The 138,646-nt window shown below is 33.1% G+C and overlaps 17 protein-coding genes, 2 long non-coding RNA genes and 2 pseudogenes across 34 annotated transcripts; 10 read left to right on the forward strand and 11 right to left on the reverse strand.

The window, feature by feature from the left end:
• Positions 1-1,185: 1,185 nt before the first annotated feature.
• LOC105130566 (Major facilitator superfamily protein) lies at positions 1,186-4,203 on the reverse strand. 2 transcript variants are annotated; one of them, XM_011033129.1, is made up of 4 exons: positions 3,372-4,203; positions 3,191-3,292; positions 1,982-2,152; positions 1,186-1,862 (listed from the first exon to the last, which is right to left on the reverse strand). In XM_011033129.1, exons 1-4 carry the CDS (start codon positions 4,026-4,028, stop codon positions 1,245-1,247), a joined length of 1,548 nt encoding a protein of 515 aa, XP_011031431.1. In that variant the 5' UTR covers positions 4,029-4,203; the 3' UTR covers positions 1,186-1,244. The 2 variants fall into 2 exon arrangements, with proteins under 2 accessions (XP_011031431.1, XP_011031432.1); XM_011033130.1 differs by having other exon boundaries at positions 3,191-3,288; positions 3,368-4,203.
• Positions 4,204-5,017: 814 nt separating this feature from the next.
• LOC105130567 (phospholipid hydroperoxide glutathione peroxidase 1, chloroplastic-like) lies at positions 5,018-7,223 on the reverse strand. The gene is made up of 6 exons (NM_001319793.1): positions 6,981-7,223; positions 6,507-6,583; positions 6,258-6,319; positions 5,479-5,597; positions 5,228-5,395; positions 5,018-5,047 (listed from the first exon to the last, which is right to left on the reverse strand). Exons 1-6 carry the CDS (start codon positions 7,221-7,223, stop codon positions 5,018-5,020), a joined length of 699 nt encoding a protein of 232 aa, NP_001306722.1.
• A 1,692-nt stretch (positions 7,224-8,915) lies between these two features.
• On the forward strand, positions 8,916-13,883 carry LOC105130570 (eukaryotic translation initiation factor isoform 4G-1-like). The gene is made up of 9 exons (XM_011033134.1): positions 8,916-9,217; positions 9,673-9,744; positions 9,969-10,064; positions 10,318-10,491; positions 10,776-10,873; positions 11,034-11,121; positions 11,212-11,562; positions 11,653-11,895; positions 12,445-13,883. Exons 1-9 carry the CDS (start codon positions 9,074-9,076, stop codon positions 13,477-13,479), a joined length of 2,301 nt encoding a protein of 766 aa, XP_011031436.1. The 5' UTR covers positions 8,916-9,073; the 3' UTR covers positions 13,480-13,883.
• Positions 13,884-13,964: 81 nt separating this feature from the next.
• Positions 13,965-17,242, forward strand: LOC105130569 (pentatricopeptide repeat-containing protein At3g29230-like). 2 transcript variants are annotated; one of them, XM_011033133.1, is made up of 2 exons: positions 13,965-14,765; positions 14,877-15,923. In XM_011033133.1, the coding sequence occupies exons 1-2, from the start codon at positions 14,090-14,092 to the stop codon at positions 15,590-15,592; spliced, it is 1,392 nt and encodes a 463-aa protein (XP_011031435.1). In that variant the 5' UTR covers positions 13,965-14,089; the 3' UTR covers positions 15,593-15,923. The 2 variants fall into 2 exon arrangements, with proteins under 2 accessions (XP_011031435.1, XP_011031434.1); XM_011033132.1 differs by adding an exon at positions 17,158-17,242 and having other exon boundaries at positions 13,967-15,618.
• LOC105130568 (uncharacterized) lies at positions 16,334-17,689 on the reverse strand. Its single transcript, XR_843256.1, has 2 exons — positions 17,522-17,689; positions 16,334-17,198 (listed from the first exon to the last, which is right to left on the reverse strand). It is a non-coding gene; the product is annotated as an uncharacterized LOC105130568 (long non-coding RNA).
• A 3,146-nt stretch (positions 17,690-20,835) lies between these two features.
• On the forward strand, positions 20,836-27,972 carry LOC105130571 (probable protein phosphatase 2C 60). Of its 2 annotated transcripts, none has more exons than XM_011033137.1 (11): positions 20,836-21,257; positions 22,121-22,239; positions 22,999-23,062; positions 23,635-23,743; positions 24,139-24,292; positions 25,332-25,457; positions 25,714-25,837; positions 26,218-26,294; positions 26,430-26,482; positions 27,148-27,202; positions 27,505-27,972. In XM_011033137.1, the coding sequence occupies exons 2-11, from the start codon at positions 22,123-22,125 to the stop codon at positions 27,700-27,702; spliced, it is 1,077 nt and encodes a 358-aa protein (XP_011031439.1). In that variant the 5' UTR covers positions 20,836-21,257; positions 22,121-22,122; the 3' UTR covers positions 27,703-27,972. The 2 variants fall into 2 exon arrangements, with proteins under 2 accessions (XP_011031439.1, XP_011031437.1); XM_011033135.1 differs by lacking the exon at positions 20,836-21,257 and adding an exon at positions 21,274-21,494.
• Positions 27,973-28,505: 533 nt separating this feature from the next.
• Positions 28,506-30,123, forward strand: LOC105130572 (uncharacterized). The gene is made up of 3 exons (XM_011033138.1): positions 28,506-28,623; positions 29,265-29,321; positions 29,405-30,123. Exons 1-3 carry the CDS (start codon positions 28,551-28,553, stop codon positions 29,725-29,727), a joined length of 453 nt encoding a protein of 150 aa, XP_011031440.1. The 5' UTR covers positions 28,506-28,550; the 3' UTR covers positions 29,728-30,123.
• A 1,030-nt stretch (positions 30,124-31,153) lies between these two features.
• LOC105130573 (uncharacterized) lies at positions 31,154-33,688 on the reverse strand. Of its 2 annotated transcripts, XR_843257.1 has the most exons (4): positions 32,612-33,688; positions 32,151-32,221; positions 31,785-32,045; positions 31,154-31,596 (listed from the first exon to the last, which is right to left on the reverse strand). XR_843257.1 is itself a non-coding variant. In XM_011033139.1 (3 exons), the coding sequence occupies exons 1-3, from the start codon at positions 32,732-32,734 to the stop codon at positions 31,850-31,852; spliced, it is 390 nt and encodes a 129-aa protein (XP_011031441.1). In that variant the 5' UTR covers positions 32,735-33,688; the 3' UTR covers positions 31,598-31,849. The 2 variants fall into 2 exon arrangements, 1 of the variants encoding a protein (XP_011031441.1); XM_011033139.1 differs by lacking the exon at positions 31,154-31,596 and having other exon boundaries at positions 31,598-32,045.
• Positions 33,689-34,687: 999 nt separating this feature from the next.
• PGR3 (proton gradient regulation 3) lies at positions 34,688-39,215 on the reverse strand. 3 transcript variants are annotated; one of them, XR_843259.1, is made up of 3 exons: positions 37,063-39,193; positions 35,354-37,002; positions 34,688-35,196 (listed from the first exon to the last, which is right to left on the reverse strand). XR_843259.1 is itself a non-coding variant. In XM_011033144.1 (2 exons), the coding sequence occupies exons 1-2, from the start codon at positions 38,827-38,829 to the stop codon at positions 35,422-35,424; spliced, it is 3,348 nt and encodes a 1,115-aa protein (XP_011031446.1). In that variant the 5' UTR covers positions 38,830-39,193; the 3' UTR covers positions 35,288-35,421. The 3 variants fall into 3 exon arrangements, 1 of the variants encoding a protein (XP_011031446.1); XR_843260.1 differs by lacking the exon at positions 35,354-37,002 and having other exon boundaries at positions 38,996-39,215; XM_011033144.1 differs by lacking the exon at positions 34,688-35,196 and having other exon boundaries at positions 35,288-36,999; positions 37,060-39,193.
• Positions 39,216-39,327: 112 nt separating this feature from the next.
• Positions 39,328-42,073, forward strand: LOC105130575 (nuclear nucleic acid-binding protein C1D-like). Of its 2 annotated transcripts, none has more exons than XM_011033142.1 (6): positions 39,328-39,758; positions 39,871-39,926; positions 40,226-40,280; positions 40,577-40,657; positions 40,746-41,018; positions 41,799-42,073. In XM_011033142.1, the coding sequence occupies exons 1-5, from the start codon at positions 39,551-39,553 to the stop codon at positions 40,982-40,984; spliced, it is 639 nt and encodes a 212-aa protein (XP_011031444.1). In that variant the 5' UTR covers positions 39,328-39,550; the 3' UTR covers positions 40,985-41,018; positions 41,799-42,073. The 2 variants fall into 2 exon arrangements, with proteins under 2 accessions (XP_011031444.1, XP_011031443.1); XM_011033141.1 differs by having other exon boundaries at positions 40,746-41,001.
• On the reverse strand, positions 42,009-43,708 carry LOC105130574 (early nodulin-like protein 1). 2 transcript variants are annotated; one of them, XR_843258.1, is made up of 3 exons: positions 43,455-43,708; positions 42,954-43,367; positions 42,009-42,094 (listed from the first exon to the last, which is right to left on the reverse strand). XR_843258.1 is itself a non-coding variant. In XM_011033140.1 (2 exons), the coding sequence occupies exons 1-2, from the start codon at positions 43,636-43,638 to the stop codon at positions 43,018-43,020; spliced, it is 534 nt and encodes a 177-aa protein (XP_011031442.1). In that variant the 5' UTR covers positions 43,639-43,708; the 3' UTR covers positions 42,735-43,017. The 2 variants fall into 2 exon arrangements, 1 of the variants encoding a protein (XP_011031442.1); XM_011033140.1 differs by lacking the exon at positions 42,009-42,094 and having other exon boundaries at positions 42,735-43,367.
• Positions 43,709-45,582: 1,874 nt separating this feature from the next.
• On the reverse strand, positions 45,583-49,655 carry LOC105130577 (transmembrane 9 superfamily member 8-like). Its single transcript, XM_011033145.1, has 7 exons — positions 49,409-49,655; positions 48,145-48,309; positions 47,945-48,054; positions 47,737-47,845; positions 47,539-47,651; positions 47,296-47,449; positions 45,583-46,963 (listed from the first exon to the last, which is right to left on the reverse strand). The coding sequence occupies exons 1-7, from the start codon at positions 49,526-49,528 to the stop codon at positions 45,806-45,808; spliced, it is 1,929 nt and encodes a 642-aa protein (XP_011031447.1). The 5' UTR covers positions 49,529-49,655; the 3' UTR covers positions 45,583-45,805.
• A 1,931-nt stretch (positions 49,656-51,586) lies between these two features.
• LOC105130578 (uncharacterized) lies at positions 51,587-52,911 on the forward strand. The gene is made up of 3 exons (XR_843261.1): positions 51,587-51,771; positions 51,920-52,117; positions 52,217-52,911. It is a non-coding gene; the product is annotated as an uncharacterized LOC105130578 (long non-coding RNA).
• A 5,555-nt stretch (positions 52,912-58,466) lies between these two features.
• On the forward strand, positions 58,467-64,799 carry LOC105130579 (BTB/POZ domain-containing protein NPY1-like). Of its 4 annotated transcripts, none has more exons than XM_011033147.1 (5): positions 58,467-58,798; positions 59,051-59,519; positions 61,115-61,184; positions 62,326-63,489; positions 63,993-64,799. In XM_011033147.1, the coding sequence occupies exons 2-5, from the start codon at positions 59,458-59,460 to the stop codon at positions 64,530-64,532; spliced, it is 1,836 nt and encodes a 611-aa protein (XP_011031449.1). In that variant the 5' UTR covers positions 58,467-58,798; positions 59,051-59,457; the 3' UTR covers positions 64,533-64,799. The 4 variants fall into 4 exon arrangements, with proteins under 4 accessions (XP_011031449.1, XP_011031450.1, XP_011031448.1 ...); XM_011033148.1 differs by having other exon boundaries at positions 59,368-59,519; XM_011033146.1 differs by having other exon boundaries at positions 58,467-59,519.
• Positions 64,800-66,013: 1,214 nt separating this feature from the next.
• Positions 66,014-71,035, forward strand: LOC105130583 (3-hydroxyisobutyryl-CoA hydrolase-like protein 2, mitochondrial). Of its 2 annotated transcripts, XM_011033152.1 has the most exons (11): positions 66,014-66,329; positions 66,975-67,043; positions 67,792-67,880; positions 68,101-68,184; positions 68,321-68,338; positions 68,487-68,753; positions 68,856-68,977; positions 69,291-69,351; positions 69,426-69,512; positions 69,932-70,103; positions 70,948-71,035. In XM_011033152.1, exons 6-11 carry the CDS (start codon positions 68,646-68,648, stop codon positions 70,974-70,976), a joined length of 579 nt encoding a protein of 192 aa, XP_011031454.1. In that variant the 5' UTR covers positions 66,014-66,329; positions 66,975-67,043; positions 67,792-67,880; positions 68,101-68,184; positions 68,321-68,338; positions 68,487-68,645; the 3' UTR covers positions 70,977-71,035. The 2 variants fall into 2 exon arrangements, with proteins under 2 accessions (XP_011031454.1, XP_011031453.1); XM_011033151.1 differs by lacking the exon at positions 70,948-71,035 and having other exon boundaries at positions 66,016-66,329; positions 68,101-68,204; positions 68,321-68,753; positions 69,932-70,451.
• On the forward strand, positions 71,026-71,653 carry LOC105130582 (probable dimethyladenosine transferase; annotated as a pseudogene).
• A 645-nt stretch (positions 71,654-72,298) lies between these two features.
• On the reverse strand, positions 72,299-75,107 carry LOC105130580 (probable WRKY transcription factor 32). The gene is made up of 5 exons (XM_011033150.1): positions 74,735-75,107; positions 73,516-74,186; positions 73,325-73,426; positions 73,089-73,241; positions 72,299-72,801 (listed from the first exon to the last, which is right to left on the reverse strand). Exons 1-5 carry the CDS (start codon positions 74,855-74,857, stop codon positions 72,417-72,419), a joined length of 1,434 nt encoding a protein of 477 aa, XP_011031452.1. The 5' UTR covers positions 74,858-75,107; the 3' UTR covers positions 72,299-72,416.
• A 553-nt stretch (positions 75,108-75,660) lies between these two features.
• Positions 75,661-77,436, reverse strand: LOC105130612 (DNA-directed RNA polymerase D subunit 2b-like; annotated as a pseudogene).
• Positions 77,437-81,196: 3,760 nt separating this feature from the next.
• LOC105130584 (protein POLAR LOCALIZATION DURING ASYMMETRIC DIVISION AND REDISTRIBUTION-like) lies at positions 81,197-83,639 on the reverse strand. The gene is made up of 4 exons (XM_011033153.1): positions 83,117-83,639; positions 82,528-82,737; positions 82,279-82,457; positions 81,197-81,892 (listed from the first exon to the last, which is right to left on the reverse strand). The coding sequence occupies exons 1-4, from the start codon at positions 83,331-83,333 to the stop codon at positions 81,497-81,499; spliced, it is 1,002 nt and encodes a 333-aa protein (XP_011031455.1). The 5' UTR covers positions 83,334-83,639; the 3' UTR covers positions 81,197-81,496.
• A 10,356-nt stretch (positions 83,640-93,995) lies between these two features.
• Positions 93,996-108,828, forward strand: LOC105130585 (formin-like protein 6). Of its 4 annotated transcripts, XM_011033157.1 has the most exons (19): positions 93,996-94,640; positions 95,267-95,967; positions 96,731-96,952; positions 97,025-97,653; positions 97,714-98,997; positions 99,096-99,225; positions 99,850-99,921; positions 100,432-100,530; positions 100,722-100,763; positions 101,095-101,175; positions 101,646-101,696; positions 101,795-101,876; positions 102,644-102,738; positions 103,631-103,702; positions 103,795-103,911; positions 104,105-104,173; positions 104,284-104,350; positions 107,949-108,329; positions 108,443-108,828. In XM_011033157.1, the coding sequence occupies exons 1-18, from the start codon at positions 94,568-94,570 to the stop codon at positions 108,134-108,136; spliced, it is 4,074 nt and encodes a 1,357-aa protein (XP_011031459.1). In that variant the 5' UTR covers positions 93,996-94,567; the 3' UTR covers positions 108,137-108,329; positions 108,443-108,828. The 4 variants fall into 4 exon arrangements, with proteins under 4 accessions (XP_011031459.1, XP_011031457.1, XP_011031458.1 ...); XM_011033155.1 differs by having other exon boundaries at positions 97,025-98,997; XM_011033156.1 differs by having other exon boundaries at positions 97,025-98,997; positions 108,448-108,828.
• A 9,320-nt stretch (positions 108,829-118,148) lies between these two features.
• On the reverse strand, positions 118,149-119,907 carry LOC105130586 (probable WRKY transcription factor 40). The gene is made up of 5 exons (XM_011033159.1): positions 119,620-119,907; positions 119,420-119,482; positions 118,975-119,316; positions 118,732-118,848; positions 118,149-118,638 (listed from the first exon to the last, which is right to left on the reverse strand). The coding sequence occupies exons 1-5, from the start codon at positions 119,695-119,697 to the stop codon at positions 118,276-118,278; spliced, it is 963 nt and encodes a 320-aa protein (XP_011031461.1). The 5' UTR covers positions 119,698-119,907; the 3' UTR covers positions 118,149-118,275.
• Between the last annotated feature and the right edge of the window lie 18,739 nt (positions 119,908-138,646).

Raw genomic sequence — 138,646 nt, forward strand, 5'->3', positions numbered from 1 at the left:
GAATAAATAGATCTATCCATGTACAAATTTTTTCTTTATAAAACATTGTTTTCATCTTCTTAATTTTTTATCTACTTTGTCACTTGAGCAATTAAACTCAAAAACTGAATTTTACATTTATTAATAAAGTTTAGTAGAATCTCAAAATATTCATGGCATAATATTGCTAAAAAGAGCAAGATAGTGTTTGATGTGGGAAAATTTGTTTAATAACATAGTTAATAAGCACATTTAAAACTAAATTAAAGGTGTGATTAGCTTATTTTTTTGGTTGAAGTTTTGTTGGAATTTAATCTTCAACATATACTTTTTAACATGAAATATTAATATGATTTAAATAAATTATAGATGAATAAAAAATTAATTTTAAATAATTCTTAGTTGGTTCTCTAAAATAACTCTATCCCATGTAAAAAAGATACAAATTTTTTTTAGTGTTTATAAAATAAAAAGTAAAGAAGTTAAAATTGAATTCAAGGATACCTAAATTTTCTTGGTGTTTATAAAATAAAAAATAAAGAAGTTAAAATTGAATTCAAGGGGTATCCAAACTATTAGAAGAAAAAAGTTCTAAATAAAACAAATTTTATGTTTAAATTTATAAAGCCCGTGCTCAAGTTGAGCTTTGATCTAGGTATGAGTTTATAAAATTATAAAACTTTTATAAAAAATATTGTAACATGAAGATTAATTTTTAAAAATAAATTTATATTTTTTTTTGTTGAGAAACAAATTTGTTTAAAGTATAAAATTATTCATTTTATAGATTATATTATTATATTGTTTTTTTTTATATATATCATCAATTATCATGTTGTGTTGTGTTAAATGATATGTTATTTATTTTATATAAACTCTCTAATGAGATATTGTTTTAGGTTTTTTTTTGAAAAAAAAATTAGATTTTTTTTCATTAATTCAATCTTACAACACTGCTTCAAGTTCTAGTATTAAATATGTAACCATCGCATAAACACAATCCAAGATATATAATAATATTTTATATGTTTTATAAAATAATTTTTTATTTAAAAATTTATTTAAAAATTTATTATTTTCAAATCTTTTTATTTTTTTATTATCAGAACATTAAAATCATCATAAAACACTAAAAAAAATCTATTTAATGTATTTTTGAGCTCCATTGTACGATACCTTGATGCTAGAATTAATCAAATGCTCAAATGGTCCTTCAAAGAATCAAAAGTATTTATATCAGACCCTCAATTCGAAAATTTTGCACATCATTTTTCGTCAATAAGCAACTGGACTTCTTCGCTTGTCTCCTTAACAGGAACAAGTTCCAAGCCATCATCATCTAGACTTGCAGCAGAATTTGCTGTCAAGATATCCGACGGGATCAAGCTATCTGCTTGATCACCCCTGGGAACAAGAAAAATCAAACCTAGTGTTGCAAACCTCAGAAAATTTCTTATGAGAATGACCAGCCACAAGTTTGTGAAATCAGTCCTTGTGACATGAAATAGATGAAGAACAACTCCTCCTCCCCATTTGGAAGAGAGGGAGCCAAGGCTATCAATGCACATTAATAGTGCAAAAAATGTCCCTTCGATGCCTAGAGGGCATAACCGGGTGCTTAACACAATCATTGGCATCCACCTGATTCTGGATATGATTCGAGAGACACATTCTTCTGCTATAACAAAGAAGTAATCAGGAATTCCAAGGGCTAGGTTCCATCGAAGGACGAAGGTGAGATCAAGCATTCCGGACATGCCATATAGGAGTTGTGCATAAAGGATTAGGCTTCTAAATGGACAGTTCTTCAGAGCCTTCTGATATATCAGAACCCCAGCAATAGAAGCCAATGCACCAACTGCGTAAATTATCCCGACAAACTCCTGTTGACAGGAAAAACAAAACCTTGGATTGAGAATTGCTAACTATGATTAAGGTGATGTACAATGCCAAGACATGTCAAAGGATTCGAGATGAGTAGTTTATAGAAAGTAGCATGAACCTGTGAGAATGCAGGACCAGCTTTAGGATCTGTATACCAATAAAAGTGCCCTTCATGAGTACTTATACTGAGAGCCAAAGATAGATACATGTACAGTGATGGCTTCCACACTTGTGGCAGCTTAATAGTTTTCGACATGCCCCTTAATGCTATTTGTAAGCCTTCCACTGCCTGCAAACATATTATTTCTGAAGTCATGGGCTCTTACTTTGCAATTATCATCAGAATAAAAGAAAAGAGACAACGAGTGACTGTTTTTCGAGTGAGGAACTGTCAGTGCCTTAATAACAAAAGTCAATTATAAGAACACAGAGTCGACGATGAACTGGCCTAAAGTGTTTCAAATTGAGAACAGCTAACTGTCTGTAAATAATATAATTAAACCATTTCTATTTGCTTAAATTAGGAAGAAATTTCAGCCCTTCTGTCAACTAGGACCCAGGAAAAAAAAATTGAATGCAAGTGAATAATGTAAGGAGGTTTCTAGGAAGCAGGTTTGACGCTCGAGAGAGATCAAATCACTTTTAATTTTCTTAATCACTAGTTGATATCTGGGGACGGAAAAGGAATCAGTTAGAACTCCAAGTGAAACTCATTGTAGGCAGCAACTGATACAATTTACTAACATGCATGCAAGACCATTTTTCTTTCTAGACTTGAAAGAACAATAACAGGGCAGCATAGTTCCGTAGTATCTCAAAGCAAGGCTCTGTCATTGCATTACAATGGCATACACATGGTTACTCTGATGTTATGGCTTGGAATCTAGTGCTTAGTTTAATATATCTGATGACAATAGGATAGCTTTTCTAATGTGAGCTTTCAACCAGCTCGACCTTTGCCGAAATTACTCCCAAGGTAAATCAACAAATTAGATATCTAATGACCCGTTTTCCATGAAGATCTTTTTAGGAAAAGGTAAAGCAAGAAATCAAGAATTACCCGAGTGCTAATCTGCAAACAGTTTATAAAGGCTTAAATTGGCAAAGAAAATTCAACTTAAACAAAGGCCATAAGCATATCTTGAATGCAAGAACAGTTGAAATGGAAAATGCTATATGAACAGTGCACTCCATGATACACAAACAGTCAAGTTGTCCTTGACATAGGTAAGTCAGGCACTTGTGCAGTTTTTGATAGGAGAGAAGGTTGTTCCAGTTCATTAATTTGCAGAATCAAAAGAACAATGAAAACAAGGTGGATTGTTACCTTCTTCTTCTCAGATTGGAGACTTGTAGACCTCACTTCATAGATCACAAACCCTAACACTATCAATAAAGCTGGTGGGACTGCCAAAAGAACCAATGCTACCTGCAAAAGCATGAACTTCGCTATCAAGCAAAGAACAAGAAGAAAGGAAAGATCAATTTAATGAAATATATAAACCTGCCTGAGGTCCAAGATGGTGAACAAAAAAACCACTGGAAGAGTAACCAATCAAAGCCCCAAGTGAAGAACAAAACCCACATAGAGACTGCATGTCTGGTGCCAAAGCCCTGATCTCAATACTGTTTTTAGCAATACAGGCATCAATGGTCACATCCGCTATTGCAACCCCAGCAGTTATACCTATCAAGCAACTCAAAGCCACAGCAATAGGCACCTTACCAAGAAGAGCTATCATCAACGCTGAGGCACAACCAAGAACACCAGCCACTATAAAGTATGGCCTTCTTTTATATCCTCTGACAGGAAATACATCAGTAAAGAGACCCCAAATTGGTTTCATGACCCATGGGATATAATATAAGCCCATGTACAACTGCACTGCTGATGGTTGAACCTTTTGAACATCTTTCCAGTAGTAGTCTGTAACAACTTTAAAGAAAGATCCAGATAAGCCCTGGCTAAAACCATACACCACAACTACACCAAAAATGAATGTGGGGTTTAGCTGAGAAGACAGCATTTGCAGCCATTGAAATGGCTCCATCAGGATGTAGAGAGGACTTGTTCTTGAACATGTTTTTGATGACTGACAATCATCTTTTCTTGAGGAATCTGTAGGAGATTTCTCCACTAGCTCTCGAGTTTCAAGAGGATCCATGTTGAAGACTTGGAGGAATGTATGGGATTGAAAATGCTATGGTTGTTGAGAATTAAAACGTTAATGAGAACCTGAGAAGCAATGTGTGTTGACTTCAACAACTTGAGAACGAGGTTTGGGACTCCAGGATCCCCCATGTGTGCTTATTGCTTAATTAATTAAAAAAGAGAAACCGGAGGGGGGGAGATCCATGCGTGGATATAAAATTACAACTCGCCATGAGTATTTGACCAATTAAATCTGCCTCTCTGGAAAGTTACCAAAGATGTCAACACAAAGTAAACCCACAAAACAGGAAGACAGGAGAGGCTTTCAGCTTGCCCAAATTGTCCAAGGAAGTCTTATTTCAATGGATCTTCGGGAATATCCGTGCATAACCCTGTCAATTAAATGATATTTTTTCGCCATTCGACAGTTGGAATTGGATTCCTCGGTTGATATTCTCTGTTTTTTCAAAGCATGTGAGGGTATGCCGATCCCTTTGAATACGATTAAAAAAATTATATTATTTTAAGAATATTTTTAGAATACAAAAACCTCAATTTAAAACTTATTTATTTTTATGTATGAAAAATGCTTTTAAAAAAAATTAAATTTTATTTTATTTTTTTCTTTACTTCAAATTAATATTTTTTAATTTTTTAATATACTAATATCAAAAATAATTTTTAAAAAATAAAAAATATATTATTTTAATATTTATCAAGCAAAAACACACTCTTAGAATCTCAGATTATCGGTTAATGAAAATCAATCAACACTTCACAGCCGGCCTCAAAAAAGAAGTGGAACACGACGACAAAACGAACAAAAGAAACTTCACAAATTTCTGGCAATTGAAACACTATTATATTAGATTCCTATTACAGAAAACATTTGGATATAAACGAACTGTTATGACTGGAGCACAAATTTACATGTATTGATTTGTGTTTCTTCTATGAGTACTGATGATACATCTCATACATGTCACTGCTGCCAGCAATCATTCATGCCGCGAGGAGCTTCTGAATGTCCTTCTGTAACAGGAAAAGAGAAGAAAAAATTTAAGAAAGCTGGTTGATACCTGAAATGGGAAGGCAGGATTGGTATGCAGATGGCATGGTTTATAAGAGGAGATGTTGCCACTTCATATCAGTCATGACACATAGAAGAATTCAAAGAAAATCCAAATGCTTGGAAAGAGAAGAAAAGTGTACCTCGATTTGGAAAGGTGATGTTGTTGGTTGATATCTCTCCACAACCTTGCCATTCTTGTCCACCAAGAACTTCTCAAAGTTCCACTTGATCAAATCACCTAAAAATCCTCCAGCACTTGATTTCAGAAACTGATAGACTGGAGCTGTACTTGGTCCATTCACATCAACCTGTCATGCAACACCTTGAGTAATTAAATTGTTCTTTTTCCAAGAGACATTTTACAAAAATAGGAGAGAATAATTTCGCTAACCTTATCAAATATTGGAAATTCTGCTTTGTACCTGGTACAAGCAAATTGTTTAATCTCAGGGTTTGATCCAGGTTCTTGCCCACCAAACTGATTGCAAGGAAAAGCCAGAATTTCGAAGCCTGCAATGAAAGTTACATAATAGAGATTAGCTTCATCAATTTAATGAAGGAGAGATCTTTTCACTATTGCTTTAAATTTCTCAAATCAAGTAAAGAGAAGATGCAAATAGGCTACTTAATGGTGTGGATATCGAAATGTCCCCAGGGATGTTCTCTTCATTATATTAATATGGTGTCCATAAATTTATTGATCTGAAAATATTGTTACTCTTACAATCTTAACAAAGATAGAAGCCTGCTATGATCCAGGAGATTTTCAATGTCCACTAGTTGCAGGACACCACATGAATACAATGTCAGAAGAGCTTCAGGTGCATGACAAAACATTAGATTGCTCATTAACTCGGGCTAGCAGAAATTAAAATCTATATAACATGCATGAGACGAGCACAAACTCCCTATTCAAATAGTAGTTCAAATACCACTCCCCTATCACTCCCACATACAAATTGAGCCACCTATTGTAGATGTGTGAAGGCTTTGGGTGCCAAAAGAAAGCAAGAAGATATCAAATAGAGCGAAAGATCACACCAATTCCATCGACAGCCTCATCGTAAAGGTATTAAGCTTATAAAAGCAGAACTTCTTTCCACAACAATCAGGTTGCAGGCACTAAAAAGCCAAAAATCAAAATGCTTTCCTCACAAAAATTTAGCTTACCTTGAGTTTTGTACTTCTCGTATATGTGTGTGAGTTCCGAATAATTTGATGATGTCAAACCACTGGAGTCAGAACAAAAACTTCCAATAAGATCTCAAGTGTCGTGAAAAAAGTAGATAAATAAAAATTTGGTACAACTTCGAAATATATATTCTTCATATACAAGACACGTAACAAACTAAGCTAATCAACCAACTATGAGAGAACAAAACAGATCACAGAATAAAGCATTCTCGAAGGAGAGAGTACCATTTCGAAGCGACATTAACAATCAAGAGAACTTTCCCCTTAAATTTGCTAAGAGCAACATCCTTCCCATCAATATCCTGCATCAAGTAAACGGAAAAAAAAGGTTATTCCTCACTTTACATATTCATATTTTCAGGGCTCATTATGAATCAATATCTAGGATCTTCAAATCTTACAGCCATAAAAACAATATTCCAGAGTGCAAAGCTCTTGATTCTTATGCACTCTACCAGTCCAAGAAGTGCAAAAACATTTCAAGTTCAAAACTTTTACCAATTCAAACAGCAAAGATTTATCTTTACATCTACTAAGTTCAGACCTAACAACCTCATGAACAATCAAGTCCAAACTCCTAAATCAAGCAAGAGAAATCAAAACAAATCCCAGCTTCCATTACTCAAAAAGGTGATAAACTGAACAGTTGAACCAGCACTGTAAAAAAAAAAAAAAAAACTTCATCAAAAGAGCTACTACCTTAACAGTGAAGTCATGAACAGATTTCTCTGTAGCAGCTCTAGCAAAAACACCAAAGGACCTGGCCTTAGAGGCAAACCCAGGAAGATTTGGAGACTGTAAAGAAAACCCACGTTGCAAAAAAGCAGATTTGGAAGGCCCAAGTGAGGGCTTGATGGAAGTGACAAAGGAAGCCGTTTTTGTAGGGTTTGGATCGATTTTCAAACCCAGTACGGATGAACAGGAGAAAGGTAAGGAAGCCATGTGGTACTACTGTTTGATCAGCGGATTCTGGGAGTTGGTGAGAGTTTCTAGGGAGATGGAAGCTGATGTTTGTGTCCTTATAGCATGTGAACTGGAGCTGGAAGTTGGAACTCGATGTTGGGTTTTCTGAGGTGAAGTCTGTGGTGGAGGTGAATGTTCCACGAGTCTGCCTTTTGTCTACTTGCTTGATTTTCTTACATAGTTACATGGATGAGTCTATTGTCTGAGTGTTGACCCCCTGGATTTGAAAGATTAATCCCCATATCCAATAAAAATATTGCTGCATTGAAAAACCTTGATATGTATCACATCAGATTGCAAGCTTTCATGTTTTTTTTTTTTTCCCCTTTTGGTGAAGGTTGAAAAAACCATTTACGTATCCATTTCGCAGTAGTTTTAATTAGGTTTATGTATTTTTTTTTAAAAATATTTTTTTAAGATTTAATTGTAAAAATTATTACAATATTAAATATTCACTAAAAAAACATGACATGCTCGATTTTGTGGAGTTAAATTAATGATTTGGAGAAATATTATTAATTTTCTCTTTGATATGATAGATGCACTCTTAATAAACTAATTCAAAAACATTATTTTTCATTAAATAAAAATATATTAAAATCATTCTATACATTGAGTTTTAGATTTTTTTTTAATTCCATGAAAATAAATACTTTTAAGTCCGCTTCAATTAAGAGTAGACTCTAGTCCCAAATGATTTTAAGAATGTATTTTTTATATAATATGATGATTTTAGCGATTTTTATTTTTAAGTGTTGTTTCTAGTATTTGAACCCATGAAAAAAAACAAATATCCTTATAAAAAATAAATTAAATTCTATGGAAAACTATAATAAAATAATTTTATATAAATATTATTCCAAAAAATAATGTCATAGCAAAAAATAAAAATAAAATCGTCATCCACGCCATAATTAATATACTAATCATAAATTCTATCCTGGATAGTAAAGCGACCCAGGTCAAGCAACACTGGTCCACGTGTCCACTGATATATCCATGTATCTTGACTCCATTCAATAATACCAAACGCTGCCTAGTATCTATCCACTAATATATCCATTATCCATGTATTGTGCCATTATTCACCTACATCCATTATCCATGATTTTATTTTTTTTATTTTAAATTAATTTTTTCCATTTTTTTTCTAATTATTTTTATATGTTAATATAAAATAATTTTTTAAAAATAAAAAATAAAAAATAACAATAATTATTATACTCTCAAACTCCATCTTAACCCTGACAACTTTCTGCCTTGCCACAAGCCCACATGGATGCGATGGGCCAGGCACTCTCTTGAAGGAACTGGGCTGAATAAAGCCCAAAACACGTCAACTTCATTCACCTTAATTTGAAAACAATTTCTAATATATATTTAGAAATATAATATATGTTATTTTTAAAATATTTTTTATTTAGAAATATATTAAAATAATATATTTTTTATATTAATTTACTAAAATGATTAAAAAATTAATTTTAAATAAAAATTAATTTTAAATCTTGATAAAAAAATAAATTTAACCACAATTCCAAGTGATCACTAAATATATAAAAGACAACCGATAATATATATAGATTTTATTTTTTTAGATAGTTTTCCAATACTGCAAAATAAATAAATAAATAAATAAAAAGAAAAAGAAGAAGAAGAAGAAACAGCTAGTACAGGAACACCATAAAAAGGGTTTTTTCTCATAGCCTCAGCTTCCTCTTTCTCTCTTGCAGACAGAGAGGGAAAAACCAAAACCCTCTCCTTCTTTTTATCCCAAATTATTTAAAAATAATCTTAAATTTTAAAACCCTGCAATTGAAGTTTGAGTTATGCAGGCAGATCAGACGGTGATAAGCTTGAGACCAGGAGGAGGAGGAGGTGGCAGTAGTGCTACTCGTGGCACCAGATTCTTCACCCCTCGCCCTGACTCTGCTTCTCTTTCTGATGCTTCTCAACCCTTTTCCTCTTTCCAGGTACCGAAAGGATTCAATCTTTAATTCAATTTTCATCTTCCTAGATCTGGGTTTTTTAGAAGATTCAATCTTTCCATTGTTTTTGTCAGTTATTTGTGGTTTAGATTGTGTAATTACGTTAAAAGCTTTTTTTTGTTTACAAGTTTTTACTGCCAATATTGTGATTTTGTTTAAAAGAAGCCATCTTCGGCATGGTGTGAAAATTGTAAGTGAGAATATGATTAGAATTGTCCTAATTCTTGGCGGGGCACTTAAGTTTTTGTGCTACCTTCTGTAAATATGGACAAAAAGTAATTGTTGTATGTGGGATTTAGGTTGGTTTTCATGGAGTTTAGTGATGCCCATAAAGAACCTACATTACATGAAAACACCCCTTTAGAGAAAATTAGGGGATGCAGCAGCATGTTGTATGATATGTTTTTTGATTCATCTGATTGATCGCTATTGTGGAATAGACTGGTGACTTGCGGTTTGAAGACCATGAGCGCATTCGCTACACGCGAAACCAGCTGCTGCAGTTTAAAGAGGTAAGTGTTACAATCAGCTTTCCTAAATTTTTTTTTGTCATGTTAATTATTGAGTGCTAGTTAGAAGACTTATTTTGTAGTTTAAGGCTAAACTGTGGGTAGTTTTTTTCCCCTTTATTTTAATTTGCTGAGGTATGTAACATGGAGTAACTGCTTTAATGCTTCCTATTTAATTAAAGCAAATCGGTTACATCTATCATCACGTAGCTGCTCTTTTTTTCTAGATTGAAAATGTTCCAGAGGATATTCTGAAGATCAGACAAGAAATTGAGTCTGAGTTTGTTGGTGATGATCAAATTTGGAGCCGTGCAGATGGCAGTGTAAGTTTTCAGATTATATCTTTTCTTCATGCTCTCTTTATACTGTTATTTTACATGTCAAAATTAGGTGTTGCTGTCAAGATGTGATTTTTGTAATTTTATATCTTTTTCCCTTTTCTTTTTTGCTTTCATATCGGTGCTTGTGCCTGTGTGTAGACTGGACAAACTTTCTCATGACAAGTCCTTTCTTATGTTTATGTATATAGCTATTAATCAATTATAACTTTAATATATTTTTTTCTGCTCTGTGTAGCCTCAATCTCAAAGTCGTTATTCTGAGCCAGACAAGCGTGATTGGCGTGATAGGTCTGGAGCTTTTGGAGAGGAAAAATCTTTGGAAGCAATTCGAGGAAATAAGGAGTTCTCCAATCGGCAAGACCAGCTCAACTCCCAGTTTGCAAGGGCTCAAATCACTGCTAATAAAGGGGTAAAATTTCTAGTTAGTTCAGTTAGAAATTCATAGTTATTAATAATGCAAAATGTATTAATACTGTCTTTATGTTTTAGTATAAATTTTTTGTTGATATTGATACAACATGGAGGTTCTCTCTCTCATAGATAGCCGTGACAGGAGAATGAGATTTTGGTTGTAACGAAAGAAAGAATAATTGATGCCCTTTGGAAATGATTTTGGTTGCCATTTTTAATGCACGTTTAGCCTGATTTCAATATCTTTTTGAAATAAGGGTATTAACATCTTGTTCAAACCAGGTAGGGCCTGCTCCTGCTCTGATCAAGGCTGAAGTGCCATGGTCAGCTCGAAGAGGGACTCTCTCTGAGGAGGAACGTGTCTTGAAGACAGTGAAAGGGTAATTAGTCATTTAGTTGATCTGCTGACTCCAACATTCCTAAAAGAAAAGGACCCAGATTTTTAGAGGCTTTGCCCTTGGAAACGATTTTTGAATGTGTTCAGTGGAGAAGTTTCTTTTAGTGCTTTATGTTGTGACCAGTGCTTTATTTTCTGTGCAGTATATTAAACAAATTGACACCAGAGAAGTTTGATGTTCTCAAGGGGAAACTGATTGATTCTGGAATCACAACACCTGATATTTTAAAGGTTCCCCTTGTACATATCTTCAGTCATTCAGATTTTCAGTGATTTTTAATTTTATAGTCAATAATATAACTGGAGCTGTTTGTATTTTAGGGTGTTATCTCTCTAATATTTGACAAGGCAGTCCTGGAGCCAACATTCTGTCCCATGTATGCTCTTTTATGCTCTGACCTTAATGAGAAGCTCCTTCCATTCCCATCTGATGAGCCTGGTGGGAAAGAAATCACTTTTAAGCGGATTCTTTTGAACAATTGCCAGGAGGCATTTGAAGGTGATGACAATCTGAGGGCAGATATTAGCAAGCTGACTGCTCCTGAACAAGAAATGGAACGCAGGGATAAGGAACGATTGGTTAGGCTGCGAACTCTTGGGAACATGCGCCTTATTGGGGAACTTTTGAAGCAGAAGATGGTGCCTGAAAAGATTGTCCATCATATTGTTCAGGTCATTCTTGGAATCAAAATTTCTCCTCACTCTTTTTTTGCCATGATTAGACTGCCAAGTGATTAAATGTGTGTATCTTGTGCAATGCAGGAACTATTGGGGGATGACAATAAGACATGCCCAGCTGAAGAGAATGTCGAGGCAATATGCCAATTTTTTAACACCATAGGCAAGCAACTAGATAAAAATCCAAAAGCTCGGCAAGTTAATGATGTATATTTCAGCAGGCTGAAGGAGCTGACAACAAATCCACAACTTGCACCACGGTTTAGGTTCATGGTTCGCGATGTTCTTGATCTCCGGGCCAACAGCTGGGTTCCTAGGCGTGAAGAGGTTAATTTTCCATGCACTCCCTACTTTTCTTCTTTGCCCTGTTGTTTTGGGGTGGGGGCACAGGGGGTTGTGATTTTTCAGCATATCTACTCATGTAGAGGATGGTAATATTTTGAGAAGGGTAAACTACGAAAACTTAATTTTAGGTTTGTTCTATCTCTGTTAAGATACTTCACCATTTAGTGGGTGATTGAAAATATTTTAAAACTCAGGGGATATTGCAAAAGTTAAAATATCATTTTAAGACCCTCAACTATTTATATTGTAAAACTAAGCTCAGAATATGAAGGTAATGCTGATAGTTTAATGGAGAAAGGCAATGGTATAAAATCAAAGGGAGGGTATTTTATAAAGTTGTAGTTGAGGTTGAAAATTAACAGAACCCCTGGATGTTTTGTAGTCTCCCATTTTGAAATTGTTCTCATTCTTCCATGAATACGAGATCTGCTGAAATTCTGTAAATTGTTAAAACTGAAACATTAAATTACGTGTTAAATTCTAACATACTTGAAACACTGAAAGTTTTTGTGCTGATCCTTGTTGTTATAGGTTAAAGCAAAGACCATCTCTGAAATCCATTCAGAAGCAGAGAAGAATCTTGGATTGCGTCCAGGTGCAACTGCAGTCATGAGAAATGGTCGTAATGCTACAGCATTTGGGGGTGTGGGTCCTGGTGGTTTCCCCATTGGCAGGCCTGGTGCAGGGGGTATGATGCCTGGAATGCCTGGGATGATGAAAATGCCTGGAATGCCCGGGCTTGATTCTGACAACTGGGAAGTTCCTCGAACTCGAACAATGCCAAGGGGAAATAATTTTGGCTCAACCCAGTCCACTGGGCGTATCCCCACTTCCTTGATCAACAAATCACCATCGATTAATGCAAGACTTTTACCTCAGGGAAGTGGTGGTGTCATAGATGGGAAAACAAACTCCTTATTGCAGGGTGGTGGCACTCCTTCCCGACCTGGTTTTGATACGAGAACTGAACTTGCAGGTCAAACTCCTCAGCCTGTTGCTCCAACTGTGCCAGCAATTCCTTCTCAGAAGCCACTAGCTCCTACTACAAGGTCAAATCCTGATGATCTTCGCAGAAAAACCATTTCTCTGCTGGAAGAATATTTCAGTGTTCAAATTCTAGATGAAGCACTGCAATGTGTGGAGGAGTTGAAAGATCCAGCTTTTCACCCTGAGGTTGCTAAAGAAGCTATTGCCCTTGCACTGGAGAAGAGCCCGCCATGTGTGGGACCTGTCATAAAGCTTCTTGAATTCTTGCTCACTAAAAATGTCCTAACAGCAAGAGATATTGGAACTGGTTGCCTTCTTTATGGCTCCTTGTTGGATGATATTGGCATTGATTTACCCAAAGCACCAAATAACTTCGGTGAGATTCTCGGGAACTTGGTTGTGGTCCAGGGTCTGGACTTCAAGGTCGTGAAGGAGCTTCTGGAGAAGGTGGAAGATAACAGGTTCAGGAAAGCCATCTTTGACTGTGCCATGAAAAGCATCAATTCAAACCCTTCAGGGCAGGAAGTGTTGGCAACACAGGGTTCTAATATTCAGGCATGTGAGAGTTTGGTCTCTTAATTAGGGCAGGGTGCACCTTAGCTTTAAATGGCAAGCTGTGCAGCTTTGTGGAGCATACGAAACCAAACCATTCTGCCCGTTTGCTTTCCAAAATTCACTTAAACTTTCCCGATTTTAAAGATTATCGCATATCAGAAGCAGACCAGGAAGAACAACAGATAATTTAATTGAGCTGTACATTTTCCATGGTTTTCCCATGATATTTGCTTGTTATGTTAAAAGCATAAAGCTTTTGTATTTCTCGAGTGCCTATTAAGTCTCCCCCGGGACATTCGAGATAAAAGAAAGACTTTTCACATTTTCCAGTTTCTTACATTAGATTTCAAGTCATGTAACACAGTTGAAAATTTTGATACTCGCCCATTTAAGGGGCCCAATTTTCTTCATAAATGATGTATTTTTTCTTGTCTTGTAGCTTAAATGAACACCTTATCCTTTGAGAATCTTTTGGTCCACAATTTTTTGCCTCACAAGTTGCCTGTCTGGCTTTTCTCCTTGCAAAATCCGTCAGTTAGATTGAAAGAAGTGAGTGAAAGGAGCAGTGAACAGGTTACAGGGGACCGGAGAAGCAAAACCTAGGAACCGCGGTAGATTGTTTTGTCAATTAAAAATGGCAGGCCTGGCCTACAACTGCGTCTTGCCCTCCCCTGAAATGCGAAAATGGAATGAGATTATCAAGAAACACGTGCTCAGTGGTGATGCAGTTCAAGCTATGGTAACGTATGTCAATGTGCAAGAAATTGGCTTTCATGCTGATAACTTCACTTTCCCTATTTTACTCAAAGCAGCAGGGAGGTGGTCTAGTCCTTGTATTGGGCTAGCCCTCCATGGCCAGACAATAAAAGCAGGTTTCTCCGGCCATGTTTTTGTCCAAACTGCTCTGCTGAACATGTACAGGTCTCATCGTTGCGTTGCTGATGCTTGTAAAGTGTTTGAGAAGATGCCTGTCAAAGATGTGGTTGCTTGGAATTCCATTTTAGATGCCTATGCTTCTACTGATCAGATGGATGATGCACTCAAAGTATTCAATTCCATGCCTTTAAAGGACCTCTTATCTTTCAATATCATGATTTCTGGGTACTCAAGCATTGGAAAGACACTGTCTGCGAGAAGTATCTTTGATAACATGGCAGATAAAGATATAGTCTCTTGGAACTCAATGATATCGGCATATATCCAAGGTGAAGATATGGAAAGAGCTTGTGATTTGTTTAGGGAAATGCCAGCGAAGAACATCATCACATGGAATACAATGGTAAAAGGGTTTTTACAAAATAAACTATATGGTGAGGTTCTTGATTTGTTTGACGAAATGAAGACTACAAATTGCTTGCCTGATCATCTTACAGTGACCGGTGTTTTATCTGCATGTGCCCATTCGGGATCGCTGAAAAAAGGAACCGAGGTACACATATATGCCATTGATAACGGACTTGCATCAAGTCCCCATGTAACAACAGCTTTGATTGATATGTATGCCAAATGTGGAAGCATACAGCAAGGTTTACGGGTTTTCTATAAGTCGCAAGTTAAGGATATTTACTGTTGGAATGCATTGATTTCCGGGCTTGCACTTCACGGCCATGGCTATGCTGCTCTCAATATATTCAACAAGATGAGAGAGAACCATACAAGGCCTGACGATATTACCTTCATAGGCTTGCTTAGTGCTTGTAGCCATTCAGGTTTAGTGCAAGAAGGTAGCCAATTGTTTTATAGTATGCAAAAGGAATTTGGAATATCTCCCAAAATAGAGCATTACGGATGCATGGTTGATCTTCTTAGTAGAGCAAGGCATCTTGATTGCGCGTTACAACTAATCAAAACTATGCCATTCAAGCCAGGAGAAGCCATCTTGGGTGCTTTGCTTAGTGCCTGTATACTTCATCAGGATCTTGAGGTTGGTGAGAGAGTTGTAAAGCTTGTTTCTTCCAGGGGTAACTACCTTAGCGATGGAGAGCTCATGATGTTCTCTAACTTGTATGCATCATGTGGTCAATGGGAAGAAGCGAACAAATGGAGAGAGATGATGAATGACACAGGCATTGTTAAAACAGCTGGATTCAGTGTGGTTGAAGTTAATGGGAAGTTTCATAAGTTCCTGGCTGGGTAAAAATCGGCTAAAATGTGAGTGGTGGTGCCAATTCTGAGAGACAGTTTCTTTACTACTTGCCCATTTAGCAACACAGTACACAGCGGTGCAAACTGCATTTCATCTAAAAAAACATAAAAAATAATGTTTTTGTTGCGGTGCACTGCATTGATAAACTATGCCTAATTGATCTTGGCCTTGTGTCAAGGAAAAACTTTGCCTTCTGCTAGTTGGAGGTGTGCCTACCACTAGCCCAAATAGTTAGGTGCAGTCCTATCATTGATACTCAGCGATCTCATGACTATGTTATTTTGTCCCAATTTTTCTAATAACACTGACAATTTTCTTATTATGATCTGGTCTTAGCTTATTCTTTCCCCATCAGCTACAAGAAATCTAAGCCTAACCCATAACCTGGTCCAAGACTCAGAGCCATGAATAGCACGAATTCTTTAAAAACGTTTTGAAATGATGTGATTCTGTAATTCCTTGAAAAAATCAAACCAGATCTCACCTAAGTTTTGATTAGATCATGAATTAACCTGTCAGGTTAACTCTACCCAACTTGAAAAAAAAAACTAAGCTCGATGAAGTTCTAAATCAAGAATCATCATGTTAACCTACTAGGCAAGACCAGGTTTTTCTTCGGCAAGGAACAGGAAATGCAAAAGCGGAACTCCTGTGACCTATCACTATGCAGAAGATGATGTCATCCTCCACATCTTTGTCATATACAAAATGAGACTAATAAAACCATGGAGCAATCACCTAAATCAAAGTTCCATTATCAAAAGGCACAAAGTAGGTGCTCACCCTACTACACAAGCAATACAATGAGGAGAGAGTACTCAAAACTATAGTACAGAAACAAACAGGTAGCTAACAAGCGATCTAATTTCCCACTTCAAAGTTTCCATTGGTTTATACAAGTCCGCATCTGGGATTACTTTTAACTTTCTGCAACAATTTAGCATTTGCAAGATCAAAATTTGGACTTTTCTAGAGCTGAGTTCGATTTTTCCCAACGTATGTGCAAAATTTTCAGCTCAAAATACCAAAGAGTCTGCCCCTGCCAAGATTTTACATATTGCTCTTTAGGGGGAGCTTCTCCTGCCATTGGGCTCGTAGGCCTGGCACCCATGGAAAACTCAACAACTGAACGGTTGGAGAATCTAAATGTTGCGTTTGGCCTGAAAACAGTGTGCTAACAAACTATGCTCTCCATATAAATAGCTTACGGACATTCGTTGAGATCAAAATTAATTTTCGTAATGCCCCTTTCGAATTCTCTTCTTAAAGGCCCTCTTGAGTAGAATCATGAACAATCCGAATTTGAACTTCTTCATAGTTCCTGCATCCTTGTTCTTAAAGATGACGTGCCTCAAGATGTGATCAAATCTGACAGCTTTTACTTCTTAACTTTGCCCCCTTTTTTTCCCATTTTTACTATACTTTCTACTCTTTGAACCTCTGTTCTTCTTATAAGAAATTTTGTCTGCCTTCTTCTGCCTCTTGTTCCGAACTTGTTCAAGATCCTTAATTTCTGAACGCCCATTAGCATTAGGCAGAGAGCCCTGGCTTTTGCTCCCTCTGGAGTTTCTATTATTCCCGCGTAATCGGCAGTCTCCTGCAACAAAATAAAGAAATAAGCATCTATTGCTATGTTTTTCTTCTCGATGTTTATACAGCAAATCACAAGAAGCTTTTCTTCTTATGCAATGAACTAATATCTACCGTCGAGAAACTGGAAAAGGCCATATTCCAAAAAGCAAATGCATTGATATTCTCCAGGGAACCATGTAAAGAAACCCTTCAACGTGTTTTAAACTTGTACATGAATATTAATTTCCATAAAACAAAACAGGACAATCCAAAATATTACGTGTAGTATCAGAAAAGAAAGTGATTTTGATCACCAAAATATATATTTTATATTGGAGAAGTACAGACCTTTTTTCTCAGGTAAGTTTTTTCGATAGCTAGGATATCTCAAATAAGTTTTACACAAGTACTTCCCAAGCCAAGTCCTGCTAACTAGTTTTGGAGAATCTTCTTACAAGTGACCACAAATTTCAAAGAGAAAACATCAAGGTTTGGATATTGATGGAAGCAAAAAAGCCAAACAAACAAACGTCGACAATCAATATTGAAAGCAAACCTTAAGTAAGAACAAAAATATATATATATATGAAACTTGAAATTAACAACTAAAAAAAATATATTTTTGATGCCAAGTATTATTACATTTAATAAATCAAGAACCTTAAATCGCATCAATCTTAGGGACATTATTTTTCACACGCATGAGTTGATTGAGTTAAACAACTCAAGTCTATATCAAACAATTTATTTTATAAGATTGAAAAACCTTAAAAAAATTACATAGACAGTTCAGTAATTAATTTATATTTTGTTACTGTAACCTTAATTAAAATGACATGTAATAAAATTATATTAAAATATTTTTTATATAAAATAATTTAAAAATTTTAAATTTAATAATAACTTACATAATTATTGTTACACAACTATTGTGTAAATCTTTCTATAAATATAAATAATTTTTTTATATAAAATTTTCATCTAGATGTTTAGTGTGTATATTTTATTATAATTATTTTCATATTAATTATAAGTATTATTTATATATCAGCTTATAAAAATAGTTGTTTTTTTTATTAAAAACAGAAACATAATATATACTAATATATATGACTCTAATAATTATTTAGTATTTAAAAGAATATTTTAAAGATAACATTTTGATGTAATATAAATATTAAAAATATATCAAATATTTATTAATAATAAATATATATTTATATAAATATAACAATACAACATATAATCAACCAATTTTCCACAATTATACTAAAATAACATTCACCTCGGCATCTTGAATCACAGCCTTAATCCTGGTGATGGTGTTGTCGAGCTTCTGTAATTAATTGATCCTTGAGCCCCCCACCATGGTGCAACCTCCTGAGCAGTTAGGGAACATAGCCTGTTTATTATTTCCTCCGTAATATCGAAGAGCACAACTTCAGCCATTATTTTTTCGTAAAGGGTATACTGTTGAAGCTACAGCAGAAATCCTTCAAGGGGGCTATTATTAATCGCAGGCAGCAGGAGCTAGGTAAGGGGCAAGTGGGAGAGGTGTAGGACACAATCTAGCCAGCCATTTATGACTTGATCAGCACAGATTGCGATAAAAGAGACAGGAATCATTAACATGGGAAGAGTTCAAGGTCACAGACCTCGAATGCCTGGGTTCGAAGTAACATGGTGTTTCTGGGCATTTTGAAAAGTCTGGCATGGAAACAAACAGTAGCTAGCCTATTTATTTTCTTAAAGCATTTTGTTTTTTAAAGTATTTTTTATTTAAAAATATATATAAATAATTTTTTTTATTTTTTGAAATTTATTTCTAATATCTATACATCAAATAATTCAAAAACATTAAAAAATATTAATATAAAATTTTTAAAAACACTATTAAATCATTAACAAAATTATTAAAAAAAACTAAAACAATACTATTATTTTAAATAAAAAAATAAATATTTTCAGGTTTAATAAGTCAACGAGTCAAGCTATAAACCAAATTAAAATGAAACTTGACATAAATTAGGTTTAGTAATTGAAATCTTTAACAATCTCCTCTTTGAGAAAAGCATGGACAAAATAAATGCACAACACAACCTTGGAGTTAATAAGCTTAACAAGCTGCTTGTTTTTACATTGAGACTATGTTTTTATGTATTTTAAAAGTATATTTGATTTAAAAAATATCTAATTAATATTTTTTAGTATTTTTTTTGAAGGTTTTAATATATTAATATAAAAATTTAAAAAACATTCTAATATATTTTTAAATAAAAAAATATTTTAAAAAGTATTTGACGATACAGTACGAAGATTAACAAGAATAAAATAAAATAAAATTGCAGAGAAAGTGACACTAGTGCCTTCTAAGGGCAGCAATCTAGCCAGTAGACTTCTCTTTTTTATTTGTTAATTACTTTATCACTACCTTTGTGCTTCAGCTTCCCCCCATAGCTTACTTACTACTTTATCCTTTCTTTACTCTCTTAAATTTGATGAAGATATCTTCCTAAACAGTTTAATGCTAAATCTTGCTTGGACTCGCTCCCAGATGAACTACTTACCAAGAAATCAAATCAACCTGTCAAAATGGTGCATAAATTTGATAAAAATGTTGAAAATAATTTGAGGGGTGCAAAAATCACCATGAACTCGCTCAATCACGAGAGAAGAAAGTTGACCCATTAACAGGTGAGAATATTCTTCGATGGGCCCATAGAGAAAAATGCGAAATCAGCTGATCAGAGATAAAAGTAATAAAATTTGCTGAACTTTTACAGAAAAAGAAAAAAGAAAAGAAAAGTCACAAAAATTCACACCACCATGATTGGCTGGCCCAAATCATGGACTTCTTCTTCGTCATAAGAGCCGAATTATTGACAATTTTCGTACCGTGATTCAAACCACCATGAAACGGCGGCCTGGTGCTGTCTCTTTTGACATGGACATGATTGTCTCTCACGAGATGCATAAAATGGACAGTCCAAGCTGGAATTGCTTTTCCACCTTGACAAGAGGCACCTTCCTTCTATTTTCCTATGTCCAATTCAACCCATGAAGGCAACTTTGCTTGGGTTTACGTTGAAAATTTAATTTGATTGATTGTCGGTATTTGATTTTCTTTTTAAATATGCTATGTAGATGTAAAAGTTTGGTTCTTAAACTCACGATAAAACGATGTATGGAGGGTTGCTAAATAGAAAATAATATTACAGGATTCTATTGAACATGCAACTTGGTAAATTCATGCTTCATGTCGTGAGATAAATTAATTTAGAATTGTCACGGATGGAGGGAGAGCATGCATCCCTTGCAAGATCTTCCCCACATGATTATGCAGATTGAGTTTGAATAATAAATGATAAATAATAACGCTAGATCTCTCGTAATCTTTATTGTTGAAATGGTTAAGGTATGATGCTGGCTCAATGATTCAAGAATCTTTGAAATAAATTACAAAATAAAATCCCTTCAATTGTTAGATTAATTAAAGTATAGATAATTAGATACCGTATCTCATCACTGCGCCTCTCTCTCCCTCCCTTGCTGACACAACATGAAGCCAAGACTTATAAAAAGAAGCAGTGCAAACTGTAAACAGTTAAACAATCTGAAATATTTGAGATATTTTTTTTAATAATATCTTTAATATTAACACATTAAAATCATCCCTCTCTCACAATCCCAAAAATTTGATCTTTGCATTGAAGTATACAGAGAGAGAAGTCAAGAGGGGGAGGAGAAAGGGTGACTAGATAGAAAAACAAAAGCATACCCCATCAGCGGTTATCTTCTTTCTCCATTCTCGCTCAAGAACTCAGAAAAAAACATCTTCCTCGACAAAGGCTTCACCTTTTTCTCTCCTTCTTATCAATTCCTTGTCTGTCTCTTTCATTCTGGAATTCCTATTGGTGTCACTTAAATTCTTGTGTTTTTTCCTCTGAGATTCTTCGAAACTTCCGATGGTTCTTTCTTAGTTTTGAAAAAGGGAGTTCATTTATAGATATTTTGGATTCCATTTCTGTTTCCCTTTTTCTCTTGGTCTGTTTCTTTGCTTTTGATCTCTTTCTCTCACAATCAGGTACATAGCAGTTTAAAGTTTTGAACTTTCTTGATTTCCCATGTAAATTTTTTTGCTGCCGTGTTGTGATATCTGAAAATGGTATCCGGGCCTTTCTGCCATGTTGTGTTGTTGATATCTTTTAATGTGATTGACCCCAAGAAAAGAGGAGTCTGGTTGTTTGCTATTTTTTAAATTAGGCTTCTTTTTATGAAAAGTTCATGTTTTTTAACTGCTGTGGTCCAAATTACTATCCGGGTATGCTGTATCTTTCTTTATTTTAGCATATCTCTAATGTTGCTATTTTCAATGTATATTTTGTTTTGTTCTGTTCTGTTCTGTTATATTCATTGATCTGAATCTTTTTTTATTCAGCTACTGCATTTCAAATTTGCTTTTGGATTTTTGTACTTGGCTTACTTGAGCTGATCTAGGATCTTTACTAGTAGTTGTTTTTACATGGACAATAATTATGGATTTAATTCTTTTTAAAGATTGGACATTTTTTGAGTGAAACCTAATTGCTTTTCATGCTGCTTGTTTGTTAATGGTTTGAATTTATTTTGATCAGTTAATGACTTAATCTTTGATCTGGTGCACTGTGATGAATTAGGAATAGAAACAAGTTTGACAATTATCTTAATCTGAAAGATTTTTTTGAAAAATGGCTTGATTTTTTCGGAGGGTTTTACTAGTTTTAAGCGTCACGAGCTAAATTTTCAGATTCTTGGTAACTGAAGAAAGCATTAAGGCTAGAATGAAGTGCATATAGGACCTTGTGGTTTACGTCGTAGTTTGCTTTTTTTGTTGGCTGGGGTTGTTGTGTCCAATTTTTTCTTGTGTTTTTACTTACTCGTCAATACTTGCTCTTTGATTTTGGATAGTGATGGGGATATACCTCAGTTCTCCAAAGACGGAGAAATTCTCAGAGGATGGCCAGAATGGTAGGCTTAGATATGGTTTATCATCTATGCAAGGTTGGCGTGCAACCATGGAAGATGCGGTGAGTCCAGCATTTGATCTATGTGAATATGCTAGGTTTTTAATTCTTGTTACCAACAACCATGATCCTTTAATTGCCCATTGATTAATACAACATATGAATATACTGGTGACATTATGTGGGGATGTCTTAAAGATTTTGTTATAGGATAGTACTAATGATAAATTTGGTTAGGCAGGAATTCACCCTACTGGAATGCAAATACAATATGTGACGTATTTTTTCAAAGTTTGAGGAAGTAACTAATTACAATTCTTAAAAAAAGTGTTGTGTTATCGGTTCTGTGGTGCCAAATTATATAGAATCCATTTAAATTTTCCTACCTTTTTTCCTGTAGAAGTGGGGAAAAAATATGATAATAAAAAAATGGAATTTCTTTAATGTTCTTGGAAATGTATCTAGAGAAAGTTTTGTGAAACAGTACTTGCTCCTCAATTCCAAAGGCATCTTCTGCAAAACAAACTCCTCTCTTCTCTAGTCATAGACTATATTCTCCTCCTCTACCTTTTCTATTTTTCTTGGCACCAATTCCACAGACATTTGATCATAGCCACAAAAACTCGTTTAGTATCGGCATATCATCTCATTTTTAAGGTGTCATTATTGCCCGTTTGTATTCCAAAATATTGTCATAGTGCTCTTCTCTTGCACTCTAGCCAACTTCATAGCATATATTATTACATGTGCTTTATAGTTGAATTTATATTTTTCATCATGGATATGATGTCAGTTACATGGTTATTATTATTTGTGCTGTAGCATGCTGCAATAACCGATTTGGATGCTACCACTTCATTCTTTGGTGTTTATGATGGCCATGGAGGTAAGAACTGCAAGTTTCAGGTACATGTGAATATGGTACATGATCATTGCTTAACTAAAATGTGCTTTTCCTGAATCTTCACCAAGTCCTATTTCATTGTTTTTTGGGTTGATTTCTGGTTATGCCCTTAAATGAACAAAATCAAAGTTGTATTAGCATTGTTCAATTCCAGTGAACAGAATATTAGTCTCTGTCCATTTTAAAATCTTAATATTATTTTGCTTATTCCTTTTTCAGAATTAAGTTTTTGTTTATTACTCATTTTAAGTTTGCAATCTGCTAATGATGATTGTGGGAAAAGAATCCATGTATCCAAGCTCAACTTGTTCAGACATGAGTGGAGTCTGGTTATTTGTGATGGAAATGTGCATCCAGTAAACAATGGCTTTGGGGGTTATGCAATAAAATTAGCTGCCAAAAAATTCCCGTTTTATTGTCAATGATGCTTATCTCATATGGGTGGTTTTTCAATTCTAAATGCGTCCTTGTATGCTCAGCTTGTACCTAGGTCAGTGTGTTAGTATAATTGACGTTTAGGTCATTGTCACTCATGTTAATCCAGTAACTTACAGGTAAAGTAGTTGCGAAATTCTGTGCCAAGTTTCTCCATCAGCAGGTTCTCAAGAATGAAGCATACGTTGCAGGAGATATAGGAACTTCTGTCCAGAAATCATTTTTCAGGTTACTTGATTTTGATTACTAGGGGTTTTTTCTTTCTCCCTCTTGAAGACTAATTTGAAGTGCACAGTAATGTGCGGATGTAACAAAGTTGCCACAGTGGTTTATTATGATCTGATGTTATTCTCCACCATCTATGCATGAGTTTTGAGCCTTAGTAATTGTAAACTAGTCATGTCAATAATATATCTTATTAGTATTATGATACAATTTTCTTAATGTTAGTTTCTTCTCTCTATTGCTTTATATTTTTTTGTGCTTGGAAAATTTGCCCCTTTGCATGGATGTTTGGTTATTTTAGGATTTATAGATCTGTAAATACCCTCTTTTTATTTAAAAGGATATTGCAAATAATCATAGACGCTTGCTCATGATTTCATTTTATGCATCTCATGCAGAATGGACGAGATGATGTGTGGCCAGAGAGGTTGGAGGGAATTGGCATCTTTGGGTGATAAAATAAACAAGTTTACTGGCATGATAGAAGGGTTGATATGGTCTCCAAGGTGTGGTGATAGCAATGAACAACTTGATGATTGGGCCTTTGAAGAGGTATTTTATACAAAAATGGAATACACTGCAGCTATTGCCTTGGTATAATAGTCTCCAACTATGTTAATTTAAGTTACGCTTCGAGGTTTGGTTCTTTGGATTATAGAGGTCAACACCCAAGTAGTGGTTGTTCCTGTGAAATCTGGAAGTTCAAACTCAAGTGCTACTCATGTGTTGTAGTTTATCCTTCTATTTGTGCTTAAGAGTTCATACTCAGAGTGGAATCAGTTGACAGAATTGGTAAATTTTTTTGAACATTCTTAGTTCTTTTTAAACCATAGGTTAATGATAATTCATTAAGAAACCAATTACCATTAGTCATTCCTTGGAAAATGATGGTTAAAGACCTGATATGTGAGTGGTTACAGCCGTCAGCATCAAAGTTCTTGAACACAGGGATCAGGATTCCCCGACTTGGCTGTATTTTCATTTTTAAATGCAGCAGTGTTGCACTCATTTTTCCCAGTTATTATCACAACACATACTGTGTGTGCATGCGTACACACTTTTGAATTCATTTGCTACAACTTGCTTCGAGACTGTATAATACACACTGTCGTTTATTTCCCTTTGATGCCCATATGCATTTGGTTTGTCAGCCAAGATGAATTTGAGAAAATGGTTGGATCATTATTACTTATGAATGAGTAGATAATTACCTCATGAGGTCTTCGTCCAAATATTTTGTTGATGATATGCAATTTATTAGACCATTAAATTATTCTTATGTTATTTAGCTATCTGGGGTTTTCTATTTTCAGGAAAAATAAAATAAAATGTGAATTTGTCTTTACTATCATGTTCTTCTACAACGTTAAAATTTTAACATTTATTCTGATCGGGATCTTAGGTTGCTTGCTCAGACTTGGTTGGAGTCCGAAGGTCATAATATTGATTAAAAATTTGCCTAGCCAATATCGTGTTTTAAACACATTGGCCACTAACCATGCATACTGTGACAATGTATCTTTTTGTATTGCTCTGTATCATTCAATAATAATGGTTAAGAACTCATTTTACTCTTTAACATGGTGATTAGGGTCCTCACTCTAACTTCTCTGGACCAACTTCTGGTTGCACAGCCTGTGTTGGGATTATTAGACACAATCAACTCATTGTTGCGAATGCTGGTGATTCTCGATGTGTGATATCTAGAAAGGGCCAGGTATTTTTCAGTTAACTAGAAATGATGGTTTGATTTTTTCCCTGAAGACTAAAGGTTGTTTGTAGGGGAGGGTTTATTGGAATTGTTAAAAAATCTTGTGACTTTACTTCTGCCTCAGCTAATCATCAATTCACCTTTTCTCTCAAGTATTAATGTGATGGGGACAGTATCCTGATAAATGGACATAAAGGTATATTGTTGATACGGACAAAACCTTGTATAAATTTTTCGATAAACATTGCTCTTTTTGATGCAGGCATACAATTTGTCTAGAGATCACAAACCTGATCTTGAGGCTGAGAAAGAAAGGATATTAAAAGCTGGTGGTTTCATACATGCAGGACGGGTCAATGGCAGTTTAAATCTTGCAAGGGCTATAGGTACCTAACATTCCTGATCTCAGTCCCTTATTCTGTGAGTGTGGCTTTTATACTCAATCTCTGGGCTTACTGCGGCTGGATTTCCTCATGAGAAGTGATTAGGTGATGAGCACAAGGCTAAAACTTTTTTGTTTTCCTTATTGAAAAGCAATGAGTATGCATTGCACTTACAAAAGCATGTTTGCACCCACCCATCCATGTGCACTCCCACTCCCACTCCCACTGACACCTATATCTTTGTATTCATGTCCATGCTAGTATTTGTTGATGCACACATATAAAATGGTATGCATCTTAATGAGTGTGCCCGCCCTCTTGCTTGCATTTATATGCGAGAGAGGTATCTTCTTTCAATTTTCATTTTTTCTTTTGTAATGCAGGTGATGTGGAATTCAAGCAGAATAAGTTTTTGCCTGTTGAAAAGCAAATCGTGACAGCCAATCCAGATATAAACATTGTATGCTATTCTTCTTTCTGCAATGTTTTCATTGAAACAATTTGCTGTTCTAGATAAACCCTGCTTATCATTCTTTTTGAAGTATGGTTTTATTTTTTTCCTCCCTCTTTGGATCTTATTCTATTCCTGCATCAGGTCGAGCTATGTGATGATGATGATTTTCTTGTGCTGGCATGTGACGGAATATGGTATGCGTCTAATGTTACCTTTTGTAGTCAGTACCTTAGAAGGTTGTTTTATGATGTGCTAATTCTCTTTCCAAAAGAAATAAAACATGCATGGATCTTGGTAATAAAATGCAATACCTAAAAAAACCATGAGGGCAGGCTTTGGTAGTTTAATTGAAGGAAACTCAATGGAACATATAGTTTAATTGAATTTCATGGCTGTTTGGAGTGTAGTTGTAGTTGCTTTTTAAAGTGTTTTTCACTCGGAAATATATTAAAATAATATTTTTTTTATTTTTTAAAAATTATTTTTGACAATAATGCATCAAAATGATCTAAAAATACCAAAAAATATTATTTTGAAGCAAAGAAAAAAATTTTTAATTTTTTTAAAAGCACTTTTGAAAAGTAACAACAAACATGGATTCAGGTTTGTAGATGATTGGCGCTTGTTCATTGTACTTCCATGACTTGGAAGATAACACTTCTTTAACAACCCTAAAGTTTCAAAAATTGTCATAGACTGCATTTGAATCTTTTGTTCACTTTGCATGAATCCGTAGATCACATGGATAGGCCTGGGAACTCTGCTGATAATCAAATTTTATTCATTTTGTAGAACTATTGGTAGCAACTTCATGAATAAGTAATTCCAAGCGGATAATTGGTCACTTTTCTTGTTTCAGGGATTGCATGTCAAGCCAGCAACTAGTAGATTTTATTCATGAACAACTTCAAGTGGTATGTGGTTTTGGACCCTTCTTACATTTGACGAGCATGGTTTTGAAGTATTTGGTTTTAACTGTTTTATTCATCTCCCCATTTGTGTCATTCTGAAGTTAGACCTTGCTGAACTATTTGGGTACAGAGCTTATGTGATATATAGGCATCGGTATCAATCTAACATTCACTCGGAGGAAAAAATGAAAAAAAAAAAAGATCTTGTTGATTCTAGTCAATTTTACTCTCTGAATTATGATCTTCGATCTACATTTGCTAAGTTATATGTGTCAAAAAGTCTAATGGAAACTTCAATAATGCAGGAAAACAAGCTCTCTGCAGTGTGTGAGAGAGTCCTTGATAGGTGTTTGGCGCCATCAACAATAGGTGGTGAGGGATGTGACAATATGACCATAATTGTGGTACAGTTTAAGAAACCTATCGGGTCCAATGCCTCCGCAGACGAGCAATCGTCACAATCCGAACCTGCTGTTGCTGAATCTAAACCAGTGGAAAGTTAACTGAAGTACGATCCATAGCCTCCTTGCGATGTCCCAAATGCTATTTTCCAGCCTCTGGATGGAAAAACAGTACAAGGGTCCTGCTTTTTCTCGAGAAGCCAGGTCCTTGGATACATATTTGTAGATGGTTTAACATGGATGGATGAAACATTAAGAACAATCGTTTGATGTTCTGATGCGTGCTTATAAAACCGACGTGTTCTTAAGTTTTAAGTTTAGATGTAACATCTAATGCTGGGGTTGTGATAAGATCTAGGTGGGATTGACCTTTATAATTTTTTTAAAGGATATATATATATATATATATATATAAATATATGTAGATGAGAGCGAGTTTTGACAATATCAACTAGGTTTTTTCCTTCTATTTTATTTTTTAACAGGCCACAAGTCATTCAGGTTTTCAGTATAGGTTTTATTGTCATCTCGAGAAAAGATATATATACCTTTTATTGTCGAAAAAAGAAAGAAAGAAATTTCTATTTACAGATAGCAACAAGTCTGCTATTTTACGTTTATTCTGGTGACTGCTAATGCCCTGAACCATCTCCTTGCAGTACTCTGATTCTGCACCAAAAACCACGCCTCTAAAGTTATAGCTACAATTACAAACTTAATTTAGAATTTATTACGGCAAGAAATTCCTACACACTTGGTGTTTATTGCAAGAAACTATCTAAAAAGGTACATTAAAGATAATCTTAGCTATATTTATGTTAATATAATCTGCAAGATGTAATAAAATATGGTTATGATTTTAGAATCTATATTTTCCATATTCTAGAAACATCTAAATATAAATTCAAAGTCTAGTCTTAGTTATTGCCTAAGTAGTCTGTGCTGAGGACATGAAGATGCCAACTTCTGTTTTGTCTGTGGTCTCATTGGGAATTTTCTTGGTGTCGGTTTCTTCTCATGAAGGTATGTTCAAATCTAAAATCTATGTAGGTTGACAAGTAATCCACTTTGTTCTTTATGATTTTAAAGGTTTAATCAGGTGGTTAAGTGGATTTGCTCTTTGTTATCATCTAGGGTTTAAATCATGAGAGAGATTATAACACACAGATTTCTCTTGAATCTCTAATTATGTATTTTATTTAATTTTTCATTTAGTATATAATAAGGCTCTTCGAGTAATTTATATATTCATCATTACTTGTCAATATCCAACTATGGAAAGGTTCCTTAAAATTATGTTTAATTAGTGTTTCATGATAAAAGAAATAAATATGGATGTAAACATGTTTGGCTAGAGTAATACAAATAGAAGCATAAAATAAATTTTTATTTATAATAATTTTAAAGTGAATTTACTTCTTTTCAAAATAAAAAGGATATGTGGATATTTACCATCCTTACTTTTTATTTATGTTATCTTCATTTCAATATTCTTGAAATAATAACTAAACGCTACTTAAATACCTTACCTATTAAAAAAAAAATTGTATTTATTGATGCCATTAACATTTTTTTTTATCACATCGAGTTCCAACTTTAAAAAAAAATAATAAAAAAAACACCTTTTTTTTAATCACTCATTTTATTAAGTGATTTTGGTGCAGGCACACAAGATGAACACAATTTAGTTCAGGAAACACCCTCAGGACTTCTCAACAATGGTAATGAAGCAAAAAATTTGCATTTTTTATATTTTCTCTTAGGTAGAAGCAAGCCCTGATCTCAAAATTGTCTATATTTGCAGGGACAGGAAGGGCTAGGCAGTCCAAATGCTCACATAGAGATATTGTGATTGCACAAGCCCAGGTTCAATCCCAACCAAGTGGTTTACCTACTTTCTTGGTGGAAATTACCAATACAAATACAAAGGTGCAAGTTTCTAACATCCATTTCTATTGTGAGCAATTCAGCTCTGCAATCGTCATCAGACCTGATGTATTCAAGCGCATTGCTGTCAATGACTCGCTCGTCAATGGGGGCAAAACACTCGCTCCCGGCTTAACCCTATCCTTCACATATGCTTACAGTTTCAAATACCCTCTTTCAGTTAACACCATTAAATGCTGAAGCATATGTAGACATCCTAGTTTCAAGATGTGTCAGAAACTGATGATAATGGATTGCCATTGTTATCGGTTTTTGACAGAGAAGATGGCAGCATTGCTTCATTACTAGCCTCGGTTGTACTGTCATTAGTCCCCAGGTCGTTGTCGTCATCTTCGTCGTCATCTACATGTTGAGATTGTGTCATTTGGTAGTTTTCTCTTAAAATCAATCAGGTCTTCGTTCCAAGAGGAAGTCCTGGTGGTTAAAATTGAAACATGGGGGAGGGATATGTCCATTATGTAATCTAAGTCCCCTGTTGAACACTTGAACCTTCGGATTAAAAAGAAAAGGAGGGTCAATTAGAAGTCCCATGGGAAAGATTTTCCGGTCGATGCACAGAAACACAAGCAGTTGCTCCTTATTTAGAATTTAGAATGTTCCTTATTTAGAATTTAGAATGTGTTTGGTAATATAGCAGCTGCTTATTTTTATTTAGAATGTATTTGGTATTGTGATAATTGTTATAATTGTAATTTTAAAAAAATTATTTTATAAAAAATATTTTTAGTTGAGGTTGATTTAAAAAAATATATGTTTGGTTAAAACTGTAGTTAAAATTAAGATTGAACAAAAATTAATTTAATATGTTTAGTTAAAAAAATGTTTTTCAAATTGAGGTTATAAAATAATTAATATATATTAATGGTTTTTAATTTAAATATTATAGATTTAATTACTGTTATTATATCATGAAATAAATAATATTGATATCAAATATTTTTTTATTATTCCATTAAACTATGTGCAATTTCATCACGTATAAAATTTATCCAATAAGGACTATATTTTCTATGATTTCTTAAATGCGCAACAACAAAAACTAAATTTTTTGTTACGTTATCAAACGATCTCCTTCTAATTTTTTGAATAAAACATAATCATAAATAAAAATAAAATTTGAATTTTTTTTAATTGAATCGGACCCGGAAAAAACATAATTGAGCTTGTGATCAAATTTTCTAAATACTACATTATCAAGTGATCTTCTTTTAATTTATATAATGTTATTAAATAATATTAAACACTAGTTTTTAGAATAAAATATAATTTTAAAAAAATAATTTTTTTTAATACAAGTAGTTCTTCAACTGGCACTGTTCACATAAACAATGCCTCACGTCCAAGTAAATTATATTTATCTAGACATTTTATGTAGAGAGTAAAAATATATAAAGATCTCACATGAAAAGCAATTAAAATTTTATATTACCAAACTTCATGTTTACACAATCAACCACCACGTAAACAAACACCCACTTAGCAGCATCCTTACTACCGCGCTTTTCTTGCTGCGATGCTGAAATAACGTAGGTACTGGTTATATCCTTCAAATAATGAAACTCCAGACTTGCAGCAATAATACAAACACCAGACACTACTATGGATATAGCAAAGAAACAAGTTGGCGGATACATACATTTTTTGAGTTTCATAATTGTTGATGGTGTCAAGGAATGTGTGTGTATGTGAATAATTGTTGGTGGTGTCTAGGAATGAGTCTATAATGAAATTCTAAATCTAGAAGTGCTATTAGGTTAATGCAACCAAGACATGGCAACACAGGCAGTGGTCAGAGAAGACAGTGGAGGCAGAGGAAGAGAAACACAAGGTGAGAATGTGAAGGAGGCAGTGAAACTACTCAACCGATTATCTGCCAATAAAATGTGCAACAAAGGGAGTAACTACGGGAAAAAACATTATTCTGGGATGTTATTGAAACACAACCTTATGGGACTCATAATTTAGAGAGGGAAGAAATTATCATCTACTGAGTCCATATTCAAGGCTTGTAGGAAGGAAAGAACCACCACAGGCACAAATATTGTGAAACTTGAAAACAAAGAAGTATAACAGCCACAGTAAACTTTACTATAACGATGTAAAAAGTGCATCAAAACTGCTCTTCACAATTTACAATATCAAAAATTGAAAAGATAAATCGAAAGACTATCCTGATGAATATACTAATAATTCTCTAGCCAGTCAATAACTACAAGACGTTAGACGTTCAAAGTCACCTGATCTTGCAATAAAATTCTCTTCTTCCCTACGCTTTTGCCTTTGATTAAGCCGTTCTTAGGTGTTATTCACTCAATGGCTTCCCAACAAACTTCCCTTGATATGGCATAGATGAATATTTCCCAGGAACTAGATCTTCTACAGGTGAAGATATCTTAGGAACAAGATCTTCCATGCATGGATCTTTCTCTGGAACAAGACTTTGCACCAGGTTACCTGATTGCATCTTCATAAAAAATTTGTGCCGCTGTCTTAAAAATCTAAAAATCAAGAACAAAAAAGATCAATCCAGGAATGAATTATACCATTCTAGCATTTTATGAAGCTCTGGTGATCCATACAATTCAAGTATACAAAGAACATACCTAACTTCAGCCGAAAGAATCTCTCTTTTCTGCTCTACTGTTCGCAATTTTCTCTTCTTTGAAACAAAATCCTAAACAAAAATCAGCACAAAACTATCATCAGAATGACCTATTATGCATCATCTTAAGCAATTTCAATTTTTCAATTCTTTTTATTACAAGACCCCAGAACTAAGCAGCCAACTGTCAGTTGAAGGGTTACACAACTATGTAACTTAATTGGGGTGGACCTTTTGCCTCAAACTTGAGAACCAAAACATAGAACAAATTATTCAAAATCCATTGTTTTTCCTCGTCAAAAATTGAAATCAAAGCATGATTTTCTAAATAAAAATCCTCAACAAAACCATCAAGAACATTAACAAAGGCACGTATCCATAAATACATGAAAATTGAAAAACAAGATTCTCAAATTAAAATATAACACAAAAATAATTCAATTAAAAGAGAAAAAATCTGACCTTTTGCAATTCCAAGAAATCCTCCAGTAGGTTTTGATATTTCACTCTATTTATTGCTCCCTCGTCAACAAATTGAGATTGATGAGATTTCACAGCAACCCTTTTCTTATTATTCTTCGACATTGTGTATCTCCACTATAATTCTTGCAGTTAAGCCAAAAAAAATTGACAAGAAGGTATAGAAAAGCAAAATTTGGTGAGAATTAATGAAACCCTTTAGATTTCTTAACCCAAAATTCAATAAAAACTCTTTAATAAAGCATAACAAGAAATAAATCCGGTTGAAATAAGGATATTATTTTTTAAAATTCTCTTTTTATAAAGAAAAAAAAATATAAAGACACAAACTTGATGAAAACCGCTAAAAAAAATCACTAAAACTTGGTGATTAAGCAAAGAAAACAAAACCCCAATTCAACTTAAACAAGAAAACAGCCGTTTTCGCATCCTACATAGAGAAACATATAAAGGGCAAAGATTTAGAGAGAGAGAAGCAAAAACAATATAAAAAGAACAAAGAAAATCACTCCAACAAGGACAAAGCCAGCCAGTCATGTAAATTGTGTTCTGCTTCTGGGAAACTCCTATACTTGAGAAACCAAAAAAGCCCATGTAGGAAAGAAGAAACTCTTAAACATGAGCTATGAAAATGGGGTTCAAGAAAGGGCATTTATGGAAAAAGATACAATCTTTTTTTCATTTTGGATGTTTTGGAGACAGAATTCGAGAGGTGTGATTGGATGACAATTCTTTGCTTCCATTTTTTACCTTAAAAATATATTTTGTTTTTGTGTAGGAATTTTGGTCCAGCTGGGCCATTTTAGAGGTGATAGAGAGGTGGAGGATGTGGTCATTGTAGTCTTGGAGGATTCTTCTGGGCATGGTAGAGAGTGTGTGTGCAGACAGGTGATCAATGGCTACTGTTTTGCTACACGGAGGATCTTGGAATGGTTCTGCTTGACATGGCCAGGACAATGACTTAAATTACCAAATCGCCCTTATCCAATTTTTAGAGTGAGTGTGTGTGTGTAATAAATTATTTTGACAAACCTAAAAAATGTTTCCTTTTCCCCAATATTTTTTATATCAATCTTCTCCTTCAAGTTTCAAAGATTTTCAATTAAGTATTTTTTTATATTTGATTGTAGTTTGCATCTTAATTATTATTATTTTTTAAATGATGTAATGTTTTTAGAAATAACATTTTTTATTAAGGAATTCTCATAAGAGGTTCTAATTAAGGAATTAAAATCTTTTAAGGATAAAATTGATATAAAAATTTATTTGGAGTAAAATTAATATTAACATAAAAAGGTGGTACTTTTAAAGTTTGCCCATAAAAGTTTTGGGTGAAGTTCATTTTGGGACATGAAGAATGTATTTAGATGCAACTCAAAGGTAAAGGATAGAATTTCAATAATGATTCTCTTTGTGGGTTTTGGTTTAAATGAATCAGTTGCTTTATATAGCAAGGTTATTATACGCGGTATGACTCATTATCTGATTTAAGAATTGAGTTTAGTAAATTAATCTAATTAAAAATATATTATTTTATTAAAAAAAAAGTAAAATAATTTTAATTAAAACAATTAAGTTTGATGAAGTTAATTCTTATCTAGTTTAATTTAAAACTTGGCAAAAAAAAAAAAAAATCTCCAGCTGACCAGTCTATTAAACAACATTTTTGGTGGAAATCACAAGCACAGATGTACAAGTGTCCATCTCAGCCGTGGTGAATTCTCTGAGATCCTTGTTAACCCATAACCCTGAGATATTCAAGAGCATTTCGTCGGTGAGTGTCGCTGGTGCAGCACACTGCTTCAAATATGTCAACACCAAGCAGTACTCTCTTTCGATTTTCTCCTTTACATGTTAAATCATCAGTAGACTAAATAATTTTATTTATTTTCAGCATTGTTGTTAAGTAGTCTCTTCTCTTCAACTCCTATAATTGTTCTATTTGACTTGTACAAGCACAAAAAGACATCCTGCAATAGCTAAACACTAGGGATAGATAATAATCTTCACCAACCATGATCGATACTGGAGCGAGTAATCTCTTCCTTCGTATTCAAGAAAGAGTCTTTCTAGTTTGTATTGTCGAGTAGTTGATCCAGAAAAAAAATATCATTAAGTACATTGCCTATTTATGCATATTTTTCATTCGAAATGAGGCATGTCAAGATACAGAAAAGCTTACAAAAATTTCTTGTATGCTGAATGGCGGGTACAACTACAAACAGCTCGTTGATACAAGCATACCATGCCATTTACCAAATAAAATCAGTGTACTATGTATTTCAAGATTTTACATAATGCATCGTTGTAGGGGTTAAATATTCACAGTTTTCATGGACAACAGATTAGATGGCCTTGAACGCACCTGGGTTGCAACCTGAATATATAATCGTGTACTCTTGATCTCTCTGCAAAAAGAAAACTTCACTGAATCTGCAATGAAGGATGGCTAAGGTAAATTTGGAATGCCCAGCCTTGCACATATGCTACTCAGCATGCACAAAATCTTGAGATAAATTTAAGCGCTTATCACCATCAGCAAAACCATCAAGTCAGGCTAAAGTTCCCTGCAGAAAACAAAGTTGGAACTTGTTTAGTATAAAGGAAGCATTCGTTAACACTTCAACTATGAGTTTTGGAGTCAAAATTGTAGAGATCCTTCAGAAAAGAACCAAAATTTTTAGATTTGGGATATTCATGAATTAGTTTAGATGGAAGTAATACCCAGTAAAACTTGAGTGGAAAGATAAACAGCCAAGAGAATACATGACCAGTTGAGCATCTTTGAAGGGTCAGGATTGATTAGGAAGCTGAGCAAAAGTTCCAGTATTGGGGTCGCAACCACCAACCATCATCTTCTTGTAGATGCCATAGGCAAGTTCAGAATTTCCAGAGAGGGTGTATCCACGAATAAGAGCATTATAGGTGAACACATTAGGTTTAAGACCTATAAATTGCAGTTCTTCATATATCTTCCCTGCTTCCTCTATCATTCCAACAATCCCAAGATTGAGTATCAAGGAATTGTAAGTGTAAAGATCAGGAACGATCCCTCTATTCTGCATTTCATGAAAAAGAGATAGAGCTTCTTCTGTCCTTTGTGATCGTCCAAGCCCATTAATCATGAGGTTATAAGCTACCAAGTCTGGATCTAGGCCTGCCTGCTTTAATTTCTCAAAGTAGTGCAAAGCATCGTCCACTCTCCCTGCTATGCATAGGATATCAACAAGAATGGTGTAAGACTTCAAGTCTGGTCTTATTCCTTCTTTGACCATCCTTTTAAAGAACTCGCAAGCAGTATCCACGTAACCCAATTTCCCAAAACCATTTACAAGAATATTGTAAATAGCACTGTTAGGCCTGCATCCATAGTGTACCATCCCGTCAAACATTTCATGTGCATCATCAAGTCTCCCTGCCTTCAGAAGTCCATCTATAAGGGGGCCAAAGGTACAGGGAGTGGGAGAGAAATCACCACTGACAAGATTGTAATACAAATCCATAGCCTTGTCCAATCTATTAGATTTCACTAGATTGGAGATGACCATGTTGTAAGTTATGGTGTTGGGCTTGCATCCCCTAGCTAGCATTTCATCATACAGATCAAAAAGTTCATTGATCTTCCCAGACTTCCCATGAGCATCAATTAAAGAATTGTAGGTGAATGTATCTGGAGCACAGCCAGCACTCTTCATCTCCTCAAAAAGATTCCAGGCCGCTTCAACATTATGAACTTCTAGAAACCCATCAATCAACAGGTTGTATACTTTGAGTGTTGGTTTCACTCCCAGTTCCTTTGTGAACTTCACAAATACATTTTGAGCAACAGAGGTTTTCTTATGCTTACACAAAACCTTAATTATAGGTAATAATACAGAGTCATCCTTGCAAATTGCACGGCATACCAATCTTTCACCAAATAAAATGGCCTTTTCTGTTCCAGCCTCAGTCAAAATGCCTCCCATAACATCTTCCCAAAATGGCCTGTCTATGTTAGATCCAACCTGATAAAAAAAGTCCTCAGTGATCCTGAAAGCATCCTCTATCTGCCCGCTCTTTATAACACCAGGAAGGAGCGTGCACAAAGTCACATGATCAGGTCTGAGCAATTTCTTCATCTGATGGAAGAGCCAGATTGCATTTTTAATTTGGTTTTGTTTAATAAAACCATGAATGATTGTGTTGAAAGTTAGAACATCAGGTCTGCAATTCATTGTTGTCATTTTGTAGAACATTTTCAGGGCCAAATCAACCTCATCATTCTTGCAAAGGCAATCCAAGAGTGTATTGAAAGTAATTGTGTTTGGTGAACACCCATGCCCCTTCATACTCTCAAATAGCTGAACAGCTTTTTGGATTTGACCCTCTTTCCCAAACCCAGCCAGTAATATGTTGTAGGTCACAACTGTAGGAGCAAGGTTCATCTCCTCCCCTAATCCAGCTAGTAATATGTTGTAGGTCACAACTGTAGGAGCAAGGTTCATCTCCTCCATTCGGCAAAACATTTGCCATGCCTCTTCCACTCGGCCAGCCTTGTAAAGTGTGTCAATCAAAGAATTAATGACGATTACATCGGGTTCACACTGAACTTTTGACATCTCAGATAGTAACTTGATGGCTTCATCCACTTGCCCTACCTTACTATAGCATTTCATCATCATGTTATAGGTCACTGAATCTGGAGCAAGCCCACTACTTTTAAGCTCGTTAAACATAGCTTTTGCTTCACCAAGCCTTCCCATTTCAGCAAGACTATACAAAGATGCATTGCAAGCAACAATGTTAGGAGCAATTCCTCTAGCTTTCATCTTCTCAAAGGTCTCGAGAGCTTTTCCAGGGTGACCAGACTTTCCATGGTAGTCAATTAAAAGGATATATGTATAAGCAGTGGGTTCAACACCCAGAGATTCCATATTACTGAAAAGATCCAACGCATCATCTAACCTGTTTGCCCTCAAAAGTCCACAAATCAATGTGTTGTAAGTATGGAGATTTGGTAAGACCCCTTGCTTTCTCATGGTATCCAACAGATCAAAGGCTTCATTAATTCTACCAGCTTTGCATAAGGCATTAACAAGTATGGTAAATGTAACCACATCAGGAGCATAACCATCAGCTTCCATTTCAGTCCAAATTTTTTCCACTTTGTCCAAGTGTCCACAATCACTGAACTTGTCCAACAAGGTTACATAGGTTACCTTATCAGGTTTGTGACTGCTAGATTTCATTTTCGTGAACAAGCACATAGCGTCGTCAAGCTTTCTGGCAGTACAAAGAGCATCAATGAGAACTGTGTAAGTGACAACATCAGGACCGCATCCATCATCATCCATTCTCTTCATAATCCTATATGCTTCGTCAATTTTCCCATCTCTCCCCAGTATTCTAATGCAAATGGTGTATGTGTAAATATTAGGCCTCAACCCCATACTCTCCATCTCTTCCAGCAAACCCATAACAGTTTTAATATTCCTTCTCTTCCCTGATGCTACCATAAGTGCAGAGAACGTCTTAAGACTAGGCTTAAGACCTTCCGAGACCATTCTTCTATACACTTCCAACGCCTCCTTACAAAATCCAGACTGAAGTAGAAAGTGGATCAACCCATTATATGAATAAGCATTCAAAACAAACCCTGCCTCCCTCATCTTTTCAAGGGCAGACGGTGCTTGCCTCAGGCCACCCCTGATAAAAAGACTCTTAAATATAATCAAATAAGTATCCACATTCCTCCTAATTATTTGCCTTTGCATCAAGTCAAACACAAAAGCCATATCCTCCACCCTCCTATGAACCCTCAATATTTCAAGCATATGATTACAGGTTTCAGTGGTGTGAACAACATTTGGCAACTCACCAACTGATTTAAAGTAAAAAAGAGCATGAATAGGGTCTGAAATTGAGTGAAGAACTCCCAAAACTTCATCAGAAGATGACCCCTTTCTTGGCTTCCCATTCACCACCAGGTCCTCATTCTGGCTTTTCAATGCAATTCCACAAAAAGCCACTTGTTTTTTGTTATTTTTCTTCCAATTTACGTTAGACCCGAACGGGAAAACCCTCAAAGTTCCAAACTTTTCACCTCCTAATGACCCATTTTTATGTCTGAAATCAGACAACCTATTCTGCTCACTAAAAACAATACTATAATGGATACAACTACAACACATACTTGAAGAGCTAAGTATTAACACAGCCATGGAAGAAAGCTATAAGAGACAAAAGACTAAGCATAAGAGTGACAATCTCAAGAGATTAAAAAAAAAATGGGTTCAGTTTTGCATGATAGTTTCTTGTTGAATTGATAGTGAGAGAGTTAAAACGAAACAAGTTTAGAGAGATACAAAAATGAAGCTTAAGACTCACCAGGCAGGTCTGGTCCTAGATGATGATATTGGCTATGGTGGAGATTGGCTTGGCTTGTTTGGATATTTGAATTTGAGGGGTTATGTGGTGAACAGAGACTACATGATTGCAGAGTAAGATATCTGTGGTCATTGATTCTGTTCTTTGAGATATTCTTTTGGAATTTGTGGTGCATTCATTTGCTTCTTTTTCAACTAAAGGTATTAAAGCTTTGTGCATTAAATATATAATTGCTAGAACTATAAGGGTTAATGAGTTAATTGTATTACAATATAGGGACTAAATGGATAGTTTACTCCCAAAACCTAGACAGAAGTAAAACTATCCTGTAAAAAGGCAGTGACGTGTGAATTACCAAACACGAACAAAATCATCACTTTAACCTTAACTGCCGCCATAAACCGCTCCCTGTGCACCTCAGAAGCCCTAGACACCAACTCGCCAAAAACACCAACACAGCATTAGCCTCAAAAATCCTCTCAAAATCCTTACCAAAAGAGACACAGAGGAATCTTTGTAAGAAAAGTTGCTGTCCTTCTTGTCTAAGAAGCTAAAATGGAAAGCAGCAGCAGCAATAGCGATGTAGTGCCAGAATCAGCCATGGAAGCAGTGGAAAGAACCTTAGCAAATGTAAAACAAGTAGAGACCCATTTGCTTGAATTCTTGTCTCTTGCTAACCCTGATGTCCTTGATGAAATGCCACCTCTTCAAAGGGCTCAATCTCTCTTTATGCTTGCTAAGGCCACTTCTACTCTCTTTGCATGTATGTATAAGCAGTATATCAAGACCATTTTTTTACCAATAATTTAGTCTTATTGATGTTGTTTTTGGTGATTTTTATTTGTTTTTTTTTTTAATTTTGTGATTTTTTTCAGTGAGATTGAGAACTACTGGAATTCACCCAGATGAACATCCTATCAAGACAGAGCTTGTATGTGTTCTTGCACCATATTATTTTTCCTTAGATTTTTTTAATTTCGGCATCTGGGTGGTTTGGTTTTGATGTTTAGTTTGATGTGTCCTGTGTATTTTACTTGGTTTTTGGATTAGGGTGGGGTACTGTATGATGCGTCTGAATTATGAGGTTAAAATCAACGGTTTTTATGGTTAATGTTTTATGCAGTTTTTTGTTTTTTCTCCTTCAATGTGTTGGTTTATTAATGTATGTCTTGAAGATAATGTTCATGAGCTTTACCTTACATGTGCAATTTGGTGGTTTGTAATTTGCAGGAGAGATTGAACTTGTATCAAGACAAACTAGAGCAGTTTGTAGATATAAGTAAAGGTACTTCTTTTGCCTTCTGTTGTTGATGCATGCAAATCTCAAACTGTCATTGCTAGGGAAGGACGAGGAAAATAAACTTGACATATATGGAAAGTTGTTGCCGTGTTCAAGTTTTTAAACTGCGACAAGCTTGGTTATATGGAAAGTCGTTGCCATGTCTAAATTCCTAAACTACACCAAGCTTGGTTAGATGGAAAGCCGTTGCCTTGTTTAAAATTGTATTCTGCAATGAGCTTGCTTATGCTAGTCATTTCACATCTCTTATTAATTAATCAAATTTGAATTTGTTCTTGAAGAACCATTGCACCGTTCTACTACTTTAAATTACCAGGCTGCAACCCGTTTCATTGAGCATTCACTGCCTGACCTTACCCCCGGTAAGTCATCCATCACTTTTTTTGTCATTGGCATTTTTCTTTCCTTTGTGATCTCATATTTTCTTAAAATAAATATTGCTGTTTGCAGAACAGCGGAAAAGCATGAGGAATATCAGTAAAGGAGAAGGGCCCAAGATTAAGTATACAGAGAGGAGCACCCACAAGAAGAGAAAATGCGATACATCTGAAAAACAATCAGTACAAGCTGCTGCCCAAGAGTTTCTTGAAAAAGCTGCACGCGAGCTTTTTGGGGGCAACACAGATGGTTTCAAGGGACCTCTTATAAAAACTGATTCATCATCTGAAGATAAACTGGCTGTGGATTGATTTTCTAATATATCCTGGTACATCATAAGATCATGTATATCCATAAAATAGTTCCTTTTTATCTAAAAAGTTTCGTTTGTTTTTTGCTTATTCTATTATTTGACCATACTGTTGTGGAAAAAGTATGGAATTTTTTCACTTTCTAGTTGTTGATGCTGGTATATGTGGGGTATCTTATTTGAACTCAATTCTATGGTCGTCTTAATTTTCCTTTGAATCTTTTTAGGCCACCTTTTTGCTTGATATAACTAGATAACCTTGTTTGGTTTAATTAACAAAATAGTACCCGAGGACATTTGAGTATGTTGAAATACAAATACTTTTATCTCCAACAATGTTGAATATTTATTATCTTAAATTTGGAAACATGCTGCATAATCTGTAACAGTAGAAAAGGAAACAGAGAGTGAATTTTGAGTATAGAGATAAAATCTTAACATGCTAATATGTTATTTTGAAGTCTTTCAAAACTTATAAATTTATAGGGTTTATATGAAAAGCAATGGACAAGTTGGATGTGGGATGTACAGTTGTTTGGCATGTGCAGCCAATGAAGGAAAAGCTTTGTAACTCTGGTTTAAGTATCTAAAATCTAATTAAGATAATTGCAAAGAGCTATAGATGTGAATGCTGAATGAAGTTGCACAAAGATGCATGCATCCCAATATTTCTGTTAGTCTTTCTTCTTTTTAACTCCTTTAAATCTGCAGTTTAATATACCGAAATCAACTTTCCTTTAGTAAGCTTTTGAACTTCATGAGTTCCCAGTTCTTGTACTGTTTGAATCTCATATCCCCCCTTTCTTACCTCACAGGATTTCATAGACGAGGTCTGCCAGTGTTTGCATCAACTGGCCTATTTTTGTGAATGAATTCGTATTGTCAACAGTGTATCATGTCAATGGGTATCCTAGAGCATCACTAGACCCTCCCAGAGCATTAACAATTTTGTTCCCTTATCCACCGTGGTGAAGAAAAAGCACAATACTGTAAGTAATAAACAGCTGCGCTTAGCCAACTTTTCTCGCGCGTTGTAATTTGGATTGGGAAGGACAGCTTTTAAATTTAGGGAGAGAGGTGATGTGGTTGTGAAGACTTTTAAACATGGTATCTAGGTCTTCCAAGTTAACTTGAATAATCAACAATTTTAGACTCCTAACATATGGATGGAGGGCATGAAGCATGTGATTTTTTATTACCACCTTGCGTTTAGTTAGTTCTTCTTTTATATATATATATATATGTATATATAAAAGACAAAAAGTGTTGTTGAAAGGATAAAAATAGAGACAATGTCCTCTCATCTGATTTTGTCTTTTGTATCTCAAGACTAACGAAAGGCAATTGTGCTAGTATCACTGAAAAACACAGAATAAGGTATTTCGTGTCTGTTGTTGATCAGGCGACACCTTGATTTGAACAGGGGAAAAAGGATTTGCAGTCCCCGCCTTACCACAGATAAGAAATAGATGAAAATACCTCCCTTTTTTGTCTTACTGAACTCTTTTTTTAGTACTTGTATCTTGAATCATATTTTTCTTAATTATATGGATGCATATTTACCATTTGCAACAAGGCGATTCTAATTTATAATTCTAAAGATTTGAATGAAATCAGAAGAATATATGTGCTGTATTTCCTGGGGTCAGAGGAGCCGCCATGTGATGGTGGATATGCTGCCTTTTTCTTCTTTTTTTATGATCTTTCTGGGTACCATCGCATTTTGGATGCTAACCTTGGACACGTAGGTCTAGAAAGTGCTTTCTTTGCAGAAAATATGCAAGGACTATTTATTGGACTTGTCATAATTCAGAAATATGAAATTTCCACTGCATATGATCAAGTTCCAAAAATAAAATAAATGAATCGATCCTCTTATAATAATCTATTGAAGATAAGAGGAAATGGGATCCAAGTTTCCCTCACATAGCATTCTATATATATCTCTAATCAGGCAATACCATCATTACTATATGATTAAATGAATGAACAAATCAAACCCTCCAAATTCCAAACCCAAGAACATCTTTCACGTCAAAATAACCCCAAAACCAAAACCCCGAAAGCCACCAAAAAGCCACCTCTCAAGGTATAAGCACTGCTTGTTGGAGCAACAGCAGGGCCACCCTCGAACTCAGCTGGAGAAGGAGCTGGAGAGATTCCAGTGTGTCTATGCTTTTGAGACAGAACCACCACAACAAATTTCTGTCCCTTCTCACAATGACCCTCAGCCCCACTGATGAAGTAGAATGGCCCTGATCTATCAAGCTTCACCTTGGTATTCCCATCCTTGTATTCCTCAATAGGGCTTGTAGTGCTGCAGCTAGCATAAGCCTCCTTGGTCACTTGCAAGACTGAATCTTTCTGGCCATCGTACTTCCACGCTGCCCAAAAAGTAGAGTTAGAAAATTAAAGTAATTGAAACCCAGATAATGTTTCAAGCACATTTTTATTAAAAAAATGAGAATTACCAAGAGAATCGCCAACAAGAAAACGAGCTTCTTCAGCCCATTTGTTAAGCGAATCAGACTCTGAAGATGGGATTTTCCATGCATCTGTTTTGCCCCCGACTAACAAATCTTTAGCTTGTGATAAACCCACAAAAAAAGACATCAGCACCAAAGTACATGCCACAGCTCTTTGAAAGCAAGTCATTGATATTGAGAGCTTAAAAAAGATGGAGAAACAGACCGGAGGGTTGTTGGTGGTTCTGGAGAGAAAGTAACTCGCAATTTGCACAAGGCAAAAGGCGTTTTTGCTGAATTTATAAGAGAGAATGAAAACTAGCCGTTACTGAAAAAGACGTTGATGTAGGGTTCCTGGGATATTGGGGGTCAAGGCCGTTTTGTACGTTTTTCAAAAGATGTGACAAGGTGATACAAAATTAAGGGTCAAAAGAAGTGGAAATCCTCTACATAAATCTATGCAATTTTTTTTTTTCTTGTATATCAAAAGTATACATAAATTTGGTGTAATTAAATTTTTGTAGTGCTATTTTTTCCAAGAAAGATAATATCAAATGCACAAAAAAAATACAAATCAATTAGATTTTTATGTTATTAAACTAAAAATGAAGAGGTAACATGTTTTTTTTGTATATTAATTATATTTTCTTATTTTATAGCAGAATTATTATAAAATAAGAAGTCAATTAGTATCTTTAATTAATATAATTAAGTAATATTAGAATATTGCATTTTTTATTCTTTTTTAACTCAATTTATATATAAAAAAAATAGAAACAATAAATGTGATTATATCTATATACACAGCTCAATATTATTACAGCTTTCGACTCGCCAACCCAAGTTGTCATTTAATGGGTTGGGCTTGGTATCAACCTGTCCATAATAAACTACACAATTATCAAACTCAACTAAATTAGGCGGAATCTCTCATTATATAATTGCCTTATTTAAAAAAAAAATCTTTAGAATTCTTCTAGTTAAATTTAGATAGATCAAGTTAAAAACTCGACTAAATTAACCAAATTTCACATCAATGGTTCCTTTTCTTTTAACTTAAAATCTAATGAGAATTAGATTTTGGATAACAATTTTTCAACCCCTCAATTTTAATTTAAAGTTTGTTTATTGTTACAATTTAACATACTTTTTCAAGTATTTTTCACCTGCAATGCTTTTTAAAATGATTTCACTCAACTAATATAAAAAATATTATTTTAATATAATTTCAATTAAAAAGATATCTTCCGCGCTATCACCACACACTATAAATATAATGCAAAAGGCAAAATCTTCAATCCGGGCTTCACATGTCGGATTGCAATGATGCAATTGCTACGTGTTCAAGAACCAAACGTTCATGTCAAACGGGGCAACAGTGTAAATTGGTTTCTTTAACCCTTGTTAAGTCTAGCTATCTAAGGTTGAGAGATCAAAGCCAGGGAACGGGAGCTGGAGGTAAAACGCACACCCACAAGATTGAGTCCTGAAGAAGTTAAATGGAACAGATGCAGATGATCCATCCATACGTGTAAACGACCCTTCACCACCACTACAATGGCAGTTACCGGGTTCGTGTGATCACTGCTGCTATTGGATATACGTTGCATGCCAAGAAAAAACCTGACGCCACTGCTCGTGACGTCGCCAAGGCGGCTACTGGTACTGCTGATCCTATAGACACCCGTCCTAGGAAGTACATAGATGGCTATAAAATCTTTTTTTCTTTTGCTTGTAACATGGAAGGGAAGTAGTTTATAATCTATATCCTGATTAGTTGATTTTTCAGGGTAATTAGTTGTTTCCATATCTAAACAAGTTTAAGATCTTTTTGGGAAGATGCAGGCTGTGGTGCACCCTATGATCCCATCCTATGTTCTTTTGGCTTGGGAATACAGGTCTCAACCCGTGAGTGGCGGCTTGCACCGCAGCCGCGCACTAAGAGTGTATTTAAAAATATAATAAAAAATGTGCTAACAATTATGATTTAAAATGTTTTTGGTTTAATAATATTTTTTTATTTTTTAAAATTATTTTTAACATCAATATTTCAAATTGATGTAAACATAATAAAAACAATTAAAAAAAAATCAAATTTTGAGGGTCTAAGACCACAAGAAGATAAGAGATCAAATGGGAGCATCACAAGATCGGTCACCAATCTATATAATTAAAGAAGAAAGTGATTCTTAAACAAAGGTTGAATAAAAGAACTATAACATCAAAATCATGACATGTCTGTCTCAATCCAAAAATGTGCAAATTGGTTTACATTTGAAAACATAATAATTATCTACTAGTTGTGAATCTTACCCTGTTTTGGACGTCGAGGTGGGGGAGAAAAGGATCTGCTAGAGTTAATCAATTTTCACTGATGAATAGATGAGCCTTGTGAACCATAAGCATGCATAGAATCCGATTGTCCCAGTTAGCACGAAAAATGCATACGATGCGACTAGCATGTATCCAAAGTACAAGGCCCCTGAAACCAGTTTGGTTATCTCAAGCTTTGTGAAGAAGTAGAATGTTGCATAGAGGAAGAGGTACAGTGCTGAGGAACCAGATGTGAGGTATGACCTCCACCACCAGAGGTAGTCCTCGCTGCATAACTGGAAGTAGCAGAGGACAATTGTTATTTCAGCACAGGTGACCATGAGTATTGCAAAAACAAGGAACAGGAAACCAAAGATGTAGTAGAATTGATTCAGCCAGATCGAGGTGAGAATGAAGAAGAGCTCGATGAAAACAGCTCCAAATGGAAGAATTCCTCCTATTAGAATTGAGAAGGCTGGGTTCATGTACCAAGCCTGCTCTGGGATCTGTCTCGGGATTTTGTTTGTCTTCACAGGGTCCTCAATTGCTGGCTTCTTGAACCCAATATAGCTTCCAACAAACACCAAGGGAACTGAAATTCCAAACCATAAGAATATAAGAGCAAACATTGTCCCAAATGGCACAGCCCCAGAAGATTTCTGGCCCCAAATGAGAGCATTCAAGACAAAGAAAATCGCAGAGACGACCCCTGGGAACATGACTGCAGTCCTGAGTGCAATTTTCTTCCATTCTGATCCTTTGAACATTTTATACAACCGGGTCGAGGCATAGCCAGCAAAAATGCCCATAAAAACCCAAAGTATGAGCATGGCTGTCATAAGACCACCTCTGTTTGAAGGGGAAAGGAATCCGAGAATGGCAAAGATCATGGTAACAAGGATCATTCCAAAAAACTGAACGCCAGTTCCAACATAGACACACAGCAGATCTGAATTAGATGGAGGCCTGAAAACATCTCCATGAACAAGCTTCCATCCAGTCTCTTCTTGAGCTTCCTCCTGGGTCTCAAGTTCATTGTACTTTGATATATCACGGTAAAGGGTTCGTAGCATGATCATAGCCACCATGCCAGAGAGGAAGAGAACAATCATCAAAGAATTTACAATTGAGAACCAGTGAATTTGGTCATCAGTCATTAACAGATAGGCATCCCATCTGGAAGCCCACTTCACATCACTGTCCTGAGGTAAATCAAGAGAAAATATGAGAATGCAAAATCAATCCATGTATGCAAAGTATTTCAATGTTATCTGCCCATGCAACAAATGAATAAAATGGTAAGGTGGCTCGCTGTATCATAGTTTGCCAAGGTGCTCAACAAAATACACGTCCAAACCACTGGCATATGGGGACAATAACTGATGACAATACAACAGCTTATCATGAAGTTGAAATACTAACAGATGACTACAACATAAGTTTTAACTATCTGAAGGAAAAGAAAAAGGAAACAAAAAGGAAAAAATAAAAATAAAAATAAATGTAAACTGTGTAGTCATGTGCAAGATCTCACCAGGAATTCAACATCGTATGTGAAAATGATTTCTGCTTTGTCTTCAACTTCTTGAGGAGTGTTAGAATTAACAACAGCATGTCTTGTGTGGGGGTCACATGTAGTTAATCGAGGCTTCTCATCATTCCACTTCCCTTCATATGCATGTTTAACGCTGGTATTTGAAAAAAAAAAAATCACAATCATGGAATCAGGTAAGATGCAACCATTTCACAGAAAAGATATGATAATTAAATAACTGACCTGAATGGTTTTACTTCAAATCCAACAATTCTTGCAGCATTAGATTGAGAATCTTTATGATACTTAACAATGAATGACAGGTGATTGTGGATAAAATACTTTTCCTCTTTGCTCTGCATATAACCAGACAATGTAAGCACAAGAAAAAACCAACACATTAAGAAGTAAGGGGAAATTTGAGTGCAATAACGCACATACCCCACTGTATTGGCCTTTGAGCCCAACATGATATCCAAGCTGGTAAACAGGATGAGATTCCTGGTCCAGCCTTTGGATGGGAACAACAAGAGGAAGGTTATCAAGGATCCTGTCAAATGAGTGATAGAATAATTAGAAAAACAAAGTTCATATCTCTCATCATGAAATTTAGTAGATAGACTCCACGCCTAAAAACAGTGTTTCATACATGTTAACTCGATACTCGTCATCAATCTTCTCTTTGAATGCCTTTGCAGTTTTGGAATCAAGTGTCTTCCGGCAAAGAACATTGCACATCTTTGCATCCCCCATGTTAAACTGCAATAATTCCAATCAAAAGGTCAGGAAAATAATAGTGCATGCATGTGAAGAAGTTAGTCCACACTCATCCAGCCTAACAAAACTGACCACATAGGGGGAGTTTTCAATGCGATCACCACGAAGTACTTCCCCAAGATTCTCAGCACTGTCTACAATTTTGGATGGGGTACAGAAAGGAAGAGTATAGTATGAGTAAGGAAGTTGTGTTTTTATAGAGGTCAATTTGTTTACTTTCACCATCAACTCGGCGCCCTGCAAACAGAAGGAAAAAAACAAATAAACAAATAGAAAAACCACACAATCAAAATGCAGCCTCTACCTTTATCTCCAACAATCACAACAAACACAATCCGAAAAACAGTATTGATAAAGCTCCTAATTATACAACCTCCCCAAAAAACAAAAGTCAGAAATAGATTCTTACTCTAAAAACACTTAGGATAATCAATATGAATTTTTTCATATTAAGCCATACCGCCACTAATTAACACTTAATCTCAATTACACTCACTAATTAACTACAGCATCTTCAACTATTTAATGCAACTGGAAAAGAAACACAACACAATGACTCCAAAACATCATAATGCAATAACAAATTCACAAGATAACTTCTAAGCAATTATTTTTATAAAACTAGCAAAAACCATAATGACTGTCAAGATTAAACATAAAGAACAAAATTAGTAAAACTAAACAGCGGACCCTCCTCGTAACTGACAATGTTGATCTAGATTAACATAAATAACAGCTAATCAAATCCCTAAACCACCTCCATTAACCTAAAAAAAAATCCTTCTATAATCAAATCAATCATTTTCACAAACGAAACAAAAATCTATCAAATCTCACATTCTCCTCGCACTAGAATCAAACAAAACCGATTTGAATAAAACTCAGCAAATATAACTCATAATAATCAAAATCCATAAGCAATTCGTATCAGTAACAAGCTTAATTTGAAATCAAATGCCATACTTCACTAGATATCAGCCTAATCAAATTCCCTAAACCACCTTCATTAACCTAAGAAAATCCTTCTGCAATAAAATCAATAATTTTCACTAACCAAACAAATATCACATCCAAACCTAACAAATCTCACATCCTCCTCGCATAAAATAAAACAAAACCGATCCGAACACAACTCGAAAAATATAATTGACAATAACTAACTTAATTTGAAATCAAATGCCATACTTCAATACAAAATAACTAACAAATCACACATTTCCCTTGCATAAAACAACAAGATCTCTGTAAATCAAATAAAAAACCGCAAAATGAGATCTGAAATGAAAATTTGTAGATCGTGCAGTGAGAGTAAAAGAGAGAGAGAAGTGGAGCTGACGTTAATGAAATCCTGAGGAGCGACGCCAGGGAGATAGAAGGAGTGCGCGCCATGAATAAGGATTGTGAGAATTGTACATATTGGCAACAGCAGAGATCTCGATCTCGCGCGAGGCGCCATGGAGGAGGAGGAAGATCTAGAGGAGTGATTTTGTTGTGGAAATTTGTGATAGAGGAAGGGATCGGGGTGTTGGTGCTATATTGTAATAGGGGGAGGGGAGGTGGGGGTCAACTAGTTTTTTGAAAGAAACGATGCTTTGGAGCAGTTGGATCTAGACGGGGATTTTAAATATTTTGGTGAAATTCATTTTGGTCCCTGTAGATTGATATATGTTCCACTTAGATTCTTATTGGCTTAATTTTGTTATTATAGCTCTGAAGGTGGAAGAAATTTTATTTAGTGCGTTAGAGAAATGGATACAAAACTATTAGATAATTATATTTAAAAATAATAAAATATTATAAAACTATGTGTAAAAAATACTTTTTTTATGCTTTCAGTGCATGTTTAATATTGTGATACATTATAATTTTAAAAAGTAATTTTCACTTAAAAATACATTGATATAAAGCTACTTTTTCTCCCAAATATGTTCTTTTATTATCTTAAATTGGAGTATTTAAAAAAAAAACATATTTTGCATGTTTATTCAAAATAAAAATTATCAATTGAGATAAAACAGGAATGTGAAAGAAATTTGTTCTCTCTCTTTCTCTCAAGGCAAGAAAGAAGAAGACGTTTGTCCTTGCAGGATTGATATGGGTAGATTATAGGGGTTTAGGTAAGCTATTTCTAAACTTCAGGGACTAAAATATGGCTAACTTTTATTTTATTTTTTTACAATTGGTGAATTTGGTAAGGTGAGCATTGGCATGGGTTTGCCGCGTTGGGGGATCCAGCATTTGAGCTTCAATCATGGTAAGAAAATCGCACTAGATTTGGATCTTTGTGACGTGTCGGTGATGACTCGTGTGGAGAAAGCCGTCGGTGGGGTTGGTTGACATGTCGGGTTCATCAACTAGAAATGTTATTTGTTGTGCCTTTATTTGATTTATTAATTAATTATTTATTTATCAAAAGGTGAAGCATGCGGGCATTCATTTAATAATGTTCAGAGTATTGATGGTTCGAATGACTATTTCCTATTATTAAAAGATTTGATGTGAAATCACATAAATAGTCGTACTTTTTTATTTTTTTTTATTGATTTCATTCTTAACATTTGACTGTTTTTTTCATAATTTATTATTTATTTTAATTTATTTAATTTCAAACAAACATCACAGTAATTTATTGGCTCTTAATTTTACAAGTATTTATTGTCATCATGGCAGAACAAAACTTTGTTTACTTACCCTATTAATGGCTCAGCGAAGGCTCAACAAAAAGAAGAGCAGCTTGATGAATAGCTTGCGCGCGCGCTGGTAGTCTTGGAGTGACGTTGTGGTGCCTTCGGCTAGTGGCAGTGACTTCATGTTTCAACCATATCCATGTGATTCAGGAGGTTATATAGTTAACGACTTCAAGCTCCTTGCAACATATCTGATATCTGCTCTCTTTCCATTGAAATCAATAAAAAGAATTCAGTTTCTTCAATCGGAAACCGCAGGATATAAAACTGATTCTACGACAATCGATAGCAACATCATTTTCTCCAACGAATTGAGAGGTCCTTACAGTAGCGGCGGGTAACTTATAAGAACATATCTGATATCTCCTACTAATTTTCAGAGGCTTGTGTTCATATATAACAATGGTTATATAACACGATGCTCTCTTTAATTGTAGGGTGTTTGAGAATATATCAGGCGGTGATGTTGCTATCATAACTGTGAAAGGTGTGTTCTGCAGATGAACTTAACCTTTGAAATGAAAAGAAAATTCACATAACATATATATATGTTTACTATGCAAGATCACGTTGCTTGGATATACTTCCAACGAAAGAAGATGATCCGAAGTGGTTAGCAGGACAAAGAAAGAAAGAGGAGGGATCCTTGAGAAATGGATTAGCAGATACCATAAAGATAAACTAGTCCAACGAAAGAAGATGATCCGAAGTGGTTATGAAACTCGGCCTAAGATTTATTGTCACAAGCTGAAATATTTTCTGTTGGTCCTTCTTACCATCCTTCTTTCTTTCCTGGATCGACCAAACTCCAAGGTCCATTTCCATTTTGCAGAGACTGAAAGTCTGAAACGTAGGATTGAGCTATCTTCCTTCACTTTTCCTTCCCATTTGGGCTGCACTTACAGCTCGACATTGAACCAAATTAGTCTCATCTCTCACTAGGAGTTTGGGCTGTGTCTTTACAAAGAGAGTTCCATAAAAATAAAAATAAAAAAGGAGAAAAATTATCTAAGTAATTATCTCAAGATTTGAACCCCGTAATGATAAAAGCCAAAGAGCATTTAATTTTGTTAATTTTCTTAGAAAATTCCAGCTTCTCAGAATTCTGGATAGTAATCTTGAACAGCTTTCCTTACTTTCTTTGATTTTAATCTTGTCAGCACCGATACTATGGGAAACCAGTCCCGTTTGGATCAAGGCAAGCTGCCTTGAAAAAGGCTAGCACACTCGGATAATTCAAATTTCAACTCGGTTCAAGCTTTAGCAAGCTATGCCGAAATTATCATCTATGTAGAGGAGGAATTCCATGCTAAACACTCTCCTTGCTTGTCGTTGGAGCATCATATGGTGATAGTCAGGTATTCCATGGCATATAAGTTTTCGAGAAACTCTGTTTCTCACCTCCTATTGTTAATTTGCTTTCGGATTCTTCTTCTCATTCCAACTTGTTCTTGTAGTGTTTGCTTCTTGGTTCCGGCTGAAATATCCACATTTTGCCCTCGGAGCTGCGGCCTCTTCGCCTCCAATCCTATGCTTTGATGACATAACACTAGCAAATTCCCACGGAGCTCTGGCCTCTTCAGCGCCAATCCTGTGCTTTGATGATATAACACCAGAAAATGGCTATGTTTCTATTTTCACCAAAGATTTCAGAGTAAATAACAAATTCTGATGTTTTTTTTTCAGTTCTGTTTTGGTTCGAAGTTCAGAGTTTCAGCCAATTTGATTTCGGTTTGCAGGAAACCAGTGAGAGATGCCATGATAATATAAAAAATTCATGGACTGTGATTGACAAAATTGCTTCCAAACCGAATAGTATTTCAATCCTGGGCTAGAAATTCATGACTTGCACATAATGCTTCGGTTTTTGCAATCGGGTTTTGATTCCTAGATTTGAAAATTTATGATCCTGTGTGATCTTTTACTCTTCTCTTAGGCCCTAGAAAAACTCTTCTGAGCTCAAAGACTACTTGCCCCAGACAGACATATATGGCTTCTGCTTAATATGATTCATCACTGTATCCATGACATTGATGGATCTTCCACAGGATCAAATCCGTGTTATGTTAATCAACGCACAGAAGAAACTGAAACAGATATAGATGGAGTTGGCAGGTAATTAGATCATGGAAGAACTGCGTTTTCCTTATCTTCAATGAGAGCTCAAAAAGATTATGCAGTCCTATATTCTTACCAAGTCTAGCTCTGTGTTAACGCCCTGACGTTGTGATACATTTTGCCAGCGACAGTGATTCCAACACATTGGGTACTACTTATTTTGGAAGCCATGTATGCCATCCTCTTTCCCCTTCGTTTTCCTCTTTCACTCCATCCTAGGTATTACTTGCCTGCAAACTTTGGTCTGGCGATGTCCATGGAAAATTGCAGGCTACAAAACTGATTCATCATTTTCTCTAATGGACTAAGAGATCCTCTTTATGTCAAGAGAGAAGACGATTGCAACATATTTCATGGCACCAATATATTTCACTGATTTCTTTCTCATACATAAAATTTCTCTTTCAACAATCTCGTCTTCTTCTTTTCGCCGTTGATTAAAACAGAATCAAGTTTTTAACTTGAACACGAGCTCTTTCCCGACTCCCTAGTTACTCGTGGATCACCTTTTTTTTTAAATCGAAAACAACGTTGTTTTAGTTTGTTTTAAGATTTCTTGGTTTTAATGGATCAACCTACCAGATCATCTAAATGGAAGACCTAGTCTAGATCAAGCTTCAAATACCGAGTAGGTCCGACGAGCTGGAAAAAGTTTAGAAACTAGGAGTGCAATCCTTGACCTTACCATGACAGGTGTTGATTATTCTAAGTAATACAAGTGTGCATTATCATCCCACGTAGAGAGCGAAGAATATTATTGTGAGGGGGCAAGGGTAACTGACAGTCTGTGCAATCATGTCGAGCTCTAAGAGCATAAAACCTGGAGAAAAATCTCAAAAGCCATAACCTGCGGGCAAAACCCATCACTCAAAACGTGAATTCATGCTAAGAACTCAAAAGGAGGTTTGGCATAAAGGGATCCAATGGCCCCCCACATTGGCCTTTTAGCCAAGGTAATAAAGCCCGTCCACACCGTAACCATTATCACCTTGGATCCTCCATCATTCCCATCATCATTAATTTATGATGGTTTTTTCCCACGCCTGACATAATTTTTTCCTTGGAGTCACACATGAGGATCATTTAGCCTAAGACTTGCTTTTGTCAAAGAATATACAGTTACCCTAGCTGTGGACTTTGGTTGTTTAACACCGTCCACAAGTAGCCAGTTCATCCTATCATTGAAGTTAATCAAGGGGAATAATTTTCTGCTTATATTTACCATTTCAAGGAGTACAAGACTGTTTCGGTATTCTATTTTAGGCTTAATATAATCATAAAGTCGTTATGAATTACATCAACTCCAGCAGTCAAATAAGTACGTATATGAGAAAGATTTCAAACATTTTGGTATATTTTGACAGGATTTTAACCTAAAATATAGATGAATGTTTTGTTTTTAATTTTTTTCAACCAATACCAAATACACTACCTAACATCTTGACCATTATGGAAAAATGAATGGTATTGATAATAGTTATTGAACTTCAATAATTTAGAGTTGGACAGTTTGATATGTAACCGGGATGATATAAAATTAAAATTGTCAATTTCATCATTTTCTCTTTAAAATAACTGGTATATCTCCTTCTAGTTCAAAAAATGAAATAATCCAGAATAAATATATCTTGCTTGAGTCTCAGTCTATTCTAAAAATTATCGTCAGAATGTTTCGATCCAAAAAAAATTATTTTTTTAAATATATATTATTTTTTTAATTTTATTTATCAATACTTAATTTATTAAAAATCAAACTTTATAATTTATTAAAGTTTATATTTTTATGGTTATATCAGTCTTCTAAACTAAAACATATTATTCTAATTAAAAAACCAAAATACCATCCAAAATAGAATTTATAGCCTTGCTTAATACCTTATTTACTCAGGTTAAGTTTAAAAAATCAGATAGAAGCTGATCTAGTCCAACTTAAACAATTTTATGAGTTTTCTTGCTCCATGATTAAAATTTAATTAAAATTTTTAAAATAATTATATAATTTTGATATTTTTTATTAAAAAATAAAAATATTATTATTTTAATTTATTTAAATCGATAAAAATTAATCGGCCTCATCTATATCCTAGATTGTACCTCGAGTCTTGTTTAATAAGTTTGGTGACAATAGACTCAGCTATGAATATGAATGAAGAAATGAGTGCCGGCTCTTTCAGCTAGCCCCAGGAAGTAACTCTTTATTTTAGAAGGAAAGGAACAGTCAAATTTCCAAGTTTGACATGGAAATTAAAGAGCAACAACTACCACCATTGCAGGCTAGTATCTGCGTCTGTGTCTCTTCTAGGTTGTGGACTAGCAGGCTGCTAGCAAGCAAGCTAGCTAGCTAGCTGATGCAAGACAGGGGTGAATGTTATCATCATGGATATAATCATTGGAAAGGCCAACCTGTGGAGTAAACGAAAGAGTACTCCTAATTTGATGCTATAGATAGCCACTCTGTGTCTGAGATATCAATTTTTACCACTGCTACTGGTAAAAAGTACATGAGTCGTTGAATTGCATAATTATGAGGCAGCTGTAAAGGATGACGAGGGCCTGGTGGTGGTGGTGGTGGTGGTGGTCTGAAAGGATCACCAGTCCAAATTTATGCATCAAGCCATTAATTTGAGAGGTCTGGATACAGGACAGTATTCCACTCTATAGGGTCCCCTACTGTTTACCCCTACCCTTCACATGTCGCTTGGGACCAGTTTAAGGTTGCATGTACCAATTTTCCTATGCTAATATTATGTGATAACTAGGGAGGGTTTTGAATTGTTTGCATGAAGGGTCAATACCATTTCTACATGCACCCAGCAAAATAAAAGAAGAAAATTGTTATTGGTTATCTCCCGTTTGAGTTTTGAAAGCTTGTATGGTTATTAATTTTAAAGTTTATGAAATTAGTTATAGTATACGCAAATTATTCTAAATATTCATATTAATCTAAAAAAAAAATTATGATAATGACAAATAATAAGAATTTGAAACTAAAAAATTAGTCAAAATACATGTAAGCTGACCCAAACATCCATGTTAAACTAAAAAAAAAAAGATCAAAAAGCTGCGGCACCATGTTTGCACTACCATATTTCCCTTTATTTTTCAGTTTTTATAGTGTGATCAAGAACAATGTATTTTTAAAAATTTTAAATATTTTTTTGTGTGGAATAATGTTTTTATATTTTTTAATAGTTTTAATATGTTGATGTCAAAATAATTTTTAAAAATAAAAAAAAATTATTTTAATATATTTTAAAATAAAAAATACTTTGAACTATCACTACTTTATAATCTCTAACACACCCTAGAGTATTTTCAAGACAAATTTCATGTATTATATTTTTTTGTTTTGAATTAGACTTTAAATAAATTATATGTTAACTTAATTATAGCCATTAAATCTAGCTCAAAATGATGAGTTGACATTGATTTACTCATTTTTAATTAAATTTTATTTTAAATTATTTTAGATATTAACGTGATCAAATATGAATAATTCAGCACATTAACATGTACCTCAGTTGTTTCGGTTAAACTCAAGAGAGACATAGCTAGATAAACTTTAATTTTTTAATGTTATATATCAAAAATATGTATAAAAATTACTAATTTAATATTTTTTAGATTGAAAAAACATAATAAAAAAAGCAATTCTGATTGCATTACCGGAAACATGATCCTTGAAATTGGAAAGTGGATGTTCTTGATTTGGCTGTGATCCTCGGCCTTTCTCGGGAGAGTAGTTGTAGTACTACAAGAACTCTGCATAAGGATTCACTAAATCTACCAAATGGGACATTACGGGAACATGCTGACCCATGGGGAAAGGAGATAAAGAGCACATCATCATATATAAGAATATATTATTATTACATATTTGAAATGTTACAAATAAAAATATAAAAAATCATTTAAAATTAAAAAAACACGTTCCTGATGTAAGAACAAACATGCTCGAAATCTCTTGATTTGCTACTAAAAAAGTAACTGAGAATTGTGGTCACCTTTTACCTTCTTTGACACGGCTAGTTTTACCTGCTTGAATCAGATTCGAACGCCAGTCAATAGGCTAAAAATCACCAATGCTAACCAAATGGGAGAAACCAAAACAAAATTATTATAAAGATTTTAGTCGGATTATACAAGAAATTGATCCAGCAAAACTCGTTGGATGCATTCAGGTTTATAGAAATTAAATCAGTCTTGCTAAATTTCATCCAAATCCAATGCCAGGGATGGAAACACATGTAAATGTTAAGTCAAAGGTGTAATAGAAACACAGCAAATAGAGTACTTGCTAACAAGGTAAGAACTGCAGTTTGTTGACAAAACTGGGAGGCAAAATTCCTGTGCAGAAAGGAAAGAAACAAGCATTAGGACAGGAAAACTACTAAACAGTGGGTCAATGGCTTTTTTGTTTCAGCCGGTCCGAAAGCATGTGATGTGCTTTAACGGCATAAAAGCTCTCCCTTGAAAAGGTCACATCCTTAGTTGTAAAATACGACCGGGGCTAGGTTTGGGCTATGGATTTGAATGTCGACTAAGATTGATTTTATTTTATTTTAATAATTAATTTTATGTTATTTTGACTAATTTTGTTTAAAAAATCAATGAGTTTAGAGTTAGGTTTTAACTAAATTAATGAATTAATTCAAGTTTTTTAATTGAATCTAATATATTTTAATTCAATCCAATTCAAATCTCAAATTAATTTTATTTTAAATTAACCTGTCAAACCAATCCAGATTTTACAACAATAACCTACATCTTAGAGTCTCCTCTCCTCCTACCCCTGTACAAACATCACCCCAACAAAAAGTATCTAAAAAGAAAAAAAATATTTTTTCAATTAAATCCATAATGTTATATAATTATATGTAAATTGTGATACTCTTCTATCCATGTTTGTTGATGAATCCGTTCCTGTCTGAAAGACTGCACATTTCATTACAATAAGAATGATGGAGTAGTATTTCGAAAGGGTCTTGGAATTTTCTATTAGATTTTATTTTTATAATGCTCAACAAAGGGGTATAATTAGAATAGTTACCAAGTTAGAGGACTAATCTAAGATCCGTGCAAAACAAACTACCATGACTTATATTAATGTCGAAATACATTCATGAGAAACTATCTTTTCGTAATCCTAAGAAATAATAAGTTAAATCCTGAAACATGAAAGATATAATGTTTTACACCTCATGTTATAAAATCTGGAATGAATTTGTAAGTTGACAGTTTGTAGAATATTATGATAGTAGTTATTTTTAATTTTTTTATATATTGAAATAATATATTTTTTAAAAAAATATTTTTTAATATCGGTATATTAAAACAATAAAAAAATTATAAGTTAAGTCGTGTATCATCAAATAAATTATTTTTATTAAAATGATAATATTTTTTTATATAATATCTTGATTTGGGTAAATTTAGATAGAATTTAACTGGGTGAATTAAATTACTAGAAATATAATTAAAATAATTGGATTTCACCATTTTAAATTTAAAACATGGCCTATGCTAGGCACCTGTGTCTCGAATTAACGTGACGAGCAAGGTTTAATAAAAAAAAAATATATCATCTTGGTAGGCAAAAGCTAGTTAAAGAACACCATAAGCCCCTGGAACTGAAAAAACTAATCCTCTCTCAAGAAGAGAAGAAGAGTGGAGAGGAGAAGAGGAGAAAAGGAGGCAGTGACGTCAGATAAACCTGTGACAAGATTGAGTACACTCCATTAGAGAGACTAAGGAAAAAAAAAAAAAGCTTGCTTCTAATAGAAAGAGAGAGAGAGGAGGAGATGAAAAGGCTCATGTCCTTGAGATTTGCGTCCAAAGAGAGAGTAGAGAGAGTGTGTGTGATTTAAAGCAAAGGCGGCGAAGAATTTATTGACATTGATATTGATATGATACGAAAGGATGTAAGCACCGCTATACTGAACTTTCTTTTATTTCTCTTCTTTTCCTCGCTAATCTCATAGCCATGGAAGCTCTCTCTCTTTCTGACGCTATATCTCTAATAAAAAAAACATTTTTCACTCGCTTTGAATCCCAAGTCCTGTTTTTTCTTATTTCTTAATCACTATTTCTCTCTAATTTTCCAAAACCATAATTTATTTTTCATGTTTTGCTTCTCTTTGTTGTGACAATCCCGCATCAATTTTTTTTGTTAGGAGTACCAAAATGGTAGTGCAAGAAGTGTTATTAAAGGGTTATTAGAAATCAATGGGACAGCTCGAAATTCGAGGTGGTTTCTGGTTCTTAAAGGCAGAGGTTGTCTGTCTCAATCCAACATATATTATGGTCTGGTCTGCTGGTAGGGTGTTTTAGGAGAGAGAGTTCATTCATTCATTCATTCCTTAAAGAACCTGCCATTTCTGGTTCTGGGTTTGAGAGATCGCTTGTTTGTTTCTCGTCACTGTTACTCTCTGGGTTTGGTTTTGGTGATTCATAGAAAGTGGAAAAGTCTCAAACTTTGCCATCTTTGAAGTGAAGGGAAGGGATATATACGAAGGCTTGTTGAGTTCTTGAGTGAAGAAGGCTCTCTCTTGGTGATTTGGAAGGTAATCTTGGGTGAAAAATGAAGTTTATGAAGTTGGGGTCCAAGCCTGATGCATTTCAAGCTCATGGCAAATATGTAAGGTAAGAGGTTTTATATTATTTTCTGTTGTTCAAGCTCAAATCAGCTTCTTCTTCTTGGTTTTTTTTTTCCTCTCGGTTGTTTTGTTTTTCTTTTCCTTCGTTTTGTGTTGCCATTGAGACTTGCATTTGGAAATTTTAACTAAGAAGTAATGCTGGTTTCTGTTGTTAAACACACTGGTTTGAGTAATGATAGATGGGGATTTTGGCCTTTTAAATTTTAGTTTGTTTAAATCCACCAGATTAAGCACACTGTTATCTGAGTGAGTTTTGGTATGTTTGTTGATTGTTTTGAGTATATTCCGATGTTAATCAAGAAAACACCACCTTTTCTTCCCTTTTGTTTCTGCTTGATGTGAAGCTGGTCTCATTAGTGCCCTGCATTATCTATTAGTTATTTTTGGGGGTTACATGTTATTTGTTGTTTGTGTTGTTGCTGCTATCATTATTACTATTGGTGCTACTTGTTCAGGGTCGGAGGAGAGGGGGTGGGGGTGTTTGAGGGGTGGTCCTGAAATTGAACTGGCTCTTTTGTAATGGATTGGTGGTCCAAATGTAGTAAAGTCATGCAGTGTATGCAACAACTTCAATCATCACAGTTGAGCAATTTCTTAAACAATACAAAAGCATTTGTCCTGAACCTACCATGGGATCATTTACATTTTATATATTGTAAAAAAATCCATAGTAGGGACCATGTCTGTATTTTTTAGGCCGGACTGATGTGATTTCACTATAATCATATTCTTCTCCTTCCATCTCATGTTACTCGGAGTGATGAAAAAAAAAATGAATGGTTTTGGACATTTGTGTTAATCAATAGGCATCATTACATGTGCACTATTTCTCTAGATGCATAATAAGATATGAGCTACGTTGTTTGTTTCTTGGAATGTCATGAAAGCATAAGAGCACTCGGTAGCTATCCTGTGGGTGTTTTAGCCAATAAACACAAGGGATCCCATGATTTGGGGTTTTGAGGAGCAAGAGGGCAAGATTGAAGACAATATGAATTTAAGAAATCCATGTCACAGTGGAATGATATTATGGATCTTTTGGTTTGTCTTATGCAGAAAATATGTAATTATCTTTCTGGATGTTTTGCAGCAATGTCACTGAAACAAACTCATGTTTGGAGGCTGATCTTCTTCGTCATATTATTTTCTTTTGTAATCCAAAAGGCTCATAGGCCTAGCTTGTCCATCTATTATTTTTTTCTTTTATGCAGACACAAGTTGATGTGCCGAACTTCCTTTAAATTTTGAGAAACTCCTTGCAGTAGTTGGGATTAGTTATCACATCCTGAAAATGTTTGTCATGTTCTTATTTCAAGGTTATGGTTTCTTATCAGGCTGTGAGGCATCTAAAATTCCATGGCAATGAATTAATTTCCCTCTTTCTTGGTTACATGGGACTCCAATTTCAATGAACATAAAAAATGTTGTCCGTTCTCTTTGTATATTGTATGGTTCACGCTTTGTTATTGTTTCCCCTTATATTTGTGGTGTCTTACCCTGCCATTGCATCTATTGCTTGCCTATCACGTGCTCAACATTGAATTCTCCTGTAAGCTTAGCAAGTTAGTTGTGCTTATGCAGGTATGTGGCATCCGAACTGGAAACAGATGTCACCATAAATGTTGGAGAAGTTAAATTTAACCTCCACAAGGTATGTTCTCTGCAGTATCTTTGCTTATGGTGAATTTTGGCAGGATATATCGAATTTAGTTGGCCACGGTGCTCTATTCCATCAACATCCACTCATAAACATCTTCAAATATCTAGAGAATGATAACTCTATATCGGTTCTTCTTGAGGAACTGTCAAGTTCATTGCTTTAGTCTTAGCAGTGGAATATTGTGGAACCCTTAAATCTCAATAATATGCAAATTTAAATAGGTGACTGCCTCAAGGAAATAATTATTCTCAAGATTGTAAGTAACTACAAAATCAGAAACATGGTCCAAGCATGTACTTAATTTTTTTATTCTTTTCTTTTACTATCCCTTGTCGCCAATTGTATGTTGGATTGTGAGTTGGTTATAAATTAATTTCCAGTAAAAGTATATTGTCCATTGAAAGGATTGGAAAAGCAATAGAAACTAAGGGTTACTGGCTGAATATGTCCTTTTATAAGAAGATAATTCTCCATTCTGTCCTTGTATCCCTAATTGAATCAATTTTATTCTCAAATATACATTAATTTTTAATCTATCCTCTGGTAAGATTTTCAAGCTAAATCACCAGAATTAGTCATGCAATTTGCACATGATTATTTTTTTCTTCTCAAAATGTTTTTGCAAGCTAGACAAATGGAATGCTTTCATGTGCAAATCACGTGATTAATTCTGGTTGTTTAGTTTGAGAATCATGTTAGAATGGTAGATTAGAAACTTAACATATATTTAACGATTAAATTGGATCAATTAGGGATATAAGAATAGATTGAGCCATTAACCCAAAAGAAATAAACCAAGTCATGTTTTCATGAAAGGGTGATCAGAATGTTTTTTCCTGGACACAATGTTTTAACTAAACTCAATAGTGGTCTTGCCATGTGCTGTTGATGGTAGAATTAATTGAAGCTTGATTATGCTCTCCCTATTTTATCTTTTTATACTGAGACCTAATCACTTGGTAGTTGAGATTTTATCTTATTCAAATTAAAGGACTTACTCCACCAGCTAGTTAATTTAAGGTGTTGAATACTTGGTCAGCATATATCCCTTTCATAGCTTGAGTTACAGCTCCTTTTATTTTGTGTTTTTGTTTCCATGATTCCCGATGAGTTGCTTTGATGAACTTTGCAGTTCCCTCTCATGTCCAAGAGCAATCGCTTGCTAATGCTACTGTCAAAAGCTGGTGAGGAGAATGAAATTGACATTGTTGATTTTCCTGGTGGGCCAAAGTCTTTTGAAATTTGTGCCAAATTCTGCTATGGAATGATAGTTACTCTCAATGCTTACAATGTTGTCACTGCTCGTTGTGCGGCCGAGTATCTTGAGATGACCGAGGGTGTTGATCGAGGGAACCTTATTTTTAAAATTGAAGTATTTCTGAACTCCAGTATCTTCCGTAGCTGGAAGGATTCCATTATTGTTCTTCAGACCACCAAATCTCTTCTGCCGTGGTCTGAAGATCTGAAGATTGTGGGCAGCTGCATAGATTCCATTGCATCTAAAACCTCTGTGGACCCTGCAAGTATTACCTGGTCCTACACATATAACCGTAAGTTATCAGTGCCTGATAAAATAGTCGAGGAAGGGATGAATTTCAGGGATAAAATTGATTCTGTTCCCAAGGATTGGTGGGTTGAAGATATATCTGAACTGGATATTGATCTCTACAAGAGAGTCATGATCACTGTGAAATCAAAGGGAAGAATGGATGGCAAAGTGATTGGGGAAGCACTGAAAACTTATGCAGTCAGATGGCTGCCAGATTCATTTGATGACTCAGTTTCTGATGCTCGTACCTTGAGGTACAGATATCTGGTAGAAACCCTCATCTGTTTGTTGCCTCCAGACAAGGCTGCTGGTTGTTCGTGTAGTTTCCTGTTGAAATTGTTGAAATTTGCCATTCTGGTTGGAGTAGATGACTCTGCCAGGGAATATTTAGTGAAGAGGATCAGTTTAAAGTTGCATGAGGCTTCTGTTAAGGATTTGCTGATCCCAGCACAGCCTCCTCAAAACACATTATATGATGTGGAATTGATTCAGTGCATTGTTAGTCGTTCTTTGATGCATGGAAAGTGCAGTCAGGATACGAAGCATGAGGAGAATGGCGACTTTATTTTAGGGCACGAGCATGTAACCTTGATGAATGTTGGTAAATTGATTGATGGATATCTAACAGAAATTGCATATGACCCAAATCTCACCATCTCCAGTTTCGTTGACCTGTCACTGTCAATTCCTGAGTTTGCAAGACCAATTCACGATGTACTGTACAAAGCCATTGACATCTACCTGAAGGTAGTATTTTGTGCCTTGAGTAATTTCATTTAGTCTTATTTAATCTTTTGGTTATATGATTTAGGCACCCATAGGATTTGTGCATGTTTGCATAGTTAATACTAGATATTGTCATGATATCACTTTGTTTCTGATGCTTGCAACACACACGACAGTTCTCGGATCAAGCCAAGTTAGATGGAAGATGCCACATTTGTTGGTTTCAAGCAGTATGGTCACCTGAAATCTGTTGTGCTTGGTGATTTTTTCCGTATAGAAAATACCATAAACTGCTTTGCCTATGCTGAAGAACCGACCTGTTTTTTTTTTTTTTTTTTTTTTTTTGTGGGGTTGGGGGGGATTCTTCATGTCACCGTCGTTTCTTTATAAACACCCCTTTTTTTTTTTTTTTTTTTTTTTTTTTGTGGGGTTGGGGGGGATTCTTCATGTCACCGTCGTTTCTTTATAAACACTCCCATGGAATACTTCTATGTTATGATTCACCAATGGTTCATTTAATTCAGGAACATCTCAGTTTGACAAAGGCAGAAAAAAAGAAGGTATGTGGGCTCATGGATGTCAAGAAACTGACCACGGATGCATCCACGCATGCTGCACAGAATGAGCGGCTCCCTCTCCGTGTTGTCGTCCAAGTTCTCTTTTTTGAGCAGGTTAGAGCAGCTTCTGGAGTTCAAGCTCTCAACAACAAAGCCCGCGATACTTCAAATTCCACAACAAACACAGATGAAGAATGGGAGAAGACAGCAGCTGATGGTAATAAATCCCTCATGAAACAGATGAGTCGAATGAAGATAAAAGATGAAGATTTCCTGAAAAATGGAAAACTTCTGAAGAAAAACAGCAAGATTCCCAAAAATGGTGTGCAGTTGCTGCCATCTCGATCAAAGAGGATCTTTGATAGATTGTGGGTTGTGGGCAGAGGGCATGTTGAGAACAGAAGCTCAGAGACTTCTGGGAGTTCGCAGAGCCCAACTTCAATCGCTCCTGGTGACACCAAGTCCTTCGGTTCATCTTCAAGACAAAGGAGACACTCCATCTCCTAGAGAAAGAATATGAGCTTCATCAGGACATGGCAAGGGAAGAAGATGGTCAAAAACTGTTCAAGTGTAAAAAGTGGTAGGCTTTTATTCCAGTAGATGAAGGGGGTTTTATTCTCTGTTTATGTATGAAATTCACGTAGATTATCCTGGAAAAGTTGTCCAGCTAACCTATGATTTCTTTCATGTATATGATGTCATGAAGGTTTAAATTCTTCCTCTTCTTGTTTCTTCTCTGCTAGTTAAATTTTTCATGGCCTCTCCTTTTGTCAATTTTTGACCTCATAGCTATGTGATCAAGTCTATGTTGTCTGAAAGATTCTCTTGACAGCCAGCAACAATGCTAAAGTTTCTCTTTGTACAAAGATATTTCTGGGTGATAAAGGACAACTCAATTAAGATTTTTATTGTCTCAAGTAAAGATAGATAGGAAGAATAGTTAGGTTCACAAAGCAAGATTTCCTTATTAGTACAAGACTTGGGTTGAATATATATATATATATATAATTGTATATATAATTGTGAAAGAAGTATTTAAAATATATATATATATATATATAATTGTGAAAGAAGTATTTAGAATTGATAAAATTATTTAGTATTGTTGTTAAATTTAATTAATAAGTTGATTTCAACTTGATTTTTTTAGTACAAGTTTAAAATTAATTTATATAAAAGTTATTTTTATATGATCTAATTTATTTAACAAGTTTAAAAGTAACAATTTAACTTAAAAAATCTAAATTATAATTTTTTAATATTAAATCAATAATAATAATATAATAGATCAATTTAAATTTTAAACTTAATCTGTTAAACTTATAATTTAAATTATAAACTCTATTAGATTTAAATAAATTTTTATTTAATGATATAGTAATAAAAAGTAGATACTCATAAAATATTAAGTATTAAAAATTAAAATATTTATTTAAAATTATATAAAATTCTTTTAAAAAAACTAAAATAAATTATAAATAAAAGTCAAAATCAATGTATTATTGAAAGTTAAAACTAAAAAAAAATTAAAATCAATAGAAGATGAAATTTTAAAACAAATGAGAGCAACTTCTTCACTATTCATATTTACAAAATTAATAAGGTAATATCGGTAATCTTTGGAGCAATATCATTTAAATAGATGATAATATTTGGAGCAACATCTAGTTCTTCGAGGATGACAAGCAACGTTTTCTAAAGTCTAATTCAATTCTTAGGATTTTATTAGGATGTAATAAATTTAAAACTCAAATTAAACCCTCGATAAGAAAAACTCAAAAATTAACTTGAAATAAGACTTGAGTTATGGATGATTGTTAATCTGGGATGGTTTAAAAAAAATATTAAAATCAGATTATTTTTAAAAAATTTAAAAAATCAAAATATTTTTATCAAATAGTAAGTCAATTCAGGTTTTTATAGTTCTAGATGAATTCTTTCTATTATTTTTTTTTAACCCAAACCGGGTCAGGTCCGAGGTTAACCTGCGTCCGGATTTTAAAACTACAGTCGTGATGCATCCCGTTAAAGAAAAACCCCGGAGCCTCTTGGAAAGCTCCCACACTTGGTCACGCCCAAGCGAGAGCTAAACGCCCTGAACAGCGAGCTAAAAAACCAAGGGAAGGTGGCCTCCATCGATAGAGAAGCGAACTCAAGAAACAGCAGTAGCAAAGAGAGCGTGAGATGATGCAGAGATTGAAAGGACTGATAAATTTAAAGCAAACAAGAAATGGGTTTCTCTCTTATCAGAGAAATTTCTCAGCTTTACCATACTCTGCTCCAAATGATGATCCCCAAGACCAGGTCAGTTTCTGTATGTGTTTCTGGTTAGAAATGTCTGCACCCAATTGAAGGATTCAGTCTCTTAGCTTAAATTTTTGGTCTCTGTGCGTGCACTTGCTTTTCTTTGAGAATTGGTTCATTTATGAAGAGAAGACTCACAAGGATGGAGCTTTCTTGTATTTTCGTAAAATTGTCTGTACCCAGTTGAAAGATTGGGGTTTGTAAGTAGAAAGTCCCAGTCTTCTAAGTTCTAGCTTTAAAACTTGTTCTTTGTGTATATTGTGTGTGGGTGCCATTTGGTTTTGAATCGAAATTTTTTTCGTTAATTAAGATCAGATTTAGAAGAATGGAGCGTCTGTTCATTAGTTTAAGATATTTGCACCCAATTTAGAGTTTGAGTCTTTTTAATGCAAGGTTTCGGTCCTTTTTGCTTAAGAATTTGTTCTTTGTGCATATTGTGTGCGTATGACATCTGTTTTGTTTTGAGAAATGGTTTATTTATGTAGAGAAGACTCACAAGAATGCATGTAGTGAATGCTCACAAGAATGGAGCTTTTGTTTATTTGTTTAGAAATGCTTGTGCTCAATTGAAAGGCTCGAGTCCTTTTTGTTTTTAGTAGCTATATGGAAAAACTGTAAATAATTTGACGGTCTTTTACTTGGTAGGAGGCTCGGTTGAAGAGACTGTAGGAATCATGGGAAGAGAACCCTGATATTGGATTTGTCTTAATGAAGGTATAGAGCTTTGAATTCTTATAACCATATGTTATAAACATGTTTGCCAAATGCTTTTACTTTGTTGCTGTGAGGGTTTTTTAAAATTTAACACTGCTTTCTGTACTCCAAATTGGTCATGCTCAGAGCTTGACCCACTTTCTTTTTTATATTATGAATATGAAGGGTAGTGGCAAGGCTTTTTGTTCCAGGGCAGATGTTGTTTCCCTTTGTGAGTTTTTAAATGAAGGTGGGTTTTCATGCTCGTGTACCGCCACACACATGCAATTAAGTGCGCCTGATTCTCGGAGTTCTTGAGCCACTAGGCTGCATGTCCATGGAATTTTGAATTGGAATGAACCACATCCCTTCCTGTACATTAGTGATCCCATGTCAATGTTATATTTAAGAGAGATTGTTCAAACTTCAAAGGCCAAATCAAACCCTTTTTTTTTCTGGTAACTGATGAAAGCCAATCCCTAAACATTGATTAGATTTGTTTGCCACTCACAAATAACTGCTTGAGATGACCAGGCCCCGGCTTTGATTATAAGTGTTTCACTTCATCTGTATCGTTCTTTTGATCACTGGGAAATAATTGCTGATTTTTAACCTTGTATGTCAACTTTTCATGTCACTTCATGCTTAACTTCGAGCTTTTTAGTGTTGCTTCTTATTCAAATGCAGCCTTTTGTTCACATTTACAAATACTAATGATTACTGAAGTTGTTGCTAATATACTTCCAAATGGTATTTTGATCATGTACAGTGAAATTTGAAGAATGCAAAACATATTTCCAGAAATTGTATAAGTTGTATAAGTTTGTCTACCTACAAGCAACATATTTGAAGCCACATGTGAGAATTCAATCTTTTAGAAAATTTCTATGCGGAGTTCAATCTGTTAAGAGCCAAGTAATGGTATTTGGATATTCTATTATCTTGCTTCTCATGTTTGCGCTACAAGATTTATGAAGGGAATCCTATTATCTCATAACAAGAGCATAATTTTTTATTTGTTGGACTGCATTTGCAGTAGCTTTTAAATTTACTTTCTTATTGTTACACATTCTTTCAGGTGGCCATCTTGGATGGTTTCACCGTGGGATCTGGGGCTGGGATTGCAGTAGCAGGAATGTTTCGTGTGGCAACTGATAAAACTGTGAGTGACTGGTGCTACAGGTTAACATCTGAGTGAAACGTTAATAATTTTCTTTAATTTGAGTCAGACAATTTTGAAACTGTGTTCTATATATAATATTGATGTAGTTGCCATGGTTTTTATGCATGACATGCAGGTTTTTGCTCATCCAGAGTTTACTGATCAAAATACTAGGTGACGACTCTCATTCTCTTTTTCCATGGAAAAAAATAAGAATTCCTTGTCTCTCCATATTTGCCTAGACAGACAACACACCTTGAGGGTGAATGATCACCGCGACACAGCACACGTGTGACATAGAGGCTCAAATAAGTTTCCACCTGACACGGGGCCTCCTTTTATCTTTCTTGCCTGCCTGGTTACTTAAGTAACACCAGTTGTCCCTGCTTTTGAGTATGCATTGTTTATTATATGTTCTGTTTGATACTTTTATTTTCTTATGAACTGCATTTTTCTCTCTCATGATTGTATTCTTTGTTTCAGGGAAATACTTGGCTCTAACAGAAGACAAGCTTAATGCTGTAGAAATGATTGCTTGTGGCCTTGCTTCTCACTATACGTTACATGAGGTCTGTTCGCACTGCAGTCTACTACTATATTCCTTCTCTTGCAGTACTCTTTCTTCACATCTATAACTTTTGCATGGCCTGTCATAATGTCTTCCTCAACAGAGACTTGATTTGGTTGAAGAACGCCTTGGTAAATTGATCACAGATGAGGCTACTGTCATAGAGACTTCTCTTGCACAATATGGTGACCTTGTCTATCCAGATAAGACAAGCATCCTGTACAAGTAATGTCTTAATATGCATTTCTTACCCTTTCACTCTGTTTTCTGTTGCGTTGATTTTAGTTACATTAAAAAAATTATTAATTTGACAGTGATGACATATAAGCATTCTTACAAGACATCATAACTAAGCCACTGAGATTGGGCCAGTGGCGAGGGAATTGGGTAGTTTCTTGGGAATTCCTGGGTTCAATTTCTTGTAACATCCAAGAAAGAAAAGAATAAAAAGAAAGGCATCTTTGCTTTTATACATGATATGGCACTTATAACCTGCATGTCCTACTTTATTTCATCATTTCCATCAATTCTGTTTCAGGTTTGAGACATTTGATAAATGTTTCAGCCACGATACAGTTGAGGAAATTGTTGATGCACTGGTAAGCTTCATTTTATACGTGATGTCCTTCATGCTGCAATTACATGTCAGGCATTTCACTATTTATCTTCTCAGGAAAATGAGAAAGCTAGCACTTATGATGAATGGTGTGAAAGAGCCATCAGCAAAATAAAAGAAACCGCTCCACTGAGCTTAAAAATGGTAAGTTAATAATGCTTCACAACTATGGTGGTGTCTATTTTTATTTTATTGTGTTGACTTCAGTTTCTGTTGCATTTAGATACGAGAAGGTAGATTTCAGTCTCTTGACCAGTGTCTTGCTCGTGAATATTGTATATCTCTAACTGGAATCTCCAAAAGAGTGTCTAATGATTTTTGTGAGGGAACTTTTTCTTACCATTTTCCTCCTTGCATATATTTGCCTTACATGCTGCAAAACATTTTTAAGATCCAATATCTTGTAAGTACTGGAATTCTGTTGTTTTTTCCTTAGGGTGTTCGTGCTTGGTTAGTAGATAAGGATTATGCTCCGGAGATATTTAGTTCACTTATAGTCATTCTGTTTCATGTGATCTTTCTTGCTTAAATTAGTAATGTGCTTCCAATAAAAAAAACTGCAGTGGGACCCTTCAAGATTAGGAGAAGTAAGCAAAGACATGGTGGATAGCTATTTCTCTCGACTCAGGGAGCTTGAACCAGACTTGGAGCTGCCAACAACATTGCAGGGAATGCTGGATGCAAATGACTGGGGCCATTTACAAACAGGAATGATGAGGGTCCTTGAAGACACGGGTGATCTATTGCCTTCCATCTTTGCATTACTTGCCTGCTCTATTATTGCAGCAGGAGCTGGAATTTAGCCTATTTCATGTTTTTCTTAGAATAGGTTCTTACATAATTTGTTGTGCAAGCCATGCCAACAGCATCTTTCATGGCCATTATTCGAGGCCTTTTTTTTCCGGTTAGCTCAGATAAAATTTTGCAGAGGTGATGGTGCTTCTGCTCTCTTTTTGTCAAGGATGATTCAACAAACAGAAGTCCATTATGATTTCATCATCGTTTATGGCCTTTGTTAGGAACAGAATCTGATCTGCATAATAATATATATGGCTTGTCTTTATTCTGGGGGTATCTGCAACATTTGGCAGGCTTTTTTTCCATCCTTGTTTTTCTTAAGAACCGAGCAAGGGACCAGGAACTGGAAACCTCACTCTGAAGCTGCTTAATGTCGTTTCTAAAGTTGTTGCTTTGAAATTGATTAAAGGATGGTTGGGTTGTTAGCAAACGTGTAAAAGAGCATGGGCTTGAAGAGAAACTGTGAGTTTGGTTTGTTTACAGGTGTTTGATAAAATGCCTGAGAAAAGTTGTTTTAAAATGACTAAATTGTCATGTTTTAGAAAACGGGGTAATGAGTTTATTGATTTATTATGCTTTAATAGTGACAAAGATTTGATCTTTCTTGAGAATGACATGATGGATTTCTTTTGTTATCAACTTATTATGCTCTTACAGTGATTAAAATGTAATCTTTCGGAGAATGAATTCCTGGATTTCTTCTGTTATTAACTTACATATAGTTGCTTTGGAAATGATAAAAGTTTAATCTTTTGTGGAATCGCTTAATGGGGTTTTGCAGGTTATTCTAGAGGATGCATTGAAGGCTGAGTTTCCTAAATTTGATATAGTTAAAGAGAATATTCCTTATGGGATATCTTCACCTCTCTTGGCTAAATTAGTGTATGGGGCGAATCTGTTTCGAAGTGCAACACATCTTCAGAAAGAATTTGCATGGCGGTTGCTGGCCAAGCCTGGTGATTCTGAGTTTAATAGGTTGGCTGTCAAGAGATTTTCTTCCTGCTCCCAAAGTTGAGTCTTCGGTGGTTATCATTCAGCCAAAAGATCAGGTTCCTGGTGTGAATCTTGATGAATGGTGTGAGTTCACGAAAACATGTTTTGAGAAGAAGAATAAGACCTTGGGGGCAGCATTTAAGCAGAAGGTGATAGAGCTATTCAGGTTATCAAAAATGGCAACCTCGAACAGAGAAGAAATGAACAGGAACTGATGATGATGGGTACAATGAGGAGAGTGCTGGAGAAGACTGTCATTCATCTTCTTGTGCAGATACGGAATTAGGTCTGTTCAAGGAGAAGGTCATTGAGGCTCCAAAAGCCGGTGGTTTTGAAGACAAGGGACCTTCAAAGCTGTGTAATGAGAGTTGCTCTAATTACTTTCCTTGCTTAATGAAGCTGGAATCTATTTTCATGAGCAAACAAAGCCAAGGAATGTGGACAATGTAGCATTTTCTGCTGCTTACAGTTAATAATAGCATCTCGTTATCCCTTGCTCTTGTTGATGTTCCATCTTTTTTAGCCATCTCTTGCTGATATTCTACTTTGTGTTTTGCCCTTTTTTGGTTGAAAAAAATGCAAAATTATATTGTTAATTACTATAATTATAAAACCTGATCAAATATCTATCGAAATCAGCAGAACCTCCATAATGATATATTTCAGTTTTTTTAATGACGCGACAAAAATACTGGTTTGAAGCCATAGCTAGGTGTGTTTGGAAATGTGTTTTTTATTTAGAAATATATTAATATAATATATTTTTTATTTTTTAAAAAATAATTTTAATAATTAACATATTAAAACAATAAAATAAAAAATAAAAAAATAATTTCAAACAAAAAAATATATTCATTTTAAAAGAACACAATTTAAACAGCATTTCCAGGTTCACACAAGCCTGAATTGACCCCAATAACCATATTCATGAAACCTGACCATTTTTATGAAACCCGTAGGTTGGTTTCAGATTATCACCTCAGAATTAGTTTATCTGATAGTTGTTATTTTTCATTATGTTTTTTTTATTAAAAAATATATTTTTATTTTTTAAAATTTATGTTTTTTTCCAAAACAATAAAAAATTATAAAGAAATAATTTAAAATAAAAAATTTTCTAAAACATTTTTTTAAACACAAATACAAACACAACTCCAAATTTTCATTGAAACTCAAACTGGTAAAGTTTGTATAATTTCCACGAAAAACAGGTTCATGATACTATATTTTGCATCAACCACTACAAAAATTTGTTTCTCAGCAAGGCTTGAATTCAACACCAATGCTGAGAAGAGTTTGGGCTGATTCTAATGCCTCCTCACCTCCAAGCTCCAAGATCTTCTCACCCATTATATCTACTTCACTGTCCATCGAGCACTTGCTTGAAGGCCTTCTACTAGATAAGCTTCTGTTTTTCTTGCAGCAGGCATTGTCTACGGAAGCAGCCGGAGAAATCAGACTACTTTCTGAACCATGTCTTTTCTTAGGTACTGGAATATCATGTTCATGTCTTTTCTTAGGTACTGGCATACCATGGTCATGTTTCCCTTCGTATGTTATAGTGGTGGATGTTGCCTCATCTGCAGCCCTCTCAACATGCTTACGAGCAGGGCATGCTGACGATGTGCATCTGTAATAGCTCCTAACATTTCACCAAGGGATAGATAAAAGTAAGAATAGTAAGGTTTAGAAGAGCAAAGAGAAGATAAAGAGTCTACGTAAGAAAATTTGAAAAGAATCTTGATTTGATAGACTTGGATTGGTTGGGAAAAGTATTCTCCAGGCCAATTTCAAATATCAGACATGAGGAACCTTCAAGTTCAACAAGGTAAGAAAAAAGGAGTCCAATGCTATTTATAGGCACAGCAGCAAAAGAGTGCCCTAAAATTAATTCCACTAAATGCACAAATTAGCAGAATCAAAATCTACCTTATGAATGAATTCCCCTTCAACATTTTCTGACCATCCTTGCGCCATCGATAGCCATCATTTGAGCTCCCCTCATCAGGAACAATGTGCACAGCAATTTCAGGCTCCTTTTTCGAGACAGGAACTGAATGTGCCACACTTCTTTCTTTAATCCTGCTTGTTGATCAATTGAATTGAATTAGAAAACTCAAAACTAAAATAAATTTCAAGAGAGCCAAATTCCTAAAGGGACATGCCTTATTTTCAGCCTTGGTTCAGCACCATGCTTCTCCCAAACCTCGGTACCTGCAATCCCACAGGGGCCGTTTTGTTGGGGTTCCACTGCCCTGGGACCATAGCTGTAAAATGGTAATGTGATGCCAACGAAAATATAGCAAAATAAACATCAAAGACATTTTAATCTATCATGTTTTCTAAAATTACTTGCCATCGTTTTGACTCTGACTCATCACCATTTTTCTCTTCGATCTTAGCCCCCACATTTCCATTAGAACTGCTTGAACTCTGTTGTTCTGATTCAGGCACATGCAGAGATGAACGCCTGCCATCTGCTGAGCAGACAGAAATATCCGACCCATCTAGCTTTTGAACTGAAGGGTCTACAATTTGACTACCCCCAGTTGGCTTAGCAGATGACATAACCCTGATGCATTTCCTATGAGGGGGATCATGATTATGGTCACCTATGTAAACAACATCAACGACATGACCAGATTGACAACAATGTTGAACCTTCTTCTTTGCATAGCAACTACAATGGACACATCTATAGTAGCTTCTTGAATTTTTAGAACCCTTCACTGGCTTCTGGCCATACTTCCTCCAGTTATAGCCATCCATAAAGGGTGCATCCATAACAACACGTGGAAGACCGGTTTCATGGTGAGAATTTTGCTGGTCTATTACTAGTCCAAGTTCACACGTTGACATTGGCTTTTGAGTTGCATATGCTGAATGTGGGACAGATATTGCAGCTGGTGTAACAGACAATGCTTCACTAGAAGTATTTGCACATTCAACCTGGTGTTCTAACCTGACCCTGTCTGCTTCAGGTTTTGTACCCACCTGTGCGTCCCGTTGGAACATCTCATTTTGCCCCTACAAAACAATTATTCTTATATAATTGACTACACTGACACTTTATAACAAAAAATCCGAAACTCATATCAGACTATGCAAATTGGACAAGCAACACTTTCAATTTTCTCTGATGGATTCTCTATATTAATACTAATTGTCAACGCTCATTATAAAATTGTCATCAACAACCCAACAAAATCATTAAAAAATAGACCAAACAAAACAGTAAGTCTCGTCATTTTGTTCTGACTTCATTATCACAAAAAAAAAACTCAAAACAACACCGCACCGCACCAGTACCAGCCAAACCCTTCTTACTAGTCAATGTTACCCTGCAAACTAAACCGAAATCACCCAAAAATTGAAAACAAAATAAACCCAATTCAAAAAAAAAAACCGAAAGATGCAAACTTTCATAGAGAAAAACAATTCTTGTTTAGAAACTACACAAGAATCTCTACCATTATAAACATAAACAAAAACAACCGAAGAAATCCAACAACACAGATAACAAACGGGAGCCAGATGAGTCCATTAATACACATAAAAGTTGATAAAAGAAGAACCTGAAACCCTGGTGAATTGGAGGAAGTCATGACTTTTTTGAGTAACTGGGAAAAAGAAGAACAGTCATAGTTTTTAAATCCAATATCCGAATCTCCCCTATGGTATTTTCTCTGTTCTTGCATGGTTCTTTTAGGTAGTTTATATATAAAGTGAAAGTGTTTAAGGTTAAGTATTGCAAAGAAACAAAACAAAAATGAAAGACAGTAGAGTTCTTGTCTGTCTAAAACAAGGGTTTTGGTTTTAGAGGAGGAGAGGTAACTAACATCTGTGCCCTTTTGTTTCCTTTTTGACTCATTGTTGACTTGACAGGGCGGTTTTGTATTTTACTTCCACTTAGGGCTTTGACCATGAATTTGCTAGATATCTCCTATTATTTATTATTCATTCATTCTTCCCATCTTATTATGGTGAATCAAGTTATTCACTTTGCTCTTAAAATAAGAACAAATTTACAATAGAGCTAGGATAGCCTTTCCCCCTCACGTGTGAATCCTGTCGTGATGACCAGGACCGGTTGCCAGTGCAGATCCTGCTCCTGGTTGGATCAAACTTCGAGGAAATAACTTCTTGTTTGATCTTGGTTCAGAGACCATCTTTATTGGTTTGAAAATATGGGTTTAGACTTTAGTCTTTAATCCTACACTGAACTGATTCAACTCTGCCAACCCATTGGAGTCAAGCTATAAGAAAACTTTTTGGGATACCTACTTCTTCCGGGCTTGGATGGTGTGGCTTTATTCAAATTGAAAGCGGTGAATATTTGAGGTCGAATCCTTGACAGATGCATGAGAACAAAGAAGGTTCTACTTGACAGCCAAGTTGATTTCAGGATTAGCAGGCTTGCCATTCATGGGCCAAAAGCATGAAAACAAGTTTAAGCTCCTGGTCCATTATCATTTACATGGTTAGAGCCCAAATGATAACGGGTCCCTGAAAGGGACAAACGACGTAACTTCCGCAATAGATGAAGGAACCTGGCTGAACTGATCAGACCATACCATCCCTGTATTACGAGGTCATACAATACACAGATTCAAGGGGCATACCTTGAAAAAAATAAAAAAAAACCCTACAAGCTAGCAATTCCCATTAACACAAAGGCAACAAGCAGATATACCACGATAATAGCTCAAAACCCGTGTTTCGAATTTCAGACTTATGCCCATGCTGAAAAGCTCTTCGCACCGCTTTGCCCCATAAGGTACTAACGTAACTTGAGAATGTCATCGACAGACTCACACACCTGGCAGTAGGGACCCCTAACCTTGTGGCCACCAGGCACTGCCAGTTGGATCACGTTGGCCACATTTTCTGCCTTTCTGGCAGATATGCATTTCAGGGGAGTCACTGAAAGTGAAGAGGCACGCGTGCAGGTTTGCAGATGCACCGTGAGCTATAAGGCAGTCACGCTCTATCTCACCGAACTTGACACCACCAAAACCTGCAACCTGCTGTCTTGTAAGTGGGTGCACTGGTCCAGTGTTGCGAAATTTAACCTTGTCTTCAGCCATGTGGATCAACCACTGATAGAATATTGGTCCCATAAATATGAGAGAACACACCATTTCAACGGTACGACCATGGTAGACTCTTTAATTCCCCCATCTCGAAAATTTAGCCCTGTCGTACATGTTTGATAGAATGACACTCTCAGAAGCATGAACAGAAAGAGATGACAGGAACTTGGAATGAACAGCATGAAATTTTACAATAATGTGTGCCAGGACGGTGTAGTCTGGTACACTGAACCACCAAGAGTGACACAGCATTGACTTTTTTATTATTTTTTTTATTCTAAAGCATTCTCATATAACATGGAAGTTCAAAGAAATTACGTAATAACATTTAAAAATGGCACAATTGCAGTCCAAAGAGTAATATAAGTAAATGCAATGTCACCTGCGAAGCTGGTCTCCGATGTCATCAACAGAGAGAGTGAAGACAGGAGTAGCGCATCTCTTTGGGCAACCACAGGCAATTCCCTTTCCCAAAGCAGCCTCTAATAATTGACCAGGTGTTTGTCGTGAAGGAAATGCATGTGGATTTATTACAATATCAGGAACAATTCCTTGAATTGTGAAAGGGAAGTTCTCTCAAGACCCTAACAAGTCCAGAACACCCTTTTGCCCATATGCATGCTTGAGAACTTATCTCCAAGACATGGAGATCGAACTTGCAACAGCAATTATGGAATGAAATGTGTTTTAAGAACATAATGCAATAAAACCAAAAGCAACATCTATAATATGCAAAACACACCCACTCGCTCACCACACACATTTGTTTCAAAAGGACAAAGGGACTACACCAAAGGAAAAACAACCCCAGAAAATCCACCAACAGCGAATTACATAAAATTGGTCAAGAGAACAGCAAAATCAAACACAATTATCAGCTCTTTTGCATACATGTATTTCTGTTTCACATCACCAGACCTTACATTTTCTACATGTGTGAGCAGATGGTTATCCATGCGGGAGTTGTGCTTGTATGTTGCCTGAAGCTAGAACTAGAAATCAACTCTCAGATTTGCTACTTCAGGCAACAATAGAACCTTTCAATCATAAGAGTGAGACATTACAGTATCAAGAATGACCCTATCAAACACAGTACAGATGGTATCAGGTCAAAGTGCAATCACCAATAAAAGCCACAACTATTAGATAGAATCATGTACCTGAACATCAACAAGAACTTTCATTCTCGCCAAATATGTCATATTCTGAAGTCTGGCATGCCAGGGACACTAACTGATGCCCGTTCCCTTTCACCACCTCTCTATTTACACATGACATATCCAGGCTCACCAGCTACCTCACCAAATGAATCAAAGGCCCTCTGGAGTCCACAATCGATTAAGGCATTATATGAGTTGATTTGGTGACTAATGAGACCATACTCGTCAAAAACAACGACGCTGCCTTCCTACAGAAACTTCGCAAAGTTTCTTCCCCAAGTCATATTAGTAAGCTGTGTCCATCAAATCATCATCTATATCCATATAATCAATTCCAACCTTACTACTCGGACCCATCTCCTCCACATGATCTGATGATGACAGAAACATCAATGACAAAGCTGCAATCACAACTGAAACAATTTAACTCTTGCTGAAATCGAAGCCACATAGAACATACAAGTGAAAACAACTTACGCTTTCAAGGCTCAGTAAAAAACAGTTATGAGAACCCTTTCCTGCTTAAATTAAGAATATCCTCAGAACATCAAAAGTACTAAAACTCAACAAATGAAGCCCAAGTGCTCAAGCAGCATCAACATTTTACTCTACAAATATATTTCCTCTACCGCAAAAGCCATTAAGCATTTGGATTTCACTCTGAATTCCAAATGAAAAAATAATTAATCATCTAGATTTCCTTTAAAACACCTTAAGAAAAATAGCTCATTAGAACTTTGATTAATATCCAAAAAATGTCAAAAAAGGGCATTTTTTTTTATTATGAAAAACCAGAACTTTTAACAAAAAACAAGATCATATTCAACAACGTAACCATGACATTATATTAATGCAAAAAAGCCCATCTGTTCTTAGTCTCCCGCACTACTTTTTCCTTCCAACAAAAAAAAAATTGTAAACAAGAACAATCTTAGTCATCTGGGTTTTTCTCTAACGCAACAAAACTGTCATCTAACCACTAGATTTCCACTAAAATGTGTAAAAAAAAAAAGGGTATCACCGTACTTAGCACAGACAAAACAAAAACCCCCAAAGCTACAAACTTTAACCAGTTTTAACAAAATAAACCCAAAATGGGAAGCGAAAGATGTAAGAAATTAACAGAGAGAAGAGAAAACTTACATTAAACCCTAAGAACCCTCTCTTTTTTTATCAAAGTTTGAAACTTTTGGCCTTGAAATGAATGAAAAAAATTCTCTATACACAATGCCAGTGTTAGAATTTTGAAGGGTTTTTGGTTTTCGATGAAAAAGAGCTCTGAGTGAGTGATTTCACAGAGAAAAACGATTTATTTTGGGAGTCAGAGGGGGAGCACTGTAAGGTGTGTCGCAGGGGAAATATTGTCATTCGGAAAGAATGAGACCAATGCTTTGAGAGTACGGATTCTGGATATTTTGCGTTGTTGCTTTCAAAGAAACCCTGCAGAGAGACCGTCAAGCTACCATGTCACTAGAACGTGAGTGGTTAAAAAACTCCCAGCACCTTGATGTCTCATCTACCATCTAGTTAATAGATGCAATAAAAAACACCGTAAGGTAGCGTCTCGTCAAGGAAGGAGACGATGGAAGGAAAACCCTATTAATTACTCGCTCAGCACTATCAAATAACTACTCTACTGTGGAATAGAAAGTATAAATTTTTTGTTTAAAAAAAATATAAAAAACTTTTTAGCTTTTGACACGATCGAACTCCAATTTTTACTTGCTCAGCACTATCAAAGAAGTTTACTCGTGCAAAACTAGCATATCAGTTAAAAATCATCATAATTTTTAGTATGATTGATATAAAAAATTTACGGGAGATTTTCGAAACTTAGTTCTATATAAAAAAAATTATTGGTTCATTCCTTATATGGATTTCTTGAAATAAGACCCGTAAGATCTAATTTGTTTAATTTTTCTTGATTTTTTAAATATCTTTTTTTACTTTGGATTTTATATTATTTTTCTTTATATTTTAGAATTTTAATTATTTATCTAGTATAGGTTGGTTCTTTTGAAGACTTTGTAAATCTCTATACGTCATTTTTAAAACATATAACAAAACTAAATAAAAAATTTAATTTATGTTTTTATTTTTATATTTTTAACCGAACATTGTATCTTTTTATTTAATTCTTAAATCCAATGACAATATCTAAACGCAACCTGGCCTATCAGTGCCATTCCATTCCCATTTGTTGTTTTTTTCTTTTACTTCATTTTCAATTTTGAAATGGAATATAGTAATTTGTATTATGTATCATATTAATAATTTGGATATATCCCAAAGTCCAAGAATGTCTAAAGTCAAATTCGATTTATCTGCCAGGATTACCAAGCGCAAAATGTAGTGAAGGAAGACTGGTAACAGTTACTTGCTTTATCATCCTTCCATGGCCTGTCTTCATTTCTTGATCATATAATTAAATACATGTTCATATGTGTCGTATTCTGCTCTTGCATGACTGCAGGCTCCAGCAAGATTGTCCAACGACCTCCTCATGAAACTTCCAGCTTAGCAGACAAAATGGCCTTCCATCATTCTCCTTGTTCAGTTTATGAGGTTCTTCCTACTTTACCTCCTCTGCGGTTGGGTCACAGCATACATCACGCCAGGTCTTCTTCACCAATGCCTGGTTGAAGCAAACATGGCGCTAAATTTAACCATGGTTTCGGATAACACAGAACTGGAAGAGCCTTTGCCTGCTTTTTTTAACAGGATAAGCTAACGAAAAACTCTAAATTGAAAAGTGTCGCAAATGGAAGTGGAGGATACACTTTGCCTTGTCTCTCATATACACTTGATGTTTCACGTTATAGATTTCTGATGGCCATAGATTGCTGCAGTAGAACTTCTTCACTTTATCGTTGTCATAGTGCTTCCAGGTGCTTCATATGCTTGTTCATCCTGAAACACAGGCCATGTCAAAGGATTTTAGAAGCAGGTTTTTGTACACAACACATTGACTATAGAGCTTCTACAATTTCAGAATTCTTGGTTGTATGTATAGTTCTGAAGGTAATGTTCTTGCCTCAATGTAATATCATTAGATTTTAGAGAATAGTTGTAACCATTCATCTACCATGTTTCTGTTAATTCTCCAAGGAAATATCATGTTACGAGGTAATACTAGAAGCTTCAGTGTGATTGCTTGGGCAGGCAGTCCCCAACCGTAAATTCTTCTAGCAAATTTTATATTTTAGTAGTTGGTCTCGAATCTCGTGATTGTTTTCTGAAAGATGAAATTTTTTCCTTGGTTTTTTTTTTTTTTTTTTTTTTTTTTTTTTTTTTTTTTGTTCTCTTTGAATTCTTAGCCATTTGTCCAGACTTCGTTTGGTGTTGTAGGATAATTGTCCTGGTCAGATTATTTTTGACACAAAGTTTGTCTCTCTAGGGTTTGATTTGCCACAATCTTTTCTGGACGATTCTGCTTGTGCTCAATTTAGATGGTAGTAAAATAGGCGACCTGCCTTCTAAATTTCAATGGAGTTTTGCCCTTCTCTTAAAAAAAAGCTGGCCCCCACCTATCTCTGAAAAATTAAACGAGAAAAGTCGGTCCCTCGACGAAGTAGAGGCTGGCCTTGGCTAGTGTCTGTTTCAAGCCTTTTCTTCTATAATACCAGATAAGCATATAGCAGATGGAACCCTCATAGTTCTTCAAGTTTGCCACATCTTTTTCTTGGAACTTTTCTTCTTCCTGGCTCTCTGGGTTTGTAATATAACTACGCTGGAAAACACAAAAATTGCACAAGCTGCAGTATGTAGTTAGAAAAACGACAAAGGAAAGAAGAAACATTATTTATTGGGCTTCAAAATTCACCTTAAGCTATTCAAATTGATGAACAGAAATTTGTACATGAACACAAAGACCTGTACTCGTATTGCTCAGTACACCAAAAGCAAAACGGAAATTTTCAGTTTCAATCGCAGCCCATCTGCCCTTTGTCTGCGTGACTCCATGTCTCCAATATATGGCAGATACTGTGCAATCCAAAGGCAAAACAGTTCTATTACCAAACACCGATCGCAATAACTCATGAACATTACACTATCAAAAGTTGCTGTACATTAGATGCTCAAGTTAAGGACTAAGAAGTTTCGCACAGTGACGTGGATTGAGTTTCGAGGATTCTGGAAGGTGACAAGAAATAAGACAGGCAGTGTCTTTCCACCAAGAAACTTCCATTTCTTTCTCCCGCAGCTTGTGCTCAGCACATTCTATCATTCCTTCTAGCTCTCTTATCTGTTCTTGCTGTCTTGATTCCAGTAATTCGTGCAACCTTCTCTCCAATTCATGAGGAGACACACCACAATGCTCTTCAGAACCTGCTGCTTTTTCAAATTTGAAAGCAACTACTTCTCCAGAACTTACAGTCTGGCTTTTTGAAGTAGCAGTGTTCACATCGGTGACCTTCCATTTCAAATTTCCAGAACTTACAATCTGGCTTTTTGAAGTAGTTGTGTTGTCATTGGTGACCTGCCATTTAAAAATTCCAATACTGAGTAGATGCAACTATGAACATGTAATATTGTGGCAGGAAGATGAACAGAAAATAATCCTGGAAAACTTAGGTTCCAAACACGTCCTAATTTGCAATAAAACTTCCATGAATCTTTAAGGACAGGGAATCCAAGACAAATGGACTGGATATAAAAAACAATTCCAGTGAGCAGATTAGTTACGAATTCAATTGTCATATTTTAGAAAGACATTTATAGTTAACATAAACATGAGAGCAATGAAATGGAACCATTGGCTATAGGTCCTCAAAATTTGAAAAACATTTCTCCATTGAAAGACAGAAATTCCATGATTCCAAGAGAAATAACAAACCACAGAAATCAACACATGATTCAGCTTACACTTCTCCCTTTCTGTTGTTGATGTTTCACCGAATTCTCGACTGTATCCAAGTGAAGTTGCAAGCTCTGAAGCTCCACTTCAAGTTCCGCCTCAAGTTTATCCCTTCCTTCTGAACACTCTCCTTTCTTAGGTGTCTCGTATCCCAAAGACTGGCCACAAACTGTAATTGTTGATGACCCTGGTAAAACATGACAGTGTAAGGATTTGCGGAGAAAGTTGGTTTTCAAAATCCAGACCATCTGCAATACCTGTGGTGGAATAAGCACACATTTCATTCATCACAGATGGCTTAGAGAGCCCGTCTTTCTTTTGCAATTCCTCCCTCACATCTTCAAGAAGCTTCTCCATTTGCATTCGCGTTTTCATTATCTTATCAAGCTCATTGTTACTCATTGCAATTTGATACAATAGACAACATCCAACTCCAAGGTTGACAGTAGCCTCCCTGTCACACTGTCCTGAAAATAATTTCAAGACAACAACACTAAACATGTAAAAACTCTTCCTTGTATATATGAAGAAAGAAAGTACATCGCGACACCTGCTTCCATAACATTATATTACTACATATCACTTTCAATTGCAAAAACAGAAGTACTCAGTTGCAACAACAGAAGTCTATGAACAATTGCACAAAAATTTAACTGCGTTTCTCGTAATTTTCATATGAACAAATTAATCATAATTTTTATGGATTCTTCTTTTCTTTCTGGGTTTCTCGTAATTCCAATATAACAGGAAAGAAACTCCACAAAAGCACCAAAAAGGGAAAAAGATTAATTTTTTAGTCTTCTATCGCTCCTATTCACAAAAGTTTTATGCCAAAACAAAATTTACCTGGATTGGCAGTCTGGGAAGACGAATTCAAGGAAGCCTCGCCGTTGAATCCATTCGTCGAACTGTTAACCTGCGCAATCCGACCACCAGCCAATCCATTCCTTTTACTCTCTTTCTTTCTCTTCCGCCTCAAATCAAAGAGCCACCGAGCAATGCGAGAAAGGTAACAGTGTGCAAACTTGCGCCGCTCTCTACAGCCCAACCCTTCTTCCATCATCAACAACTCCAACAAAAGTCTTTGTTGAAAGACAAGATATCGGCAATACCAAACACAACAAGAGAACTGTCGTGGGTTTTTTGAGATTCTAAATGGGGAGATGGAGAAAGAAAAAAGCAAGGGTTTGGGGCTTTAAAAATGGAGCATTGGTGACGAATCTTCATGGGGATTAGGAGATTCAGATTTTTTGGGAAGGGAATTAAATGTGAGGGGTAGGATGGAGGTGTGTTTGGATTGTTGGAAAATTTGGAGGGAAAGTTACAGATGTTGTGCTCTGTTTCTTACCTTGCTTTGTCTCTTTTTGTTTATGTGATTGATTGAATTTATGAGCGCCAAACATGTGTATTGAATTCATACCTAAATTTAAAGGAAACAATTAATACTATTTTAGTGATAATAATTCTATAATTGATGATAATAAAATTAAAGTCTTGTTTGTTAGTTTCGTGTAAACACTTTCCTCAAGCTATTTCGTGTTTTCTTTTTCTCAAAAACAATAACTAAGTTACCTTTAAAATTAATTAGATTGGCATCCAGGTTATTTATGTTTTAAACTTTTTTTTTAGTATTAATTAGATTTATTATAGGAAAATTTAATATTTTAATAAATAAAAAATAGGTGATATGTGTATTAGATATGTTAATATATTAGACGTATCTTTGGGTTAGATTGTGCAAGAAATCATGTACAGTATTTAAAAATAATTTGTTTTTATGTAGTTAAAATTGTATCGGTAACCCCTTTTTCTATAGACGACATACATGTAGATTACTAATTTTTTGTATGGCATTGACAATTTTATTTTTTATTTTTTCACACCTAACCTTCTAAAATTTCAAAAAAGCATTTCAATTTGTTTTTCCTTAAAATTTGATTTGTGTTATTTTATTACTATTTTTTTTATTTAAAGTAATTGTAAAATTAAATAGTTTTTCAAATTCATCTTCTTTCAATCTTTTTATTTGTCAAATTTAGTCATTATTATCTTAATAAACATGAAAAAAATTAAAAATATTTTTTAATTTATTTTTTATGATATAGTCAAATATTTTAAATTGATATGGTTTTTTTTAAATGCACCAACAAGCATAATAAGAAAAAAAATCAACTTTTTAGAAGTCAACATTTCATTAAAATTATTTTTCAATATCAAACTATTTTTAACAAATGAGGTACAAATTAGTCACCAATCTTCGAAAAAATGTAAAAGTGATTTACTGGTCCATGTCTGAAAACATAGTGAATTTGGGTTCAAGTCAAGCACCACACCCCCAAAAGGTTCAAGTTGAATTGTTCTAGCAATATATTATTTTGATCTATGTGTATATGTGCTCAAATTGAAGAAAAAAAAATCATTTGTTTCTGGTTGGAATAGAATTATATGTTGGTTGAACAAAATAAAGATAAATTATTTAATAATAATTTGGTTTGGTTCAAAGCCACAAGAACTTAATTTTGAATTGTAGTTTATGAGGTTATTTTGTGTAAACCAAGTAGTGATGACTAACTAGATGCATTGACCTTGAGCGGGGGAATGATTTTGTTTAGAGGTAAATATTACATTTCTTTCAAACAAATCAATATACATTAGCATACTTTATGAACATATAAATCATACAATTGGGGAAGCAAAGAAAAATTCTTAAAAGGGTACGAGATTTCCATACAAAACGTATAAGTTTTTGAAATTTTAATTAACTTGATTAGGACATAAATTATTTTAGAGGCGTGTTATAGCTTGGATTAAAAAAAATTGAATATAAAAAATATACTTAGACAAAAACTTTTTGAGATTATTAAGAAACTTGATAAATAATTTAAATTTAAAATTTTTTAACCCAACTATTTGCTAAACTTTAAGTTTAAATTAAATTGTGTGGGAGTTGTTTAAATATAACTTTATTCATAATTAAGTCTAAAAAAAATCAACTCAATACTAAATGATATAATTAAATAAAAATTTTATATTAAAGAATAAAATTATAAAAAATTATAAAAAAATCTAAGAAACCTAAAGGAATTTAAAACCTCATATTAAATGGAGTTGGAAAAAAACCAAAAAACTTTTATTATATGATAAAAAATAAAAATATCAATTTACTATCAACTAAATAAATGATAAAAGTAAATAAACATCCATTTAGGTTTTATGATTTTTTCATAGTTTTTTTAATTTTATTATTTAATATTAAATTTTTATTTTCTTTGGGTTATTTAACCTTTTTTATCATTTAATATCATAAATAAGTTACATTTTTGTAAACACAACATTTACTTAGTGTCTTATTTTCCGATCACAAATTTTTTATATACTGTGTTTTGAAACTGCCTCGCTAAAATCTCCTGCAGATGTATTATTTCACCAAAATTTTAAATTTTATGTTCTAATAACCTAAAATAGCTAGATAAAAACAGAACAAGCAAGCATAGCCCAAGTAGCCAGCCATCGACACCGTGAAGAGGAGGTGCCTTGCTGATATTCGAGGACACCCAGGTTACGACCTGGTAACCTAACCTTCCTAAAGGAACAAACAATACACTCATTAACTGCAAACACATGCCTGGGATTGTGTTTTCTTAAAAGACAATGACCATAAACCTAGAAATATTGGTTCCACAATAGCTTGTTAGAATCAAGGAAAAATGATGTGTTTATGAACCAGATGAATTTATATTTTTAAAAAATTTTAATATATATTTTTAGATCATTTTAATATATTAATATTAATTAAAAACAGTGTGCTGTGTGCTGATGGAATAAAAGAAATGGACCAACCAACAGGATTTTTTAAGATGAGGACTTGTTTGTGAATCGTTAAATTGTTCAGGGGTGATTCGTAGTTATCTCAACACTAATAATGCTTTGAATTTTTTTTTTTTTTTTTATGATATCTATTGATTTAATGGAGCATATGACAGTGACAGAACAAAAACCGAAATAGACAACAAAGCAGAGGGGATTAGGATAATTAATTTGGCTTAATTAGTAATTGTACCATTTGTCTTAAGCACCTAAATTCAGGGAACGAAGAATAGAGTTTCTTCCTTTATTTATCAAGTTTAAAATGGTAATTAAGTTGTCCATACAACTCTATAATTTTAGAACTTATTCCGAGACAGGGCTCCAGCATGAATCCAGAGAGTTTGCTTAGGATAACATTTAAAAAAAAAAAAAAGTTGATGGAATTTACCTAACCTATTTAGATTTTTAATCCACCCAATCAATTATTTTCTGTGTTTTTTTTTATCTATAACATGGGCTGGTCATATTCTAGATTGATCTGTTTAGTTGGTTTAAATTTTATAATTAGATATAATTCTTAAAAATAATCGTTATTTTTTAAAAAATAATTGTAGGTTGTACCCGTAAAAATGAAATTAATGCCACTTTGTTTAAAACTATTGGTTGCATGATAAATACATTGATTTGTCTAGTACATGACTTCATTTGATTTGTGCATTGGAAAGATCTCAAACATAGAATACATGTTAATTATGCATAGTTTAGCTACATACTAAAAGAAAAAAAATATAATAGCTTCACTTTAAGCATAAAATATATAATGTTAGAAACTCAATTCATGATCTCACATCTAAGTGTTTAAGTTATAAGATTATTGAATCAATTTATATATTGATTTATAAGTTTGAGTTTATTGTTTTAAAATAAAAAATAGAGGATTTTTTTAATTTAATATAATTTTAACTAAATCAATTGAGTTCAACCAAATTTATAACTTGTTTTTAAATATATATTTTATATTAAATTTTATTGCAAGATTTTTTATTCAACTTATCAAAATGAATTGAATTTAACAACAATGGCTTTGAATCGTTTTATTCTTAATCAAGAGAACCTCACACAAAAAGATCAAGTTAGTAAAAAAACAATAGTTTTCTTGTAACTTCTTAAAATTTTAATTAACTTGAGTAAGGTATAAATTAATTATAATACTTACAAGTAATTAATCTAAAAAAATCAAATGTATAATCATTATAAAGATACTCATTTAGGTTTGATTTTTATATATAAATTTAAGGATACATTATATAAGGTAAATATATATATCCTATATATAACATAATTATATGACACATGGGGGTATTATAGCTTATTACTAGCCCACTCCAACATTTAACATTTAAATAAAGCCTAAATGAATACAAAACAAACAACTATAATATAAACAACCAACTATCAGTATTATTAAAAGAAAAATGCCTCATCAAGTTTCACCAAGTTTTGAGTACATGTGAGTTTAAATCTAATAGACTAATCTATTACCCATCAAAACATTAATACAAAACATATAAAATTTTAAAATTTTATATAACTTGATTATATTACTAACTGCTTATAAAACTTACCAGTAATTAATCAAAAAATAAAATAAAAATCAAGTATATAATCATTATAAGGATAATCATTTAGGTTTGATTTTCATACATAAGTTTGAAGATTTACATTTACCATGATATACTAAATAATGAAAAAAACTAATGTATGAAATGTATCCACAACCAAAATATCTCTTATTGTTTTATTTTCTTAAAATTTAGATTTTAGAACTCATTTTAAATCGGGTAGGATCCTCGTTAAGCTGATATATTTGTAATGATTAGGTATTACCGTATATATTCTCATGTTTTCTTATTATAGGATTCCTATAATAATAGTTGACACGTTTAACTAATGTGTTCGTAATAAGATCTTATTTGATGTATAAACAAATTTAAAACCTAGATAATAGACTAGTCATGTTGATTAACCTATTTCTAATACAAAATTATGTTACTTTGATATAAAAAAATTATAATCCAAAATGAAACCTAATTTAGGCCATGCTTCTGATTACTGGGTCACTAGATTGATTAGATTCATTTAATAAAATTGAGTCTATAACTATATTTATAATATCAATATAATTATAAATTGATTAGATTCATTTAATAAAATTGAGTCTATAACTATGTTTATAATATCAATATAATTATAGATTGATTAGATTCATTTAATAAAATTGAGTCTATAACTATGCTTATAATATCAATATAATTATAGTGATCAGACTTAATATATTTCTTATTGGATAATTGTTATACATAATATCTTCATAACTTTTCAATTGTTAGCTTGTTTGTGTGCCATACCTTCCTAGTTATGTTATAACAAACATGTTAATCTATTTAGAATAGCAAATACAACTAGGCATAATAAGTGAAAAGTGGGACAGTCTTAATATTGATTTACTTATTAAACAAACATTTGAATTAAATGTGTGTTTGATAATATAGTGTAAAATGTTTTTTAATTTAAAATAAATCAAAATGATTTTTTTTTAATTTTTAACATCAATATATGAAAACAAAAAAAAAATCAATGCATTGATTTAATGTCTTTTAGATGAAAATTTTTTAAAAAATACTTTGAAAATAAAAGATTATTATAATTCCAAACATAAACTTCTTCTATTATCTAAATGTCTTCATTGATTTCTCTAATCATATTATTATGAAAAGTGGAAGAACACTAATGTCATTTTATATTTTTATCATGTAAAGCAAAAAAGTTATGAGATAATGGCCTGATCAATGCATAATTATGGACTTTGACAGGATATTAGATAACAAGATTTGATAGACTAATTATGTTTTTTTTTTTAAAAATTAAAGTTTATTGTTGTCATGTTTTATGTTAGAAAATAAGTCTGATCAATTATATTTTTTAAAACAAGGTGAATATTTAATTCATTAAATAACCTTAAATGGTCCCTACAATTTTCTCCTTTATTCATTTTAATACTGCTACTACAATTATGGCACCAGCTAATTAGATTTGTTGTTGTTTTTTTAGTTATTTTACCCTTTTATAGATATTCTTATGATTATACATGCTAGCCATTCAATAGTTATGGGTTATATAAAGCATAGTGACATGACTTAATTTAGTTTAATAGGTTAATTTGGTAACCTGCGCCCCGGCTTGAGTTGAGTTTTTTTATAAAATAGTATCTTTTTCTTTTTCTTTTTCTTTTTTTAATTATAATGATATTATTTTATTTAAAAAACTAAAAAAAGATTTGTCTGGTGATTAGTACTTAAAAGTGCATTTTTATCATGGTTTTATATCATCATTTTGCACTTGAAGTATCAATAACTCCTTAACTAAAACATGTTTTATAATAATATATCTAATAACCTAAGATACCTTTAATTTGTGGTAAATATTCATTTTAAATGCAGGCCTATTAGATAAATGAAAGGATTGATTTATGAATTTAAGAACTGAAATTGAAAGGATAAAGAGATGGCCAAACATAGAAAAGAGATGTCGGTGCAATCCAAACCGGAACACTGTTCGGTAATTGGGTCATATCTGGAGCTACAGATCTCAGATTTAGGTCCAATTTATATGGATGGAAAGGTAAGACATAGGCCTACAACTTTCATATGGAGCCCAAGATCTAAAAAGGCCATTATCAAGTCCAAATTGTAGCAACAACAAAGAAGCCCGAATCTGTCTTCCAGCCCGAGCACTGTTCGGTATTTTGGCCATATCTGGAGTTCTAGAAGTCCAAATGAGCTGAATTTTTTACACAAGAAAGCTGAGACAATTGCCTACAACTTTCATGTTTGCAACTGGCTCCAATTTTGACGTTATCAATGACGTTTTGGGCAGACAAAAGAAGATAAGGATTGTCACCAAGTCAAAAGTTGGTCACCCACTTATCAATTAGTCATCAAATCAATAGTTCCCAATTTTGGCCTATAAAAGGAGACATTTGCCATGCATTTAGGCATCTTGGTGTTCAGATCAAGATCATGCTCTTCCTTTCTCTCTTTGTATTTTTTATGCTTTGTTTTCATTAATATTAAGTTTATGCCTTTCATTTCCTTTCCTTTACTTAGTTAACTTTTATGTTCTTATTTTGTTTATCTATTTTTCTTTCTTTCATTATGTCTAGCTAAGTTAATTATGTCAAGGTGAAAAGGTTACACTAATGGTGTAAGAATAAGTATAATGTAAACTTAATATGGACCTTAATGTTTGATACTAACATGTTTTATATTTGTTATCTTGTTCACTCTTTAATACTTTGCTTGTTAAATGACTAATCTTGATTTATGTTGTATAACACTTGGTACAACAAATGCTTGGCACTTTCATAGCCCATAATGTATGGTATAACCGACACCTGAGCTATGAAAGGAACTTGATTTGTTGTTAACATAAGTTATAATCATGAATGCTTGACGAGATTTACAAGTATTAGCATTAATTGAATAAGATGACTAATGTAATCATGTTAACAATATATAATCTGATTGGAACCTCCTTTGTGTGTGGTTTCCAATTCAATAATAAGAGTTTATACTATACTTGTTTGATATACCATTAGTGGAACCTCTAACCTTGACATTTGTTATGTCGTGTCATCTGGTAAAAAATTAAATTGACTTATTGGTTCGTGAATTGACAAAACCAAACCAAATCTTGAGATATTTATTTGAGATTGTGATAACTTTATAAAAAATAAACCAAAATAAAGTTATTAAACCCTATGAAATCCATAACCATGATCATAGGTTTGGTGGATTAAACTGAAAAATCAAGTCAATTTAATATGTTATCATCTAAAATTTTTAAAAAATATCATCTTATTTTTTTAAGTTATATTAAATTTTTACTGGTCATTCAAACAGCCTTTGGACTCTCTAAGTTAATTGGGTCACATTGTAACAACCTTCATATAGTTTAACTTGAAACTCAAGCTAGGAAAGACATTGAAATTAGTAGTTTAAAGGTTGACTTGATAGATAAAATTTAATAATAATGTCAAAAAATTTATTATTACCTAGATTTTTTTTATATTTAAAAAATTTTTATTTTGACTAGAAATTATTGCAATACAATAAATTAATGCCTCATAGAAGAACTTGAATAGGTAAGTTTTTTTTTTGATTTTTTACAAATTCAAACAAACACACAAAATATGGATGCAAAGTTTTTGTAGTTAAACCTTCAATTCATGAAATACTAGCTTTGAATAAAATACACGACACCAAGTTTCACAGACGACTAAATATATCAATAACTAATAGAAATTTTTTTTGGCAAGTTAGTAGCATAAGTAGGGTATTGAACTTGAAAGTATGAATTGATTTAGAAAATCTATAATCTAAGCTGGATTTTAATTTAAATTGAAAAATACAATAACTCATTTTAATCTAACGAACTCGTAGATTTAATTGAATTAGCCAAACTTAGTTTAGGCAATAGTAGTATTTTTTAAAAAGAATAAAGTTATATTATTTTGATAAAGAGTGATTGGTCCAAGTTAATATGATAAATCTGAATTCTTTTTTAAGTTAGTTTTAATAATTGTAATTTTTTTAATTATAACAATATAATAAAAAATTATCTTGCACTATGTAGTTGATAATCATTTGATCCATTGATTAATTAAGAAAACATCATTCAATGGCTACTTTATGTAATCTAAAAGCCATGAATCTAATTTTTTATATGCAAGTTTGGTGATATTTAATAAACCTATCGCATTTAAAGATTCATCCTTGATTTACATTCAATCTAATTAGCAAATAGAATTATATCATAGAGAAAAATATGTTATAGTTTATAAATATACAATATAATAAATATACCGTTACTTATAATTATATAAAAAACTAGCATTCTTACTAAATAAATAATAATATTGTATAAATAATCAAATCACATTCATAACATTTATACTCGCGTGTAAAATTAAACAAAACTAAAATAATATTTACCTATTAATTTTTTTTAAAATTGATTATGTTTTGTTATTGTTAATGATTAATTATTTATTATAAGATTTTATTACTTTTCACTTTATATAATAAAATTTTCTCTAATAAATTTTCTATGATTTAACAACACCACATTATATAGATATATAATGTACTCACAAATAAAATCTAACAAACTAAGAAAATAATATTAAATTACCTGTTTATAATGACTGAACCTCAGCTTTAGATTAACAAAAACTTTGATAAGAAATAAATATTTAAAATAAAAAAATCAAGGTTAGAAAATAAAATGAAAAGAATATCAAATTCTATTAAAATAATATAGAATTAACCAATCTTAAACATTCTTTTTCAATCCATTCATATAAAGAGTTTTATGAGACAAAAATTGATGGATTTATCTCATTAACAATTTTAATTACCCATAGTAAACTAGAATTAAACCTAAAAGTTTTTTTATTTAAAGTAGATGATTTTTGAGCTGGAAAATTTGTTTAGTTGCTATTGAAATTGTTTTTAAAAAAATAATTAAATTCTTCCTCTTGTGGACCGGATAAACTAATGAGTAAATTTTTTTTTTATAAACTAGATCTATATTCAAATTTAAGCTATAAAAAAATATATTATAACTCAAAATATTATTTTATAATAAACCTAGATCCATACCCAAGCTTAATAACCAGCCGGTGTGCATGTTTGAGTTTAAAACTAAAGTTCATTTTGCTTGGTTGCTATCCTCTTCAAAAGGTTGGGTCATTTTAAGTTCAATTTTATTTTTTTAATTATCTATTTTATAAATACTAATTTTTTTTTTTTTTAATTATCTATTTTATAAATACTAAAAAAAAAATTATTTTTCTATATGAGATAAAATTTTGTTTAAAGAGTTTGGGAGTTTAACAAAACATACCGGCCTATATTTTTCTAAAATAATTTTTTATTCGTCAATAGTTTATTTAAATTATATTATTGTTTCAAGTTAAAGATCTTACATCGGATATTAAACTCTAATAAAGTTTTAACATAAAAAATAAGTGGATTTTATTTTTATTTTGACTTTAATTATGTTCATTCACCATAATCCTAGACAAAATTTCCAATAATTTTATACTAAATTACAGACTAGTTGATTTCACTAATCTCATTGTTTTTCTTTAATCTTTAATCGTGATATTGTAGTTGGAATTATATTTTATTTAATACACATGTTTAATTATGTTTGATTATATATTATCTATCATAAATTTACATTAGCTTATTAAAAAATAATTTTTAAATTTTAATTAAAAAATATATAATTTATTATTTTTCAAAACACAATTGCAATATTAATTTTTTTGATTATGAGGTATTTGAGAGTGTGGTATTGATTATTTTTAAAATGTATTTTTTTGAAATATTATTTAATATTATTTTTTAATTTTTTTAATATTAGCATATCAAAATAAATAAAAAATAAAAAATATTATTTTTTTAAAATTTAAATTTTATAAAATGCTATTTTAAATATTATTTTTTTAAAATTTAAAATTTTTAAAATGCTATTTTAAATATTATTTTTTAAAAAATTAAAATTTTTAAAATGCTATATTAAATATTATTTTTTAATTTTTTTAATATTAGCATGTCAAAATAAATAAAAAATATTATTTTTTTAAAATATAAAATTTTTAAAATGCTATTTCAAATACAATTCCAAACTAAATCTACCTGAACTTTCCTAACCCCTCATTAAACTAATCAAAATTTCCTTGTCATGTCGTGCTTTCTTCATGGAAAACACGTGCCATCAAGCAACTTATAGTACAAAAAATCCAACGTCTAATAAAAAATAAAATAAAAATCCAACGTCTAATCTTTCTTTTTGACACAAACACCAGAGAAGAAAAAAGGAAAGAAAAATCATTACGTGTACACAAACAACACATCATGCAATAACACAAACAACATTCAGATACAGAACAAAACCTAAGAGAGACAAGCTTCAGATCCTTGTTGGATTCCCATATTTGTTCCTTAACAACAGCAACCTCCATTTCCAAATCCCTGTTTCTGTCTCTGTCCGTCCCTCTTGAAAAAAAGAAAAAAGAAAAGAACTGAATATTCTCCCTATTTCCATCTGTATATCTCTCTAGCTATCAAAGTATGTTGATTGAAAGCAAAGTTTCAATCTTTCTATGATACAAGGGCAGAGAGAGACAGTTTGAATTGGTAGACAAGAATAACAGTTACCCACAAAAAAAGGGTTTCTTAAAAACCCAGCAAAATTAATATTTTCTCTGGTTCCTCAACAGACACTGCTCTGTTTTGTGCAATCGTTTATTGGGGTTTCTTGAGCTTATTCAAGGAAAGTTTTCTTCTTGGTGCAATGTGGGTTCATTTTTGTAGGTGATTCCATTGGATCTTCAAAGGAAAAAGGAAAGGAAATAAATAAATGGCTTTGTTTAGGAAGTTCTTCTTTAGAAAACCACCTGATGGGCTTTTGGAGATCTCTGAAAGGGTTTACGGTATGCTTTAAATTTGAACAATTTGGCAAACTTTTTGGTTAAAGGTTGATGGGTTTTGGTTCTTTTGTGTTTTGAATTACGTGCATTGATGTTGGTAGGCAATTGGTCTTAAAAGTCCGTATCTTTTGAGATACTATTGTGGGTAATGTAGATGTTATGTTTGTACTGATTTTTAGTTTTTTGAATTACCTCCGTTGGGGCTGTGGATAATTGGTTTTGAAGTCTATCTTTAACTTCAGGTTTGAAGAAGATTCATGGGTTTTATTTATTTTTTGATTTGTTTTTTCTATCATTTGATTTTTTAGTGTTTGAAACTACTTGTATTTATGCTAATAGCTAACTGGTTTTAGAGGCTCCATCTTTTAATATGCTATTCTGGATAATGCAGGTGTTGTGATATGTAAATAGCAACTATCTGCTCACTGTAGTGCTCAAGATTATCGGTTTTCTTTTGTTTCATGTATCATCTATTTATCATTACGTCTAGTGTTTTATAATACTTGCATTGGTGTTGATGGTTATTTGGTTTTAAAGTTTCTATCTTTGGAAATACTATTGTGGATAATGCTGACGTTATGCTTTTATCTTTGTAAATGTTAATGATGGTTCGTGTTGTTTGGTTTCAGTCTTTGATAGCTGCTACTGTACGGACAGTTTTGAAGATGAAGAATATAAAGTGTACATTGGAGGCATAGTGGGTAAACTTCATAACCATTTGCCTGATGCTTCATTTATGGTGTTTAATTTCCGAGAGGGCGATAACCAAAGCCAGATTTCTAGCGTATTGTCTGAATTTGACATGACTGTGATGGACTATCCCCGACACTATGAAAGTTGCCCCATACTCTCAATGGAGATGATTCATCACTTCTTACGGTCTAGTGAAAGCTGGCTGTCACTTGGGCAACAAAATGTGGTCTTGATGCATTGCGAACGAGGTGGGTGGCCAGTTCTGGCTTTCATGCTCGCTGCATTATTGCTATATGGGAAGCAGTTCACCGGTGAGCAGAGAACTCTAGATATGATTTATAAGCAAGGGCCTCGAGAGCTTTTACAGCTGATGTCCCCTATTAATCCATTACCTTCGCAATTGAGGTACTTACAGTATGTATCAAGGAGGAACGTGGGAACACAATGGCCTCCTCTGGATAGAGCACTTACATTGGATTGCATTATTCTTAGATTAGTTCCTGGTATGGATACAGAGGGGGGTTGCAGGCCGATATTTAGGATATATGGACAAGACCCTTTTATGGCTGCTGATAGGAATCCTAAAGTTCTGTTCTCAACACCAAAAAGGAGCAGATTTGTTCGGCATTTCAAGCAGGTAGCTCAAGTTTCTTCAATTTGTACAATTTCTATAAATTTTTATTTGAAAAGTTAATCGTATTTTTTCTCCAGAACAGAAAACAATCTTCTTATCATTGTTTATGCTGTTCTACATTATTTAAATAAGATGGCCTTTCCAGGATCTTACTGCTAGGAGCAGTAATAAAACAGTTGAATTTCTTTGCAAGAGCAGTGTCTATGTACATATTTTTTTCCATCTGATTGACCTTTTCAGTTGGCTGCTTTCATGCCTTTTTTTTTCTATTTATGATGGTTATTAGCAAAGAGTTGTTATCTTTAACACTCATGTTATATCTGCTGATGCACATGAAGTAATTCTAAAAGCTTAAGGTGCTGGGTCGTCCATACCATTCTTTTTGACTTTCCTGAAATAAGCATCTGTTATGTTAAGGTGACTATTATGTTTTTCTGTGATCAAAACAATATTATGCCTTGAGACAGTATTTTCATCTATAAAATCGCTTATGTTTACAGTCAATTTATTTTAGCTGGTGGTTTTCTTCCCCTTATCTGTAGAGATTTGTTAATAGTACACATACTGATATGAACTCACACACACATTGCATACAAAATTATGCATTCTGTTTGCACCATAGTCTATTGATAATCATAAATTTATATGTAATCATCTCTATTATTAGGTAAACTTGTTCCATTCTCATCCTGTCTCTGAAAACTACATTTATACTTTTTGGAAAGTTTGCTGTGCATGCTTTCAAATTCTTCATTTATTTTGGCAGGCAGATTGTGAATTGGTTAAAATAGACATCCATTGTCATATACAAGGTGATATTGTCATGGAGTGTATTTCCTTGGATAGTGATCACGAAAGGGAACAGATGATGTTTCGGGTCATGTTCAACACAGCCTTTATAAGATCAAATATCTTGATGTTTAATCGTGATGAAATTGACACATTATGGAATGCAAAGGACCAATTTCCCAAGGACTTCAGAGCAGAGGTATCTAGTTATCTTTCATTTCTTGAAATTTACTATGACTAGAGATAATTAATGTTTTGGGTCTGGATGAAGGTTCTTTTCTCAGAGATGGATTCTGCTACTTCAATTGCTGCAATTGATTTGCCTGGTTTAGAAGAGAAAGATGGCCTACCTATGGAAGCGTTTGCAAGAGTGCATGAGATTTTCAGCAATGTGGACTGGCCAGATACAAAAACTGATGTAGCACAAAATGTGCACCAGCATATCATAGCACCCCAAGAAAATTTGGACAGTTCTCCCCAGAGGGCAGAAATAGGCAGTGTATTGATGGAATCAACCCTTGTTAAAGTTCAAGAGAAATCAAAACTAAAAGAACCAGAAAACAAGACTCCAAGTCCCACTTCCAATACCCTGATGAAACAATCTATCCTCTCTTTTGAACCATTTTCAGATACAAATTCAGTAAGAGAGGAGGCTGACCCCCAAGAACTAAAGGTTGCCCGCCAATCTGTGCCCTCTATAAAATCATCTCCTGATGAAAATTCAGCTGGGGAGAAGGTAGAACCCCAAGAACTGAAGGTTGCCCTCCAATTTACGCCCTCTATTAAGCCATCTTCAGATGAAAATTCAACTCAAAAGAAGGTTGAACCACAAGAGCTCCAGGTTGCTCTCCAACTGTCAGCTCAATCTAAGCTCACATCACAGCGAGCACCTCAGAGATCGCTCTCTTCTCCAGTTTCCTATAGCAATTCCTTGCAGGCCTCACCTGTGCCTATGTCAAGATACCATGGTGCACCCTCCAACCTTGGCATCACAGCTTTGTTGTATGATCATGCTGCATCTAAAGGCGAAGAAGTCGTTTGCCCAGTGACATTATCTCTACCTTCCTCTGCTATATCATCTCCAGTCACAGGTGTACTTAAAATTGCACCACTCAGAAATGTGTCTTCTCCGAGGACACCACCACTTCCTACCCCTTTGCAATCTTCAATTGGAGCTCCTAAAACTACAGAAAAGCCTTCTCCAACATGTCCTATTCCTCCTACTCCTAAACCCATTTCAATTTCTTCTTCCGTCACAGAATTATCTAAACCTGCACAACTCAATCAGGTGTCTACTCCGGGGACACCACCATGCCCTCCTAAATCATTGCAATCATCAATTGAAACTCCTAAAACTATCAAAAAATCTTTTGTTTCTTGTTCTATTCCTGCTCAATCCATTTCCAAAGAAACAGATTCTTTACTCAGTCAACATCCTCAGGCAACATCTGGCAGTATTTACTCACCATCGGTTCCTTCTCCTCTTCTATCTTCTCTTTCTGCCTCTTCGTCTCCTGTTATCAAGAGTTCATCTTCATCTCCCCCAGCCCCTCCTCCACCCCCTTCCTTTTCAGGAGCACTTCCATCTTCTGCTGACAGGAACTCGTATCCAGCTCCCCCTCCTCTACCCCTGGGAATGGCTTCTATGGTTGCTAGCTCAGTTACTTCGCAGTCTGTGAAGAACTTGGCTGTTGTGCCCGGACCACCACCGCCACCTCCTCCTCCTCTACTTGCTGGATCTGCTTTGGGCCCTGCCAGTGCTCCTTTAGTGCCGCCGCCGCCACCACCTCCTCCTCTACGTTCTGGATCTGCCCTGGGCCCCACTACTGCTCCTTCAGTGCCACCACCACCTCCTCTGCATTCTGGATCTGCCTTGGGCCTCACTAGTGCTCCTTCAGTGCCACCACCACCACCTCCTCCTCATAGTTCTGCTGTTTCTTCACGTAACAATGCCGCGCATATTCCTCCTGTTCCACCTCCTCCTGCTCCTTTGGCCAACGGGCTGTCAAGAACTAGCAGTGTCTCCTCACTATCACATGGTGGAGTTAGTAATGGAAATGTACCTTCAGTTCCTGGACCACCTTCTGCTGCTCCATTTAGTGCAAAGGGGCGGGGCATGTTTCGTATAAATGCAAAAAATCAACCCAGAAAAGCCAACCTGAAACCTTATCACTGGTTAAAATTAACTAGGGCTGTGTCAGGCAGTTTATGGGCTGAGGCGCAAAAAGCTGATGAAGCTTCCAAGTATACACCATTTTGTTTTATTGCTCTCTTCAAAATAGCCTTCCTCTATTATCTCTATGTCGTCACTTATTATACCTGATCAAATTTGTCTGTACTAGGGCTCCAGAGTTTGACATGTCAGAACTTGAGACTCTTTTCTCAGCAGCTGCTCCAAATTCTGATCGTGGGAGCACAGCAGGGAAATCAAATCGGCGCACCGTGGGACATAAATCCGATAAAATCCAGCTGGTAATCAGTTTGCATTCATGGGAGTGGAGCCCATGCTTAATTTTATCGATTGGATGACTTACATTTATTAATGCCAAGTTCAATTCACTACTTGGGGCATCCCAACTAGCCTACCCATTTTAACTTTACTTAGTATTCACTAACAAGCATCTCAAGTGCCATCGTGTTTAGTTTTACCAATACTTGCAGATAATTATATGTTCCTTAAACAATGAAGTCAGGTCTAGGTGGGTTGCCTTTCTGGTGTAGCCATGTAGGGTTAGGGTAGGGTTTCTTCGGTTGATTGAATTTGGTCATCTTCAATTTAGGTTAGGCAATTGGTTTTGCGAAATTATATCAAACAGAAGTGCTCACCTGATGTTGGTAGTCCAAATTTTATCTGTTTAATATTGTTTTAAAGAAAGAGATTAATATGAAATTTGTACCCAACAATTCATTTGGTTGCAAGATCACTCTTATTTGGTTTTTATTTGCAAATTACAAAACTGTATTATTGCAAGCTCTCATGTTCAGTGCGTGGGCATGCATTTTTGCTGTGTATCCTGTATTCTGGATAGTAGTATATAACTAGCAAAACATCTCATTTGAATCTGTTTCTTCACGAGGTGTTCACTGGTTCTGCAGATTGAACTTAGACGGGCATATAATTGTGAAATCATGCTTTCAAAGGTTAAAATTCCTCTGCCAGATCTGATGGTAAGATGAACCTTGTTGCACTTGTCTGAGCTAATTTTTTCTTATAACAATGTGTTAAAATTAAGTTGTACAAAATTTGTATTAATGACTGCAGTTTCAAAGCTGAGGAGATTTTCATAATAATTTTGTCTTCAAAGCTTCTGTACCTATCCATAAATGTGAGAATGTTTGCCATAGTGATTTCATGGTGGTGATTGAAAAATTGAAGTTTTCTTGTTGTTCCATCTATCTTGCATTCCTATTTGATTCCTTTGAATGTTAAACATATACCAGCCTTCATGCTGCGGTAAATAATTCTTCTGGAATCTACTAAATGATGACGTGTAATTGGTTTTGAATTTGAGAAAACATGCCAACCCTGATACCAGACCCTTTTTAATGCAAATGAACAAAGACATACGTTTCCTGCTGAAGTTTGCTATGCATGCTTGCATTCATTTCAGAGACTTTAACTGCTCAAATGTTTTTGGTCGGTTCTCTTACATCCTTGCTTCTCTAACTGTCTTGCAGAGTTCAGTTCTTGCTTTGGATGATACAGCATTGGATGTTGATCAGGTTGATAACCTTATTAAGTTTTGTCCAACAAAAGAGGAGATGGAATTACTCAAGGTATTAAAAATTCTTTTGCTGCTTTTTTACTTTTTCTGTTCATAAATCCTCTACCACTTCATGCCATGTTGAGAGCTTTGAACTGTCACCACCAATTATTTATTTTTCTATTTGTTTATAATTTAAAACATCAATCAGCTATTGCAGTCCTTCATGTTCATTGAGTTAAAACCAGAATTTCTTACATTCAGGGTTATAATGGAGATAAAGAGAACTTGGGAAAGTGTGAACAGGTGAGTGAAGTATTTATTTTTCAGATTAACTTTCTTATTGTTATTATTGTATTTTCTATCTTGTTATAGTTCATGCCCTTGTTACAAATGAAATGCAGAAGGTTGGCCTATATGCTGCTCTCCTTGCTCTTTACTCCTTTTTAATTGATTAATCAACCATTAGACTATGAATAATGCTTATTGAGATTTGTGAACCTCTGATTCCTACTTTTGTAGCATATCATTGGAAACAAACAATGTAAATGAGCTGCAATGTGGTTTGAGAATATCAACTCCACACATGTATTGGCCTTGTATTCTAATTCAGCACCTTTTGCATTTTTCATGATAGTTTTTCTTAGAAATGATGAAAGTGCCACGTGCAGAGTCAAAGCTAAGAGTTTTTTCATTTAAGATACAATTCCAATCCCAGGTTATTGGCCAATCTCTTTGATTCTATGATGTTTTCATCGTTGTTTGTTGTTTGTTGTTTTTTTGGCAATAGAGGTCCCTATGGTTCAATGATTGAGTCACATTGAAACCTGCGGTTTCAAAGGACTGTTGGATTCTTGAAATGACAAAGTCAGTCGCTCCCTCCAAGTTCACTAGAAATTTCTGCTAATGTCAAATTATTAGCTTAAGGGCACATGGCACACACTGATTGGCTGAGATTACGGTCAAGTTTGATCATTGACCAAACTTGGCTACAGATTGTAACTTAATGGGAATTGGTTATGGAATTGGATGGAGAGACTAACTCTGTCTGAAATTCAAATCTCAAGACTCAATTGCCCTTTTTTGAACCATGGATTCAATGTGACTGCAGCATTGAAGCATAGGGACCCCAGCCGCAGTAAAACTATTGTTTGCACATATTTAGCCCTTGTCTCACACCTATTTCAGGTTTCTGATCTCAGAGGTAATTTGAATATTGTAAATTCGGCTTCTGAAGAGGCAAGTTGGATCTTTTTACTTCTCTAGTTTCTTCCAGCAATGTTAGTTCTCTGAAGATTTTCAACTCTGACAGCATTTCCTATCATGTATTTTATCAGATCAGGAGCTCAGCAAAGTTGAAAAGGATAATGCAAACTATTCTTTCTCTTGGTAATGCTCTCAACTTTGGTACTGCAAGGGGTAAGTTGCAACTCCATCGGTTAGCATCCTGTTGTTATAACACTCTAAAGAATATGAAATTAGGCATAACAGTAATGCACATCACTCTATAGAATATGGAATTAGGCATAACAGTGTTGCACATTAGTTTGTGCACATGTTAGAAAAGTCTAACAGACAGCTTGTTCAAGACAGCCATTAATCTAATTTATAGGACCTTTTTTTTGCTAAATCAGTATACTGATGACTCTTTTTTTTGTCTGGTTTTTATGTCTCTTCTTGAAATCCCAATTTTTTGTTTTAAATAAGATGCTGAATTCTTTGTAAATCCAGAACCTCCTCCTGTATAATCTCAAGTCTTTGACTGTAAGATCCAAACATTTACTGTAGATTCTGTACCAGACATTGTTGCCCAGAAAGTGATTAAAGCTAAAGAAGTAACAAGATAGAAAACTATACCTCACAACTTGATGCAATCTAATTTTGTGATTACACTGAGGTTGGAATGTTATACCTGAACCTGGACTTGCAAGATCATGTGGTTGAGCATGCACCATGCATTTATGGTCAACCAAAGCCCTTCTTTCTGCCACCTTATTAATGGGACCTACATTATGCAGAATATTTTCACTGAAATTGAAGATCTTATTTGATGAGATTAATTCCAGGAGTTTTGGAGTTAATATCTCTGCCTGTCTTATTCTTTTGTGCTTCTCTTGTATCCTCTTTATGTCCTTGCATCAGATCTGGATTGTTCTTTCAGTAAATTCAAAATTTCATTGCTTTAGGTTCTGCTGTTGGATTTCGAATGGATAGTCTCCTCAAACTCACTGATACACGAGGTCGAAACAACAAGATGACTCTCATGCATTATCTTTGTAAGGTAGAATATTTTCCTTTTAAATTGAATTGCAGCTTAAATCATGAATTTATGATTTGTTTGGTTACCATCAGTATCTGTGAGTTAATAGACAATGAAGACCCTTGAATTGTCCAAGAGGCTGTTTCAAGACTGTGGGCAATTGATTTCTGCATGAATTAAACAAGACCTACTCCCCCACCTTAACCCTCCCTTGATCTATTAGCTAAAAATTCCTCCCTACTCCATTCCTTTTAGTTGTTTGAGATAACATAAAGAGGACGGGAAAGAGGAAAATTGATGTAGTAGCACTGTCTATGACTGTTTAAGAGTGATTTTTGTACTGTCCTTGCTCCTAAAGCTGAATCAAGTCACTGGTGCTGAACAGATGAAAAAAGTTTTACTTGGATTTTGGAGAGCTAATAAATGAAAAGTTTTTCGTGTTGCATCCTTTGATTTGCCTTTTATGTGGCTATAAGGTTCTAGTGACTGAAAAAATTTATCCAGAAATATAATTGAATAAGCTGTTTTGTTAAATTGATCAGATGGCAATTGATACCTACACTAAAACCTGTCCTGCTGAGGCTGGGCTAGCTGAAAATGCGTTTAATGACGCTGATTGTTGAAATCTAATCATCACAGAGTGTGTGAATCTGTTTTTTTTTTTCTCTATTAACTGAGAAACATATTTGCAATTGTTAACTTTCTTGCAGAATATTCATATATTTTGTAAACATTGAACATTACAAGATACTGAAGAAATGGAAAACAAAACTTCTGATAAAACTATTTATTTGGGTTTGGTGTTGAATCTTTTTGCATGAATCAATTGGTAGCCATAGAAATCTTAGCTTCTTCATCCCACCACAGATATTTATCTTTCACTTTTCTTTTCTTGCTGGCTTCTGAGTTGTAGGTACTTGCTGAAAAGCTTGCAGAACTGCTAGATTTTCCAAAGGATCTTGTGAGTTTGGAGGCTGCAACAAAAGTAATCTTCCTCCTTTCTTTGCTTTTTTTTTTTGGAAATTCAGTTTCCTTTACGTTGTTTGCTTGCTAAGTTACGCATTCAATTTTGTGCAGATACAATTGAAATATTTGGCAGAGGAAATGCAAGCCGTTAGTAAAGGACTTGAGAAAGTTATGCAGGAATTGAGTGCTGCCGAGAATGATGGTTTGGTCTCAGAAAATTTTTGCAAGGCAAGTGCTTCAAGCTACTCTGTTCATTGTGTATAAAGGTTTCTCAGGATTTGCTGCAGGAATTACCTGCAATTAATGGAATTACTCGCCATTGGCTTGCATGCAGGCACACATGCACACACCTGTATAATATCCTTTATTGTGGCAGACTGTACTAATTAATATATCTTTCCTTTTCCTTGGAAATGTTCAGATTCTTAAGGAATTCCTTGCTTTTGCTGAAAGTGAAGTGAGGTCTTTGGCTTGCCTTTATTCCTGTGTGGTATGTATATGAAATTTTGTTTTGACCAGCTGCTTTTGGACAGTAATTCTGTACTCGAACTTGAACACTCACTACCAGAGATTTTTGTTTTCTGAATCTGAATGTTTTAGGGTAGAAATGCGGATGCACTGGCTCTTTATTTTGGGGAAGATCCAGCACGTTGCCCATTTGAACAAGGTATTGTCCAGTATGTACCAACGTTGTTAAAATGGATATCCCACATAGTTTCCAATTTACACCTCTCTTATTCTAGGATTCTACCTTGTCCACTATGTACCAACGTTGTTAAAATGGATATCCCACATAGTTTCCAATTTACACCTCTCTTATTCTAGGAGTCTGAATGGTGTCATTTTTAGGCTTCAATATTTTAGTTTTCAGACAATCATTAGTAAAGCTGTATACAATTTACCAAAACTATATTGGGCGTGAAAGGGAGTGTTTCACTGTAGCAATGGTTATAGTTTACCGTGGATTGCTAGAGTGAAATTATCCCTTTGTTTTTAGGTGGAAGAAAAGGAAGCCTCGAGGGTGGGGGCGTTGGGCTTTTTTATCGGCTTAGTGGTCTTTGTAAGATTGTTGGTGGGTATATTAGTCTTTTTTAATTTTTGTATACATTAAAAATAGATATTTACCCTCAATGTTAACAAAATCTAGAGTTGTTGACCAAGGGTTTTTCCAACTTTTCATAGGCTTTTAAACAATAAAATTACAAAAATGGACTCTTGGTTAAAAGTTTTTTTGGTTTTTCTAATCTTCGAATATAGTTAAAATATGTTATTAACCTTGGAAAAGATAAAAAATAAGTTTGCATTTGAGGTACTTTTGGATTTTCACACAAGTTTTTTTGGTAGCTACGGGGAGCATTTTAATATTTTCATGCTTGTTTTTTAGTTTTTTATTCAAGAAAGCTGCTAGCGCGTGCTCATTACACGCCAGCAAGTGGGTGATGCCATTGCCATTTAGGCAATGGATGTGACATCAGTCGGTGACTAACCTTTCACAGGCAATGGATGTGACATCAGTCGGTGACCAAACATAACCTTTCGCCATGTCTTTGGAAGCGCTGCCATGTACTCTTTTTTATGGTGTGGAGCATAACGATATATGATGGTTGGCTTGTTGTCAATGACCTTTTTTTTTTTGTTCTCTCTCTTGCCAGATAAATGCACGATTGCCCTATTTATTTTTGCTTTTTTAATTTCAGTCTTTATTCTTTTGATTTCTTATTTAGTTCTTATGTCGTTTGTAATAGTTTTGTTTGTTTTCAATTTAATCCTTCAATTACAATTTCTCATATATTTTTTTCCTTCAATTTTGATCCTTATTCTTTTAATTTTTAATTTATTTTCTTGACTTTTTTGTTAAAGTTTTATTGATTTTCAATTTCATCCTTCAATCAAAGTTATTTGTTTTTACTTTTTCAATTTTAGATCTTATTCTTTTGATTTTTTTATTTTGTTCTTATTCCTTTTGTTAAATTTTTATTAGCTTTCAATTTCATCATTAAATCAAAATTTATGTTTTATTTTTTTTTCAATTTAACCCTTATTTTTTTGATTTGTTTTTTCTTTTGTTAAAACTATTTTCAATTCAATTTAACCTTACAATTGAAATTTTTATTTGTCCTTAGCTTCACATTTTTTGCATTTGTTGTGCTTTTGATCTAATGACCTCGGTCACGAGTTTGAAAAGTTATTGTTGGTAGACCTTTTTCTTTTTTGCTCATTTTCTTTTACGACCTTATTGTTCCACATTTGTTTTTTTTTTTTTTTAAATATTGGTTTTCTGATTATCTTTAATTTTTTTTACGAGTTTATCCTAGTCTCATGATTTAAATCACAAGTGTTGTATTTTTTTTATTTAAGTTTTTTCAAAATTGTTTTGTTTATGTTTGATTTTTTGAGATATTATTCTAATTCATCTATCTATCTATATATATATATATATTTGTTTTATACTTATAAAATTTATTTTTCAAAATAAAAAATATTCATTTTTAAATAATATTTTTTACATATTCGGCCTTGCGTAATGTTTTCTTAGGGTGTGACTTTATTTAATCAATTTCATTTGTTTTTCTATTTCTATTATCTTTTATTAATTTAAATAAACAAGTTCGGTAAATACAATTGAATAAATATTTTATTAAATGTTTGAATATCTTGATTTACATTCATTTCTTAATTTCTTAATTTGTTTTTGGGTTATTGTTAATGATTTTTTTCTGTGAGATGATTATTGATTTATTTAATTAGATTCTTGCATAGGCTTTTTGATTTATACTTCGAATTTTTTATGTAAAAAATCACATTGAAATAGCCTATATATCCAATAATTTTTTGGAAAAAATATTTACAACCTATGTTGGAGCGCGGGTTAAATAATAGTTATAATATAAACTAAAAGAGGTGGTGATTTCACTATTCACCATCTTATAAAACACTATTCATTTTAATAGTTCACCCCATCTAATTTCTTCCTTCAAAATTTAGCTTATTGAAGATTGAACGTTATAATTTATTGTAGTTTGTTTTATATGTTGTTAGTTTGGTCTTATAACCTGTGTCATGTGTTTGATGGATGAACTCGGTTGATTGGAGTTTTATTTTTGTCATTTATAATTTATTGTAATTTGTTTTATATGTGGTTAGTTTGGTTTTATAACCTGTGTCACGTGTTTGATGGATGAACTCGGTTGATTGAAGTTTTATTTTTGTTATTTTTTAATTGATATATTTTTTTTAATTTTATTTTTCAACATTGAGTTGCTTAAGAATTCAGTTTCATGGTTTATTTTGATTTATTTTCTATGAGATAATCTCGGCCTCATGACTCGATTTGCAAGTAAATCTAATTGACTCAAGTTTGTTTGTTTTTTTTTTTTTTAATTTCATCATTAAACATTGTGTTGAATATGAATTAAGCTTTATGATTTATTTTTGTTTGCTCTCTATGAGGTTATCAAGATTTTATGACCCGGATTATGTGTTTTACAGGTTAACCCGGATAGACTTATATTGTATTGTCTTGCCCTAATTTTATATTGATGTTTTTTTTTTTTAATTTCAACCTTGAAAAACAAGTTTTTTTTATTTGTTTTTTTATGGGGTTATCACATTCTTGTGACAGAGTTATCACATTCTCGTGACCTTGATCGCGAGTTTGACAAATGAATTTGGGTTAACTCAAGTTATTTTTTTGTGTTTCTTGGGTTAACTCAAGTTATTTTTTTGTGTTCCTTTTATTTTTTTAATTGATTTTTTTTTTAATTTCATCCATTAGTTTAATTGGAAATTGAGTTTTATTTTTTGTTTTAATTTGCTTTCTATGTGGTTATTTCAGTCTCATAATTCGGATTGTAGATTTGACATGTTAACCCAAGTTGACTTGAGTAAATCTAATATGCTTCCTTCTCATTTTTTTTTTTTAAATTTCATCTTGAGTTCTTTTAGTCAAACTATATTATTATTAGTTTTCTAGATTGTCTTTGAATCTGTCAAGTTGACCGGGTCATGCCGGGTTAATCCCCACTTAGTTTAAATTTTTTCTCTACTAGATGACACCTAGATATTTTGTTTACGTTAAAAAAAAGTTAATATAACCCGCATGGACAATGATATAGCAGTGATTACTAAATTAAGGTGTATGCATGCATATCCATGTTTTCTGTGCATGGTTATGATATTCAGGTCATTCTCGAATATTATCATCAGCTCTTGAATCTCTGTTTGTACAGAAGGGGACCTTTCACTTTTTTATCTTCATTCTGCAGTTGTGTCCACTCTGCTCAATTTTGTGAGGATGTTTGTCCGAGCACATGACGAAAACCAAAAACAACTTGAATTGGAAAAGAAAAATGCAGAAAAGCAGGCACAGATTGAAAAGCCCAAGATTGCTTCTCCCAGAAAACTGTCTGAAAACTTGGTACAGACACCCATCAAAAGCGGGAGCATCCAATGATCAAGCGCTATACACACCATATTCTCCCAATCCAACCAAAACCTGTTCTCGTATAGATAACACCATTATAAAAGCTGAGCTAAAAGGGAAAAACTAGAGCTCAAATCTGGAGAGAAGTGTTTACCTCTGCAGCAAAAATAAGAACTTAAATGCAGGTGTACAAGGCAGGGACGGATACTCTATTTTTTTGGTGGTAATCCTTGCTTACATGTCTTCTGTTTCAGTGTTCTGTACTTGTGTTACTGTTTCAATGTCATCTTTGATACTTCACTTGTGCCATTGCTTACCAAGTTTCATTGCTTTCAGAGCAGAGATGCCAGCGATCTTCAAAGACCTCCTCGATGAGTCCTCGACAAGTTGCAAGATACCTCCAGAATTTTGTTGTAAAAATCAGTTAAAATTCGGTTAGCTAGAGATGGCAGGAGCATTGTTTGTTATGTACATTTTGATGTACAGTGATGTAAATGTCTATATGTAACCATTGTTAAAAATACTATTATTATTCATGAAGAGCCTCATTTCTCAAGGAAATGAAGAGGGTGATTTAGTTTGTAATTTATTGTTATTATTGTCAAACCTTTTTCATAACTTTCATGAAAGAATTTTCAGTGGGATCCATGGACAATCGTGGGATGAATTAATTAACCGAACATTTTCAGAACTATAACTAGAATAAAATGTAGTTTCAATCACATTTCGCCACAATCTTATTGCTATGCATCCTTTTCTGTTCATGATCATGTCATGGTGTTCATTATTCTTTATTCCCCCTGTTGTCCAGCCAGGTGAGATATGATACAAAAAACTGGGATCATCTTCCTTGCTTTTCTGCAGAAAGAGGATGAATTGCTGGGTTTTAAATTTAGAGAATTTTTTTTTCCTTACCCTGAATCTAAGTTGTAAAATTTTATTCGCTCAAAAACCAACAGAAGATAAATCAAAATTGAAGCTAGTAATCCAATTAAATTTATGAAGAAAAAAAAATGTTACCGTAAACAAACTCATTTTCATTTTCGCTACAATCCATAAAAATCTTAATTACTATTCATGCCAGGCTTGATAAGTTGATTTAGAAAACCTAGAATTTGATTTGAGTTGGATTTTTAGTTGAATCTAACTCAGAAATTAACCTAGTTCACTCAATTCAGACAAGTTTTTAATGATTTATTTAACTTAATTAAACTTATCCAACCTTGTTTGGGTTAATCTTGTAAAATAATAAATTAATATTATTTTAATAAAAACAATTAATTTAAATTAACTTGATGACATGTGGATTGACCTAGCAACTCAATAATCTAGGCCTCGTGTTTTTTAAAACAAGATTTATTATGTTTATTAAATCCTAAACTTCAAATTTTAATTAACAGTGGGATTGGATTCAACAATTTTTTTTAAAAAAAAGTGTTTGAATCAGTGGGATTGGATTCAACAATTTTTTTTTTTTAAAAGTGTTTGAGTTAAAATGAAAATAAAAATATGATACATGCTCTATTTCTCTCTTTTAAAAGATTAAACTAGACTTAACGAGTAGATCACACAAATTCAAGTTGGGTTATTATGAGTTCATATTGCATTAGGGCCTGGATAATCATATATTCGATGTGAAAATAAACTAGATGAATTTGAACAGTTGTAGTCAACTTATAGGTTTGAAAGTATTTTTTTGACTATTATTATAAAATAAAATAATTATGAAATTATATTTTTTTATTAGGGCAATAGAATACAAATATTAATAGAGAGTAGAAATGAAAAAAAAAGATTAATTATTTGCTTTTTATTTATTTTACAAATAAGAATTGTGAAGAGAGGATAACATTAAAAAACTCAGTGGTATTTCTTATTTGTTGCATTGGTAAACCTAGGATTCTATAAACTTTAGGTTTAATATCTTTTATCAATGGATTTAGTTGATTTAGTCTAGGAAATTCACGCTATTAAAAATATAGCATAATTCATATATTTGGATGTTTATACAGACATGTGTAAGCAGGGACGGAGCCCAAAAAACTTTATATGGGGACTACGACTATATCTTTTTTTTTTTTTTTTCATGAGGGCCGAAACTTAAATCTTACTAATTTTAGCTCTGAAATGTAAAATTAATATATATATATATATATATATATATATATATGTGTGTGTGTGTGTGTGTGTGTTATGAAGGGTAGCCAATCATGTTTTTAGTTTATTTTTTAAAAAATATTAATTTAAATATTATAAATTTTAAAATTATTAGAGGTTCATTTGATTATTAACTTTAGAGTCCTAGTAGATTAGTCGAGATACATATAAATTGATTTAAACACTTATAATTAAAAAAAAAGTAATATAACATGTTTAAACTTTTTATTTTTTAGAACAAAACCGTAAGTTTCTTACCATCCAAAATTATTCATCAAATTTGAACATAAATGGAGTTGATTTATTTTTGTATTTCAAAAATATTTTTTTTAATTTTTTTAATTTATTTAGATAGTTTTGATACGTTGGTATTAAAAATATTTTTTTAAAAAATATTTTTTAAAAATATTTTTAAATAAAAAAACTCTTTATAAAACAATTATTGGCACATTGCTGACCAACCCACAAGGAGATGCCGTGAGGCTGATTGGTGGAGATTGGATCAGAATCTGGAAAGATACTTGGAGACAAAAACAAGGAGACGAGGGCACGAGCACTGGTGGGCGTAAGGCAGCCAGAAGTCTTTCTTTTATTCCTTCGGAGTCTATAATGTTACTTTGAAGTCAAGCACTTGCTGTTAATTATAGAAGCCCGATCCATGCACGAAATCATCCCCATCTAGAACTATGAATCATTATTCAGCCTAGCTCTGGTTTTAAACATCTCCTGCAACAATGCTGTGCAAGGACATCCATGAATGGTTGGCTAGCTCACTGAGCTAACCTGTGGATGATGAAGTTAATCTAGGTTAATTATTTTTATTAAAATAATATTATTTTATTCTTCAAAAAGATTCTTTAAGTTGATCTAATTTTATTTGGCTGGGTTAACTGAATTACTGAAAGCTTGAAGGGTCGATCAAATTTTACAAAATTAGTATTATGATTTATTTAACATAAAATTCAATTGAAATTAAACTCTAGAATCATTGATATTCTATATCAATCTATCACCTCAAACTGAATTTAATAACCATGACTCAATAGGATACATTTATCGAATGAATTCAAACTTTTCTTTTCTTCATGAGGAGGCCTCAAAGGGTCGAAGTTATCCGCAGTACAGAGACTCAAATGACTTCAAACGTCAAATATAATTTCATTATGCAAGAATAGCCGGTGGTGCCTTGTTGATTCAAATTCAAAAATTATATATATATATATATATATATATAGTTTTATTCTCTTCATTTCATTAGATTAGATTAATGCCTGATGAGTATGAGGTTTTAGGAATCATCTTGAGGAATGTATATTGCTTAATTATCATATGTATATATATCCAATGATGTGTTAGAGATATATTCTACAAACTATATATATATGTGCGTGTGTGTGTGTGTTAGAGATATATTCTACAATCAAAGAAGATTTACTTCAATATATTTGTGTATTTATTATGTATTAATGAGCTTATAGTAATGTGGCCCATGGAGTCTAAAGTCCATGCCAGTTGTGATCTTGTATCTTAAAATTCTCTTAGCTTCCTTTCTTGACTTCATAGGTTTGAACTTTGAAGCAGATTTTAAAGAAATTTATTTTTCTGAATGCATCACACTAATTTGAAAGATGTGTTCTTTTGAAAAAAAAAAAATAGTCTAGATTGAAGGAAAAGTTAGCTTGGAAGCATCTCTTAAGAGTAATGTACTTGTAATTCTCTCTTGAAAGACTTGGTTCAATGGTCAAGGAATATCATCTTCCAAGCACTTTATTGAGTGAGGATGGATTACCTTTCGTGATTCATCAATTTTAAAAAATCTACACTATCATATTACCTAGATTATTAGTTTTTTTCACGTAAGAAAACTTTCTCAAACCGAGTTTTTCTTTTGGAACCACAATCGCAAAAGCTATCATGATTACAGGCCAAAACTAACGCATCCATTGACAAACATCAGCTTATGAAATATGCGAGCAAAGTGGGCAAAGTTTGATGAACTGAAACAATCATGGGTGCCCACAATTCTGTGGTCAATAATATACAGCTTATACGCGTATGTGATAGGGTCTTAATGGGGGCAAGATGTCATGGCTACAGTCATGGAAAGCAATATGTTCCACTAGTCCACCACCCCGTCGTTGTTGTGCTTCTTTCATTTTGTCTTTTTTTGAAGCAAATACTTATGCTCCGGCTCAAGAACGACCCTAGAATTTTGTCACTTGCTTCTGTTTTTTGCCGTGGCAGGCGGTGTATCTCAGCACTAGCCAGTCAGTCTATTGGTCCAACCCACCTAGAACTAGACTCCATAGATTTAGCAAGTCTTCCAAAACATATTTGGATTCAAAATTAGCAAGTCTTCCAAAACATAATTGGATTCAAAATGATTCACCTAGAACTAGACTCCATAGATTTAGCAGGTCTTCCAAAACATATTTGGATTCAAAATGATTCAGAATACACACACACACACACACACACACACACACACACACACACGAGAATGTTAATAGTTCTTAAGATCGGCTCCGAAATTAGGCTGGATCATTGGTTATCTTGTATTTGTCATTTTTGTTTGAAATAACTTTTTTTTTATTTTTTTTTTATAAATATTCCTTAGTTTTGACGGGTTTGAAATGAGTTAAGCCAACTCAATCAAATTGTGGATTAATCTGTTAGGTCATTCAAGTTTAATTAGGTTAATAAAAAGATAATTTAAAATACAATTCAATCTAGATAAGTTTCTGAGTCACCAAATATATCGGTTTAATAACTATAAATCAAGCATTACAAAACACATAATTCTAACGCCCATGATGAATATTCGTCATCGAACCCAACTGGTCAACGAGCTAATCTTTTGGCAGCATTTTCATAGCCTGAACGAGAAGCAGATAAATTTGAATTAGGATCCTTCGGCAAATCAGTTAAGCCTACACTGGCTGCACGATGATCTCTGAATAATATTGCTGTTAATCACTATCTGACTAAAATGGAACTTGGAAAGGAAGAGAGCACCGTTCATCAATCCTAACTCAATCCACGGAGCAATAATAGCACAACAATGTCAATGAACATTTTGTTAAGATATTATCCTGTTTTTGGAAATTACTCCTATTTAAATTGCATTTTATCAATATTATATATTATTTAAAACACATAGAAAACACATTCATGTGTTTGGTTGAAGAAACAAAATCAACAAAAATATAAAATAATGAAATTTTACAATGAATTTTTTTTTTTAAAAAAAAGGAATGGCAAACACAAGAACATGACATTATATTAGTTAAATTATGGCTCTTAAATTCAAAGAAATGGCTTAAGTTTCTTTAGGGCACAAACCCTACATCTTTACGCATTACTAGCTTAGTGACTCTAGATCTTTTAATCTTCATTGCGTTAAACACCGATATTTTCCTTTAATTTTTTTTAATCATATTAGATCTAAACTTTAGATAATAAATAATAGAAGAGGAAGCACAAGTTCATCAGCCTGATTGATGCTAGTTGCTACTATATATTATAAGTGATCCAAATGTGTATATCACAAATTAACTAATCATTTGATGTTTGGTGATTAATCTTAACCACTACTAGAGAATTGAAAATATAAAACAATGAAAATATAGATGAAAAGTATCCTATCATGGTTTATGGATGAAATTTATGATAAAAATTTTCATCTAGTAATTCTAGATGGAAAAATTAATGGAATAATTTTTTTTATTGGTAATTCTGTTGACGTTGCTGATATGCTAAATTGCTAACAAAATTTCTTTGATATTTTTAAAAGAAATTAAAAAATATCCTATTATTTTTGTTGATTATATCAAATTTAATCTTTAATCTTTTGATTGTTATATATTTTGTTTTGAATTTTTTTTAATTTCATCGTTTAGAATTTGATTTTTATATCAACTTTGGTCCTCTTTTTTTATTGCTATTTGTTTTTCTCTTATCCTTTTTTTAATTAAAATTTTTTATCTATCATATTTGATTCTCATTCTTTTAATTGCTAATTATTTTATCTAAATTATAATTTATGAAATTGTAATTTTTTTAATTTTATTATCTTTTAACTTTTTTATCTGTTAGATTTGGTCTTTATTATTTTGATTGTTATTTATTTTATTTGAGATAATTTTTATGAAATTATTATTTTTTTAATTTTATTCTTATTCAAATTTTTAATTTCTAAGATCTATTTCTCATTCTTTTAATAAACTTAAAAAATAAAACATCAATAAGTTATTTTTAAGACATAGTCAAACAATGAAAAATATTTTCTAACTTATTTTTTAATACACTACCAAACATCAGGAAAAAAAAAAATTACTTCCCAAGAATTCAATTTCCAAATAACCACTTTCTAAAAAAAAAACTATTTTCAAGCAAATAAACAGGACCTAAAAAAGAAAGATTCCCATGAATAAGAGCCCAATTACTAAATGATAAAACTTCAATGTGGAAATAAAATACAGCAATTTCATTCAAGAAAACAACACAATTTCTAAATCCACTATCCATCTATTTCTTTCTTAGGAAAGATTGATTCAACAAGAAAAAAAAATTGCACCAAATCTGATCCAAATCGTGGATCAAATTCATCTCCTACTAAACCTGCTAGCTGCCTCAGTATCCCTCATCCACATGGTGTTTCTCCAAACGCCAAGATAGGTTGTCGCCAACAGTTCTGCAATGACAAGATTGATGGTCCCTTATTTTCCTCAAACACGGATGAATGAGCCATGCTTATCCCCATTCCTAGGATTATTATCCTAGGAAGATAAGAAGAACAACCAGGGTATTCTCTCACCCTATAAAAGCCAGAGAAATGCAACTAACCAAAAGGGACCATAGGAAAACAGAGGGTGACGAACAAAAAACATAGAGAGATGGGGGAAACTAGATACACCTTTTGCTTTCCTTTAGAACTCAAGCAATGTAACTTCGGCTTTCCTTCATTATAGGTTGTTTATCCGACCAACTAAATACAAAAAGAAACATAGAGATAAAAAAAAAAAAAGGGGGCTAGAAAGGGTGATTGAGAGAAGAAAAAAGAACAAAAGAAACAACAACACATAGAAGAAAGGGAGAGAAGAAAAGGAGGGCCATCACAGAAGCGCCACCCAATTAGCTAGAGACCACCGCCTCATGTCTTTGTTTCCAGCATGAGCTCACCAGGTAATTTTTTTTTTCATGTCTTTCTGTTTTAATTACCTTCTTACCGTGCAAAGCAACCATGAATTAATTCATGGATACTCGATATAGTATGGCTTGGTCACTGAGCTGAGATAATAACCTGGCTAGCCTAGCTGGATCTAGCCCAGCCATACAAGATGGGTTAGATCTAGTCCACAAAAGAAGAGAAGACAAAACTATTAAGAAGCGCCACCCAATTAGCTAGAGACCACTGCCTCATGTTTTTGTTTCTAGCATGAGCTCACTAGGTAATTTTTTTTTCATGTCTTTCCGTTTTAATTACCTTCTCACCGTGCAAAGCAACCATGAATTAATTCATAGATACTCGATATAGTATGGCTTGGTCACTGAGCTGAGATAATAACCTGGCTAGCCTAGCTGGATCTAGCCCAGCCATACAAGATGGGTTAGATCTAGTCTACAAAAGAAGAGAAGACAAAACTATTAAGATTTGACTAGGCTAGGGCCTTACATCCAACCGACCCAATTGTCTTTGAGTTAAGGGTGTGTTTGACAAAACACACTCTTATGTTATATTCCTTTAATTTCATTTTTTTTTATTTTAATACTTAGTCAATCAGGTCTTTTTAAATATTATAAAATTTTAAAAAAAATTGATACCCTTCTGAATTTATTTGTGGGTCCTTCTTACTTTTTTTGGACGGCTTTACTTAATATTGAACTGTAGACTTATAATATGAAATGTGAATCTAGTATGCAATACATATCTGTCTTTTCTTTTTTTTTCCTCTAAAAAAACAATAAAAAATATGTTTTGCTTTCAATTCAAATTTTACCAGTTTATTCATCGGTGTTAGAGTCAGAAATACCATATTTTTTTGGATTACATAATATTTACCAATACTAAAGTTGAAAGTATTCATAGTTGAATATCCACTGGCCACTAGATTCAGAAATATTATAAACAGACCATCAAAAACAAAACAAAACAAACCCTTAACAATTTAAGACAAAATCAACAATGCAACTTACCTCTGGTAGGATGCATAAAGGGTGATAATATCTTTTTTTTTTGCGTAACTAGTCTTGTACCATATAATTTTTGTTGACTGATTATGCTATTTAGTGACTGTAATACTAGGTGATGACTTTTTTAACCAGAAATTTTCCCCTCTAACAACAAGATATTAGATATCTGTTCTCTTTTCCTAAACTTTTAAAGATCACTATGATGTTGAGTGTAAAAATTGAGTATGTGGTGTGTAGAAAAATGGAGTGATTTTTAGGAAAAAAAAAGTATTGGTTTGGGCTAATGGGAATATGTATGAAAGGTATAGGAAAATGGGATGCATGAAGAGAAAAAAGATGTTTATCTTTAGTAATGAAAATGAGAGTTTGTCGTGGTGGTGGTGAAGGAGATCTCACAAGGAATATGGTAGAATCTCATTATTGAATTTCAACTTAATTCAATAATTGTTTGTTTTTAATAGGCTAGTCATTTGACAAATTTAAATAGCGTTTGTTTAGAAGGTTGCGTATGTGTTTTGCTTAAAACACAAATTCAACTTGTTTGGTAAAGGAAAAAACATAGTTCACTGTTTATGGATCCTACAATATTTTTGTGTTTGAAATGCAGGGGAAGGAAAGCAAGTTATTGCTGGGTCCCACAATATTTTCGTATTTGAAATGCAGGGGAAGAAAAGCAAGTTATTGTTGCTTCTTGCGCAGCTAGGTCAGTGAACAATATAGCATGTTATAGTGTTCAGTGAATAGATGAGACATCCTCAACTGTTCATGTGAATAATGGAAGCATGCTCCATTATTCTAGCGGACCGGGTCCGGTTCAAAACTCAAAATGTATTGAACCAAGTCCGACCTAATAAAATAAAAAATATTTTTTTATTTTTTAATTATATTTTATTAAAACACTAGTGTTTAACATTATTTAATGACATTACATAAATTAGACATAGATCGCTTGATGACGTAGCATTTGTAGAATTTGATCGCAATCTTGATTTTGTTCTTGATTATATTTTACATGATATTGTTACACGGCTTAAGAAACCAAATTCTTGATTATATTTTACATGATGTTGTTACATTGTAGCATTTGTAGAATTTGATCGCAATCTTGATTTTGTTCTTGATTATATTTTACATGATATTGTTACACGGCTTAAGAAACCAAAAAAACTGTAGTCCTTGTTGGATGTATTTCATACATGATTGAATTGTAGATAGTATAATAAAATAATAAAAAATATTTTATATAAAATATTATTAATTTCATGATATAATAACAATATTTAATCTACAATAATTAAATTAAAAACTATCAATATTAACATATATTTTTTAAAATTATTTTATAACTTTAATTTCAAAAGCATTCTTAACCAAACACATTAAACTACATTTTATTTTACCTTAATATCAACTACAATTTTAACCGAATATATATAAATACCAAATCAACATCAATCTAAAATACTTTTTATAAAATAATTTTTTTCAAACTAAAATCATAAAAGCTATCACAATACCAAACAAACTTTTAGACTCCTTTACGAGCTACATTCACGAAACAATTCCCATCAAAATTAAAATTATTTAATACAATATTCTACCTTTAGCTTGTTTTATTATCTATCATCACTTAAATGATTGATCATCTTTTAAAAGTACTTCAGAGGAGCTAATAAAAGAATTAATTAAACTCTTTCGTTTAATTTTTTTTTCAAACTTATATTATATATATACGTAACTCAATGCTCTCCAAATTACATATAAAAATGCATAGTGTCTATAAAAACTCTAAATTCTCTACAACAGCAGTGTTTTCAACCTCACAATTTCTCAATCCGAGTCTGGTTGAATCTCCCAGAGATAGCAGCTGCCAGTGCAGCTGTGAAATTTGGATCCCTTGTCAAAGAAGAAGCCATTTGTTGGACCAAAACTTTCTGAACTTCTGGCACTTGAAGATTTTCTTGAACAGTCTTTTGAGCACTGTCAACATGCATTCCACTTTGGATCAAATCAAGGGTCACAGTGGGAACTGAAGTTCTGATGGATGATGGACTGGGAACTGGACCAAAACTAGAACTTTGGCTTGAACCTAATGATAGTTCAGGTTGAGAATGGCTAGCATGGTTGTGCTCTCCTTCATAAGTTGCTACCAAAATTGAAGGGTTTTCAGCACTTTTTTGAACCTAAATAAAACCAAGTAAAATCTCTCATAAGAAATCTGAAATATCCCTCTAATCATAAGCAATAATCATAAGAACTGGGGTGATTTTAATTACCTTCTTCTTGACAGGGCAACTTGGGGCAAATGAGCACTTAAAGTAAGCCCTAGGAGAAGGATTGTCTCTGGTAACCTTTTGACCATATTTTCTCCATTGATAGCCATCCCTCACAACCTAAGAACACAAAACAAGTTTATTCATATTAGAAAGAAGGCTAATAAACCCTTATCAACAAAGTTTTATTCATAATCAATCACATCACAAGCAAGCAAGTAAAATGTTAATCAAGAAGGAACTTACCAAGCTTGTATCGGATGCATTAGTCCGAAAATAAGCCCTTGAAATCTTTGTCTTCAGATTCTCCTGTGGCCTTTTACTTGAGTCTTCATCACTAGAACTACTTTCTGTGTTTCCTCCATTGATTGCATTAATCACGTTGCTATAATCTTCACTCTCTGCCTTTCTCTTCATTGATATTACTGGTGTACTCATGAGTTCTTTTTCTGAATTCTTGCTCGTCAAATCAGCTAAATGTTTTTGCAAACTCAGGTATTTTTCGCATACAACACCAAGCACTTCTGTTAACTTCTGGTTCTCACTATTCACCCTATTTAACTCTTCAACAAGAGCACTAACACCAGCCTGTGAACAATCATCAAGTTTCTGATTCAATACTTGGAGAAGACAAGACCAGACAATATATAGCTCATCACCCTTCACAGGATATAAAATAATAGAAACTGACCTCTTTTTTAACTTGTACTTTCTGTTCAAACCTAGTTGAATATCCCTCAAACTCTTTGATCTCCTGATTCAAAAGAAAGTTAAAAATTCTTTTAGTTCGAGAATTCTAGAATCCAAGAAAAGAAAAGGGAAAGATCGAAGAACCGAAAGCTGATCCGAGGATATCCGAAATGAAGAAGAAGAAGAAGAAGAAGAACTTACTTGAGCTTGAGTTTCATTGACATGCTTGAAGGGATTGATGTTGAGATCAAGAGACGTGTTCACCCATGATGAATCCATTGATGAGTTCCTAACTCTCTTTCTTGAAGAAGCTACCTATAAACTTAATACAAGAAAAGGAGAAGAAGATTTGAGACAAATAATAATCAGGTTCCTAGCAAGAGATTAGCACTATGGTCTGAAGTTGGTCAAGTGAATGGGAGAAACACACAAGAATGCTTCAATATTTATAGAAAAAAAGATTGGCCTGTCAATCAACAATGGCGCTTGGTTTGTAAGGAAAGCCCCAGGAAATAACAAGGAGTCGACATCAAGTTGGAATTATAAGAATCTTAAGGTGTCCACATTCATCTATATAAAATAAAGAGAGAGAAAAAAAAAAGAAAGGGAAAGAGCACAAGAAAGTCATGGTTCACGTCCTTACAAGTTGAATAAATATTTTCAAATTCTTATGGAGCATGTCAAGGTCAAGGACTATGGCTCCAGTAATGGATTGAATTATAAGGTTAGAAATTTTTAAACAAGATCAAGAAGCTTCATGGTGTGTTGACCAGTGAATTATCTCGTAGACTTTGAGCCCCGTGTCGCTAACTTTCCATGTTCTTTCATTTCCTAACAAGTTAAGGGCAATGAATACTTAAGGAAATGGTTTTCTCTTGTCGTGACATTAAAAAAGATAGTCTTGAGTTGATCCCAAGTTCACTCTATAATAATACAAGAACTAAGAGATGATGCGAAGTGATAATTACGAGACCAATTGGCACTTGTCCAATGGGATGATTGAGAGTTGATGATGTCTAGATTCCAACTATACATTCTTAAAATATTAATTTTGGAAAAAAAGAAGTCCTTAAAATATAAATATGCATAATGCCTTCGCCATTAGTTTTTAGAAACCAGTTGCTTAAATTTTAGTGTGCTCTCATTAGTTTCCCTTGATTGTTCATTATTAATCCCTTTAAACTATATATATATATAGAGAGCTTTTTAGGCAACCAAAAAATATATTACTTTTTGATATGAAAGGTGGATTCTTCTGGTCACCCTAAATGAATTGATTTGAATCAATTTATTATTTAAAAAAAATTAAAATGATATAACTTTAAAAAAGCAAGGTTTTTTTTTATTGACCCAACTCGTGCCTGGCCCCTGATCAATAGGAACCTCTAACCAAATAAACCATTAAAATGGAAAATTCTAATGTGCTTGAAGTAATTTGAAATTACCTTAAGGAGAGCCATTAGAGTGCAAGATGATGTTCATTTTCTGTTCTTGGGTCTTGTTTATGACGTTTGGACACAAAAAGCGGAAGTTAAGCAGACGCGGGATTGAAATGTTTGATGTGCCAACTTGAAACTAATTTCGAAGACTTTTTGTTTGCTTTTACAGGGGCAGGTTCCCAGTCTGGCACTCTTTTAGAATTTATCTGCAGAAAGTTCTTGTTCTTCTAACAATAGCAACCTTCGACAATTTCCATATTATTACCGTTATTTTAAAACTTAGTATTGATCTAACTGGTTTCAGTTTTGAACCGGTCCAAATTACAAAAAAAAGAACTTTTCTGCAGATTTGAATTTTAAAAATCATAATTATTTTCTTGAAGAAACCCATAAAGGACAAGGATACAACTATGATCTAGTTTTTTTTTTCCTGCAGATTTACATGTGAGAAAAATCATGTTTAAAAATAAAAATATTGTAAGATGAGTAACTTTACAATCCACACGCTTAACTACTTTAAATATTTTTGTAAAACTCTATTATAAAATAAATTAATAATAAACAGAAAAAAAAGACCTTGCTGATTACTCATGTAAAATTAGTTTTCATCTCCTTTAAAACCCTCTAAACCACCTGAATGGAACATCAATTTGTTTGGGATTTCATTTTTATTTTTATAGGATGTGATTTGAGATTTAAGAAGTGAATAAAGATTTAATTCAATCTTAGCTATGAAAAAGAATAATATAGGAATTATAACTTTAGCCTTTTCTAAAGAAGGGATAAATTAAATTCTTGAGATGTTGATTTCGATGAGGAAATTCTGTTGAAAGTAAAAAGATTCAACAAAGTTGCATGCTAGTTAAGATAAAACTTTTAAGAAAATATATAAAAGTAGGAAAATAAATAAAAATTAATTAACCCAAAAGAGTATCGTTCTACATATTCAACGCCAGCAAGCAATTATTAATTAATTCTTGATGCTGGGCTCTATATAAAGATTAATAACAAAAGCCTTTTTATTACTTATATATTTATATTTTATAATAGGTCTTGATCACTCCTTGGCCCTTGACCTTGACCAGTTGACCTTATCTGTCGGTAAATTGAACCAATGAGTGATGAACAGGTGGAGATTAAATATCAGGAGAAATTAAACCAAAAAATCAGCCATTGTGTTTTAGTCGGAAAAAAAGAAGAAAAACACACATAAATGAAGTTAATTTAAATACTAATTTCCAAATAAATATTTACATTAACATAGATTCCAAGAAATCATCATTAATTTCCATCCAAAGAATTCCACTAAGTATTCTAGATATATTTTTCCCAATACTTTTCCATGCGCCCTAAATTTCCACGCATCCAAGAACTCGGGGTACCAAAGAACAGCTACCTAATTAATTAATAATTGCCACACTTCAATTAATTATACACCATGGCAATTGAATATGAACTTGTGCCTGACTCCCATATGGAACGACTTGCATGATTTGGGTGATTTCAAGGAAGAGTTCAACATGTTGCATTTTCACACAACCGACTCTGCAGGTGCCTTGAAAGAATTGGGAGGAAATTAAAGGTACGGCTCACCCACGTTACATAAACAACAAGAAACCCAGCAACTGCCGGCCAGCTTAAATGGTTGACCCCCAAATTCCAATGAAGACAATGTGAACATACCAAAGATTTTTTAGAGAAGACTATGTTTTGTACCGTTAAATGATTTTTAGAAAAGATTGGTTTATAAACCCGTGCTATACTGAGAGTTAGATGAAAAAAAATTTAAATCAGGAAAAAAGAAAAAAACAAAGAATGGGTTCTAGAGGCTGAGTTCATGAAGAAATTGAAGGGGGTGATAAATATATACAGCAAGACTGAACTCACTCTATCGTGAATGATCAACTCTCGGAGAGAATGTGACCTAGCTAGACGAAGTCGGCCTCTAGGACGGAAAATGTAACAGTGTAAATGGGTCATAAGTTCACGGGAGATTTGGCCAAGGTTTCGTAGGGGATCATACTTTCTTTTTTTCTTGTGTTAGGAACCGGCAACACTCAAATTAATTTTAAAATATTTTGAACGATTCATTCACACCTAGGCATTTAGATATATGAACATATATTGACATCATATTTATGCTGATGAACAACCAAAATTAAGTTTCGGAATTCATGCATCATTCATCATATTCTCATAAATTACGATTAATTAGATTTATAAAGATGATGAATTAAAGACAAAATCTAAAATCTAAAAATAAGTTGAGATAATTTCTCGAAGAAGAAGAAGAAGAAATGGACAAGGTTACTGTGTGCTTCATGTTTATTTCTTGTTTAAATATGTTGATAATTACCCATAATAACTAACATTAAACATATTCATTCTGTTTTTATTATTTTTCGAGACAGTAACATACACAATAAACCAAACAAGTAAAGCAAGGAATGTATTTAGATACGAGAAGTATATCTTTGAAATCGTCTTTAAAAAAGATTAACAAATAAGCTATCCTCAAAACACCTTTGGAAAAAGAAATCATTCATTAATTGATAATTAAGTTTTACCGATTAAACAAATAGCTACTGAAACGATCAAGTCTTCAAAGGATTAGGAGGATTTAATCACGAAAAGAAGAACTTTACATTCATTAATTAATTAATCCGATATTCTAATTTACAGACAGTTTCCTAAAAAGCAAGGTTCCCTCGGTCTAGAAACTTTGGACAGCCATTGTCAAACAAGAGAAAAACCTCTGCCTACCATGTTTTGTGTTTCCAGGTACTTACAATCATGTCGTGTTTCATAAGCCTGGTTAATGGCTATAGTTTTGACGGGACGGTCTTCTCAACTTTCCATTATAATTGGGACCAATTAATTATCGTATATAGTCGATGAAGTCATGATTCCAAAGATTTTTCTACAAGGTTGGATCTTCATCTAGTTACTTCACTTTAATCTAGAAGAGGAAAATGACTTCTGATCTAATTCTGTGTCGGCAAATTATCCACCTACCTCTCTTTTGGCTTGGCTATAAGTAATTGTATATGTTTATTAACATGAATCAATCTCCCTTAAATGAAACATTTATAAATTACTATTCTCCAACAAAGATAGTTTGTTGGATGGTGAAGATATTATTTAAATTTTAAATTGAAGTTGAGATCAGAACATAAATATTATTTAATATATGTTATAAGTGTACTTTATCATAAACAAAATTTAGCCTTTCAAAGGGTTGGTTTAGATGATAAAAAAAAATGGTAATTTTATGTTTTTGATGATCTATGGCCAAATTGAGACACTTTTTAACCTTAATGTATGTTTTTGTTTGTCAGTGTAAAAATTATTACTTGTATCGATAATTTAGTCTACATATTTCCATTTGATTTATCAAGCTCTAAGCTTTGATTAGGCTAAATATTGGTGAGTGTAAAATGCTTGTCCTATTAATTGTAATATAATGGGGAAGGATTAAACCTTTATGGGGTGTTTTGGGCCTCCCACGAGGGAAAAAAAAATAATAGTTGATGTATTATCAAATATAACTATCATTATTTTTTAAAATTTGTAATGAATTGACAAAAATAATAAAATGCCAAAGCTCGAGCCTTCATTTGTAATATCTCATATCGACGAGTGATTACTTGGGAAGGGTCTTATATTAGCATGCTCATCTTAACTAGTAAAATGTATTTTTTAGGTTATACATGGATGTCAAGAACAAATATGTGAGGCCTATGGGCTAAAACGGATAATATCTTACTATTAGAATGAGGTGTTACATTAAACATCTTAAAGCATGCATCAATCATACATTTTCATTCAGGATATTTGGAAATTTGACTTTATTGAAACAGTAAAATTTTCATTGATGATTTCATAGTTTATGTTATGATTCTGACAACCTTAATTTTTGATTTCATAATCAATATTATGGTTCTGACAACCTCAATGTTTATAAACATGAAATTGCATTCATTAATTGAAATTAATTTTTTTTTTAATTGCATTCATTAATTGAAATTAATTTTTAAAAAAAAATTATTAAATGTCAATATAAAGGGAAAACAAACCTATATTAAAGGGTCGTTCTTTCACTAAGCCTAGACTTTCGAATAAATGGATCTTGTTATGAAGAGAACCTCTCTCAACATAACGATATCACACTCGACGAGCTTGCATTGTAAATGGATGTTTATATCTCAGGTGTTTGTTCTTAGTTGGCACCTAACGACTCATGATCGTCAGAAACGTTGTTGGAAGAACTAGCAGTGATCTTATTCGTATGACATGCTATTGACTTTCTCCTAAATATCTACACAAATTAAAAGATTAAAGTACCGTAAATCATTTATATTTAAAAGAAAAATTAGCAGAACCTCTCTTATATGAGAAACTATCAAAAATTCTTAAACCTAAAAATACACAACAATTTGAATTGAATTGTCAAAACCAATTGATTTTATTTCAATCTATGTCAATCGAATAATTTCAATTATGTTAATTTAACCAAATTTTCAATTAACTTTGTAATGTTCATTTGCAAAAGGATCATATAAGATTAATATAAACACATTAAAAGATTTATAGTATCAATATTTCACATTAAAATCTATTCATTTATCCTAACTCTTATCTTGCTATTTTTTTTATATTTATGATGGCTACTATTTTGTTTATTTTTTAACTAATTTTTATTTTTCATGAAAATAAAAACTATTTGTTAACACTAAAAAATCAACTAGCTAACCATATTAATAGGTGAAAGTAAAAAAAACAAAAAACAAAACTCTAACAATCATTAAATAACAAAAAAAATTAAAAAAACAATTAAAACATTCCCCAATCTGTCGACAATCATTAAAAAAAATTAAAAAATTCCAACAATCTATATACAATCATTAAAGAATATAAAAATTTCCAATAACATTTATACAATTATTAATAACATAAAAAAATAAAAAATTTCCATCAAAATTTATGCAATTATTTATAACAAAAAGATTTTAAAAATTGCCATCAATATTTATACAATTATTTATAAAAAAAATAAAAAATTTTCATTAACATTTATATAATTATTAATAACATGAAAATTAAAAAATTCTCAATAACATTTATACAGATATTAATAATAGATAAATAAAAAAATAAAAAAATTATATAAAAAAGAAGAAGAAGAAAAGATGAATATTATGTTAATGTTGAGTTTTGCATAAGCCTAAGAAGAGAAAAAAAAATCCAAACAAATTATTAAATAAATAGAGAAGAAAAAAGAGGTGAAGAGAAGAGAAGACATATTGGTTGTGGAGAAGAAAAGAAAAGAAAAGATAATGAGTTAAGGATAGAAGGAGTGAGAGGAGAGAAAGAAAGATGAAGATTTAGGAAGTGGAGGAGAGAAAAAGCTGTAGAGGGAGAGAGAAAAAGATAAATATGCCTATCTGATCTAATGTTAGGGATTTTGGTATTTTAATTTGGAGGTTTTTTACTAATGATTTTATCGATGAACAATTACATTTCAATATTTGTAATTTTTCTGTTAGAATATTTGTTTGTAAATTCTAATTGAAATTTTTAATTTAATTAAAAATTTTCATAAATCCACCAGCTATCACTGTTTACTTCTTTGTCCATCGATGATTCTGTATATATTGGTAAATAATAAACAATGTAAGTGAGAAGTGAACAATACCTCATCCCTCAAGAAAATATCAGTGTACATTAATCATTGATGATTTTGTATGTACTGAACAATAATAAATAATACACATGATGAGTGAACAGTACTTTAGCTCTTGAAAAAATACCGATAGACATTAACTATCATTGATCCTATATATATTGAACATAATTAACAGTGTCAGTGAGAAGGGAATAGCTCCGATGCTTTATGAAATAAATTAACAAACTTAATTCATCGGTGTATCTATTTATATTTTATAGGTCCATCAGTATTTCTATTGGTGCAAAACAGTTTCTATTGCCAAATTATATATGTATTCCTTATATATCCATGCTGTAAATATTTAAAATCATAGGAGAACACACATCACAATAACACCAACTCTGTGTAAAATAATAAAATCACATAAATAAAGAAAGAAAAACAAATGAGGGAGGGAGAGAGAAGAGTCGTTTATTAGGTCATAAATTAAATATTATAAAAGGATTTACCTACTGATTTAATCAATTGATTTAAGCTCGTTGGTAATTATATCTATAAAAATAACATGTCATCATATTTTTTTGCTTTTTAATATTTCTGTTGGTATATCTATTTATATTTATTAACTTTTTGATAGTGTTGTGTTTTATGGCACTTAAAAAGTAACTAGTGATTTCTTATTGGTTACTTTATGTGCTTACTTAAAATAAATAGGTAAATACAAGTATGAGAAAAAAACCATAAATAAAAATATTTTTATCATATTTGGTGGGTCATGAATTTTAATTTTTATTTTTATATTTTTTTTTTCTTTGAAGTGGTCATTGTATATCATAAAGTTTTCTGTAAGGTTTGATGATGAGCTCGTGTGAAAAACATTTATTATATAGTTGAATGTTCAAAAATAAATATAAAATTAATTTTTAAATTTTATTTAATAATTCAAACTTTCGTATTGAAATGATTGAATAACACCTTATTATAATTTTGATTTTCAGATTGTGATTTGACAATGTTTTGACTTTGAATACATATGTACATGCACATGATTAGATATTTCTAAGGAAGTATAAAGATTTAAAGGATTCATCTAAGTGGTTCAAGAAGGGTTTTTTTTTTAATTAACTTTGTAGGTTTAAATTTTAAGATTAAAATTCAAAAATAATTTATTAATTTCTTTTAAATATTGCGAGCTAATATAATGGATGTGCTTTTAAGATTGTCCAATAATTCTAGATAATTTTTAAAATTTATTTCAACAATTCAAACTTTCAAATTGAAATAGATGAGTAATACCTTGCTAAAATTCTGATTTTTATTATTATATAATGAATAATGTATCAATCAAAAGGTAATCATTCATATTGTGATTTAGTTAATAGACTTTAAATACATATGCACATGATTAACTGTTTTTTAAGAAAATATAAGGCTTTAAGAGATTGATCTAATGGTTAATCAGATTTTTTTTTTCTTAACTTCGATCCTAGGTTTAAATTTTAAGATTAACAACCAAAAGAATTTATAATGACTTAATATTGATGGTCGTTAAAACTATATCCAAGAATATCTTTACTGTAAAGTAAAATTAAAAAAATGGAATCAAATTCTAAATTATTTCTTCTTCCTTTTAAAGGAATCTTTTATTTCCCATAATTAAACTAAAACTCGAAGAAATTAAGATTTTCTCATAGAATTACTTGCACAATTAATGAAATTAAGTTGGCTAGGCCTGAAAAATGAAAATTATAGGAGATGATCGATTAAATCCTCGATGATCAACAAAGTAGATCAGTACAACACATGAGAGATCACAAAGAGCAATGATTGAAGAGTGATACTGATCTTTTGCATGCAAAATTGCAAGGCTAAAGATTTTTTTCGTGGAAAATATCTCAATGCCAAGGGACAATATCTTCACCCGATCTTCATCCACATCCACAAGCAATGTGAACCACCTGGTGGTAAAATATTGAATCTGTGAAGGAAAAGATTCATGGCCTTACAAAACGTAGACTAATTGTTCAAGCTGTATATGCTTTCATGTCGATGTTCATGGCTACTGCAAGTTCAAGGCCAACTAATTGTTCAAGCTGTATATGCTTTCATGCATGTCCTTTCATGTCGATGTTCATGGTTACTGCAAGTTCAAGGCCAGCCATTAATTCAAACACCTGTTAGGCAAGATACACATAATGACAAATGTGTCTCTTGAAAAAAACATAGACATTGCTTAATTATATCATTGAAACAAGATATTTTCAATTAATTTAAGACTTCTGGCTGTCGAGATTGAGATGGATAGCTAATTGGAAGTTGCCTCATGTATGTTCATATGTATTTTGAATCTTTGATAGCGAGATATTATAATGACAAATTATCAACAACCCTTGAAGGGAGAAAATTTTCTTGTCATTCAAACGAGGAAAATGATGGAAGCATGAATCCTATGAGTACCAGGAAAATTAATCTTCTAGGTGACCCCTCGATCGAGTTTGATTAATTTTCTGGGTAAGAGAAAAAAAAAGCTTTGCCTGTAAACTTATGAATTACTGTCGATTGCTGATGAGGACTTTATGGGTATTGAAAGTATAGTAGTGCGGTAACAGTTATTTTTTAAAATATTTTTTTTAATATATAAAAATAATTTATTATTATTATTTTAAAAAAAATATTTTTAACATTAATACATTAGAATAATTCTGAAAATATTAAAAGGATATTAGAAGTATTGTAGTGTAATAATAATTATTTTTTAAAATATTTTTTTCTTGAAAATATATAAAAATAATATTTTATTATTATTTTTTAAAAAATATTTTTAATATCAATGAATCAAAATAATCTAAACATATTAAAAAACTATATCAGTTATTTTCCTAGGATGCCAAGAATCAAATAACATGTAGCTCAAAGCATTACTCACATATTTAATTAGTCTTTTTTATTATTTTCAAAGAAACATAAAAGGGTTAATCTAAATGAAAAACATTGACAAATTATAAAATTCAGCATACACATACACCTACGTAGCTAGGCGTTTTTAAAAATTAAAGTCTTTAATTAATGGTTAATTAATCAAGTGGTTGGCACACTCCCCCTAGTCCACGTAGGTGGGATTCTAATCTTTGAAGCAAGATGCCCAGCTACTGCGAAGTTTCCTCGGCGTCGTACCTTTCAATTTCTTGTGATGAATGCTGATAGAGAATGCAGGGAACACGAATCCCATGGGGATTTCTCCAGATGGGCATCTCGAGGTTGATTAATTATTGATGATCAGTGAGTAAATGGCTTCGCTTGGAAAGCTGTGATGCAGTCAATTGCTGAGAACTTTGTCAGCAAAGTTTCACTTAGAACTATAATTGCATGGGATGAAAGGGTTTTTTTTTTTTCTCTCTCTCTTATTGACATCAATTTAAAAATAAAAAACAAATTTGGCCAGATGATACTGTAAGAAAAGTGAATGGACTCCTGTGTTACTGTAACTTTATTTGGTATTGTTGAATTTGTTTTATTGAATTATTTTGAATATTATCATAATGATTTAGTATATCTTGAAAGTCTTTTTTTTTTCATTTCTCTCTCCTCTCTTATTATAATTTATACCATCTTATCTAATAATTTCTTTGAAATGTTTGTTTTTCATGAAAGACATCTTAAAATGCCTTATTTTCCGATACTGACATGCACTAAACTATAATATTTCTCTAGAACTTGTTTGAATTGTGTTATTTTACTATTTTTTTAAACAATACTAATTTTAAAAAACATGGAATGAATGTAGAGAAGGGTTATTTCCACAGCACCTTTTGTTATTTTCATATCACTAGTTTTCAAGGACTAGACTTTATTTAGTATGTTTTTTTATTATTTTTATTAGAAAAACTTAAATTATCTTGGAATGTAGTATTTAAATATTCTTAATTGAATCTCAAAAATAAAAATAAAAAAGAGACAAGAGCCATATTTTATATATATATATATATATATATATATATATATATATTTGTGTATCAAAGAACTATCTTAAGTAAATAGCTTAAGCTGAGGTTCCATTATATATTTTATATTATTTTCTTACACATCCCCTCAAATGAAAACTATATATATTGTTAGAGAATAATATAAAATATATCATGTAACCTTATCTAATAGTTTAAGTTATTAAGTTGAGATAGTTCTTTGATATAATATCAGAGCCTTGATAACCAAGTGGTTACGAGTTTGAATCTCACAATCCCTATATTTGATAAAAATTAAGCACAAGATAATATGGATCTGTGTAAGTTTCAAATCAAAATGGTTTTTACTTGATTGAGTGTGTTAGAAAATAATATAAAATATATTTTGAGACTTCACCTAATAGTTTAAACCTATTGGGTTAAGATGATTCTTTGATATATATATATTGTTGTCAAATTTTCTCTAAAGTAGGATTTTACACGGATAATTCATTGTTTCTGTGATATGGTGAATTTTACATGGATAATTTAATATTTTTATCACAAAAAATAGATAGTTTTTTTTACTTGATGTTGTAAATCATTAAAAAAAATGAACTAGAACTAGGAATATTAATAGATTGATATTGAGATGATCAAATTTATGATGATAAAAACTTGATTTATAATAAAATTAGGGGGTAAGGATTTTATGTGTTGTTTTTTGTAAAATAAAATATAAGAAAAAATAAAGATAGAAAGAGAAGAAAGGTCATAAGATATATTATAAATAGTATTGATGAATTCACTGGAAAGTATTAGTAATGAATATATTTATATATAGTGCCTAATTATAGTCACTTAAAAGATTATTTTTTTTCCCTTCATGCAAATTAAGAATTAAATGTTAACTATTTCAAATTTTAAGAGAAGTCACTCAATATATAAATTATATCACTAAAAACCATGAAGGCGCCAAGAGTCATATAATATGTATCATTTAAATATTATTTCCTTACAAATCTCTTTATAATGAACAAAAGTAAATATTTTTCATAATTGAATTTTAAATAAAAGTGACAATACTTATATATATTAAAAAATTATTTCCCACTATAAATTCCACTCCTCAAGATCAATATACCTAACTATTTCCCACTATAAATTCCACCTGCTAGTGGAGTTCTATCTCTACTTTTCAATCAATAAAGTACACATTTTCTTCCAAATATCAAAAATTAATCACACCTTATTGCGTAGAATTTGCAAGTCAATATTTCTTTATTTATTAGTTGTCATAAGTCCTTCGTAATATTCATATTCATCAGTGACGTCTCCATAATGCATCATTCCCTTCTCCTCGTCCCCTCGTCATGCATACCTAAAGTAATCTAGACCTCTCAACTTTTCCTCGAATGTTATGTGATCCGTCCACATATTCTTGTCTGCCAAGGTACCTTTCATTTTCCTCCACCAGAAAATGGGAGCTCTTGATTCAAGAAGTCTTCTAGATGAACTCTTTTTTTTTTTTTCAGCCAAGAACAATCCAATGGGTAAGTTCGTGTTTCACGACAGCCTTTGCGGTTATAATGTTTTTTTAGAAAAAACATGTTAGAAAAATACAGAACCTATAGTATTTTTACATCAAAGTTTTTATCGTGATTTGAGATGGAAAACGTATTTAGTTAACGATGAAACCATGATATTAAACGAAACTAAACAATGAAAGTACAAGGGAAAATGTTTTACACCATACTGTCGTGAAAGGAATCGTGGGGACAAAGGCCTGGTCCTTCCACTTTATTAATAACTCAAAGTCGATTGTCTTCTTAAAGATTGAATCAAGCTATTTACGTGAAAGACTTAAACTTTTGTTTCAAGTCAACACCGGCATGCACTTCTATTATGGCTAGAAATCATGTACCTAACACATGGCTACAAGTTGGAGGTTGTTCTCGTGATGTGGCAATCCATGAGATCACTACCAATACGTGGCCTTGATGATGTATGATATTCCACTTACTCGTTTGTAATTTGTTCCTCCTTCATGTTGTTGAAGATTTTGTGTTTTGCATGTTAAATAATAATTGCTGTGCGTTTAATTTCTTGATGATGTTTAGTGTCCCTTCCGGGGCTAGCTAGCTAGCTACTCCAAGATATATCCCTCCAAGGTCGTCATGATCAGTCAACCAACTTTTTGTTGGGGATCGAAAATGGGCACTAGGCAAACTGGCTAGAAAAGAGTCGAGCCATTTGATTAATATTTTTGTGCTGTGAATGTCTGCAGGTTGTGGGTATGATTAACTTATTTTGAACAGACGATAAGTGTCCAAAGAACAACACTTGTTTATCTTGAAGAGACGCCCAGATGGGGATGAGAGAACCAGAAGATCTCTCACCAACAAACCCTAAGAAGATTGAATAAAAAAGCATTGACATCAGCACTCGAGCACATGTAATCACACAATAACATATTCTTAGAATGAAGAAATTGGGTTCACAGTGCATCAATCCAGTCTGGTTTCACAATATAAATTATATTTTAAGATATTATTTAATAGTTCAAACTTCTAAATTGAATTAATTTTTTATAAGGTAAATGTAAACGTATCTGTATTAGTCGAATCACCAAGATATAAAAAGACATGCTTAATATCAGGAAGCAGGAATTAATGGTGAGAATACCAAGAAAAGTTGTTTGTTAATAGGCCTTGACTTCAAATTTCTGTGAAAATAATAATAATTTGTTGAAGACAGACATCTGCAACCATCAAGGAGTGGGAATGGAGTGAAGGTTTGCCTAATCTATACATGTATTACAGTTTTTTCGCATTAAAAAGAAAAGACTCATGACCAGAGTTTATCATTTGATTAACTAATGTGGGGGGTTTTGTTCAAGTACTGGTTTAGTTTAGGTAATTAATAGAAGTTTTTTCTTCAATCTTTTTAACCAAACCAAACCTAATATTCCGTTCGGTATGGTTGTATATTTTTAAAGATTAAATAAATCCAATTTAATTCACCAGCCTCTTAGTTAGGCTATTTTTTACAGATTTTAGTTTATAATGGATTTTTTGGTTTGATTCCGTTTAGTTTTTTTATTTTGATTTTCGAAACCAAGACTAACCAAAGTTTGTCAAAAATAATATTTTAAATCATCTAGTTCAGTTGTTTTTTGATCAATTTTTAAGAATATATTATGGATAATCCGAGTAATTTGCTCACCCTAAATCTCATATAAGCTACCTTTCGGTCTAATGGTTCAGCCATCAAATGCAGGGTCATCTCTTGAATATTTTTTCTAGCTTTCACTAGATATATGAACCCGTGCTATGCTTGGAGTTTGTTTTTTTTCCTGTAAAAAATTAATGGCATCTGAGTATTGCGAGCGCCTTTCAAATAAATAAAAAAAAATGAATTGAATTATAGTTTAATATATTAATTTTATTTTAAGTAGATGATAAATAAATAGACAACAATAGTAAACATATAAAAAAATTTAAAATACCATGATAACTTGAAAAAAAAATTAAAAAAAATTACAAAATTAAATTAAAAAATAAACCAAAAAAACTATTCTGATTCAACTTAAAATAACTCATAAAACTCGTAACTAAGATTATAGAGTCAAGACAACATATGAAAAAAATACAAAATTTAATCCTCGACAAATCAATCATTAAAGGAAAAAATTGAGGGAGAGGGAACAATTATATAAAAAATCTAAAATCAAAAATCAAAATAGCAATTAAAATATAATAAATTTAACATAAAAACAAATAAAAATTAAAAGATTAACAGCTAGCCCATTACCTTATTGGAACAGGGAGTGGACAGAGTTCTTTAAGGCTTGTTTTTAGTTCTATAAATAAAGAAAATTCAGTGGGCAAAGGTTGAGATCTTAGACTTCGTTGATTATGGCCCAATAAGATAGAAATATGAACTTCATTCGGCGCAGGCCCATAGGCAATTTTCTTCCACTACAAGAGTCTTGAGTTGGGCCCATGAGAGCTGAAAATTGAAGCACAGAGCTCATTTGGTGCAAGCCCATGGGCAATTTTCTAAGGGTCTTGTAAGTTCTATCTTCTTATCCAGGTTCATTCATGTCTTTTTCTCCCTTTTCAACTGCAGTCGGCCCATTCTGTCTTCATTTTGAGAAACTGGGCCCATTAATGAGTGGCGATTTACTGTAGTAACTAATAGCAAGTTTTTCCATAACTATATCTTATTAGAAAGCATCATTTGATAGGCAGTGTAAAAGATTTTTCTTTCTACATTTACCAATCAAGTTTCAATCAAGCCGTTTCTTTTTATTAATTTTTTTATATCAATTTTACATGCATGTAATAGGGTTCTTTTTAAAAAATTGCAGTTCATGAACAAAATTGGCTAACATCCGATTGGTAAAGCTTCTCAAAAAATAACATGTCAATGGTGGGTTATTGCAGGCTCAAGTTTTGTCGGATTAATTAATATTTGATTCAATTCAACTAAACCAGTTCAAATTCTAGATTTCAAGTTTTTGGAGTTAACCTAGTACATCAGCAATGACAGCTCAGGTTAGACAAGAATGGACATGATAAGGTTGTCAGTAAGAAAAATTAGGGCAGAAGAAATATGACAGAAGCTATGTTTTGTCTTGATCTCTGTATTCTGTCTTTTACTACCTTGACATATCCCATGTACCAAAAACCATCTTATTACATAAACAGAGATTAGATATAAATCTCTTAATCATTCAGATTTGTCTACCCTTTTCTGTGATCATATCACATCTCCCTACACGTTTCTCATAACCTTCTCTAAAACAACCACTTGGAAGTCCTTCATTAGCCTTCCATATATAGATTGTGCTTGCATATATCAAACCAGTAGGAGAAAACGAAGAAGAAAAAATCCATGATTAATGGTCAAACATGAGCAACAGTACTTGTGTCTGCTGCTCATGGTTGCTTTCATACACGACTTGAAATAGTAATATTTTTTGTTTTTAGGTGGAGGTGGAGGTGGAGGTGGAGCTCATTGTTTTGATCCAAGTGAGTGGGCAAGCTTTTTTCCTCCCCATATATTGCTTTATTTATGATGATAAATTCCCACATTGACAGTTTTGTGTGTTTGTTCGATTGTTTCTTTTGTCAAGTGGCTGTTATTTAACAAGGGATTTTGCAATTTCAAAGATTTATATGGACCCTATATATCAATTAACTTTGACTAATAATTTTAGTATGATCAAGATTTGTTGTTATGTCTTTCCATAGATTTTAATAACAAAATTATTCTTTTTTTTTACAAGGGAGGGATTATGTGACTAGAATTTTTTTTAATTTTTTTTTATAAATATGTTTGATATTGTGATATAGGATGCATTTCAAAAATAAATTTTATTAAAAAATATATAAAAATAAATTTTTTTATTTTTATATCAGTACATTAAATTCATTCAAAACATTAAAACAAATTTTTTTTTCAAAATAAACATATTTTAAAAAAATATCTAAAAATTTTAATCGAGATGCATCTTTCCAAATTTTCAAATAAAGTATTATAAATAATTTATGTGAAAAAGTCTTGTAGAATTCCCAATGTTCAACGCCTTGATCTTATCCATGCATAGAAAATTTACACACCTAACTAATCAATTTAGGATAGTTTTTCAGTGAAGTAATTATTATTATTATTATGATTACTATAAAATAAAATTGGTCTCTCATGTTATATATTCAAGATTCATGTCACCTTCAACTGAAAATAAAGGCTACAAAGATTTATAAGGGCGGCTATTGCAAATTATTTTTGGAAGTCTTGGAAAGTTTGCCAATTTTTTGGAGGAGGTCGACCACCTTTTTGTCAACAAAGGCTGCGATGGCGAGATTTTTTTGAAAAAATCGAGGGAGAGAGAAGAATATTACAAACAAATTCCAAAATGTTCCCTTGAGAGCTCAAAACACATATACTTGCAAGCAAAAATAACTTGGACCCATAATTTAGTTTCTAGACGTTGTGTTTCTTCTACTCAAGAATTATTTAATTATCGACTCTTCGTTATTATTATGTTAGATATATAGAATATAAAATTATTTATATGGTTTTATTTAATAATTGATGTATATAGCGTAACAAAAGTTTTAGTTTAAGAAGAAAACTAAATAATCAAACAAGAAAATATATATATTATTTATTTATTTATTTATTATGGTCATTTTACCTAGAAGAATATGAAAAAAACTTCATCCAAGTCTACCAACATGTCCGAATTCATCCTAGAAGTTTATGTTCAGGATTTCTTTTATTTTCCTTGTATTTGGAGTTTTTTGTTTAATTAGATTGAGACTTTTAATTTAATTAAGGTTTTCCTAATTATAATTTTACTAGTTATAATGTTTTTTTTTTTATATATTCAAACAGCCTTGTAGACTTTTTTTTTTCAAATTAGATTATTGGATTTTAGACTTTTCAGAAAATATCAATTTTTTATTTTTATTCCTCTCTAGTTTGAAACACTAGTTTTTATTCACCTTGTCAATGATTTAAATATTTGAATTAAAATATCTTTTTTTAATGATGCATGCCAAGTTTCTTTTTAGCGGTTAAAATAAGAGTTTTGTTTGTGCAAATTTCAAGAGTATTTATTTAATAGAATAAATTTTAAAATTTAAAGTATTTTTATGATAATGAATAAATTAATTAAATGTGTTCATTATCAAAGAATCCAAATACGATGATCATCAGTGAATTAATAAGATTTTAAATAAAGAAAGAATTAACATGGCATCAACTTTTATCTATGGATTAATAATAGATATTTCTTCTTCAAAAGATGTCGAATTCAACCGAGTGGTGTTTGATTCATGGAGGTACCAGAGCTGTTTTCTATGCAGGAGTCATGCCCGAAGACAGAAGCAAAGACACTCACGTTTGGAGGGTTTTCATGGCAGTGAGTGGCCAAGACTTGTTTTTTCTTTTTCTTTTTTTGTTTTCATGGCAGTGAGTGGCCAAGACTTTTTTTTTTCTCTCTCAATATAATAAATCTAAGCTCTATTATTGTGTGAAAGATCTTAGTTTCTAATTTTAGAAAAATAGGGTAAAACAAGAAAAATAAAGAAATGAAAATATGAGTGGTGGTGAGGAGCTAGCAAGGGAGTTATCCATCTAGCAGCCCTCCCACATTCCCTCCCATGTACCTTTCCTTGTCATTATTAAATTAGGCACAGCCCCACGTTTTGGTTTCTGGTCTCTCCCACTCGAGAGATGGTAGAGCTAGAAACTTTTGTCCTTATACGCCATTTGCTACTGTGCTAATTTCTGAAAAAAGCTTGGAGAAATGCCGGCCCTCTTTTCTTGGATGTGGCCATGCCAGAAGGGAAACCATTAAGACAATGAAAGCTTAACTACTTTTATATAATTCTTGCCTACCATTATTAATACATCTTCCAGCCCGTGAAGGACCCTTTAAGTTTAAGTTTAAGTTTTTTTATTTTTTATTTTTTAAATTAATTTAAGAGTCCCGGTCAGCTTTAATATACCTTAATTATGTTAAAAAATTATCTCACTTTATAAGTTATTAAGTAAAATTCTAATATATAATTTATATTATTTTTTGACATATTAATTTTATAAATTTTAAAATTAATGACTATGAACATTTTTAGTGGTCCTAAGAATTGTGGTAATCGAACAGGTGATTTTTGAGGAAGCAAACCTAAGATCTGATAAGTTAAGTTTAAGTTTTTGTTTTGTATAGTAATTATTGTTTTTTAAAGATTTTTTAATTGAAAATAATTAAAATATTTTTTTATTTTTTAAAATTTATTTTTTAATATTAGCACACACATGAAAACACTCAAATAATAATTTAAAATAAAAAAAATAAAATATTTCAAGATTTTTAAAAAATACTTTTAAAATATAAAAGTAAACATGATCTAAGTTGCAAGTTGTCATTATTAAATTAGGCACAGCCCCAAGTTGTGGTTTCTGAGAAATGGTAGAGCTAGAAACTTTTGTCCTTATACACAATTTGCTACTGTGCTAATTTCAGAAAAAGCTTGGAGAAATGCCGGCCCTCTTTTCTTGGATGTGGCCATGCCAGAACTGGTGATGGTTGAAGAGCATTGACACAGATGGCTGGGAAGGGAAACCATTAAGACAATGAAAGCTTAACTACTTTTATATAATTCTTG

Source organism: Populus euphratica, unplaced genomic scaffold (assembly GCF_000495115.2).
Source record: "Populus euphratica unplaced genomic scaffold, PopEup_1.0 scaffold21.1, whole genome shotgun sequence".
Taxonomy (NCBI): domain Eukaryota; kingdom Viridiplantae; phylum Streptophyta; class Magnoliopsida; order Malpighiales; family Salicaceae; genus Populus; species Populus euphratica.

Bases quoted from the DNA above. Each gene is read 5' to 3' on its own strand.
- LOC105130566 (XM_011033129.1), bottom strand. From the start codon at position 4,028: ATGGATCCTCTTGAAACTCGAGAGCTAGTGGAGAAATCTCCTACAGAT. The intron at 3,293-3,371 runs GCAGGTTTATAT...ATGCTTTTGCAG, and splicing joins TTCACCATCTTGGACCTCAG to GTAGCATTGGTTCTTTTGGC. The intron at 2,153-3,190 runs GTAACAATCCAC...ATATGTTTGCAG, and splicing joins TCCAATCTGAGAAGAAGAAG to GCAGTGGAAGGCTTACAAAT.
- LOC105130567 (NM_001319793.1), bottom strand. From the start codon at position 7,223: ATGGCTTCCTTACCTTTCTCCTGTTCATCCGTACTGGGTTTGAAAATC. The intron at 6,320-6,506 runs GTACTCTCTCCT...TTCTGACTCCAG, and splicing joins GTTAATGTCGCTTCGAAATG to TGGTTTGACATCATCAAATT. The intron at 5,598-6,257 runs GTAAGCTAAATT...CTTTCATTGCAG, and splicing joins CGAGAAGTACAAAACTCAAG to GCTTCGAAATTCTGGCTTTT.
- LOC105130570 (XM_011033134.1), top strand. From the start codon at position 9,074: ATGCAGGCAGATCAGACGGTGATAAGCTTGAGACCAGGAGGAGGAGGA. The intron at 9,745-9,968 runs GTAAGTGTTACA...CTTTTTTTCTAG, and splicing joins AGCTGCTGCAGTTTAAAGAG to ATTGAAAATGTTCCAGAGGA. The intron at 10,065-10,317 runs GTAAGTTTTCAG...TGCTCTGTGTAG, and splicing joins GGAGCCGTGCAGATGGCAGT to CCTCAATCTCAAAGTCGTTA.
- LOC105130569 (XM_011033132.1), top strand. From the start codon at position 14,090: ATGGCAGGCCTGGCCTACAACTGCGTCTTGCCCTCCCCTGAAATGCGA.
- LOC105130571 (XM_011033135.1), top strand. From the start codon at position 21,458: ATGTTTTTTAACTGCTGTGGTCCAAATTACTATCCGG. The intron at 23,744-24,138 runs GTTACTTGATTT...CATCTCATGCAG, and splicing joins GTCCAGAAATCATTTTTCAG to AATGGACGAGATGATGTGTG. The intron at 24,293-25,331 runs GTATTTTATACA...CATGGTGATTAG, and splicing joins ATGATTGGGCCTTTGAAGAG to GGTCCTCACTCTAACTTCTC.
- LOC105130572 (XM_011033138.1), top strand. From the start codon at position 28,551: ATGAAGATGCCAACTTCTGTTTTGTCTGTGGTCTCATTGGGAATTTTC. The intron at 28,624-29,264 runs GTATGTTCAAAT...ATTTTGGTGCAG, and splicing joins GTCGGTTTCTTCTCATGAAG to GCACACAAGATGAACACAAT. The intron at 29,322-29,404 runs GTAATGAAGCAA...CTATATTTGCAG, and splicing joins CTCAGGACTTCTCAACAATG to GGACAGGAAGGGCTAGGCAG.
- LOC105130573 (XM_011033139.1), bottom strand. From the start codon at position 32,734: ATGTCGAAGAATAATAAGAAAAGGGTTGCTGTGAAATCTCATCAATCT. The intron at 32,222-32,611 runs GTCAGATTTTTT...ATTTTTGTTTAG, and splicing joins ATTTCTTGGAATTGCAAAAG to GATTTTGTTTCAAAGAAGAG. The intron at 32,046-32,150 runs GTATGTTCTTTG...CTTGATTTTTAG, and splicing joins ATTCTTTCGGCTGAAGTTAG to ATTTTTAAGACAGCGGCACA.
- PGR3 (XM_011033144.1), bottom strand. From the start codon at position 38,829: ATGGCTGTGTTAATACTTAGCTCTTCAAGTATGTGTTGTAGTTGTATC. The intron at 37,000-37,059 runs GAGGAGATGAAC...GCTGGGTTTGGG, and splicing joins TATTACTAGCTGGATTAGGG to AAAGAGGGTCAAATCCAAAA.
- LOC105130575 (XM_011033142.1), top strand. From the start codon at position 39,551: ATGGAAAGCAGCAGCAGCAATAGCGATGTAGTGCCAGAATCAGCCATG. The intron at 39,759-39,870 runs GTATGTATAAGC...GATTTTTTTCAG, and splicing joins CACTTCTACTCTCTTTGCAT to TGAGATTGAGAACTACTGGA. The intron at 39,927-40,225 runs GTATGTGTTCTT...TGTAATTTGCAG, and splicing joins ATCCTATCAAGACAGAGCTT to GAGAGATTGAACTTGTATCA.
- LOC105130574 (XM_011033140.1), bottom strand. From the start codon at position 43,638: ATGACTTGCTTTCAAAGAGCTGTGGCATGTACTTTGGTGCTGATGTCT. The intron at 43,368-43,454 runs GTAATTCTCATT...CTTTTTGGGCAG, and splicing joins TCTTGTTGGCGATTCTCTTG to CGTGGAAGTACGATGGCCAG.
- LOC105130577 (XM_011033145.1), bottom strand. From the start codon at position 49,528: ATGGCGCCTCGCGCGAGATCGAGATCTCTGCTGTTGCCAATATGTACA. The intron at 48,055-48,144 runs GTCAGTTTTGTT...GAATTATTGCAG, and splicing joins TTGAAAACTCCCCCTATGTG to TTTAACATGGGGGATGCAAA. The intron at 46,964-47,295 runs GTGAGATCTTGC...GATTTACCTCAG, and splicing joins CATACGATGTTGAATTCCTG to GACAGTGATGTGAAGTGGGC.
- LOC105130579 (XM_011033146.1), top strand. From the start codon at position 59,458: ATGAAGTTTATGAAGTTGGGGTCCAAGCCTGATGCATTTCAAGCTCAT. The intron at 59,520-61,114 runs GTAAGAGGTTTT...GTGCTTATGCAG, and splicing joins GCTCATGGCAAATATGTAAG to GTATGTGGCATCCGAACTGG. The intron at 61,185-62,325 runs GTATGTTCTCTG...TGAACTTTGCAG, and splicing joins TTAAATTTAACCTCCACAAG to TTCCCTCTCATGTCCAAGAG.
- LOC105130583 (XM_011033151.1), top strand. From the start codon at position 68,646: ATGATTGTATTCTTTGTTTCAGGGAAATACTTGGCTCTAACAGAAGAC. The intron at 69,352-69,425 runs GTAAGCTTCATT...TTATCTTCTCAG, and splicing joins AGGAAATTGTTGATGCACTG to GAAAATGAGAAAGCTAGCAC. The intron at 69,513-69,931 runs GTAAGTTAATAA...AAAAAACTGCAG, and splicing joins CTCCACTGAGCTTAAAAATG to TGGGACCCTTCAAGATTAGG.
- LOC105130580 (XM_011033150.1), bottom strand. From the start codon at position 74,857: ATGCAAGAACAGAGAAAATACCATAGGGGAGATTCGGATATTGGATTT. The intron at 73,427-73,515 runs GCAAGTAATTTT...ACCATTTTACAG, and splicing joins GAGTCAGAGTCAAAACGATG to CTATGGTCCCAGGGCAGTGG. The intron at 72,802-73,088 runs GTAGATTTTGAT...GTGAAATGTTAG, and splicing joins AAGGGGAATTCATTCATAAG to GAGCTATTACAGATGCACAT.
- LOC105130584 (XM_011033153.1), bottom strand. From the start codon at position 83,333: ATGATGGAAGAAGGGTTGGGCTGTAGAGAGCGGCGCAAGTTTGCACAC. The intron at 82,738-83,116 runs GTAAATTTTGTT...AATTATTTTCAG, and splicing joins TTCCCAGACTGCCAATCCAG to GACAGTGTGACAGGGAGGCT. The intron at 81,893-82,278 runs GTAAGCTGAATC...TTTAAATGGCAG, and splicing joins AACAACAGAAAGGGAGAAGT to GTCACCAATGACAACACAAC.
- LOC105130585 (XM_011033155.1), top strand. From the start codon at position 94,568: ATGGCTTTGTTTAGGAAGTTCTTCTTTAGAAAACCACCTGATGGGCTT. The intron at 101,176-101,645 runs GTTATTGGCCAA...CACCTATTTCAG, and splicing joins AGATACAATTCCAATCCCAG to GTTTCTGATCTCAGAGGTAA. The intron at 103,912-104,104 runs GCAAGTGCTTCA...GGAAATGTTCAG, and splicing joins TCTCAGAAAATTTTTGCAAG to ATTCTTAAGGAATTCCTTGC.
- LOC105130586 (XM_011033159.1), bottom strand. From the start codon at position 119,697: ATGGATTCATCATGGGTGAACACGTCTCTTGATCTCAACATCAATCCC. The intron at 119,483-119,619 runs GTAAGTTCTTCT...CTTTTGAATCAG, and splicing joins TCAATGAAACTCAAGCTCAA to GAGATCAAAGAGTTTGAGGG. The intron at 119,317-119,419 runs GTCAGTTTCTAT...GATTGTTCACAG, and splicing joins AAGTACAAGTTAAAAAAGAG to GCTGGTGTTAGTGCTCTTGT.